This window comes from Acomys minous (assembly GCF_964271855.1).
Source record: "Acomys minous genome assembly, chromosome: 5".
Taxonomy (NCBI): Eukaryota; Metazoa; Chordata; class Mammalia; order Rodentia; family Muridae; genus Acomys; species Acomys minous.
Window position 1 is genome coordinate 7,138,491 of NC_140494.1, and position 143,364 is coordinate 7,281,854.

At 44.9% G+C, this 143,364-nt stretch overlaps 5 protein-coding genes and 1 pseudogene across 9 annotated transcripts; 4 read left to right on the forward strand and 2 right to left on the reverse strand.

Moving 5' to 3' along the window:
* The first annotated feature begins 8,570 nt into the window (after positions 1 to 8,570).
* On the forward strand, positions 8,571 to 9,387 carry LOC311597531 (large ribosomal subunit protein eL6-like; annotated as a pseudogene). The gene has a single exon. The product of its transcript is annotated as a large ribosomal subunit protein eL6-like (transcript).
* A 14,607-nt stretch (positions 9,388 to 23,994) lies between these two features.
* On the forward strand, positions 23,995 to 31,450 carry UCN3 (urocortin 3). The gene is made up of 2 exons (XM_084781895.1): positions 23,995 to 24,147; positions 30,448 to 31,450. Exon 2 carries the CDS (start codon positions 30,454 to 30,456, stop codon positions 30,955 to 30,957), a length of 504 nt encoding a protein of 167 aa, XP_084638021.1. The 5' UTR covers positions 23,995 to 24,147; positions 30,448 to 30,453; the 3' UTR covers positions 30,958 to 31,450.
* A 7,483-nt stretch (positions 31,451 to 38,933) lies between these two features.
* Positions 38,934 to 47,919, reverse strand: TUBAL3 (tubulin alpha like 3). Of its 2 annotated transcripts, XM_084781767.1 has the most exons (4): positions 47,844 to 47,919; positions 43,849 to 44,092; positions 41,528 to 41,676; positions 38,934 to 40,009 (listed from the first exon to the last, which is right to left on the reverse strand). In XM_084781767.1, the coding sequence occupies exons 1-4, from the start codon at positions 47,844 to 47,846 to the stop codon at positions 39,065 to 39,067; spliced, it is 1,341 nt and encodes a 446-aa protein (XP_084637893.1). In that variant the 5' UTR covers positions 47,847 to 47,919; the 3' UTR covers positions 38,934 to 39,064. The 2 variants fall into 2 exon arrangements, with proteins under 2 accessions (XP_084637893.1, XP_084637894.1); XM_084781768.1 differs by lacking the exons at positions 43,849 to 44,092; positions 47,844 to 47,919 and adding an exon at positions 43,488 to 43,619.
* A 3,684-nt stretch (positions 47,920 to 51,603) lies between these two features.
* On the forward strand, positions 51,604 to 85,154 carry NET1 (neuroepithelial cell transforming 1). 3 transcript variants are annotated; one of them, XM_084783508.1, is made up of 12 exons: positions 51,604 to 51,853; positions 57,698 to 57,767; positions 61,693 to 61,752; positions 78,961 to 79,068; positions 79,406 to 79,573; positions 79,913 to 79,975; positions 80,265 to 80,361; positions 80,488 to 80,564; positions 81,162 to 81,419; positions 81,740 to 81,910; positions 82,763 to 82,949; positions 83,267 to 85,154. In XM_084783508.1, the coding sequence occupies exons 1-12, from the start codon at positions 51,726 to 51,728 to the stop codon at positions 83,668 to 83,670; spliced, it is 1,791 nt and encodes a 596-aa protein (XP_084639634.1). In that variant the 5' UTR covers positions 51,604 to 51,725; the 3' UTR covers positions 83,671 to 85,154. The 3 variants fall into 3 exon arrangements, with proteins under 3 accessions (XP_084639634.1, XP_084639635.1, XP_084639636.1); XM_084783509.1 differs by having other exon boundaries at positions 57,701 to 57,767; XM_084783510.1 differs by lacking the exons at positions 51,604 to 51,853; positions 57,698 to 57,767; positions 61,693 to 61,752 and adding an exon at positions 74,242 to 74,516.
* Positions 85,155 to 108,785: 23,631 nt separating this feature from the next.
* Positions 108,786 to 109,736, reverse strand: LOC311598468 (uncharacterized protein). Its single transcript, XM_084783511.1, has one exon. It carries the CDS (start codon positions 109,564 to 109,566, stop codon positions 109,117 to 109,119), a length of 450 nt encoding a protein of 149 aa, XP_084639637.1. The 5' UTR covers positions 109,567 to 109,736; the 3' UTR covers positions 108,786 to 109,116.
* A 28,569-nt stretch (positions 109,737 to 138,305) lies between these two features.
* Positions 138,306 to 139,882, forward strand: LOC311597230 (calmodulin-like protein 3). The gene has a single exon (XM_084781439.1). The coding sequence runs from the start codon at positions 138,550 to 138,552 to the stop codon at positions 138,997 to 138,999; it is 450 nt and encodes a 149-aa protein (XP_084637565.1). The 5' UTR covers positions 138,306 to 138,549; the 3' UTR covers positions 139,000 to 139,882.
* Positions 139,883 to 143,364: the final 3,482 nt, after the last annotated feature.

A 143,364-nucleotide genomic window follows, 5' to 3' on the forward strand; every position in this document is an offset into this window, starting at 1 on the left:
AGGTCTTGTGTTGTTCCTATTTTTTGACAAGATAAAGACTTTCTAGATTTCTTTGTAGCTTGTCAGGGAGATATAATCACTCTTTATCACCAAGACAGTTCTTTGATGCATGGCGTATGGAGGGGGTTGTTTGATGTGGTATATATGTCATAATGTCTGTGTTACAGTATGTTGTATTGTGGTATATGTACTATGGTGTATTACGATGTGTAGGTAGTGTGTATATTTCTATGTCATGTTTTTTCCATAGTTATTAATTTTACTTAAATAACACATCAGTCCTGAACAAAGCTCTATACCAAAGCTTTAATACTGGACTTAGGGTGCTTAGAAGAGCTTTATAGGTGCTCTGTGACCCTTTTATGTAATCCAATGTTTGTTCATTTGTTTCAATTTTTCCCTTTTATTTATTTTTTTTTCTGACAGAACTGGTCTCAAAGAGGATTGGAGAAGGAGGAGTCACCACCAGCAGAAAGAATAGATTTGTTGCAAAGCCAAGGACTTGAAAAGGGTTCCCCAAAAGGGAGCAAATAATTACAACTTAGCTCAGTTTCCTGACATTCCTTTTCACTGCATTGCCTACCCTCACAGGAGGCCAGCAGAGCATCTCACAGAAGCATTTAGAAGTGTTAATGTCCTGAGGAATTAAAAGTTGTAGGTCAGCATTAGGGTGGGAAAATGACTCTGTCCACAGGAATCTGAGTAATCCTTGTGTGCACTTTGCGTGACTTGTCCAAATTGTCCTGGGGATTCTGCCATCCTGCAGTGATGGCAAATGACTGAAAGAACGTAATGAGGACAGGTGATGAATGTCTGAAAGTGCAGAATAGAATCTAGCCAAGAAATCAGCCCTATCTGCCAGTGCTCAACATGTCTCAAGTTCGGTCCTAGGGAAAATTAAACAAAAGGGCAATGGCTTTCCCAATGCTGTTCTTCTTCACGGCCTGATTATTGCTACCACTCTCATTCCAGAAGTTAAGTGTCTTTAAATCAAACAAACAAACAAACCTCTTATTTGTGTGTGTGTGTGTGTGTGTGTGTGTGTGTGTGTGTGTGTGTGTGTGTGTGTTTGCATGTGCAAACACATGAGGCCAGAAGAGGGCACCAGATCCCCTGGAGCCGGAGTTACAGAGACAGCCATGAGCCACCTGATGTGAGATGCTGGGATACTCCAGTCCTCTGTAAGAGCAACAGATGCTCTTAACCAGTGAGCCATCCCTCCATCCCCCACTATTTATATCTCTGGAAAGCAATCCTATAGCCAATTCAAAGGAACTAGCAGAGGTGATAAAAAAAAGAAAAGAAAGGCCCTATTTTTTACATGTCAGAAACTAGCAGAATAAGGCACATGTTTAAAAGAAAAAAACATTTGGGGTAAGAGAACCCTTCCCTTGCCCTCAAAGTGACTCTCGGCTTAGTTGACCATCATCTGCAGGTTTTACGCATTTTACAACTCGAGGAAGAAGAACTTGTAATCAAGATGTATTGTATGAGAAAAGAATCTATTTTTATGAAAGGGGGGGAGGCGACAAGAGAAACTCCCATCTATGTTCCTCTTATCAGCAAATTTCCTTTTTGAGTAGGAAAACAAGACAATTCTATTCTGAGCTGTTGTCCCTCTTCCTCTCTTATTCCTCTCTCCCTCCTTCCTTTTGAACTTTTCTTCCTTCCTTCCTTCCTCCCTTCCTTCTCTTCCTTAGCCCCTACCTCCATTATTCCTTCCCTCAAATGTATTTTGTGCCCACTTTGGGCCACACATCATCCCACCTAAATAAATATTGAATAAATAAGTATTATCAATCCCATTGATAAAAAAATAAAAGAATCCACCTATCCAAACCAGCTAGTCATTAAGGTCTTATCTTTCTGACTCCCTTTCCCCCTGTATACTGCTAGCAACTCTTCTCCCAATTTGGGTGACAGCTTGGCGCACTTGTGACTATTTTCCTCTTCCCTCTCTTCAATATTTATTTAACATAAAATTGCCTACTTAATTCCCACCCTTCCTATAAGATGCCAAAAGATCTTTGGTACCAAAAGTACTTTCCAGCATTGAGAGGAATTGGAGATATGCAGAAATATCAAATAACTCATTGGCATTATTATGTATTAACTTACCACTGTTAAGGTGATAGTTTTAGCAGCCTTCTGGCAACTGGAAGGCTGAGGCAAGTGAACTAAATTGTAAAGTGTCAGCCCGAGCTACGCAGCAAGACTCTGTGTCAGACAAGCAAGCGATAAACAAACTATGAATCAAGGAGAGACACACTATTTAATTCAGGCCTCAAAGATCTGCCCAGCTTAAAGTTCAGTTCTAATGCTCATTAAAACATCCAAGGCTGGGGAGATGGCTCAGCCACTGGGGGCTAGACTCACAAACAAAACAACACAACACAAGATCCAAGGCTGGTTAAAAATTTGGCTTAAAATTAAATAAAGTATGAATTATCTAAATATGAAAGATGACTTTAATATGGGGGTTTGTATATCTCCAGCCTTGACAGCTATAACTCTCAAGCCATGAGCCAACAGAGACTCTTCCTGCCTTAAGCTGCTTTTGCCAAAAATGTGGCCACAGCAATGAAAGCAGATGCAGCCACCATGCACAGCTGCTATGGGTTGTATTCTGAAGCAACTGGGGAGCTAGTGTTATCAGGAGGTAGGGCCCCAATTATATTTTTTCCTTAGAATGCTTTTGGCCCATTTGAAAGTTTTAATATGAACAGATATTAATACCATCCTTGGGCTTCTAGATGTGAATTCTCATACAAGACTTACACACACACACACACACACACACACACACACACACACACACAGGATCCTAAACAGAATTATATTTTTATCTCTGTGTAAAGAGAAGAGGGTTTTTTTTCTCATTTCGTTCATTCACTTAGAAAGAGAGCACTTTTCTTAATAAATACTTTCTGTATGATGGTTTTGTTTCCCTTAAGCAACTGACTCTGATGGAGAGTTTAATGTGCCCTTCCAGCATCTACTTTTGATCTACTAACGAATGAAGCTGATATCTGTAAACACCAGAGTAACAAGGCTGCCTTTAAACATGCTCTGTTGAGCCATAATGCAAATCTTAATACAATCTTGAGGTCTCTAGGACATTCAAATAGTTTGCCTCTAATTGACATGCATAGAAATAAACCCGAACAAATCATCCTGGGGGTGATGATGTAATGAAAAGACTGAGGTAAGAAAAATTGTCAAGCCTGGGATGAGCCCCTGGATGCCTCCCAGACTGCTCTAGTACATTTTATGGAAACACACACACACACACACACACACACACACACACACGTGACAAGCCCCAATGTAATATCTATTTTTTTATCCCAAAGCACTAGAATGTCTTTGTGTCCTGAAACTCATGTCTCTGATTTTCACATTCTGTTCTAAAACCTCAGAGTATTTCTCTTTAGTAAAGGCAATTTCTACCCAAGAGAAATCCCAACAGAGTCTGTTAGTGAGGATACTTTTCCATCCTGAAATCCATAGCTTGCATTTCATCACCACTGTTTTGCCCCCACAGCGAAGGTCATGGGAGGAGATTCACCCTGGAAATGGGATGCACATAGTGTGGACAGGACCATTAAAGTCTTAGTCCATCGGTCTTGACAGTGGTTTGGTTCGCAGCTGGGAATAAATGTGTAGAATCCAGGGTTTCTCCCAGTATCTGAGCAACTGAGAGAATGCTGGGCTGTTATTTAGAGTACTCAGAGCCACAGAAGAAGTTATTTATTTTACTGAGACTGTTGACTTTGTTTACAGTGAAGGTTTCCTACCATCCCACATCCCTGTAATCCAGCGTTTCACCTCATCAACTGTTATCTTGACAGGTGTGCCTCAGGAGCCGCCCTGTGATTTTGTTTAGGCTCCCTGGAAACTACTTGAAGACAGTGCCTTCAAACCCCACTAAAATAGTATATATGGTGACTGTAAAGAGAAACAAAAAGAAATGAATAGTTAGAGATGATAAGAGGCTCGGTGTTGGAAATTCTGGGCTCGTCCTGCTTCTAGAACACAGTCATATCTAGACAGCTATTAGGTGTGTAATCTGAGGCTCTTCACGTAGAAATGCCTAAGCTGAACCCTCAGAATGAGTTGTCACACAGCCACACAGAAGAGGCTAGAGCTTAGTTTTTCCCCAGAAAAATACAAATAACAAAATAAGCTGGAACGTAAGTATAAGAATTCTTTGCAAGCTGGGGAAACGGCTCCATGGTTAAAAGTGCATGCTGCTTCTGCAGGGAACCAGAGTTCAGTTTCCACAGCCTGTATCAGACAGCTCACAACTACTTGTTACTCCAGCTCCAGGGGATCTGATGCCCTCTTCTGGCCTCCATGGGCACCTGCACTCACGTGTGCATACCCTATACAAAAATACACAATTTAAAATTAAATAAGTCTTTTTTTTTTTAAGAAAAAAAGAATTCTGCGAAGCACACTGAACTCTAAGGATGCCAGAAAAGATTGAGAAGCAGCTCAGAGTAGTGCTCTGATCCAAGAGGTTATTTGAAGGATGTGAAGGAAGAATTAATAGGTGAAGAGAGATTTTTAAAAGATGTAGAAGAAGCTGTCTCTGGAATAATTTATCATCCTATATATTTAAGATGGGGTGGCTACATTCTACCTCGTATGGTTCTGGGGAGGAGTAATGAATTAATATATGGGGAATACCACCACAAGTTTGCCCAGAGTCACACAGTACAACATCCACGGCTACAGCCAAACCTTTCTGGTTCTTAGTCCAGTGATCTTCTCACTACATTCTATTTTTTCCATTCAGGTCCTTTCCCTGACAATATAACAGCTACAAAAGGCACACTTCATTCTGTACAAAATTGTGAATAAGATTGTTTAAGACCTGAAAATGGAAATAGAAGCAATAAAGAAAACTCAAACTGAGGGAATTCTGTAAATGTTAACTATTAAGCTCCTGTCATTTCTCATGCATTGATACAGAGATGAACCTCTTTCTTTGTTTTTTTTAACCCACTAATTGAATTAATATGGAATATTTGGGGTGAACATGCATGTGGAGGTCAGAGAATGAACTTAGGAGCCACTGCCCTTGCTTTGCTTGAGTCAGTCTCTCATTCACACGATGAGTTTGTAAGCTAAGCCAAGCTGCTCCAAGTGGTACCCAGGTATTCACCTATCTCTGAATCCCTGTCACTGGGAATAAAAAGCATACGCCACCACACCAGCTTTCGTATGTGTGCACGGAGAGTTGGAGTCTTCAGTTTGCACAGCAATAACTTTCTTGTTTTTTCAGAAGCCATCGATAATTTGGCATCCATCTTCTTTGACAATACACAAATTTAAACATAAAAACATATGGAAGATTTTCCTGGTGTTCATTGTGGTTTCACAAGAATTGTACATTAAAGACCCTTCAGGAAAAGGCAAAGTTTATTATACCACAGCTTGAGTCCTTGATGCAAAAACAGAATCACTAATCAAGCAGGCAAAGGTACAGGCTCTTTTGTCTTTGACCCAAAGCCTGCTGGATCCATACTCCCAAGTCTCAGATGTTAAAGTATCTCATCACCCAAAGAAGAAGATGTGTACTGGCCATGTGCCCCATCACGGTGGCGGAGTTTAAAAGAGGAGATGTGACTTTCTCACAGCTTCAGAAGTTTTAGTCCGCAATCGCTGGTCCATTGATCCTGGTCTCTAGTAAAGCAGGAGGCATCAGAGGCTGCTAGCCTCTGGAGGATGAGAAACAGGGGGAGGGGAAGGAATACAAACATCACACCCCCACTGACACACTTCCATCAGAATTAGGCCCCGTGTCCTATTTTTCACCACCTCATACTAATGTCATACCATTAATCTATGAGAGGATTAATCCTAATTAATATTACAGTAGAATCTTCATTATCTAATAACTTTCTAAACTTTAATCATATTATATGCGTGTGAAATTATAAAACAATAAATGAATTCAAAATAAAAGTAAAAGACAGTCTCAAAAATGTGTGTGGGTGTGTGTGGTGTGGATATGGGTTTGTCTGCATGTCTGTGTCTATGTGTCTTGATGAGCACTGTTTGTCAAATCTGATGAATTCCAAGTTGTCATATTTTCTATTCATCCACACTTTTCATATAATACCAAGTCTTAAAGATACCCTCCTATCTTTACTTGTAGTGTTAGGAGGTGTTCGCGAGACTGCTCAGACATGGGTTGAAGCCATTAGAAAGTATCTATTAGCTAGTTGGTCACTATAGTAGGTATTTGGGGTGACAGTGTAGCCCTGAGTCTTTCTTGGGGTGAACTTTTAAGCACAGAAACTAGGTTCTTGGTTGACATCCTTCAGTTAACAAGAGCAGCTAGCCAGAAATGGAACTACAGAAGCTAAAAAGCAAGGTTAGTACATTTTGAGAGTTTCCCAGAACTATATGAATTTTGATGGATCAAGGCTTTGTTTTATTTTGGGCAGTCATGATGTCTAGGTGCTGAATTTTACAGACTGAACGGTATTTTCCTCATGGAGTCAGTTGTGCTAAGGGCTTACACTAGAAGTTAGATAATGTTTGCTTCTATATACTAGCTCATGATCCGTCTTGAATTATTTTTCCTGTATGATATAAGGTAGAAATTGAGGTTTATTTTACCCCAAACATTTATCCCATTACCCAGGTATCATGTATTAAAGGTGTTCTCTCTTCCCATTGGATTGGCTTTATGCTTTTCAAAACAATCAACTGACAACGTACATATATTATATGTTACATATTGCACCTTTATTCTTATTTTCCCAATTTTTAAATTTATTTTAAAATGTGTACAGCAAATGATAGGATTCAGTATGGCATATGCATGCAATATGCCATCATTCTGTCTATTTCTGCCATGACATTGGCCTTAACACCTAGCGTTAGAGCTTTGTATCTAGTAAGTCTTAAGCTAAGGCACTGCAGACCCTTAAACTCCGCAAGCACTTTTCAAGATTGTTTCAGCTATGCTGGATCTTTTTACTGCTTTCAGATAAAATTTAACATCAATTTGTTAATTTCTACAAAATACTTACTGGGGTTTTGATTGGTTTTTCTTGAGCATCTCACATGAGTAGCGTAGGCGCCGTCCCCACTGTCCCCTTCTCAAACCCGTGGCCTCTTATTTATTATTTTACACACACATGATGCTTATCCTTGGTTGTCAACTTGACTCCATCTGGAATTCGCTAAAATCCAAAAACTGAAGGCACTCTGGTGAGGGATTTTGGCTTAGTTTGAAGCAGGAAAATTCACTTGTAATCTTGACCTTTGATGTAGGGAGACATACTTTTAATCCAGATCTTTTGATCTGGGAGAAGACACGCCTTTAATGGATCTTCAGACACACTTTGGCTCTGAGCCACCCCCTCTGCTGGAATCCTGTGTATAAGGACATGTAAGGAGGAAGCTAATGCCTTGACTGGCATTAGAGCCTGCTTCTCTGGGATTCTAGAGACCAGCTGAGACACTCGGCCTCATGGACTTATCAAATCCTGGATTCTTGGATATTGTTGGGTAAACTGGACCACGGATTTTTTTTCTGTAAGTTCTGCTACCTAAAGAACCCCGACTAATACAGATTTTGGTTCAGGAGCAACAGAATTATAAGCATGAAACTTTTAAGTATCTGGAATGAGCTTTCCAATTTGCCAATGCCAACAGTTGCTGAAGCCTCTCCTGGGAGCTCAGAAAGTAGTAAAAGTTCATGGTGTGAACTATTTTACAACCGAAAAATGAGAAAAAGAATGATGCTTGTTGGTCGTTTTTGGCATCTTTGGATAAGTTAACAAAGGGTAGGAATGAGCTCCATGGTTTAAAAAAAATTAAGCAATTTCTAGCACCTCAGAATACAGTGAAGGACAGCGATAAAGTCAGTGACAAAACTGACCTTCTCCAGATGTGCATAAACAGCCTAAAGTGTTCTAAGTGTGCCCTGGAAGACACTTTTCTCTCCAGCAGCCACAGAGCTCAAGTTGCAGAAAATCAAGCTAACTGAAGCCCTCATTATAAATTGGCTAAACTGCAGCAAAACTTCAAGCCCCATTTTTGAAGAGTGCCCACAGTCAGAATAAGGGCGTTGGTAGGTAAAGAATGGAGCCGTCTAATTTGGGATCGGCATATGTGGGAGAATCCAACTGAGTCTGAGAACTTTAAAGCCTCAAATTCTCAAAAGGGTTTATCTCACCTGAGGATGTGGCCTCTCCGCCATCAGCAGAAGATGCACTCACACCCCCAGCCCCTGAAATATTGCCCTTTTCATCTTTGACTGAGGAAGTTGGTCTTTCATTGTCTGCTAAACCAGAGGTGACCTTCTCTGAACAAAGTGTCAGATAAGGCAATACTGATGCCCCTTAGAACCCACTAATAGCTGTCTCCAGACCTCTAGCAAACTTAAGGCAAAGTAGGTTACCTAGAGGCGAAATAGAAAATGTAGTCCAGGAGGCAGTGCGCTATACTACTAAGGAGCTTAATGAATCTGCTAATTCATCTGAGCAGAAGTCTGGGGAACGTGTGTGGAAACGGATTTTTAAGAGCGTGGGTAATCATCTTGCAAGATGGTGGGTGAAAAAGCCAAGAAGCCTAACACAAAGGAGAAAAAATCTGCAGCCAAGAAGGCCACTGTCACCGGTACCCTGGCTGCTCGTGCACCCAAAAAGAGCGACCCTAAGGTTTAAAAGCCGAAGGAGAAGCCCCATTGCAGCCGGAACCCTGTCCTGGTTAGCGGAACTGGCAGGAACTCCCGATCTGCAATGGATCCCAGAAAGGCCTTGTACAAAAGGAAATACTGAGCCTCAGAGTCCAAGGTTGAAAAGAAGAAAAAGGAGATGGTCCTTGCTACTGTCACAAAAGTAGTCTGTGGTGACAAGAATGGTGGTACCCGGGTGGTGAAGCTTCGAAAAATGCCCAGGTATTATCCTACTGAAGAGGTGCCTCGGAAGTTGCCGAGACGTGGCAAAAAGCCCTTCAGCCAGCACGTGAGAGAGCTGCGTGCCAGGATCACTCCTGGGACCGTCCTGACCATCCTCACTGGGCGCCACAGGGGCAGGAGAGTGGTTTTCCTGAAGCAGCTGGGAAGTGGCTTGCTGCTTGTGACGGGACCCCTTGCCCTCAACAGAGTTCCTCCGCGCAGAACACACCAGAAGTTTGTCTCACCATATCTACAAAAGTTGGTATCAGCAAAGTTAAAAGTCCCCCAAACGCCTGACTGATGCTTACTTCAAGAAGAAGAAGCTGTACAAGGCAAGGCACCAGCAGGGCGAGAGCTTTGACACGGAGAAGGACAAATATGAGACTAGGGCTGATCAAAAATCTGTGGAATCGGGGATTCCGCCAAAGATCAAAGCTCAGTTCTCCCTGACAATCGGCACGTAGTTTCACAAACTGGTATTCTAAGTTGCTAACAACCTAATTAAACAGCTTCGTACCTTTAAAAAAAAAAAAAAGGATGTAGGTAATGATGTAAACAACATAAAACTGAGGCCTAGAAAGATGGCTCAGATGTTAAGAGATTAAGAAGTTAAGAGGTTAAGCGGTTAAGACCTCTTCCAGAGGTCCTGAGTTCAATTCCCAACAACAACATGGTGCCTCACAACCATCTATAATGTGATCTGATGTTCTCTTCTGGCCTGAAGATGCAGAGTACTGTATACATAATAAATAAAACAAAATAAAATAAATAAATAAATCTTTTTTTAAAAAACATAAAACTGGATCAGGCTGAGCTTGTTGTTATAGGTCCTCTGATTGGTGATCCTAGGTTTAATATGGACGCTCACACAGTTTAAAAAAAAAGTGTCAAAAGTATGGCTAAAGCATTTGTCATAAAACATCCTACTGAAAAGGAGTTGGAGATGTCTGATATTCCTTGACTTAGTGTTGATGAGGAATTTTTAAGGCAATATAACATATATACATATACATATATGTAAGTGTATATACAACATATTTAAGTGTGTGTGTGTGTGTGTGTGTGTGTGTGTGTGTGTGTGTACAACCTACTCATTCCATTTATTGCTGCTTGTAAGAGTTGTTTTTAAGGGGGAAAACCATGTCAAACACCACATAAAACACATTTGGAATTGTTAGGAGGTTTTTAAACTATAATAATAGGTTGATTTTTTTTTAAATCTGATAGCATGATGATATTCTGAAACAGATATATGAAAAGGCTGACAAGAGAAGCAGATGTTTAAGGTAGAAGATAACCTTCTCCGCAGAAGGCCAGCCAATAAACACAGGAATTGTAGGGTTAGAAAATGGCATGTGTAATTCCTACTTATCTGGTTATATATGACCTGTATTCTCCATTTCAAAAAATAATCGCACTGACAGTGGTGGCTCAGGAAAAGCACAATTCTGCTCATTTTACTCTTCTCTGTCCTATTCTAGAGATAAGAAAATTCAAAATAAAACCTTTGAGGTAAAAACAAAGTGTTCCACAGCAGAACACTGATAGATAGCTGTGTCTTCAAAATAAACTTTGGACATTTGAAAAACAAGCTTAGGAACAAAAGATGAGCAAGCCAAAAGCAAGCAATGAATAATCACTTGGGGAAATCGTATTTTCACTTCTGAGCCGCCCAGAGAGTGTAGTGGCTTTCTCATTAGCAGCTCAGTTCTGCCCAGATTGCCCTGCATCCCATACAGGTGAGACGTCAGCAGACCTCTGGCAGGCACGGCAACCGACCAGCGTGCCTCCTGCTTGCTAACGTTGCTGTTCCTTCTTTCCCAGCAAGAAACCAACTCAAAGATCCCACTGGCTGGGTGAGCTGCCCACTGGACATGCAGAGCGTGAAAGGAGCGTGGGAAGGTGATTGTTCCTTGACCCAGAGTCGAAAAATAAAATACTCAGGATAGACAAAAAGAAACTCAGGCTGTGTGTGTGTGTGAGGGAGAGAGAGAGAGAGAGAGAGAGAGAGAGAGAGAGAGAGAGAGAGAGAGAGAGAGAGAGAAACAACAATTAAAGAAAAAAGGCCATGAATTTGATAGAGAGCAAGGGGAACCTGGGAAGGGAAGAATGAAAGGGAAGGATAAAAATGATGTGATTTTAAAAAATCAAAAAATGTTTCCATTGCACATGGTACTGTGTTAAATAACCATTTGTGTTTGTGTGTGCCCACACGCTCACAGGCATGTGTTGTATACAATCCTGTATACAAGCACACATGCACACTTTTAGGTGTATGTGGGGACCAACGATTGATACCGCGTGGCTTCTTCTGTCACTCTCATCCTTGCTCTTTGAAACCGCATGTCTCGCTGAACCTGGCTCCCACTTTCTGAGCTACACTAGCTGGCCAGCAAGTGGGAGGGAGCCCACTGTTTCCATTTTCCAGTGCAGGCATGACGGGCACACTTCCAAACTCAGCATTTCACATGAGGTTCAGAGTTCAAGTCCTTGAGCTTGAACAATCTACCAACTGAGCCGTGTCCCTGGGCCCCCAAAGGAGGTATTTCATTAAAAACTATCTCTGATGCACATGTAAGCATGTATGCATGTGTGTGTGCATGTAAGCATCTAAGTATGCATTGTGTATTGTGCATGTAATCATGTATGCATGTGTATGTGTGCATGTAAGCATGTAAGTATGTATGTGTGTGTGCATGTAATAATGTATGTGTATATATGTGTGTAAGCATGTAAGTATGGATGCACGTGTATGTGTCCATGTAGGCATGTATGTTTGTGTATGCATGCATGTAAGCAGGTAAACATGTACATGTGATGGATGTATAGTGTGCTTGTTAGTGTGTCTGCTTTAATAGGCAAATGGGAGACTGCAAATTGTGACTAATTCTGAAAATTTGGACATTAAGAGTTACTGAGCATAGAAATGAAAACTACTATAATTTGGAAAAGTGGAAGTCAGATCTCTAAACAACATGAAATGGTCTTTGGCTACTGGTTTTGGGTTTTTTGTTTTTGTTTTGGTGTTTGTTTTTGTTTTTGTTTTGTCTCCAGAGAACAACGCCTGAAGGATCCTTTGCTGTTTCCTCTTCCACCTGACAGGGCTCTAGTCTTGGAACCACAACAGAGCAGTGAAACACAAAGAGAATAAAGGCAGCTGTCTTAGTAAAGCCTCTGGCTGTATCTACCATTACAGAATCCACTGCCAAATTCAAGCTTCCATTAACTCATGCTCATTAAAAAAAAAAAAAAAACAAAGGTGTGAAACACTCGTAACTAGTTCTAAGTACTTTTGATCTGGCTACTCTGGGTGGTCCAGAGACCGGCAACATTGGCATCGAGGGCATTTGTCAGACGCTTTCACCCCTAAACCCGCTGAACCAGAATCTGCATCGCATGAAGAACCCCAGAGCAGCAGTGTGGCTGTGGAGAGAGCAGCAATGTGGCTGTGGAGAGAGCAGTGTGGCTGAGGAGGGCAGCAGTGTGGCTGAGGAGGGCAGCAGTGTGGCCCCGGAGAGAGAGCAATGTGGCTGAGGAGAGCAGCAGTGTGGCCGCGGAGAGGGAGCAGCAGTGTGGCCGTGGAGAGGGAGCAGCAGCGTGGCTGTGGAGAGCAGCAGCGTGGCTGCGGAGAGCAGCAGTGTGGCTGTGGAGAACAGCAGCAGAGAAGAGTGGCTTTATTACAGGAATGCTTTTGAAGACTAATCTGAGAAATCATAGACTTGGATGGGAATCAAGCCCTGTAAAGAGATTAAATGATTTTTTTTTTAGTGAGGTCATATAATCTCAGAAAGAAACGTATATAAGAAAGAAGTTCTCCGTCAGATGCAGAATCTAGCCAATAAACAGAGACGTGAGCAAATGCACGTGTGGGTGCAACACGAAAAGAGAACAAGAAAGGCAAAACGTAAGGGAGTGAGGACAGGCTGCGTGCAGGGACCGGGCATGAGTTACAGAAGAGGATGTGAAGCTGAGTGGTTTTTATAGTCCTAATTCAGTCACAGAGTTTTATGCCGGGGTTGGTGGTGGGTAAGTGCATAAAACATAACCCATATTGAAAGTCTAAAATTTAATGTGAAATCCAACCACTTCCATTTTGAATGCTTACTCATTGAAGCTTTGGGTCTGGCTAGTTTGGGTACATAGTATTTTACTTAATTGCAAATTTTTTAGTAGTAAAGTTTATTAAAAATTTTTAAATATTAAAAAAGTCATTTTTGAAAGTGGTAAGTTCAGTGAAAAGTGATGGGACTCTCCTTTTTCCCAGAGGCATCTCTGGCCTTAGAAAAGACATCTACGGAATTGTGGTGCAGCCTGAGAGAGGAAAGATGAAAAGGACTGGTCAGTAGTTCATACTGGATAGCTAAAACAGCCTACTGGGCTCTGCAAAGGGATAATGCTGGAGATACCACACTTCTAGGGACATGAGAAATACCAGAGGGTAGTTTGTAGAAATCTGAGTTACATGTACTTACAGTTACAACACAGGTGCTGTCCTGTATTGTGCCTTTTATTTGTTTTCTCACTGAATTTTTAATACCCAAAGGGTATGCAGGGGCCAGAGGGATAGCCCAGCAGGTAAGAGCGCTGACTGCCCTTCCAGTGGTCCTAGGTTTGAACCCACAAGGCTGCTCTGACCATCTCTAACCCCAGTCCCAGGGGGTCTGGTGCCCTCTTCTGGCCTCTGTGGGCACTGCACACATATGGTACACAGCCATACATGCAAGCAAAACATGGATACACAGAAAAGGAAAATGGAAAACGAAGTATGCAGTGCTGGGGCTGGGGAGGTGGCTCAGCTGGTAAAGCATGTGCTTGAGGGGCCCATGTGCCTTAGATCAGACTCCCAAAGCCCACACAGAAATCCTGGATGCAGTGGCAGACACCTATCCCAGCCCCATGGACGCATAGACAGGGTACCTAAGACTTGGCAGCCAACCGGTCTAGCTGAATTGATGAACTCCAGGTTTGATGAAAGAAAACACTAGACACCAACATCTTCCCCCTACAGAAAACACACACGCCCATACACACATCTACACTCACAAACACACAAACTCTTCTTTGAATTGTATAGCACGAGTCCGTTTTGCATGGTTTTCCACCATCAAAAGCAAACTCTTACTGGTATTACAGCTTTCTTATGTAGTACTAGATCCTCACAAAGCCAAATACACCTCCTGCAGACTTCCTGGAATGTTAAGAGATAAAATATAATCACAATGCCATCTGACTCTCCACACTTGTCTTTCTGGATAAATATCTAATAATCTCTCATCCTTATCCTATTTCAATAATATTATCTTCAATTATAGGCTCCATGGCTAAAAAACGATCACTCACTTTCTAAGTGGGGCTCAGTTCCTCCCTCATGGTCAAGATAAGCCATGGTCAGAGTTGCTGCTGTTAGAAAAGACAAGGCCACACAGAGCATGCCTGTGTCCATAATCACCTGGCCCTGTCTAAGTGATTTAAACACACCTGTCCCTCAGTTTCCTCTTTTGAAAAAAAAAAGATTGAATTAGATTTGAGGGGCCAAATGTTCACTGATTCTGAAAAAGTTTATTCAAAGCTCAAAAATATTTTTAAAACCCTAGAGAATATCTTTTTGGGTGCATGTGATTACATTGACCTTGCCCAGCCTGTGTTTTACAGAGCAGGCTTGCTAAAACATACACCACAGACATACAATCAAATGAACAGCTCCTTTCTCATTCGGGAATGGATACCCAGTTTCAGAATCAAATAACAGACAGAGAGACAGAGAGAGTTGCATACACACATGCATACACATAACACAGGAAGAGAGAGATACACCTACTGTATAAACACATGCACTCACACACAAACGCACAGAGACATATTCCTACATGCACACACATATACACAGAAACATGCATGCACATGCACATACTGAAATACATACACAGAAATACATTTTTAAAAAGCACGTACACAACCACCCCAAACACCACATTTCCCCTACATTGATGTAATCTTCTGTCAGCCATGGTATTTTCAAAATTGTGGCTGGAAGACCTGTTTATTTGGGTTTGGCTTGGGCTTATTTCATCCAATTTAATTTAGTAATAAAAGCTGTGTTCCAAACACAATTTTGTACAGAATTCCATTATATAAAGCAGAGAAAGGCTGGACTCCTAGTGACTGCGTGGAAAGCAGCCTGAAACTCTGTCCCTTCTGTCTCCTCTTCAGCTCAAACCAAACTGCATCCCAACCCATCCTCTCCTAGAGGCACTTCCCGGAAGCCTTGGGCTTCCATCTCCCCCCGACCAGTGTTCATTTCCAGCGACAGGAAATGGGGAGGTGGTGGAGCTAATTGGTTTAAAACTAACAATTCTGAGCCAGGTCTGGTGGGGCACACCTTTAATCCCAGCGCTCAGGGAGGCAGAGGCAGGCAGATCTCTGTGACTTCAAGACCAGTATGGTCTGCCACGTGATTCCAGGGCATCTAGGACTACACAAGGAAACCCTGTCTCGAAAACAAAACAAAACAAAACAAAAACCCTAACAATTCTGTTTCTTGGTTATTCTTTTTTATTAAAACAATTTCTGTATGAAGTGGACCATAAACCCAGCTACTCAGCCTGAGGCAGGAGGATTGAAGTTCAAAGCCTGCCTGGGCTGCAGTGTGAGCTCGTGGCCAGTCTAAGTAACCTAGTGAGACTATGCCTCAAAATAGAAAAAACAATGGACTGAGACTGCAGCTCATTGACGTAGTGCTTGCTTAGCATGCTTGAGACCTAGGTTCTATGCCAGAACTTTAGAGTAGTGTGTGTGTGTGTGTGTGTGTGTGTGTGTGTGTGTGTGTGTGTGTGTGTGTTTGTATCTATGTGTGTGTCTCTGTGTGTCTGTGTGTGTGTGCATGTGTGTATGTCTGTGTGTGTATGTGTGTATGTGTCTGTGTGTGTGTATGTCTGTGTGTGTGTCTGTGCATATGTCTGTGCATGTGTATGTATGTTTGTCTGTGTGTGCGTCTCTCTGTGTGTATGTGTGTGTATGTCTCTGTGTGTATGTATGTCTGTGTGTGTATATGTCTCTGTGTGTGTATGTATGTGTTTGTGTGTGTGTATGTGTGTGTGTACCATGTCATGGCCTACATGTGGATGTTACAGAACAACATTTGTTCAAGTTGGTCCTGTCTTTCTACCATGTTGGTCTGGGGAACCAGTCTCAGTCATCAGTCTTGGCAGTGGGTACCTCTACTCACAAAACCACTTTATTACCATCAAAGATAATTTTTTAAATACTTCTATCAACTGGGATTGTGTTATTTTAAAAGTCTACTCTGTCTTCTGTATGTAACTTTTCCAATATGGCCTCACTCTTGTCTTCTGAAAGGAAAAATATTTTCTCTCTTTTATGGGAGGAGAGCTGGCCATGGCATGTTCCACCTTCCATTATCTTAGCCACACCAAGTCAAGCTCAAGTTTATTGACATCACACGACTCGCCTGCTCAGAAACACACCATATTCTGAGTACAAAGGTACCTAACTAACATTCTGAAACCAAAAGCTCTGCATTTTTCATTGTCTTATTGTCTAGAACTTCTGACTCTGAATGAAACCACTTGTAGTAGAAAAACTTAACGAAGGGAAGTACTGTGTCTGCTGAGGACACAGCTGAAAACAAATATTCAATCAGCAGTCTTGACCTTTTCAGGAGTTCCTAGTGTTCCTTCATCCACTGCAGAAGTAGTTCTGTGACCTCAGTTCAGAATTCCCACAGGTGGAAAGAATATTTTCTAAGGCTTGCTCCATTAGTACTACTCTAGAATGTATTTCTTTGGCTTTGTTTGTTTAAAGTTGTATTTGTGTGTATGAGTTGTTCCTGCTTATTGTATGTTTATGGTGTGCATGCCGTCTCCATGGTGGCCAGAAGAAGGAAGTCCCCCTTGGAGCTGGAGTCACAAGTGGTTGACAGCTGCCTGACATGGATGCTGGGAACCAAATTGGTCCCTGGGAAGAGAAGCCAATGCTCTTAACCACTGAGCAATCTCTCCAGTCATTAATTTAATTTTTTAGAGAGTAAGTTTTAGAATGTTTCAGGGGGGAAAAAGGCTGCTTTCATAATGAGACTATTTTCCATATTGTTTCCACCCCAATGATCAAATAACTGATACACTTTGTATGATTGACAGTTCATTTTATTTATCACAGTTATGAAATAAGGAAATTAATTACCCTGCTGCCATATGTTATTCCTGCCTGAGAGATGATTTACTACTGATCAAAGGTCTGCTCCTTCTCATTCTTGTGAAATGTAGAGACAATCTTTTGATATTATTAAAGTAGCTGTGGGTTTTTTTTTCTCATAGTAGCACTTACCTATTTCCTTTAGGATGAGCCAAGGATGGCCTCAAACTGGTAATCTTCCTATCTCAGCCTCCAAAGTCCTGAGATTACAAGCTCGTACCATCACACCAAGCTTTCCAGGTTTTTCGATCATCATCTCCCATCTGATGGATTATCCTGGTTTATTGTCAGTTACCCAAGAGATGGATGAGGCATTCAGATAAACCAAAGCTTTCCTGGTTTTGACTCTCCAAGCTTCAAGAATTAAAGAGAGCAAAAGGATTCAAAGGCTTGATGACGTCACATGGTCAACACAAGAGTCTTCCTTTACATAACAAACTGAAAACATCAGTTGAGTGAAAAGTGGGTAGAAAAAGAAGCTGTGTGAAGGGAGTAGGAATGAGGTGGCAGGCTTAAAAGGGGATGGTATGAACGATGTGTCCATTACAGCAGAAAGGCCCTGGTGTCCCAGCTCATGTCGCGCCTCAACACTGCTACTGTGGACCACACAACTGTCGTCAATCTCTTGTTTCCTAGATTTTAGAAATAGCATGTCTGCAGAGATGGGGATGTAGTTCAATTATAGACACTTGGCCAGCATGTATAAGGGCCTGGACTCAATTTCCCACACTCAAAGTAAATAAATAAATCAAATCTTTTAAAAAGCCACTTTAACTTTTACCAAATTGGAAGGAGGTGCACATGCGTTCACACAGATGTGGGAGGCAGGAGAAATATCGTTATCTTTTCTCAGGTGCCAGCCACACTTTTTAAATGAGATAAAAGGTGCTTGTTCATGTGGGTTCTGAAGGTTAACTGCTTGCAAGGCGAGTGTTTTAGTAGCTGGACTGTCTCCCCATGCCCTGGACTTACCAGTTTTAACCATGATCTTTAATGTGAAGATTTCTGGGCATACCCCAGATTAATTGACACTCATCTTGATTTTTTAAAATAAATTAGGAGAATATACATTACTGGAGAAAAGATTAAATGAACGTTTTCAAACTCTTGATGAAGTCGTTTCAGAAAACCTTTGCTCTGCTCTCAAGACTGTCTGGGAAATGTCCACATCATTAATTCAAAGAACTGTACATGAGAACAAAGGGAAACCATGCTCTCGCTGTTCAAAGCAAGCAAGGGTATGGAGAGCCGAGTTCTCTGCTACACTAGGGTTCTGTTTGCCTTAGTTTATGGACTTTTTTCATTTTCATTTTCATTTGCCAAAAGCAAAGGCGGAAACTGACCCCTCCCAGGTGAGATCTTGTGCTATGTAATAACACATATCACCTCATTTAGCTTTCACAAGAACAGGATGGTCTGTGTATGGTGGTTCTCACTCTCACCGATGATGAGAAATCAAGACTTAAAGAACCCAGGTAACTGGCAAAAGACCATCCACAATAAACTACCACAATAAACTGCTTGTCGAAGCAGTCTCCCTGATTTCAAAGCAGAGCCTAGATGACAATTTTACAATCATGCCAAATAGACTATCTAGAAGATCACTGTCCAAAAAAATCATAGGTGACAAAGTAATTTTAAGTAGTCAAATGTTAACAACTAAAAATGAAACCATAGATACAGATGATAGATAGATAGACAGACAGACAGACAGACAGACAGACAGACAGATGGATAGATAGACAGACACAGAGAGAGAGAGAGAAGGGGGGGGAGAAAGAGACTTCAAAATTCAAAAGGGCATGGTGGCACACGCCTTTGATCTCAGCACTTATCTCTGTGAGTTTGAGGTCAGCCTGACGTACAGGGCAAGCTCCATGACAGCCAGGGCTACACAGAGAAACCCTATCTAAAAAGCAAACAAAAAATACTCAAAATATGTTTACTGGGATGGTTTCCAGGTCATCTTGACTCCTGGCGCTTTTTGAACCACTTTCCTCCGAAGAAAGATCCTCATGTAAGCATTGCTTTCCCTCCTGTCGATTACCAGAGGAACATGAAAGAGTCTACACACAAAGCTACAGTTTGTGCACAGCTAGAGATGCGGTGACTTTACAGCATCCTGGATTCTTCAGATACATGGGGAAGGAAACTCAGCCTGGCACTACGTGCTCTTTTCTTTAGGAGACAGATGAATGAGAGACTTTGCAACAGGCATGTTCTCATGGGAAGGTAATCACCATCAGAAAATATTTCATTTTGTTTTATTTCTGGTTTTAGAGACAGAGTCTCACACTGTAGCCTGAGATGACCTGGAACACACTCTGTATCCCAACCCAGTTCAAATTCACGACATCCCTCCAGCTTCTGCCTCCCAAAATTGATGCAAGCCGCCATACCCAGCTTAACCACAACATTTTCATGTCAACATATAAGAATATCAAAAGTTATTCTGGTGGCCAAGGATGTAGCTCAGCCTGGCGCAACTTGCCTGGCATGCATGAGGTGCTGAATTTGATAACTCAGCATCCCCCCCCCAAATCAATCTAAACAAGCTTGAAGAAAAAAAAAGATTTGAGTGAGTTCTAGAGACAGTGCATGCCTGTGGTTTCAGTGCTCTGGAGATGCAGATGAGAGGACTGGGTGTTCAAGGAGAGACATCCCAAGCTGTAACATTGATATTCCACCCAAAGAGAAAGGGGTAGGTGGCTGAAAAGGGAAAAAGGAAGGAAAGTAGGGATGTTGCCAAAGATAAACAACATTTTATGATGGTAAAAATGTCAATTAGTAAGGAGAAGCTGGTCAGTAAGAGGCATGTGATCATAACGGAGCCTCAAAAACGGGTGGACAAAAAAACTAGCCACAGGCAGCCAGGCACAATGGTGCATGCCTTTAGTCGCAGCACCCAGAGAGGCAGAGGCAGATTGTTGTGAGTTGGAGGCCAACCTGGTCAATAAAGTAAGTTCAGGATAGCCAAAGCTACACAGAGAAACCCTGTCTCTGCCTGCCCCCTCAAAAATAGCCACAGGCAAATAACAGAAGAGACAAAGAGCTTTTCCTGGGCGGCTGCTTCTTCTTCTTCTCCTTCTTCTTCTCCTTCTTCTTCTTCTTCTTATTATTATTCTTATTCTTCCTCTTCCTCCTCCTCTTCTTCTTCTACTACTACTTCTTCTTCCTCTTCCTCCTTCTCCTCTTCTTCTTCTTCCTCTTCCTCTTCCTCCTCCTCCTCCTCTTCTTCTTCTTTTTCTTCTTCTTTAAAATGTATTTATTTATTTCATGTGTGAGTCCTCTATTTGCATATACACCTACAAGCCAGAAGAGGGCATCAGATCACATTACAGACGGTTGTGGACCACTATGTCATTGCCGGGAACTAAACTCAGTCCTTTGGAAGAGCAGCCTGTGCTCTTAACCACTGAGCCATCTCTCCAGCCCCATTGAGCCTCTTCTTAATTGTCTTCCATTCAACATGATTTCCATGCTAAGATACTATGTCTTGGTCTGGGAAGCAGCAGATGGAAGGTTCACTGTGCTGGCTCCAAGTTAAAATCTCTTGTCAGTGAAGCTCTCTTATAGTTCCCTGTTGGCTTGCCCCTTTTCTTCTCCTGCCAAGCTCAGATTTTAATAGTTATGTTGTTAATGTAAGTGCTTTAAGCACACTGGAAAATGAGCTTTATAAATATAAGCCATTTCTACTCTTATGTGAGGGTAGGTATCTTTTTCTTCTCACCCCAGCCCTTCACATATTCTCAATAGAGTATTTACATCCTTAAATTGCATCCTAAATGCTGTTGCTGAACTCATAAAAGATGCTAATGGCTCACAGAGGCCAGAGAGACATGCAAGCACAGCAGAAAGCCTTGCTAAGGCTTCAGCAGAGGGTGGGGAGGGGTGCCTTCCTTGCTTCTAAGTGACACCTGGGGACGTTTACCCACTAATCATCCCTGTGTTATTCAAGACTGTCCTTCAAGCTGTAAAGCAAATGATTACTTAGTGATGCTTTTATCCCTAACAGAAGTTTGTACCAAGACTACACCTGCCATGCCACCCAGGTCTATGTGCCATCAGATGGGGAACTCTGTTAGTGGTGGCTTTGAAAGGCAACCCCAATCAACCAATGGAAACTGATGTGCTTGCTCTCAATTGCAAGAGAACCCTAGGTTTTAGCGACCGCCACAGCTACGAAGATGCCTGAGTCCTCACAGAGATCCATCCTCAAGGTTGGAGGGATTCTGGGAAGTCCAGAGGCAGCAGGGCAGATTCATAAGAAGCCCCACTTCACCCCTTGCACCCAACACCTCTCCTTGTGCCTCGCCCCTTTCCTTGCAAGAGGCAGGATAGCTGGCCCAGGGTCATGAGAGCAGGTGACCTGACCTTTGGGCTACAACACTAGGAGAGCCAGCCCTGCACCTTACCTCAGAAATGCAGTAGAGCTAGCCAGAGAGCTTGCCCTGGTGATTTGGGTGCTGGAGAGCTGGTGTGCTGACCAACTCAGCTACCACTTATGCCCAGATCCAGGGATTTGAGTTGGCCCACCCCAACATCTACCCCATCTACGAACTGCTGGAGCAAGTGAAAGGGCCGGTCCGCAGATACAAAGCTGTAGCATCTTCATGACACAGAGCAACAAGGAGTCCCCATGAGAATACAGTGTCAATAGTGTAGCAGAAGCCAGAGACCTGGAAGCAGACCAATGACTCACTGCAATGAACATTTGCAAGCGTAGATGTGTGGACAAAAGAGTATACTGTGACACTGTGACACACTACAGCTTCACCGAGGAGATGGTTTGCTTGTTTGTTGTTTGCTTATTTTTATAGGGGGTAGCAAGGGCAGAGGGTAGACACGAAGGGACAGGGAGATGAGTGGGCTTGAAGTGCAGGGTGTGAAATTCACAAAGGATCAATAAAAAGTTAAAAGAGAAAAGAAAAGAAGCCAAGGTTTAGTGTCTTGCTTCCCAGGGCTGTTTTGGTTACCACAAACGGTGTGTGGAGGGGTGGTACCGTCATCACTGAGAACAGGCCAGACAGATATTGCTGAATATCCTACAGGACTCCATAAAGACTGCCACATCAAGGGACTGTGTGACTCAAATGTCAGTACAACCAAAGTTCAGAAAGCCCACTCTGCATGTGCCATGTCTGCAGTCTCCACAAGTCACCCCCACTGCCACACCAGAGCTCGGACACAATGAAAAGTGAACCAAGTTCAAGTTTTCAACCACCCACCTCCATCTACATAAGTCCCATGGCTGCCTAATGTTTCAAGTGGGGGTGGGGGGGGGGTGGAACTTCTCTTAGACTAGTCTATACTAATTAACTGATGATAGAACTGGCAGATTTGAATCAAACACAAATCTAGTTGTGTTTTGCCTCTAACCTCCTGAGAATCCAAGCTCGTACATCTCTGGGGGACGTGGGAACGATTTCATAGTCTCTGAAACTTGTGGCACTAGTGGATAGGCCCCAGCCAGGGCTTTGTGCTTTGTCACTGAGCCCTTAGTGTCATATCTCTATAAAGAGGGTTAGAGTGTTAGAAGGGACTGGCTATCTAGGAATCCTTCCCAATTTTTCCCTCAAAAGATGTGGGACCATTGAAGGGTCTTGATTGTCTAAAAAGTCCACCTAGAATAAGTTTGTGAACAGAACAGTCATTTGGGGCGGGGCCTCTTTGGCCAGAGGGACCATGGAGACCCAGCCAATCCCATGGCTCCTTTAAAAAAATCTGCTCAGCCCAAGGTGGAAGGTGGATTAGAACTGGCAGTGTGCCCAGCATGGAGCTGCTTCTCACACTGACTCTGTGACGCCGAGCCTATGTGGTACCAGCAAGCTGTTTCTCATGGCCTCAGTTTTCTCATCCATAAACTAAGGGTTGCCTGTATGAGCCCCCTTCACATCTCCTAGGGTGTATTAAGTGATGTTTACTCTCAAAACAGATCTTCAAAGCACTTCTAAGTGGGAGCCAGCTCCTAGCTTCCTCCTGCCTGGCTCCTTCCCAGCGTCCCCCTCCCTCAGCTCTGTCCATAGCAGATCACTGCCCTCCTGTGTGCACACACCTTCTGCTTCCCTCTCGCTGAGCACAGGGAACTCTAGAGTGGGTACGTCTGCTCCTTTCTAAACTATGACATTTGCCACTTGATAATTGGGCTCTTGATCTATCTATCTATCTATCTATCTATCTATCTATCTATCTATCTATGTCTTTTCTATAGCAGCCCCACCTCACTTATGACTGAATTCCCCAGAGACTAATAAATACTTGGCACAGTCCAGTAAGTATTCAATTCATAGACCGGTAAAATTCAAGTGATTTTATATTTAAAAAGCTCTGGACACAGGAGTATTTGACCAACACAAACAATGATATCGAGCCGTGTGAGTAGCCGGCTAACACTGTGCTGTCAGAATCCACAAAAGGACAAGGCAGCAGATGAACTATAAATCACCTTCTCTGCTTACATAGCACTTTCTGGCCCCAGATTTCCAATGGGAGGGTTAGCGGGAGGGAGAGGTAGGAGAGGCTGGAATTAGCTGGAATTAATGCCAGTCATCAGGTTCTATCCAAAGACGCTGCTGTTTGCCTTACCTGTGGTTTGGGTTCTGTTCTTGTTTGTTTTGTTTTGATTTTAATTAATGAAGCAAGCTGCAAGGAGAGGAGGGGAAGGAGCAGGTGACTAGAGGGGGGAGAGGCAGGAGGGGTCCCAGTCTCCTGCGTACCTGTCATCTCTGCGACGTGAGCACCGGATAGCTCGTCCTCATGTAGACACATCTGGAATTACGATCCACCCTGCAAACTGTCACTTTTATATATATATATACATATATTCACAGGGGAGTGGAGCGGTTTCCATAGAGAGGAAATATCACAGCCCACTTACAACAACACCAGAGAAGATAAAGCTGAGACCCTGAGCAGCCAGAAGTTCAGAGGACCTGCCTGGAGCAGCCCTCCTGGCCCGGGAGCTGTGCCCCTCGCCCTGCTCATTTCCACCCCAGAGCAAAGCCCACAGAAAGGTAAGGTTGTTCTTGGGGACTGACTTATGAGGCATAAATGTATTTTCTCTCAACAAGGACTGGGAGAGAGGTGCTAGCAGCCGTCGGCGGGAGCTCGTGGGATGGGAGTGCTGAGCTCCACGGCCAGGTTTGTTTAAAGTCAGCAGAAATTGGTACCAAAGGCACCAGGGAGAATTTTCTCAAGCACGAAATGATCATTTCATTCTTAGTATGCAGAGACCTGATTTGAAGAGGTGGCAGATCCAACGCAGTTTGTAAACACACACACACACACACACACACACACACACACACACACACACATACACACACACAGTATATGAACACACAAAGCAGTCCTTGGTGATAGTTTACAAATAGGTGAGGACAGCAGGGCTCAGAAACTACAGGTCCATATTCCACACTGCCTCAGAGCAGCGAGGATGCACGGATCCATGGTTACTCATGTGTGCTTGTCACCTGTGGCATCGCCTTCCCTCCCCTGGCATGGCTTGGTGGGAGGGGGTCAGGTACTACAACAACCGGAAGGACTTAAAGATAACTAACCCAGCGCAACATGAAAGTTGGAGAACTCTCCCAGCCCTGAGTCCTTTTCTTCTTGCAAATGTTGGGGATGTGGGGCTGGGGGTGCAACGGCTGTAGTGCCTGCCACCTGAGAGAGCAGAGGAGCAAGGGAGCTGATGGAGGGATTGTTTGGAGAATTCCATTTGCTGCATCCTTTCTAAACACAGCTATCTAAAAATGAATGAATTAATTAAAATTAAGTAAGTACATAAACAAACCTCTTCTAGGAATGTATTAAGCCGTGCCATGACTGGCCTAGAGCACACCCGTTGTACCCTCCACCTTCAGGGGAAGAGACTTTTTATCATGCATAAACCCTCACATTCTCTATCCAGGGGGCGTTTCTTAGGTCTAGATCCAGGTTGGGGAGTGGTCTGCACAAACTCTTCCAAAAGTAAAACATTTCAAAAGCTTCATCTATTAATATTTGAAATGCTTAGTGTTTCCATAATTTCTGCAGCATGGATTCACCAAAAAAAAGTTCTTAGCTGGCTCCTTTCTCAGCTGGGTTTATCTGTGTCTGCAGACACAGGCCACAGAGGTCCAGCTCTGTCATTACTGCTACACATGGGAAACTGTGACGTCCATGGTGTCTCGGTCCTGTGTTTTTTCCTGTGAGTCTGACCAGATCCTTCATTGCCTCATACTTTACTCTTGATCCTGATACAGTTGTCAGAAGTGATTGTATGTCTTTAAAGACACCTTAGGAAAGTACCGCTAAAATAACCCCAAAGAGTTTCAGACATCCAAAAAGAAAAATAGAGGCTTACAGATTTACCCCCAAAGTTTAAACTAACTGTGGCTTGGTGTTTCCATGAGAAGTAATATGGATGTAACTTTGGCTTGGTGTTTCCATAGGGAGTAACAGGGATTTTTTTTTAAAGTTCCTGTAGCTTCAGTTAAGGTAAATGATCCTGAAGAACTTAGCAGGAGAACGCTATTCAAGATTTATGAATTACTTAGGGAGCATAGGGCATCGTTTTTGTAGGTTTGTTTTATTTTGAATACTTATTGGTTTAGTTAAGCTTTTTGAAGAAGAGTCACACATAGTCTTTGTTTGCACTCTACTCCCTATGTAGCTAAGTATGATCTTGAACTCTGACTGCCGTATCTCTATCCCCAAGTACTGAGATTATAGGCATATGCCACTGTGCCTGACAAAGAGTATTTTCCTTTAATTCTATAAGCCTCGGGAAAATATAAATGAATCATTACAAGAAAAGCCCTGAAGACAAATATGACTCTCTCTCCCAGACCCTAATCATTAGTTTAATGTAAAAATAGCCAGAATAGTAAAGAAGCCTTGTATTTTAGATTCTACAGGGCTAGAGTCAGGATGTCACGATACAACAGGTCCAGATAATAGTCTTTTCTTTACAACTTTTCATTGGTGTCAAGGATGACATTTCTTTGTCACGCAAAACACCAACAGCCTCGTACACACACCTTAGACCCTGGGGTCTACAAACAGAGGCCCATATAAGATATTTGCTCACAGATACATATTATGCATCATTTAGACATCTTTGACCGTTTTTTCATGATAACTTTCTTCTCTGATGGCAACATGGAGTTTAAAAAGTAAGAAAATAACATATTACTCCCTCCTCACACACACAACACACACAGACACACACACACTACACACACCACACATACAAACACACACACTACACACACACATACACACAGACACACACCACACACACCATACACACACACTGCATATACACAGACACACACACCTCACACACACTATACACACACCACACATACACAGACATACACATCACACACACACACACCACACACACCACAGACACACACCACAGACACACCATGCACACCATATACACACACCTCACACACACACACACACACACACACACACACACACACACACACTTGGAGGAAAATAGATGAAAAGGGACCCCCAGCTCACAGCCTCAGTGACCTGTGTAGCAGAGATGAGCAGGACACAAGCACAGAGGTCACCCTGTATCACCCTATACAGCAGGCCTCCAGGGAGGCCAGGCCAGGCCTAGAGAGGACACTTTTAAGACTTTTCCTAGGAAAACTGTAGACAGTAATTTTGGCAGAACTGCTTTTCATGTAAACACACACATGTGATTTCAAAATGAAAATAACAGCAACAAAAATCCTGTGCCTCATAGAGCATTTTCCCCTCAATAATACACACAGTAGCACATACCTGCATGGAGAAAATACATATTTTTTAAAAAGGAGTTGAAAGCACATTGTCCCACCTTAGGGGAAATTAATTTCATTAAGTTCTTGAATGCTAATATGAATGTCAGTTTATATAACAAATATTGATTAAGGATGTGCTGTAGTAGAAAGCTCTGTTGGCTCTATCCGCTGCTGCCAGGGATTTCAAGAGCCCCAAGGAACCACAGGGAAAGAAAAAAATCTCTGCATCATAGAAGAATTGAAATGCCAAAGAAATACAGAGTTCAAAGTCACCCAGGTGTTTAAAGTGCTGGCTTGTAAGATCAGGAGTTAGTTTACACTGAAAAAGCATCCAGTAGAGGCAGAGGTAGAGTGAGCCCAAGGTGGACCTGGACACAAAACACATTGAGTTTTCAGCAATATTTATTATTCTAGTATGAAAATCTAAGCCGGGCCCTGCCGCTGAGTGGGATGAGCCTCACGGTGTAGGGAGGGTAAGGACAACGCCAAGGCTGACGTGTGTGCCTTGGTATCCACTTCAGAGCATTCTTCCTTGTAGTCTAAGCAACGCTAAGCTGATGTGTGTCATCCCATCCTCCTAGCCCTCTTTGGAGGAAAGCCTCTTGCTTCTAAGAGTAGAAGAAGAAAGAGATCAGGACAAAGACAGAGAGAGAGAGAGAGAGAGAGAGAGAGAGAGAGAGAACTCAGACTTCTTGGGCGAAAATGGGCATCTGGGGCACTTAGATAAAAACTCATTTACAGTTTCTGAAAGGAACCAGTGAACAAAACTGATGGAAGAGATGGAAGTTTCTCTAGAACTTTCCTACCAGAGTTCACAACTTTTGAACTTTTGTCTATTTTTTAAAGTTCTTTCAGGGTTAAGAAGTCACTTAAAGTTGCCCCTAAGCTTTAAAATGTCATCAGAGTGTAAGACAATAGGGAGACACTAACTCTCTGTTTATGCAGAACTTGCTGGATCCTCTGCACAGTAAAGCCAAAGGTCTGGATATTGAACACTGTGTAATGAATCAGTAACATTGATACAGCTCTGTAAAATATTCTCCAGGAACTCCAACAAGTTTCTCCTTCTTCTTCTTCTTCTTCTTCTTCTTCTTCTTCTTCTTCTTCTTCTTCTTCTTCTTCTTCTTTCTGCTGCTGTTGTTGTTGTTGTTTTGTTATTGTTATTTTGGAGCAAGCTTTTGCTAGATAGTCCAGGCTATCCTCAAACTCACAGGCTTCCTGCTTCTACCACTCGTGTACTGTACAGGTGTGTGCCCCTGCCACACCAGCTCTAGAAATTCTATCTATCACAAAGAGGAGCTGAAGTAAACAGAACAGAGACGCTCCACGCACGTTCCATGGGCATCAGCATCCCCTGTGGGTTCTCAGTCTGAGTACCAGGACCCATACTATGTGATTAAATGATCCTTTCGTGGGATTTTGAAGGACTTTAAGGTAGAGCAATGTCCTTACTACTTACTTGAACTAAATTTCTGGAAGGAAGGAAATTTAGGCAAACCAAGCCTGCATAGACTGTGGTAGAAAGAACATTATGCAGACAAAAGCTGTAAACCAGAGACGGACTGCAACAAAGATATTAATCTGGACAACCAAATTCTTGACTCAGTGTGCCTGGCAATCTTGTGTGTGTAAAATGCATGACTTTTGGGGCTGTCTGCCAACTACGACTACACCTCCACCATATAAGACATAGAGGTTACTAATTCGTGAACAGGCATAAGCCAGCCTAAGGAGTGTGTGGTTAACACATACTTTTGTACACTGGCCTTTTAACTGTAATTCATCACCTAACCTTTGTGAGATAGTTATTGTCATCCCTTTCGCCCAATGATGAAATTGAATTTCACTGAGGCTAAGGAATCGGACAGAGGCCTTCAGGCAAAGGACCAGATAGAATCTGAGCCAATTTCTGTCTAATTCCAAAGTGTGCGCTGTCACTACAGCCTGTGACACACTCATATCTGACTCACTTGTACATTCAGAATACTTAAAGCCAGGTTCATGTTTTTGTCATGGAATACTATAAATATATTCTTGGTAATAAATGCTTACGATGCTAAACAAATGAGCAAATAACTAAATTACTATGAAAGGAAAGAAAGGTGTCAGCTATGATGCATACCTAGGAAAGGAACAACTTTTACAGGAAACTGCCGTGAGCACAGGTAGGGGGTATGTATGTGAATATGTGTGTATGTGTGCATGTGTGGACATGTACATATGCATTTGGATGAGTGCATCTGTGTGTACTAGATAGATGCATATGTGTGGGTGTATGGCGTCTTCAGAGAACTGAAGGGGTTCATGCAGTCTGGGCTAGGGGGGTGGCAGCTCTTGCATATTACCCCAGTACATGGGAGTCAGAAGCAGGAGGACTTACCCAGGCTACACACTTAGTTCCGGACCAGCCTGAGCTAAAGAGTGAGATTCACTTTTCCAGCCTAAGGAAGTTGGGGGTTGCCTTGGGCCCATTCCTAGCCATCTGCTAGGAGAGGGCATGGCCAAGGTCATGTAGGCATTAAGGTGCATTTAGAACCCAGGCCTCTCTGATTGCAGGTGGCCCACCACTACCCACCACAACAGCGGATAACAAAACAACCGTCCTTGCCGTTGGGTACTCAGCAGAATCCCTGGGTTTATTTACTTAGAGAATATTTCTTGTATTTTTTTAATTGAAAATAGATTCCTTTCTCATACAATACATGCCAACCACAGTTTCCCCTTCCTCTGTTCCTCCTAGCTCCCCTCAGCCCTAAAACCCACTCCCTTCCTACTTCTGCCCACTCTCCCATTGTTCTAAAGAACAAGCACAGATGATCAAGTCTGAAGACCAGGAAGGCGGCCACATACTTACTACATTTGTTATTTGGTTTTGGGGCCAGAGACAAAGCTAAATTAGACAAGGTAAAAAACAAACAAACAAACAAACAAACACCAGACTGAAAAGCTCTCGGACTGTAGAGACCGTCAGAACTAACAGGGTGTGAGCCGCTCTGCATTGTCTGACAACGTGATGCCTCGCACGGGCAACTTATGGGAACAAACTCCAAGTCCCAGGTGTCTCAGCCCATCATGGCAGGACAGAACAGAAAAGCATCCAGTTTGATGGAGGCAGCTCAGACAGGAAACAACCAGGGATGCCATACCCTCCTAGGGACACCCCTGCCCCCCCCCCCCCAGTGACCTCCTTTCTCCACCTCCTGAGTTTCTGGAACTTAACAAAAAGTACCTCCATCCGAGGACCAGGTATTCAAATCCACAAGCTTACAGGAGGTAGCAGACACTGAGACACATCCAAAGGGCATGCTAAAACACACACTGTGAGGCTCTTTATTTTCATTCGCTGGTTCTAGGGAATTACCTGAGAATTGCTTGCAGCTGTAACCAATCTCCAGCAAATGCTGATGCTGCGGGTCTGTGGACCAACTTTGAGAACCCTGTCAGAAGAACCTTGGAAACACTCTGTTGAACCTTGCTCTATGTCCTTCTCAGGACCTATTCTCATAGCCTTCTTTTCTGCTGCAGGAAGTGATGCTGATGCCCACTTACTTCCTGCTGCTCCTGCTGATGCTCCTGGGGGGCCCAAGGACAAGCATCTCCCACAGGTTCTACAATGCTGGGCCAGTCTTCAGCTGCCTCAACACAACCCTGTCTGAGGTTAAGAAGAGCAAGCTGCAGGAAGTGCCCCTGGCCCTGCTGAGCAAGAAGACCTTCTTCGACCACCTGCCCATGCAAGACCCTTCAGGAAAAGAAGGGGATGAACAAAGACAGGGCAAGAACAAAAGAACTTTCTCAGGCCCTGGAGGTGGGAATGGGGCTGGAATCACGCGCTACAGATACCAGCCCCAAGCACAGCACAAGTGGAAGCTGTACCCAGACAAGGCCAAAAGCGACCGAGGCACCAAGTTCACGCTGTCGCTTGACGTTCCCACTAACATCATGAACATCCTCTTCAATATCGACAAGGCCAAGAATTTGCGAGCCAAGGCGGCTGCCAACGCTCAGCTCATGGCACAGATTGGGAAGAAGAAGTAAAGCCGAGGCCAGGAAGGAGGGCAGGCAAGAGCTCCGGAGTTGAGGGTGAGGGAAACTGAGGGTGTGCCCTTGAATTTCAAAGGACGGTCCATTTTCATGGGCTGCTCCATTGATGTGACCCCCTCCTTCCTCTCGCTTCCAACCCAGTTTCCCTTCTCCTCTGTACATACGCACTCAAGTGCAGTATAGCTCAACCTGTGCATGCAGTGGAGGTTAAAGTCTCTCCTCGTATCCCATGTCTGTTCTCTGGTTCCCTATGGTAACAGACAAGGCTCACCCAGTGCCCCCTATGCTCCTAGCTCCTCCCGGGTGTCCCCATGTCTGAAGAGAGAGAGAGAGAGAGAGAGAGAGAGAGAGAGAGAGAGAGAGAGAGAGAGAGCTTTCAGGCTCCCTCCCCGCGCCCCACTGACCAGGAGATGCACAGCTCACCCTCATGCTACCAAATCCCTCCCCTACTTCCTCATCTGGATTAAAGCCAGTGGCTTCTCGAACATCTGCTTGTCTCTGCTTTTCTGCTTTCAGTCTCTGAACTTGGAAAGGGTAGTGAGGGATGTGGCTGACAGGTCAAAAATCCCCATCCCAGGCAGGAGCAGCATCTGCTAAAGAGTAAAGGAAAGATCGAGAGTCTGGTCAGCTTTTGTGGTTTCATCTCACAAGCCGTCTCTGTAAGATGGTCCCACAAAAGCAGCATAATTTAGGGTTTGTTCCAGGGGAGCATCAGGATGGGCAGGAGACTGCAACATTCCAAACACCTCCATAGCGCTCTAAGGCATGGAGCCACAAATTGTTGTTGTTGTTGTTGTTTTGTGTGTACGAGTGTGGTATGCATGCATATATGCAGCATGTTAGCATTGTGGGGAACACCTTGTGTTGATGGGTGTGTATGCACAGTGAAGGTGGAGGCTGACGTAGCTGTCTTCCTGGATAGTTCCCCACCTTATATATTGAGGCAGCATCTTTTACTTGAACCCATAGCTCACTGGTTCAGCTAATGTAGTTAACTAGCTTGCTCTGAAGATCTTCTGTCTCCACCTCCCAGAATCTGGGATTAAAAGCAGGCCACGATCCCTACCTCCCCCACCCCACCCTCACCCCAGCATTTTTATATAGATGCTGGGAATCTTGAACTCAATTGTGGCTCATAACCATCTATAATGATATCTGGCGCCCTCTTCTGGTGGATAGGCACATATTCAGGCAGAACATTGTACATAATAAATAAATAAATAAATAAATAAATAAATTTTCATTAAAAAAAAAAAGACAGTGGGAATCCATATGCTTGTCCTTAAGCTTGCATAGTGTCTTAGTTTCTTCCTATTGCTGTGCTAAGACACTACAACCATGGCAACTTATAAAAGAGTTTACTTCGTGCTTACGGTTTCAGAGCATTAGAGTCTATACACATTATAGTGGGAAGCACGCCAGCAAGCAGACAGGAAACCATGGCACTGGAGCAGTAGCTGAGTGCTCCCATCTTCAGATATGGCCAGATGGCCAGGAGGCAGAGACAGAGAGAGAGAGAGAGAGAGAGAGAGAGAGAGAGAGAGAGAGAGAGAGAGAGAGAATATATGAGAGAGAATATGAGAGAGACAGAGAGAGAGACAGAGAGAGACAGAGAGAGAGAGAGAGAGAGAGAGAGAGAGAGAGAGAGAGAGAGAGAGAATGGCAACATGGCATGTTTTGAAACCTCACAGCTTGTCCCCAGTAATATACCTTTCCAATAAGCCCACACCTCCTAATCTTTCCCATACAGTTCCACTAACTGCGGATCAAGTGTTCAAACAGGTGCGCAAATGAGCCATTCTAACTCAGACCACCACACACGGCAAGTACTTTACCCACTAAGCCACACCCCTGACCCGACATCCATACCCACTACAGTACAGGGCACCCCGTGGAACACTGTGATGTCTCTGTGATGCAAGCAGAGGCTCCGCTGTCTAACAGCCAGTGGACTAAGTGAATAAATAGAAACAAATTTGGAAAGAAGCCGATGCCACCATAATACTACAAATGGTGAACTTGAGAGTGAAAGCAGCTGTGTAAAATTACCTACATATTTAGCAATGTATATGTAGAATTCAAAGATAAGAATATTTAATATAAACAAAATTCTTCTAAAACTGGACAACACTAAGACTTCCGGTGGCATCCTGGCAGTAAGACTCAATGACCAGATTCCCAAAAAAGAGACCATAGTCCTATTGATCTCCACATAGTGACAAATAATTAACAAATAAAATAAATAAATAAAACATAACAACACACACACACTGTGAGTATCAACATCACTGCCAGAGGTAAAGTCAAAATAAAGGTGAAGCTGGGAGCCCAGCCCTTGGGAGGCAGAGGCTGGTGACTCTCTGAGTTCAAGGCCATCCTGGTCTACAAAGCAAGTTCCAGGACAGCCAGGGCTGTTAAACAGAGAAACCGTGTCTTCTAAAATCATTTTTTGAAAATAAAATGAACCTGGGGGTGTTTATCCATGATAGACACTTGCCTAGTTTTGTTCAAGGCCCTTAATTAAATACCCAAGACATACAGAGAGAAAGAAAGATGGAGACAGGGAGACAGACAGACAGACAGACAGACAGACAGACAGAGTAATAAAACTCTTGGGAAATGCTTGCCACTCATGTAAATGACACACAGCTTCCTGATCCAATATATAAAGATCTACTTTAAAAATTAAACTTAATAGGAACTAATCCAAAAGGAAAACGAGCAAGGACATGACACGTCACATCAGCACACATGCATGTGCAAACATGAATGAGCTTGTAACTCTCTGAAAAGGTGTGCAACCTCACAACAGCTGCACTATTATAATTATAGCATATAGTTTCTCATCTGTCATCTTAGCAAATGTCTGTAAGACTCACAGCACACTGCACCGGTGATTTCAACAGCCAGTCCCCCCCCCCCCCATTCGACATATTTCTGCAAGTCAAAGGGAGACAATTTGGCAATAGTGAAATTATAAAGTTTAATGTTCTTTGACTTAACAATCATTCTCTTCCAAGCATTACAAGAAAAAAATTTTTTAAACCGAACACGCCTGACCTCTCTGTTGTGCCAGGTGACTTTGGAGGGCAGACATCAGTCGTTGCTCTTACATGAGGAAGCCCCCTGCTCCTCCTACTTTCTCTCCAGTCAGAGCAGAACAAGCGAGTGAGGAAAAGACTCCATGGTAAGCTGTCATGACGGTTCTTGCAGCCATGGTAATCAGTAAGTGGCACAAAGGGAGCTTTGAATGCACAAGAATTAAACACTGTTCTTGAAACTCCCATGAACTCTTGACAGACAATTTGCCATTTTCCTAAGACACAATTTTAAATCATTCTGTAACAGAAATGTGAGCGAACGGTTCAGTTATCTGGTGAGAGAGTCTCACACAATACCCAGTGCCTGAGTCCTCTCAGAAACCATGTCACTCACTAATAACGGTCATGCACCCTCTTGGGATTAATGGTTTCAAGGGGGTCACTTAGGTTTTCTCCAATCGAGCAGGACGAAATTGGTGACCAATGCAGAAAACACACAGAGGTTTCAGGCCTTCCCTCTCTGAGTAGGTTTTGGTTAGTCATGTTTTACGGGAACATTAGGGGACTCAATGTTCTGGCTCAAACTGTGACATGGACAAAGTGTTGAGAGGACCCAGTTGCATGGAACTCATTTATTATGCCATATGACACATGTCTAAGTTAGATTTTACTGATTGTGTGCATGTGCACACACAGCATAAATGTGGACGTCAGAGGACAACTTTTCTTCCACTGTGTAGTAACCATCGATCTAACGTGGGTCATCGAGGTTGGCAGTGAGCATCTTAGCCAACCGGCTGGGCCATCTCGCTGGTTTTACACTCCATGTGCTCTTTCACTGTCCACCTTCACTACAGTCTACTCTCTGTGAGAACAGCGTTATGTTGCTCAGTGTTGTGCCCCGCCCCCAGTAGCTGTGCTAAGGCTAAACATATGGTGCAACAGCGATTAACAAGTTAAATGGGAATGGCTCAGAGTTCTTGTGGTAAATAAGTTGTACACATTTGACATTAAACTACTGGGTTTACAAAATTTAAGTGTTGGGGTTCTGCCCCTGTCTGCCTGTGATGTCATTGCCTACCTGTCACTGGGCGTGCCCCTGCCCAGGAGGATTATAAAAGGACAGACTCGCTTCCCTCCTCTCTATCTCTCTGCCTCTCTTCTCTCTCTCTCTCTCTCTCTCTCTCTCTCTCTCTCTCTCTCTCTCTCTCTCTCTCCCTCTCACCTGTCTTCTCTTCCCATGCTCATTTAATAAACCTCTGCATATAATATCTGTTGTGTGGCATAAATATTTCGTATTGAAATCCCATGTTTTACTGGTATTTAAATTATGGGCATCTGTCTTAGAATAATCACATTTTAGCCTTTTAATTCCTATTTTAATTATGAACATTTCATAAATAAGTTATAGCTTATAATGTTAAGTAACGATTTTCTCTAGTTTTTCAGCCTTCTTGGGACAGTTAAGGGTACTCACTGTATTTATAGTTCAAATATTTAAATTTAAAAAGAATTACTAATGGTCTTCAGGAAAGTTTGACATACTACTACAGTCCTTAAAAGGAAATGGAATATATTAAATTCATAGTCAATCTCAAATATTTAACATCACTTATTGAAGTATAAAAATAGTACCAAAAATGTATGTGGGTCCTGTTTAAAAGCACATGTTTAAGTTTGCCTCACTTAAGTGCATCTCCTGTAATCCTAGCATTTAGAAAATAAAGGTGGGGATCGCGGAGCGCTCTGGGTACCATGCTACCACACATGGGCACATACACTTGCCCATACTCAGCTTCCCCACATATGAGCAACGCGGCGCGCGCACACACACACACACACAAGCAAAAAAAGAAAAACCTGACTTTCAGATAGTGGGATTTACAAGGCTAATTCAAAAACTTAAGAAAAAGTTTTCATTTGAATATTATTACATTGTTAATTTTTAAGACAAAATCTTCACATTTCCTGTGTCTGAGAGAGATGGAGAGAGCACTAGAGCAAATGTACTTCACCGGTGCCCTCTAGTGGCTGAATAAAAAAGCTAATAAGTACATTTTTTTAATGTAATAAATTTTAACTTTTTAAAAAAGGACTTACAACGCTGTAAAGCACTATATAAGATTCACAAAAGGAAAAATCATCAACTACTGCTTAATACCACATTTTAATATGTATAGAAATTCCATAGCACACCTCATCCATCCCTAAGTCCTGGATGGGAGTGAAAGGAGGCTCTAACTTTCTCCTGCAATTCAAAGATGACAGGGGACAGTAGAGTTCCAAGCTTTCAAGGAGCATGACCTTTGAATTGTACTCTAAAGTACGAGTGACAGCACTGGCCAAAGGACAAGTATATGCTGAAAAATGGGGAGAGACTTTCTTGGTTGGAATTTATGGTACCACTGTAACAGATAGGGGTGGACTTGTAGGGCGAAGTCTCTACCCACCTTGTGCCGAAGTGTACGCCTTATGTCCAAGAAACGGTTAATCATTAAATCCTGGGGTGAGGGGGGAAGGTCATGCCAGCTCTGCTTCAGGATGCTCAGTCATGTAGTGCTGGGAGGAAGACAGATGGAGACAGAAAAGCTGTTGGGAGGAGAGGATTTAGTGGCTCAGAAGGAAGAGATGGGCTATGTGAAATTACACCAGTAGAACATAAGAAATCAGAGGAGGTAGTTTTTAAAAAACTGTTCTTTAGACTCCGCTTCAGAGGGAAGATAGCAGCACAAGCAAAAACAGAGATCACTAAAAGGAAGAACATGTTTCAGGAAAAATAATACGTTTTTAAGACGAAATCATTTCAGTGTACCAAAAGCGCCTTTGAGAATGTATCCAGAAAGTAGGAAGTTTAGTGTAAGACTTAACAGAGAGATGAAACTTAGAGACGGGAGTGCGGACGCTCCTTCAGATCATGTGTCTGTGGGATAAATAACAGGAGAGAGCCAGAAATGTCTCCGCCGGGGACACAGTGTAGAAGAAGTGTCTATCTAACGGAACACAGAACTTGGCTCTAAGCAAGACATTTGTACTGTCCCCTGTAAGGCTCAGGGAACATCTCGGATGAGGGACCAGGAAGAAGAGAGGGAGAAAGGCTGTGGAATGCCGTCCTCCCGGAATGACACAGGCATCAGAATCAGACATTCACATGGGCTATGGCTGCCTGCTCAGAGCCTACACAAGACTGGGCCTGACATCAGTCAATCACGGAGTGAGGGAGGGACTTCTTGCTGAGCTGTCGATCCAGGGAGAGAGTCTGTGGCCCACACTTCGGACACATGATGGGCAAAATGAGCTCCCGTGAATAACTCCGGACCTATTGTCACACACGAATGAGGTCGCCAAAGAACAAATTTAATTAATAAAACATGGAGGAGGAGTTGTTTGCCAGTTGTGGTGCCAGACACTGGAAGAGCAGTAACTGGTGCCACAGGAAGCAAAGGATGCCCTACATGAAATGACACATGCTGAGGTAGAGAAATCTGAAGGCTACAAAAGCCACTGATGTTGATCAACAAGTAATGACCAGCGATGTTCAAGACAATCATTTAAGTGGAGTGATGGGTGTGGTGGTTTGAATGAGAATGGCCCTCATAGGCTCATATGTTTGAATGCTTGGTCGACAGATGGTAAACTGTAAAGTAGGCGTGGCTTCTTGAAGGAAATGTGTCACTGGGACTGGGCTTTGAGGTTTCAAAAGCCAACTCCAGGCACAGTCTTCCCCCCCCCTCTCTATCTCTCTCTCTCTCTCTCTCCCCCTCCCCCTCCCCCACCCCCAATTAAATGCTTTCTTTTTATAAGAGTTGCCTTGGTCATGGCGTCTCTTCACAGCCGTAGAACAGTAACTAAGACAGTGGGGAAATGGCTGTGGTGGTAAATGTTGTCAACTTGACAGGATTTCGGATCACCTAGGAGACAAACTTCTGAATATGTCTATGAGGGGTAATTGAGGATGGAAGACCCACCCAAAATGTGGGCAGCTCCATTCCATGGGCTGCAGCCCTGGGATGAAAAGGGAAAAGCCAGCTAAGCATCAGCGTTGAGGTCTTCCCCCTCTCCCTCGCCCTCTCCCTCGCCCTCTCCCTGTCCTCCTACCCTTCCCCTCCCTTCCCTTCTCCAAAAGTTAATTAGTGCTTTTTAAACATCCAGTGCCCCTTTACACCTCTCCCCACTCCCGAGGTTTTCTTTAGTGGCTGGCAGGTCTTCAATCCAGTTCAGAACTTACATCGTCATCAAACCTCTGAAGTGCCTAAGAACCAAGTTCTGCTGGCCACACTTTAAGAACACCTCTGTAACTAAATGTCATTGTCAACTTGACTGGGTTTTAGGACCACCTAGGAGACATACCTCAGATGTGTCTATAATGGCATTTCCAGGGGGAGTTAGCTGAGGAGCAAAAACCCATCCTAAATCTGGGCTATGTGCTAAGAAAAGGGGAGAAAAGGGGGAAAACGGGAAAACAGGAAAAGGGGGACTCCTGATAAACACGATGGCTCATGTCTCCCTGCTTGTACCCAAATCCTAAAAATGCCCAACAGTATTCTTGTTTGGTTTTGTTTTGTTTGAAAAACAAACTAAGGCCTTGAAGCTGACACTTAGAGAAAGAAAAAGAAATATCCTAAAAGCATTTATGATTTAATTGACGTATAATACCTTAGACAGTGGAGAATTCGCATTTATAAACTGTGTTTTCTACCTCAGAACAGAAATGGAAAAGCAGAACCAGTAAGGTCCCATACTCGCTCAGAGTTTTGTTGTTTAAGGTGGAGGAGGGCAAAGAATAAAGCCAAGCTTTTGGTAGAACGTAGGAACTAATACAAAATAACTCTACGTAGAAGAGACTCAGTAGTTTAAATGATTCTAATCCCCAGAAGGCTCTCAATTAGCAGAGCTGAATTCTACTGTACACAAGAAAATATCACTGAACTGTTGATATTAATATGTTTAATTAATACAGAATTTTGGATCTCGCTTATTTCCTTTTATTCATATAGGTATATAATATCTTGAAAAAAACATGCCATTTTAGCTCAGCATTCATTTGTATGGTCATCTTTACATCAGCAACTCAGACCCACTTCCTCATAATCTTTTTCCAGAGCACCCAGATCTTCTCTGGCCTCTATAAACTCTCCTATCTCCATGCCTTCTGTGATGTACCAGTGCAGAAATGCCTTCTTGGCAAACATAAGGTCAAACTTGTGGTCCAGGCGGGCCCAGGCTTCCACAATTGCTGTGGTGTTGCTCAACATACACACAGCCCGCTGAACCCTAGCTAGGTCCCCTCCTGGCATCACTGTAGGTGGCTGATAATTGATTCCCACCTTGAAACCAGTCGGACACCAGTCAACAAACTGAACAGACGTCCTTGACTTCATGGCTGCAATTGCTTCATTCACATCCTTAGGGACCACATCTCCTCTGTAGAGTAGGCAGCAAGCCATGTACTTGCCAAGCCGAGGATCACACTTGACCAACTGGTTGGAGAACTCAAAGCAAGAGGCAGTGATGTCAGGCACAGAGAGCTGCTCCTGGTAAGCTCTGTCAGCAGGGATGATGGGGGCAAGGGTTGTGATGGGGAAATGTATTCGTGGATAAGGTACTAGGTTGGTCTGGAATTCAATTAAGTCCACATTCAAGGGTCCTTCAAAACGCAGCGAAGCAGTAATGGAAGATAACACCTGGGCTATCAACCTATTGATACTAGCATAGGAAGGGCGGTCAACACCAAGTTTGTGATGGCAGATGTCATACACAGCCTCATTGTCCACCATGAAGGTACAGTCTGCGTGCTCTATGGTGGAATGAGTGGTGAGGATGGCGTTGTATGGTTCTACTACGGCGGTGGAGATTCTAGGAGATGGGTAGATAGAGAACTCCAATTTTGTCTTCTTGTAGTACTCTACCGAGAGCCGCTCCATCAAGAGAGATGTAAATCCCGACCCTGTGCCTCCTCCGAAGCTTCGGAATACCAAAAATCCCTGAAGTCCACTGCACTGCTCGGCCTGTAGACAAAACATGCAGATGATAATGGTAGATGTTAATTTCCCAAGAACAAAAGGTTTAGAAAGAAGGCTGGGGCAACAGCTCCATTAGTACCGTACTTGCCTTACAAGCATGCAGGTCGGAGACACTACGTTGTTTTAAAACAAACAAACAAACAAACAAGCTGGTTATGGTGCGCTGTATTTGTTATCCCAGCACTGGAAAGATGGAGTGAGGCAGGTGACCAGGGCTGACTGACTATCTGTCTTATCCTGGTTGGCCAGTCCTAGGTGAGTAAGAGACTCTGTCTCACACAAACAATAAAGTAGATCATAGCTGAAGGACGACAGGCAAGTTTGTCTCTGGTCCCCACATGCACCTGTGTACACAAGTACACAGAGGAATGCACATACTTTAAAATGATTCAGAATGTCTTCTTCTGCCGTGTTAGCTACATAACAAACACGGCTAATTTGTAATATACCTGAATACTACTTTTGGAGCTGGGGAAGTCTTTAGAGTTTTACTACTGCTTAAGCAGTCCCAATCCCAAACTTCACATCCTCTTCCCCTCCCCTCCCCCCGCCCATTTTTGAGTACTTACAAGATGCCACTAATGGAAATTCCGTATCTGAGCTCATCATAATGGGTGGCAGTCAACACACAGGCACACTAAAAGTACTGCATAAAATTGTCTGAAGCCTATGACCATAAGGGGTATTTGAAATTTAAATACATTCTAAATTTGACTTGGGTCCCCTAAAGTGTGTGTGTGTGTGTGTGTGTGTGTGTGTGTGTGTGTGTGTGTGCGCGCGCACGCGCGCGCACGCAAATATTCCAAAACCTGGAGAAAATACACATCCAAGTAAATCCTATGCCAATCATGCTAGTTATGGGAGGCTCTCAGTGTAGAGAAGTAAAGCCTAAATATTTGGCTACCTTTCACTGTTTGCCGTGAATTTATCTACATATGGTCTGAATGCTTTGTCAATAATAAAGAAAAGAAAATGAGCAAAATACAGAAGCAAGATGAAGTCCCCTCTGCAGTACATAAAGTACCTCTTAAGTTACACACTACACCCTGGATGCTATAAAAGGCACCATGCTACCAGTGGCTACACCAAACCACTAACCTAATGAACCATCTGCAGATTCGAATCCTTACAGAACTGTTAGAAAATACAGTATGTAACCTTCACAAAAGCTCTGCCCCTTGTCATCTTCACAAGCAGAGGTGAAAATTGGAAAATAGTACATTTTAGAAAGCTTTGAAAGTCTCTGCTAACATACACACACACACACTCCCTACAACAGTAGAAACAAAGGTGAAGGGGAGCCACCTGGCTATTGTAAAAGCTTCTCTTCTGTAACAGAGTAACCAAAGCCAACATCAGCACACCCTCCCCCTAAGCATCTGCAGGAGGCCCAGGGTGAGAGGGTTGGGGAGGGAGGATGGCAGCAAGCAAGGCTGGTGAAAGCTGCTACAAGATCACAAGTATCCAGCATGACTCATTCATAGCAGGAGAGGAGGCACTTGCCAGCTTTCGGATCCTCTCTAGAACAGGCTCGATGGCCTCTGAGCCCATGGAGTAGTGACCTCGTGCGTAGTTGTTTGCAGCATCTTCCTTCCCGTTCACAAGCTGCTCTGGATGGAAGAGTGAGCGATGTTTCCCCACACGGATCCCATCTGCAGAGAGAGAGGTGCCCTCAGGGTTTGCATTCGCTGTAACTGCTGGCCCCTTTCTAAACTGGACAGAACTCTGTACTGTGGTCCCTGCTCTGTTTCCAGGTGATGGCAAAGGAATGGAATTTATCCTGCAGAAATGGCCTTTGTTAGTCTAGGAAAACAAAGAAGTCTTCTTGTTGGTGTTGTTAGTCCAGGTATTATGTACTCCAAAAGACCTTGACCGTATCATCCTCCTGCCTCCACTTCCTGGGGGCTGGAATTATGAGTGTATGACACCATATCTGCTGTAATGTTAAGCTAAAGAGTTGATAACAAGATTCCTACATGTTAGGCAAGCTCTCTACCAACTGAGCTACAACCCCAGTAGTTTCTTAATTGCATTTGTTCATAGCACCTAGCGGAGCAATACTTAGCATGTATATAAGTATCTTTGCCATTGCCCTTTTTGACCTTATCCACTTAATAAATCTGTTAATCTTTGCATTACATTAACATTCTATGACATCAATCCATGTTTTCCCATCAATTTGTCATGCGTTCTAACTCTATTCTGACAAAGAAATCAACTGTACCTAGTATGGCCAGATTGTATTTCTCTAGGAGGGCAGATTATTTTTCCAAAGATCGCAAAAACACTTCCTATCATACATTTGCTTCTAGAAACTTGCTAGACTTACATTAAGATGTGGAATGGGGTTCATATCCCTTCCCTTGTGTCTTCTTAACTACTTTGACTATTGAGACCAGATGAATGGTACTGTGTGACTTCCAGAGTTGGGTGACAAAGTGCCATGAGCACGTATCTACCTTGTACCCATGCTCTTAAAACCTGTCTACCGCGATATGACAAGGGTCTACGCAGCTCAAAGACAGTCTGTGTACAGAGGACTCACAGCCCCACAGCACCCGTGGCTCAGGACCCAGAACCCCAACTTGACACTTAGGTGAGTACACTACTCTCCAAGAGAGTTCCGTAGCTCCCACCTGAATATCCAGATCTGTAATCGTGTGCAACAGTGGGAATTTGTGCCTTCTCAGCCCCACACAGACTACAAGTGTGTGAACAAAAAATGGTATTACTGCCTTGCAGCATTGTGTTTGAAGGGAGTTTGTTTGGTAGGAATAAATAACTAATACACAACATTAGATCCAAAACTACCGGCCTCTCTAGCTGCTCTGCTAAGACAATACCTAATTTCTATCTCCAGTATTTCTCTAGATGCATTTTGGAAGTTTTAGTACAGGAGATTACAAAGTTTGACATTGTTAATTGTAAGATAGCATTTAGTCTGTCAAGATGACAAGGTGGGAGAAAAAGAAAAAATAAAACAAAATGAAAAATAACAACAACAAAAACAGCAACAAATAAAACCTTGCTACCAAGCCTGAAAGTTTAAGCTGGATCCTTGGAATTTGCATAGTGGAAAAGAGAAATTACTCTTTTAAGTTGTCCTCTGACCTTTACATAAGCACCACCATGACCCATGTATGTTCAAATGGGTACACACATACATACATACGTACATACATACATACACACATACATACATGCACACACATACACACATACATGCATAGATACATATGCACATACATACACACATACATGCATACATCATACATACACACACAGATATACACACATACATACACACACACACTGTGGGGAGGGATGAGTAGAAGGAGATGATGAAGAAGAGGGAGAAGGAATGAGAGGGAGAGAGGTAGGAAGCAGAAGAGAAAGAATAAATAAATGTAAATTTTCTTAAACAGCATTAGCTTCCCCTATAATTTTAAGATTTATACAGTACCTTGTTTCCGTGGAATAATTTTCAAGTACTCTACTCTTTTGTAGATGATAATGACAAATTTTCAGCTTCTTTGCCAATAGCTTCTAGCTTTGGAAGGCCAGTGTAAGTCCCCCCAGGAAGGAAGGCCGGCGTGAGTCCCCCAGGAAGGAAGGCCGGCGTAAATCCCCACGGGAAGGAAGGCAAGAGGAAGGAAGGCCAGCGTAAGCCCCACACTTTGGGGTGTTTGTCATGTTCCAGACTGAGGGTTGGGGAAAGTCTACCATCCTGTTCATATAGATTAGCACAATCTCACAATCTCACCCACTTGGTTTGTTTGCCTTGGGACTTGGTTAAAAGCACTAGTAAGTCAAGTTTAGATTACCTATAACAGTTGGTTCTAGGTCCATGAACAGTGCTCTGGGCACATGCTTTCCAGCTCTTGTCTCGTGAAAGAAGGTGTCTGAAGATGTGTTCCCATGTTCCGTTTTAGCATTTTCCAAATGATCATGTTGACAATCCAGAATGAGGCCATCTGGCCGGATTCCATGTTCCAGGCAGTATAGTTCCCAGCAGGCATCCCCAATCTGGACACCTGCTTGGCCAATGTGAATGGAGAGACATTCCCTCTGGAATAAACCACAGTGGGTTAGAACAGCCTGGGAACATACATAGCATAAGCACTACTGCTTAGAAATGTCAGAGACTAAACCAGCTTAGAAATCACAGAGACGGTCACTATAATCTAAAGCAGTGGTTCTCAACCTTCCTAGCACTGTGGCTCTTTGGCTCTTTAATACAGCTGTTTGTGCTGTGGTGACCCACAGCCACAACATTATTTTTGTTGTTATTCTGTAACTGTAATTTCCTACTGCTATGAATCGTAATGTAACTAATTGCATTATGTGATGGTCTTAGGTGACCCCTGTGAAAGGGTCATTTGATCCCCCAGGTTGAGATACACTACTCTAAAATGTTTTACAAAAGAACTAAAAACAACTGCCAACCACATAGGCTGACACTCTGAATTTGATACCTGGAAAACACACACACACACACACACACAAGGAGATAACCATCTCCACGCACAAAAGTGTTCCATCAAATATAAATTTCAAGGAACAGCCAAGTTCCATGGAAAACTGAATCAAGGACTAAAATGGTGCTTAAATTTGAGTCAGCTCAGGGAGTAAAATCATTTGCCTTGAAAGTCAGATGCCCTGGGTTGGCTCCCTGGAACCTAGGTAAAGACAGAAAAGAGACCAGACTTCATGCATGGGTGGTGACACGCTATTCGCACCATACAAACACATGCATACATACACACAACCTAATAAACAAGGTAAAATGTTTTAAAATATCTTTCCACCATACAAATAAAGCACCTACTAATGTGCACTGAGTGAGGAATTGATTAAAGATTCTATATCTTATATAGTCTAGTTTTATATAGCCTATGCATAACTATAATTAAGGGTAAACTGTGGTTGTGGTAAATGGGTGTTTACATGCAGCTATCTAACCCAGAAAAAAAAGTTATTAGAAAGGAATAAATTTTAAATCAACCAGCTTTGTCAAGTAGTAGAATTCAGTATAGACAAATGAAAGATGTTATATTCTCATGCCTTGAAATTTTGTTATTCATATCTGTTCTCCACAAGGAGAAACATTCTAAGGTTAAACCTATTAGACATTTTCACTTATTTTCCAAAACAAGCAGGTCATTGTGCATAAAAACTGGAGGCCAGAGAGGTGGCTGCCTGGATAAAGGTGCTTGCCACCAAGCCTAAAGAGCCGCGTTTGATCTGTGCATCTGCACAGTGGAAGGAGAAAACCAGAAGCAAGTCCTTCACATTGCCCTCTGACCCCTCTGCACACAATAAATAAAATAAATGTAATAATCTAAAGAAAACCTATCACATGTGTAGTTATGTGAAGAGTGTTTTCAAATGTTTTTTAAATATTTATCTTTTATTATTTTGTGTGTCTGTGTCTGTACCTCACCAGAACCCACACTAATGCTGTTGCATAGGTAAGACAACTTGCCTGTCGTTCTAGCCTGGGAAGACAGAGATAGAAAAATCCATAAAGTAAGCCATCTAGCAAAAGCAGCAGTATCTGAGAACTCTGGGTTTGATTGAGAGACCCTGACTCGGTGAGTAAGATGGAAGGACAATTAGGATGTTCCTAGCATCAACCTTGGGCCTCCATATGCGTGCACTCTTACATACACATGCTGCCACACATTCAAAACCACACCACAGGGTGGGGGAAGAGGGAGTGAGAGGGAGGAGAGAGAGAGAGAGAAATTGAGGGAGGGAGGGAGAGAGAGGGAGAGGGAGGAAGGAGAGAGGGAAAGAGAGGAAGAGAGAGAGGAAGGGAGAGAGAGGGACAGAGGGAAAATAAATTCACAATTACACTAACTCTAGTTATTTCTTATTTTTTCTTATGTAGAGGTTACTGGGGGTTTTTGTTTCTTTGTTTTAGCCTGCCCTCATCAGCATTAATTATTTTTCTTAAAGGAAAGCAACTTTGTAAGTCATTGAGACAGACTGTGTTAACCACTTTTTAAGAGAGAGAAAGAAGAAGTTAAGTCCTAGGTCTCTACAGAGATAGCTGATGTTAAACAGCTGCAGTTTGATTTCCAGTTGTCCTGAACGAGTCAGGGTTAGGGCACTGGGCCGTCACTGTCTGGTCCTTCAAGCTGCTTGGCCTTGTAAGCAAGGGGCAGTGCCAAATGCAGTGTCTCAAACTCAGTTACAGACCTCAGATTTCCCACCAACCACACCAGTCTGTGTGAGCCAGAAAGGACAGAGAGAGAGAGAGGGAGGGAGGGAGGGAGGGAGGGAGAAAGTCAGGAGCTCTGACCTGCCACACCCCAGCAATCTGAGCTGGACTCTGTCATGCACAGCAGCAGCAGCAAAACCTTGCCCTTTGCTTCCACTGACCTGGCATATACCAGACTTCTTCTCTTCATGAGAATTTCAGGTTCAATACTTAGAACTTCACCTCATTTCTTCCTTGTTCAACTCTCAGTTTTTTTTGGTGACAACAGCCATGGACTTAATGTCAACATCACTTTACTTACAACGAGCTAAGAGCCTTACAAACATTGGCATGGGGAAACCAAAGCAGCACATGCTACGATGAACAAGCTTCATAAATCCTTATCTGCAAAGAACAGTTTCAGTCCTCTCCCGTCCTCTTGGACTTTAAAAGCCGCAAACACATTAAGGAAACTAGACCTTTGTCCTCTAAGTGGAAGGTCCAGTTCAGAAGGAGGGCTGCTCATTGCATCTGCACCTCAAAGAAACCTCTTAATCTACAAAGTTCACATGCAGACAGCTCCAGTAACTCCCTTCCCCAGCTGTCAGTTGCAACATCAGGAACTCTGTGGAGAGGCATATTTACTGACAGTAAAAACAATCACTGACAGAAATAAATAGCCCTTCGTGTGCTCAGATAACACAGTAAGTAATACTGTTCTTTCCCAACACAGCAGGAATAACTTGGCTTAACAAGCCCTGCTTTTGGCTTTAGAAGCATCTGATGTTACAAAATAGCTGCATCCTAGGGTAGAGAGGAATACTATTCTTCTCTTCGCCTCTGCCACCTTTCTAAGCTCTCTCTTAGAACATTAGTCATACCATTAAAGAGTCTAAGATTGTACAAGAACCCATTGAATGTCAGCATCAATAAGTCCCCGCACACTAATAAATGCCAGTCCAAAACTGATTTGAGTTACTGAGAAAGTATAATTTTCAATTAAACTTTTAATATTAAGATAGCTGTAGATTCAAATGCAATTTTAAGAAATAAGACAGAAGGCCTCTAGTACCCTTTACGCGTTTGCTTTCAGGGGAAATATCTTGCTAGACAACCTCACAGCCACAATGCTGACAATTCTACCGTAAGCATCTTTCAGGTTGTAAGTCATGACTCTTAAGGTAAAAACAGCTTTTACATGCTGGAGAGAAAAATCCATTGGAGCAAGACGAAGAAGAAGAAGAAGAGGAGGAGGAGGAGAAGGAGGAAGAAGAGGAGGAGGAGGAGGAGGAGAAGAAGAAGAAGTTTGAAAGGTTGTTTCCAATGAAAATTTCAAAATTCTAAGATACTAATAACTACTGTCATTTCCACATGGAGAAAACACTTGGAGGGAAGTGGCTATCCAGAGGTTGTCCCAAAACGGAACTGCTAGAGGCAACCATATTCATTCTCACAGAGAACTAAAGAGAGAGTAAAGAAAAGGCTGGGTCCTTTATCCTGCCGCACATTGTGGTCTGTTAAGGATACAGGGTGGAGGAAAGTGCCTTAATACAATCCATACAACCTGCCACCATCCCAAATCAACATCATTAACAGTGCCCTGTGCCCACTTACCATGCCGATCTGAAGGTGCCCCTGCAGCCCTGGGTAATGATTGAAGGGCAGTCATTTCTAGTTCAGCCTTATCACGGGGCCCGGAAATGACTCCACCTGAGGGCTGAAGACATTCTTCACTTAAAGCAACACACACAATTTTTGATTTTTCAGTTCTCTGATGACCATGTAGCCCTATTGGGCCTAAAGAAGCTGTCATGAAGCTTGCGCCAATGACAGTTTGTCTACTAAGTTAGTGACAGTTTACCTACAGTGCCTTCCAAACTATATGTATGTTGACTATAACACATTACTTTTGCTTGTGTGGGTGTGGGTGCACATTCATGTCTACGTGCATGCGTGTGGAGGCCAGAGGACAACCTCAGGTGTTGGTCCTCAGGAGCCATTCACCTAGGTTTTTGTTACAGCATCTCTCACTGTGCTGATACTTGCTGATGAAGCTAGGTTGACTAGCTAATGAGGACCAGGGATCCTCCTGCCTCCACCTCTACATCACTGGTTGTCTTAGTCACTGTTCTATTGGGATGAAGAGACACCATGACCACGGCAGCTCTTAGAAAGCATTTAACTGGGGCTTGCTTATGGTTTCAGAGGTTCAGTCCATTGTTGTGGTGGGAAGAACGGTGGCATGAAGGCAGCTGAAGAGAGAGACTCTGCACTTGGAATGAGCTCTTTGAAACCTCAAAGCCCACGCTCAGCAACATACTTCCTCCAGCAAGGCCAACCTCCTAATCCTTTCAAACAGTGCCCTTCAAATCTGTGAACCTCTGGGGGCCAGTCTCATTCAAACCACCACGCTGGTATAACAAGTTTTGAGGCCACAGCTAGGGCTCACGTGCTTGTGCAGCAAGCTCTTTCCTGACTATTCTCCCAGCCCTCACAAACATCTTCTAAATTTTTCCTCTGATATTAAGAATTGCGTCAACGTCGATGGGGGAAATGAAAGCATATGAACATGATTTGCTGTAATAGTGAATCTACCTAAAAGGCGCCAGGAACCCAACGCTGGTCTTCTCAAGAGCAACAAGAGCTCTTAACCACTGTGCGGTCTCTCTGGCTCCCAATCAGCCCTTTCTGTTTCATACGTATTTCACGAGTTATCTTCTCCTTGAATAAGGTTCAAACCACTTTAAATATAGCCAAGATCCGGCACAATCAATGTGGTATGGATGAAGATCAGTCCTAAATAGTAGGGAAAACAAAGAAAGTATCAGCGTGTCTGTATTTGGAGTGTATTTAGAGTCAGGGTGTCTATTGCTGCAATGAAACACAATGATGAAAAAGCAACTTGGTGGAGGGGGGGCGAGTTTATTTTATGCTTCCACATCACAGGTTATCATCAAAGGAAGTCAGGACAGGAACTCCAGCAGGGGAGGAGCCTGGAGCCAGGGACGGATGCAGAGGCCATAGACGAATGCTGCCTACAGGTTGCTCCCCATAGCTTGCTCAGCATTCTTTCTTATAGAACCCAGGAACACCAGCCCAGGGGCGGCATCACCCATGATAGGCTTGACCCTTCCACATTAATCATTAACTGAGAAAATGCTCTACAGATCTGGATACAGCTCAGTCTTATGGAGGCATTTTCTTAACTGAGGTTCCCCCCTCAAAGGACTCTTTAGTTTGTGTCAAGTTGATATAAAACTAGCCAGCTCACAAGGGCTGGAGAGATGACTTGGGTTAGGGCTTAAGAGTACTTGCTGTCAAAAAAACCGGGGGTGGTGGCGGCGCACACCTTTAATCCCAGCACTCGGGAGGCAGAGGCAGGCGGATCGCTATGAGTTCAAGGCCAGCCTGATCTACAAAGCAAATCTAAGACAGCCAAGGTTAACACAGAGAGAACCTGTCTTGAAAAAACAAAAAACAAAATGAAAAACAAACAAACAACAAGTACTTTCTGGCTTCCAAAGATACAGGTTTGGCTCTGAGCATCCAATTTGATAGTTCACAACCACCTGTAACTCCAGTTCTAGGGGATCTAATGCCCTCTTCTGGCCTCTTTACACACCACACACACGCACACACACACACACACACACACACACACACACACACACACACACCTCACACACACATCTCAAAAATATTATACTTTCAATTTATTGTCCTTTCTCATCCCACACATTTTTCTTCTCAGCTATTACAGCAATTGATGTCAGTGCATATGACTGAAGACTTTTAGGGGGAAAATCAATCTACACTTGAATAAATGTAGGTAACACTTAGCTTCAATCAAATTAGTGAGATTCTCCACTCAGGAAGAGAACTAGCATCCAGTTTTACATAAACAAATAAAAAGTTTATCAACCCTGACCTAAAATATGTTAAAGGCAGGGACAATTTGCAGAGTTGAAGACACAAGGATTCATAGGTCATGTATTTAGTACTGAAAGACACTGGATTGGGGGTTCAGCGAGGGGTGGGCAGGAGATTTAGTCAACAGAAGGGCAATCTATTGTACATTTGTAAGATTTTGCCAACTTTTTCCTGGGTTTATATGACCGACTCTCAGTATGTAGTCATGATGGTTTGAATGAGAAATGTCTCTCCTAGGCTCAACTCTTCAAACATCTGGTCCCTAGTCGCTGGTGCAGCTCAGGATGTTTGTGTGGTAGAGCCTTAGGTAGAGGAATTACGGTCCTGGGGACTGGCTTTTGGGGTTCACAGCCTCACTCTGCTTCCAGTTCACTTTCTCTGCCTCATATTTGCTGTCAAAGATGTGATCTCTCAACCATCTGCTCCCGACACCATTCCTGCAGCTTGCTGCCATGACAGCCATGATGACCGCTCTTCCCTCTGGAACCATAAGCCCAAATAAACTCTTCGTCCTGTAAGTTGCTGTGGTCGTGGCGTTTTATCACAACAGAATACCAACAAATACAACAGTCCCGTTTCCTTCCACTTGCTTCAATATATACCATGGCAGTTCTCTCACTCAAATGTGCCTTTAATTCCATTTCTTGTGCTAAAACCTGGCTGAAGGCCTTGAAGATATTCAATACCTATGTGTGAGTAGTTACATAAAATAATTCCAAAGCAAATAAACATTGAAAGAGTTTTTCTTCACAACTCCCACACAGTCTCCACATCAGCATCTTGGGAGTATCTATTGTCCTTGGCTGGTGCCTTAGTTTGAGCGGGACCCCTGGGCCCAAATCTGCCTATCATAATGTTCTCCTTGTAGGTTTCTAGGACCCTCTGGATCCTTCTACTTTGCTTCTCTCCCATGCTTCTCTCATCTCGAGTCCCAATAGAATGTCCTCCCCTCTGTCCCAGTTTCCTGGTAAGTGAAGACTTTCATGGCACATGCCCCTTGGGCTAGTATGCAGCTATAAGTGAGTAGATACTGTTTGAGTCTTTCTGCTTCTGGGTTATCTAGAGACATCCCTGAGAACACAGTTATTGTCTTTGGCCACTGAGCATATATCCCACACGAATAATTCAGTGTTTATATGTCCAACTGCACTTTGCTTTGGGGTCGTTACTTTCAACCTAATGCTAAACAACATCAAATGGTCAACAGCTTCCAATCCTTTTTTCCTGGCCTGCAGCGAAAGTTCCAGTGAATAGAGACTGCCTTTGGGAGATTCAGCGATGGAGTTAGAATAAACCCCACACATCACACTTTAAGTCCACCAATCTCCCAGGAGTGTGCAGAGAGGGCTTCAGGACTAGGGCGGGACTCCACGTATCCTAGCAACCGCTTCTCGCTCTCTGATTGGCTGATAGCTGAGCAGCCGCCATTTTCAAATCCCCGGATGATGGCGGTAGTGGTTCTCTGCTAGAAGGCAACCTTCTGTCTCGTAGAAGCTGGCGGGCACTGTGCCCGCCACGATCGGGACCCCGGGCACTGGGCCACTGCCCCACCCCCTATCCCCGGACATGGAGCCAGAGCCGGCGGCTCAGAAGCAGCCCCGGCCGCGGAGGAGAAGCCGCAGGGCCTCAGTGCTCTGCGAGGACGGAGCCGCGGGGCTTCCGGCCGACACACCCGGGCCGTCGGCGGACGGGAGGTGGGTAGGGAGAGTCGGGGATGGATCCAGGACACCCGAGTAGGTGGATGTGGGGAGCCAGGGATGGAGATTAGGGAGGAGGGGATAGACGGGAGAGCCGGGAGGTGACCCGGGACTGGGAATGCAGCAGAGAGTTGGGGAAGACCGGGCAGAAATGCGGGAACCTGCGGAAGGACAGGACGCTGGCCAGGCTAGCCTTGAGCTGAGGCCCCAAACAGCAGGTGCTCGGCCCTGCTTAGAGGGGGCCGACTTGTTAACAGTCTCCGTTAACTCCTTACTGGGGAACCATACTAATGCACCAGAACTGCTTTCTACGAGAAACTAGTTGTGGACGCAGGTGCCCAGACCAAAACTGTCATGGAACCTGTGGTGAGGGATGAAGTGTCACCCAAGCAGACACCAGCCTTTTAAGCTTAAAAGCTACTGTTCCAATCAAATTGTGGTTTTGGTTTTTGTTTTGTTTGTTTGTCTGCTTGTTTTTGTTTTTGTTTTTCCAGACCAGAATTGGCCAGGCTCCCAGAATGAAGAGATCAAAGAAAGATGCTGTCTGGCTTTTTAGTTATTAGCACATTTTCACGTTCTCTGTTGTGTCTTCATTTCTTTGTGTCTGGAAAAGATGAGCACTAGCTTGACTTTAGAAATCTGTGTCTGGAAGAGAGACCATGGAAATCACAATAATTTTTCAAATAGGAAATTGGAATGACAGTTGCCTGGACTGCTCTGTAACTCTTTTGACTCTCGAAATGTGAACATTTTGTCTTAAAGTACTGAATGTAGTGGCTCACCATTATAATGCTGTACTCTGTTGAAGTTACAAGGGACGTAACTTTGTTTGAGTTCTGTGTCTTTGAATTCTGTGCAGTGACTTCACAGTAGTGTCTTCTTCATAAAAGGCATAGTGAACTTAGGTGCTTCAGTGTGGGCCTGTGCAGAGAACTCACATAAATCTTGTCTGTCAGTTTTATCTGTAAAAGTAGCAGTCCTGTTTCTGCTCCATCTTTTCAGGTGTCCCCATGGTCCACTTGACATGATTTCAGGGTTGTTTTGTTCTGTTCTGTTCTGTTGGTTTTGTTTCTGAGACAGGTTCCCACTATGTAACTTGGTCGCCCCAGAACTCACAAACTCACACTGTACTTCTGAACCAGAGCAGGCTGCATGCAGGTGCACAGACCAAAACTCACTGAACCGGTGGTAAGGACAGGAATTGTCACCTGAGTGGGCACCAAAGCTTTCTGCCTAAAAACTGGTCTGTCTTCCCTGGCCTCCCCAGTTCTAGGATTACAGTGTGTGCCACCACGCCCAGATCATTTGACATGATTTGAAACTAATTTTCTTATATGTAATTTGTAGTCCCGTGGCACCAAATGGTTTTGAGGAATATGCAGACAGCTTACTTTCACTAACAAGGCTAAGTGGCTCCGTAAAGAGCTAGATCCGTTCACTTGGTGCTGATATTTTTTAGTTTGAAGTCTAAGGTAATTTTGATGTCAGTTCTTGCCTTCTGAAACTTCCTCTCCTCCAGTTAGAGCCTGTGTTTAAGAAGTCAAAGTGCAGAGAGAAGTCATCTTTGAGCCTGAGGATTAGGAGAATCAGGAAAGACTAGTGACAGGAACAGAAAAGGAGGACTTGGAAAAGATGGGTAGAAGCAGTGCCACATTCTACTCAGTCAGTGATACTGTGCACCTGCCCTAACTAATGTCAGACCCTGTTGTAGATAGTGGGGATTCTAGTGAACAAAGGTCGGCGGAGCTCCTGCTCTTAGGAAGCTGAAGTTCTCTTAGGAGGGTTGGTCACCATGAAGTCAACTGAAGCCTCATGAGGGTTAGGGGTTTTTTTGTTGTTGTTTTTAGCAACAAGTGCTCTTTTTTATATTAGTAATTTATTTATTTTTATTTCATATGTGTTGGTGTTTTGCCTGCATATATGATTGTGTGATTTGTCAGGAGTTACAGGCAGTTAAGAGCTGCCGTGTGGGTACTGGGAATTGAGGCCAGGCCCTCTGGAAGCGATGCTCCTTATCGCTAACCATCTCTCTAGCCCTGATAGTCATTTTAAGAGATCACAGGGGAAGTTTCTTGATAATAATGCAGTTGGAAAGAAGGCAGGGATGGAGACATGATAATTTGGGAGATGCTCTCCTCAGCATAGAGGAGCAGCAAGCACAGTGTTTGAAGAAGAATCCTATTGGGTTTGTCCAGGGAATTTCAAGCCAGGTGACTGAGGTGACATGAAGCCAGTGGGGAAGGGGAGGAAACGGAGAGACTGAGAGGATCCTATAGTAGTCAGTGCCTGGTGGACCTTCACTGTAAGAGCGTCAAATGCAGGCCGGTGAGATGGCTCGGTAGGTCAAGGCAGGTGCTGCCAAGCCTGGCCTGAGTTTGATCTTCAGGACCCACATACCGGAAGGAGAGAGCCCACCTCCAAGTTATTATCTGACCTACACACACCATACACACATATACACATACATAAATGTAAATGTATTTTTTAAAGAATTTCAAATATGATTTAGTGAGTTAGGAAGTTAGAGGAAATGGTATAGACACAGATGATCATGGCTTTGGATACAGATATTTAGTAACTTATATGAGTACTGAAAACTGTGTTAGAAAATTTTGGTTAAGTATATTAAATTCGTTTACACTGTTTTCAGCCTTTTGGGTTTGGTTGGTTGTTCATTCATTTTGAGGCCATGTCTCACCAGACTTGCCTGGAACTTTGAGTGTAGCCAAGGATAGCCTCAAACTCCTGATCCTCCTGCCTCTACCTCAGATGTACACCACGACAATTAGTTGTTTTCACTCCTTTCAAATAAGAGTTTATCGTCTTACATTGAGTTATTAAATGAGAATAATTTGCAGTGGGTTGAAAAAAAGTGTGATTTATACAGAAAATAAATGAATGCCAGATACAAAGACTAGGGAGATGGAAAGCCATACAGTAGGAACAAATAAACAAGGTAAGTAGTGTTTGCTACACACGACTAGTGATGGAGTCATATAGATGCAAGCCAACGGAATACTTCATGCTGGCTTGAGAAGACAGGAAATAACTCACTGGTGTAATCCCTGAGTCTGGGAGGATCATTGGTTTAGGGTATATAATGAGTGGATAGCTATAGGGCTGGAGATGTACCCCAAAAGGTAGACTGCTTGTCTAGCATGTATGAGGCCCTGGGTTTCATCCCTAGCTCCTCATAGTATTGGGCATGTTGCTATATACCTGTAATCCTAGGACCCTGAAGTACAGGGAGGGGGACCAGAGGTGCGGGCCATCTTAGAGGAAACCCTGCCTCACTAAATAGATTAGATTTCCCACAAGAATTTAACATGGTGATTACATTTTGAGTCAAACTATTTTTAAAAAATGAAAAAACAAAAGAGTATGCCTTTCCAAAAATGTTGGAAGTTGGCCCTGTCACACATGTTTTCTGGGCACAGTTTACTTTTTCCATGATGTTCAAAATAAATAGAAACTTGTTATTGAAAGAGGGAAAGTATCACTACTGTAAACTGGTTGTTGATAGTGTTTGAAAGAATCATATCATCAGATTGGGTGTGGTTTCCAGTTAGCTTTTTTTTCCCCCTCAAAAGCTAATTTTTGTTTCCAGCTGTCACACATCAAATTCTTAGGTCAGTATAATCATTATGAAATTATGGCAGTGATAGGCAACAGGGCCAAAAAAGGAACGGGGAAGAAGGGATTTTGTTTTTTTGGTTTCTTGTTTTGTTCTGTTTTGTTTCATCTTATAGCTTATGGTCCATCACCCAGAGCTGTCAGGACAGGAATTCAGGGCAGGGACCTGAAGGCAAGAACTGATGCCGAGACCATGGAGAACATGGTTTATGGCTTCTTCTCCAGCCTCGTGTTCAGCTACCATTCTTATACCACCCGGGCCACCTGCCAGGTGTAAAAGTAAGGGCTTTTCTGTGCCCACCTGTGCCCGCCTGTGTCTGAATAACACAGACATCTACTATATTTATTATAAAGCTTCAAGCACTATAGCTAGGCAGATACTGAGCTATTCTAACCCAACAATTCTGGTCAGGCCTACTTCCCAGCCACATGGCCCATTACCTGCCATATTAGTCTTTCCCCAGCATCCTTCTTTATCTGGGTCCCACTGGTAACTCCCTCATGGTGACTTTCCTCTCTGGTTCCCACCTGGGATTCCCTCACTGGGATGGGAAGTTCCACCTTAACTCTTCTGCCTAGCTCATTATTAACCAATCAGAACTGATGGAGAACAATTTTTACACAACATTAAGACAGGAGATGCTTCATAATAATGACAATGCCAACATCTGGACCATAACCAGATCTCTGGGTACAGATAGCAACATTTGAATGCACAGTGCACAAAAACATTCTCCAACACCCAGAGGTGTCACCACCCTCAGAACTGGGTCCTTACACATCAATTATTAATCAAGAAAATGCCCCCACAGATTTGCTACAGGCCAGTCTGATTGAGGCATTTTCTCACTTGAGGTTCCCTTTTTCCAGATGACCAGTTGTGTCACGTTGACAATGTACAGAGAGTAAGACACTTTAGAGCATTCAGCCTTAAATGAAATGTCCTTATCAACTTCCTCCCTTTTGTGGCTCCATGCAGAAGTGGCAGAAAGATTCTAAGATCCAGAGTTGGTAGATGACTTCAAGGAAACAGTATCTTCCAGACATAACAGGACTGATACACTTCTACATTCACAGAGGCTGAAGCATGCACAAAACTTGCAGCAGGTTCAAACTAGACAAAATCCCAGCCTTGAGAATGGGAAATGAATGCAAAGTCCCACCCAGAACCAAGAAGCTATGTGCAGTTGATACCAGCTAGGGAAGGGAAATTTTCTCCCCAATGGAATGTCACTGGTACATCAGCCACACTCCAGGACAAGTCCATGCCCAGGTGTCTTATTCAGTGTTCTGTTGCTGTGAAGAGACACCATGATCAAGGCCAGTCACAATGGGCTACCACTCCACGTCCTCTTCTGGTTACCCTGCGACAGCTCCAACCAGGTTACACTTGAGCTCCTGCCCCGTTTTGCCCCATTATAAAGCTCACACTGATGATGAAGCAGCTGATGAGACCCCACCCCCACCCCTAGGCTTCAGCAAGCTCGGGGGGGGGGGGGGGGGGGTTCTGCCTTCCTCGTTTGCCTGCCGTTTTCCATATGAGAAAAAAGTCCTTGTTCCACATTCTATGCTTCTTAAGTGATTAACAGTATAGCTGATGGGTATGCCGGTGCTGGGTTTTGTGGTTAATTTTTCTTTACATAGTTTGTAAATGTAGACATTTATATTTTGTGTAAACACAGGCCTGTATTGTAGAAAGATAAAGCCAGGTTCTGTAGCAGGATTCTTGCTTTACCTTTAACTTTTAAAACTCAGAAGATATTACATTAATGTAAATAACAGGATTTTAGTTTTATTGTATTAATTTTTTTACTTGTTTTAAAATATTGGGCATAAGTTTTGAATTGTACCAAGTATAGATTCATATTCCTTTAGTTTTATTATTAATAAAATAATTATTAAAGCTGTTATTGTATATTAATAGATTTTATATTTTTTAGCTGTGTATATACTCCTAAGCTGAGCTCTGGTTGGTTTGGTAAATTGTTTTTTAATAGTAATCTCTCCACTAGTTTTAGATAGTGTCTTCTCAGTGTAAGGACTCTGGGGATGAAATATGTCCTGTTATGTTTTGGGTTGCTCTCTCTGACTGCTGACCTTGCATCACTATTCTAGCTAGTTTTTAAACTAAAAATGATGGCTTTTCATCTGTCAAGTACCTTACTGTACTGAAATTGCTCTGCCCTGTTCATCTCGCTCTTCTGTCAGTAGGTGCTCGCTTCGGAGAGGCAGCTCCTTCACATTTCTAACCCCTGGCCCGCACTGGGACTTCACTTTGGTGAGTAGATACCTGGACTTTCATTTGAAAACGTTAGGGTCCATTGCTGGGGTGTCTTTCATTCTGCCATGCAGCTCCGGTGTACTTGTGACTGTCTCATGAGGCAGAGCCTGTAGAGCTATACGTGCCAGCCTGATGCAATCCTTTATTGCCAGCCAGCTGAAGGAAAGTTTTATTTCGAGTAAATAAAACATTTTTCAAAGCACTTACAGAAATTCACCTTTAACACTAAACCTTTCTGTTCCTTTGAATGTTATAAAGTAAGCATTATTTTAGGTAATTGCCTGACATTTTATACTATGCTAAAAGTAAATTTATGCTTGGTTATAGGTGTCATATATTTATATATGCATATATGTAATGAGTGAGTGGTTATCTGCTGTTGCTTACTTTGAGACCATTTTCAGGGAGAGGAATTTTTTTTTTTAGATTTACTTTTCTCTTGTGTGCACGGCTGTTGTGTACACGGCTATTATGTGTACAGCTGTTGTGTGCTCATGGCTGTTTTGCCTGCATGCATGTGTGTCTGTGTACCACGTGCATGCGTGGAAACAGAATCCCCTGGAACTGCAGTTACATGTGGGTGTTAGCTGCCATGTGGATGCTGGGAATTGAACTTGTGTCCTGAAAGAGGAGCCAGTGCTCTTAACCACTGAGCCATCTCTCCAAACCTAGGACAAGATTTTACAAAGGCATTTCATTTTTTGTGATATTATGAAGAAAATTGATTCTTTTTGTATTTAAAACTAAGTACATTGTAATGTACTCATTATTTTTATACTTTTCTTATTTAAGGAAAATAACCAAAAAAAAAAGATTCATTTTCTGTTTTGCCAAGTGTTACTTGTATGTCTGGATGTTGAGATGGATTCAACAAGACATGGTTAATCTGTATCCTGTGCTTCTGTGTTTTATACATATTTCCTGTTGGGTACTCCTGTACATTTTCACTCACCACATTTATCATTGGTCCAATGGTCATAGAAAGTGTCATGATTTTAACTTCACCTGTACACATATTTGAAATATTTTCATTGTGGAAATAGGATCAAATTTAATTGAAATAAGTCCATGAAAAGATACGTGCAACATTTGTGGGGAAACGAGGAGAGCATTGGAGAGCGTGGAAGAAGAGCACTCCTGCCTGGGTGGAGAGATGCTCTCTTCAAGCGGGAGAAGACTGCCATAAAAAAGAGTCAGTTTTCTTCAGATAACTCCACATTTTGTGTGGCTTTATAAGAGAGCTGATTAGAGTTCACTATCCCCCCTTCTACAATTCCCATGCAAGGAGACCCAGACCCAAGGCGAGGAAGCATGCTGATGCTGTTAGTTACTAAGGCGCAGTGTGCTATGGCACACATGGTACGTAGACCACAAGATAAGGAGGTTTGTTCCTCCAGGCCTTTCTGCTCAGTGCAGTCCAGACGATGGAGCTGCCAACCACTGGCTGAAACCTTGGAAACTCTCAAATTTCAGGTATTTATTACAGTGAAGAAAAGTGATAACATACAGGATCATTTTCTGGATTCCCTGTTAGTCACTTTTTTTCACTGTAATAAATATCTCATCTTGTGGTGGGCAGGAAACAAAGGACAGACAGGAAGGGGCCGACATGGCCTGCGGTTCCAGGGCATAACCCCAGAGACCCACCTTCTCCACTAGGCTCCTCCTTCCTACGTTCTGTGCTCCCAGTGGTCTTTAAGGTTTTGTATCTATCAGTTTTAATCATTGATGAAGGTAGAGCCTCATGATGCAGTCATTTTCCCAGAAGAAGGCTTGCATCAGGACCAAGCCCTCAATTCATGAGCAGTTTGCAGAGAACAGTTCATGTCCAAACCACAGCAGCCACACGTGTTTGAGGATTTACTCTGTCCACTGGTATAATAGTTGAACAGAGCTCTTGGCAAATAGGGCGGGAGGAGGCAGCTGATTGCGTGACTGCATGCTGCATACTAACAAAAGTAACTTCCGCTAATCCAAGTGAAGCCTGAAAGTATTTGAAAGAAGCAAGAGCCACTGTCTCAGATACCGTCAGCTTTCTCTGTTCGTGTGGCCACAACTACGCATGGCCATGTGTGTGCTCTTTGCCTCACACTCTTCCCTTGCTCCCTATTTCCCTCCTCTCTCCTTCCTGTGCAGGTCTGTCCATCTGCAGCCTCTCCCAACCTTGTCAGCAACTCCATATGTATTGTTCTAGATTTTGTGCATAGGGTTTGCTAGTTAATATGCAGGTTCCCCGGGACATGTAGAAATATCTAGGACTTGAGGATAGCAGGCTTTGTAAAGTCACGATCATGTTGTTCATAGTTTTCTGTATCATTTTTAATGCGGTGACTTTTTCTTTTCAAGGCAGGGTTTCTCTGTAACGCTGGCTGTCCTGGAACTTGTTCTGTAGAGGCCAGGCTGGCCTCAGACTCACAAAGATCTGCTGTCTCTGCCTTCTAAGGCCTGAAATTAAAGGCATGTGCTGCTGCTGCTGCTGCCACCGCCACCTGGCTTAATGTGACCTTCTAATCAATAAGATTTCTTAAAATCTGTCACTTTGGTTTTGACGTTTTCTCCCAATCATGATTTATAGTGTTTCTTCATTTCTTATATCATTTCTCAGTGCCTTTCCAGTTCAGCTGGGAGGGGTGCGGTGCAGTGTTACCTGCCTTACCATTTCTTTCTGCCATGCCTTCCTTGTTCCCCAGTAAGGTGGTGTCTGCCCCGCCCACCTACCCCGAGTGATTTTGGATTTGGGGGGTTGTTTTTTAATTAGGTTTATTCGTTTTGTTTTATGTGAGTTTTGCTTGCATGTATGTATATGCACCACATTCCTGCTTGGGCCCCATGGAGGGCAGAAGAGGGTACTGGATGCACTGGAAGTGGATTTTTTTTTTCCACTTAAATTGAATTTTGTTTCAACCTTTTGCAAGGGGGTTTAAATAGCTCTTCTAACTTGACAGAGTTCCTCTCCTTTTCATATGTCTGGCTTTCTCTGCTCCCTGGCTCCATCATCCCCCGTCGTCTATCGAGATGTCTTCTCTCTCTTAACCGCTCTGCTCAGTTGTAACTGGGCTGCAAGCCCGTTCTCACTGTGGGGCTGAGAACCAGAAGCGCCTCCGTGGTTGGTGCTGGGCATTCGCAGGAGGTAGTCCGGCCTCCTGGGGTGTTATTTTCACACATGGAATGAGGAAATCCTACAGAAGGGTGATTATTCAGTATTGATTAGGAACTATAAATGATGGACATGTACACAATTATGCTACGACTGGAACCAAGCAGAGCTGACTGATTACTAAGATCGTTCCAGGACATGGTGGCTCCTCTCCCATTTGACAAATCTTGCACCAGGCAGTAATGAGAAAAGGATTTTACCCATAAAAAAGACTTCTCTCATTCCTTGATAAACAGTAAGTTCTGTTAAAAGCCTGCTGCATTTCTGTATAAAATATTTTCTTTTTCCTAGACCAATTCAGATAGTTTACAGCTTATGTAAGAGCGCTGGTCTGAAAAGGTAACATGAGGAAGGGTTTTAGTCAAGTGAAGTGGCAGTCACTTCAGGAAAAGAGGGAGCACTTAGTCAGAGGGCTCTGTCCAGGCAGTGCGTATTCCAGGGGCACTCTGGGCATCTCCCTAATCAACATGATTGTTTTCTTTTGAAGTGACTTTTTAAATATTTCCTTTATTTGTGTGTGCCTACATGTATACAGATGCCCACAGAGTTCAAAAGAGGGCATTGGATCCCCTGGAGCTGGAGTTACAGGAGATTGTAAGATGCTGGCATAGGTGCTGGGACTAAAACTCCTGTCCAGCGGAAGAGCAGCCTGCTTTCTTAACTGCTCCAGCTCCTTGGACTGGGGTTTCTAGTTGAGTGGAATCTTTGTTTACTGCAGTAACAGATAGTTCTATATGTAAGTCAGGTCTTTCTTTTTCCTTATAGAAAAGAAAACGAAGAGAGAAAGATGATGATGTTGTAAGCCTTAGCAGCCTTGATCTGAAGGTAAGCCTTGCTGCCCCCTCTCCCCCTCTCTCCCTCGCCGGCTGCTGTCCATCAGGATGAAAAACCCTGGGCACCATCCCTGCCTGCAGGACACTACACTGTCAGCCATCGTGGTCGTGCTAACACTCTGCAGCTGTGGGCAGCCCCTACTTAAGAGCTGCCTTGGTCATGGTGTCTCTTCTCTTCACAGCAATAGAACCCTAAGACGCTCTCTTTTTTTGGTTTTACTTCCTGTTGAGAATGAGAGAAAAGCCATTCTCAAAACACTGGTAAGCTGTGACTGGTAAAGACCCAGGCCATGATCTATGCAAAGACAGGAGGTAGCAGCAGGCCAGTCACAGAAACACTGTGCCCTTTCCAGAAGAACGAGCAAGCTCGCTCAACTTGGCCCCAGCCCCGAGGTGCATGCAAGACGCATCGGAGTTGAAGCTTCTGTGTGAAATCTCCCAAATGTCCTAAGTACTAGGACAGGTTTGTTATTGTTGTTTTCTTTTAAAACAAAAACTAAGCAGGCCTACAAGTCAGAGGTGGCCCATTGGCTTCAAATATGTGGGCTATGGCAAGCTGAAACTTGGCACTCACAATTATATAAAATACTTAAGTATCCTTTTATGTAAAAACTGTTCTTGAGTCTAAAGTCTAATGACCTTGGAATAAACCAGTTTTTGTCAATTGGTAAATGCTAGGGCATGGGGTATAAACAGTGTGGATGAGTGTCAACTGACCTACAAGCACCCATTTTGTGGAGTGGGTTTTTCTTTTTGTCTGTACAGATTACGTTTTTTGTTTTGTTTTGTTTGTTTTTTTTTAAGTAAGCAGAATAGAAAAACACGAGTTAGAATATGGCATTCTCTAAATCATCTCTCTGGAAAAACACTAAAAATGGCATTCTGCCAGCAGCTCCCCACTTTTTGATATGTATTATTTGATGCCTGTCCTATTGCTGGAATATGTTTTACTTTATTTACCTTCGTGTTCAGTAACCTAGCCACATAGCCTGATGTATGTAGTAAGTGACCAGAAAACACTCAATAGATGAATGTACGAAGTAATAAAGGTCAGGTGAATGAAGTAAGACTAAGGTTTTAAGTAGATAGTGTGATCATTGAGTTATGAGTTTTGATTTTTGATATCTTATTTTAGAATTTCATACTGTTAGTGGTTGAATTTTCATGTTAGAAATCGCCTGTGTTGTCCTATAACTGTGATTGTTCATTATATGTTTCTTAGGTAAAATTATGCCATTTTCTGTGGTGTGTGTGTATTACTAAAGAGCTGTACAATTCTGTATTATATGTAAAATAATTAGTATAAGGGGTATATGGGTTTTTGGGTTTTTTGGTTTGGTTTGGTTGGCTGGTTGTGGTTTTGGTTTTTTGTTGTTGTTGTTTTTGGTTGTTGGGTTTGTTTGTTTGTTTGTTTTTTGGTTTTTTGGTTTTTGTTTGTTTTTTTCAAGACAGAGTTTCTCTGTGTAGCATTAGCTGTTCTAGAACTCTCCTTGTAGACTAGACTGACCTCTCACTCACAGTGATCCACCTGGCTCTGCCTCCTGAGTACTGGAATTAAAGGTGTGTGCCACCATGCCATCTCTCCAGCCCCACCCCCATCCCCTGTTGTTTTTTAAAAGGCATTTCTCACCCATATATTACTACCAGCTATAAAATTACCTTTTTCTTTTGATGTGAAGTTAAAAGTGGCCATTGATTTTGTTATTTAAAAGGGCTCTAGGGTGAGCAATACTGAGCTGTATTTTTATGGAAGGGTCCTTTTTTTAATGTATTTATTTATCCACTTTATATTCCTGGTCATAGCCCCATCCCTCTTCAACTCGTAGCCCCACCCTCCCTCCCTTTCCACATCCCCCCCCCCATTCCTCAGAAGAGGGAGCCCCCCTTTCTATACCCCTAGCTCATCAAGTCATATCAGGACTGAGTGTGTCCTATTCCCTTGTGGCCTGGCAAGGCAGTCCTGCCAGGGGGTAGTGATTGCAAAGCCAGCAAGAGAGACCATGTCAGAGATAGCCCCTGCTCCCCTTACTAGGGGACCAACATGAATCCTGAGGTAGCCCTCAGCTACATATTTGTAGGGGCCTTAGGTCCAGTCGATGCAAGGCCCGTGGTTTGTGCTTCAGTCCTGGCAAGCCTCTCTGCTCCCTGGTTAGTTGACTCTGTGGTCTTCTTGTGAGGCTTCTGTCACCTCCAGGTCCTTATCTCCCCACTTTCCCACAAGGTTCGCTATGCATCGCCCAATGTTTGGCTGTGAGTCACAGCATCTGTTTTGAGGCTCTGCTAGGTGGAGCCTCTCAGACGACAACTCTGCTAGGCTCCTATCTGCAGCATAGCAGCGTGTCATTAGTAAAGTCAGGGCTTGTTTCTCTCCCGTGGGGTGGGTCTTGGTTTGGGCTGGGCACGGGTTGGACCTTCCCTCATTCCCAGCTATATCTGCTCTGTATTTACCGCTGCACATCTTGTAGATGAGGTGATTTTGGGGATGACGTTTTTGAGGGTGAGTTGGTGTACCCTTCCCTCTACTAGGAGACTTGTCTAGTTAGAGGGTGTCCTCTTCAGTCTCTGTGGCCCCTGCTGCTAGGAGTCTCTGCTAGAGTCCCCCTTACATCCTCCTGGGAGCCTACCATGACTTTGATCGCCAGCTTGTCACAGAGATGATGCCCCTGCCACTACCTCTGTCTGTTCTGTTTCCCCCATGGAAGGGATTTTTACGTAGAAGAGGTAATTAAAACCAGAGAGGACTTCAAAACTTATTTTTACCTATATGACTGTTCTTTTTGTGATGTCCATGTGCAGAGAGCTCAGCTCTTTTAAAGTTTAAAGGTATATCAGGGATTACATCCTGAGTGTTGGTGTACTCTGCCATTTGGGGATTAAGCAGACTCCCAAATATAATATACAAATGAGAAATTATTTTTAAGATATCAGAATTATTTTGAATGAAAATAATGATTTGGCAGCTTTTGACTTAACATTCCAAACACCTCTTTTGATAAATGACCTCTTAGAACTATGTTAAGTAATTTGGCACTATTCCTAGGCACACTTATGAATAGTCTAAAGGAAGCTGCCATGCAAAAGCTAGTGATTTAACCAATCTCAGTTGGAAAAAGGCTTATGCCATCTGCCTCTTAGTATAGCTGATCTGTCTCCACCTACTGTCTTGTAAAGTATAGAATATTATTTCCAATATTATTTCACCACTGGTGCCAATTGCTGGTGCCAGTGATGAAAGTAAAGAAAATCTGGAGATAGAGACAGAAAACAATGGTTCTTAGTCAAAAATAAAAGACTGATAATATTCTGAGAAACCGTTGCTATCCCAGTGGGTAAGCATAGATTATCTTAGACTGTATATATGTATTTATACCATTTTAATTTTTATTGTGCCTTTTAATACATAGATAACATTTTTTCTTACCACAAAAAACTTAAAGCTGGTAACCACAAAGTAACCAGCTATTTAGTGTGTCACCAAGGCCTTTTCTGTTCATATATACACTGGAAAATATATGAATCCTTTTGTACAATAGGATTACATATGCAGTCATAATCCATTAACTAATCCCTTCAGAGTAACCATTGTTTGTTTGTATGTATGTATGTATGTATGTATGTATGTATGTATGTGCGTATGTACTAAAGGTTCTGCCTCAGTTGACTCCTCTGTGTCAGGAAGACCTGTGTTTAGACTGGAGTGTGCATATGTGGAGCTATAATTACTAAGTTGGAAATTTCAGTTGGCTAATTCCATGAATTTACTTTCCAAAAACATTTTAGCTTCATAGTTTCACCGCCAGCTCATAATAACAAGCACACACCTGCATGCTTATTTACCATATATTTATGATTTGTTAGATTTTTTTCCTAATGTTGGGATAGGTACCCAAAGAAAATCAATAAAGATAAAGTACCCAAACATAATCAATAAAGAAATCAAAGACTTAAACCAACTGGATCTGATCCAACAATAGCAGGAGCCACATTTTTCTCAATTGCACAAAAAGCATTTTTCAGGTAGCCAGTGTTGGACTAGAAAACAAGCCTGAGTACGTTTTAAAAGACTGGAATCACACAAACTGTTTTTTCTTGTATTAGTAAAAGAAAACAACAAGGGAAAATAGAAAATTTCTAAGTATATGAAAGTAGTACACTGTTTTTAAACAAAAATGCGTTGAAGAACGGGCACTAGGGACATGTGAAATGCTTGGAAACCAATGAGAAGGACAGCACGGCTGGCGTGGTGGCGCAGCCTCACATCCCAGCACTCAGACAGACAGAGGCAGGAGAATCTCAAGGTTAAGACCACCACCTAACTTTTCAATCTTAAGAGGCTAGCTAAAGAAAAGCAGCCTAATTCTGAAGCTAACAAAAAGGACGGCACAGTAAATGTTGGCATAGGAATAAAGCTTGCAATTGAAAAGCAATAGGGAAATCGGTGAGACCAAAATATATTTCATGGAAAAGTTTATTGAAATTGACAAGCCTTTGTATAGCTTGACTAAGGAAAAAGGAAGGCTCAAATGACTAAAATGATAAATATAATAAAAGAATAGTACTACCAATAATATAAAAATAAAGGCATTGTTAAGGTAGCACTATGGCAAACTACACAAACTGCTTAGGTGGACGCGTAGAGGCATACCAACCCAGCAGCTGTGAGAAACTACACAAACTGCTTAGGTGGATGCTTAGAGGCATACCAACCCAGCAGCTGTGAGAAAAGCTGAAGGTGCCCGTGACCAGTAAAAAGACGGAGCCCAAAGCCCTGAACTGTTTCAAGAACCATCCCAACTCTCTCTCAAAAGGAGCAGGTGGACTGAAAGGAAGGGACTACTCCCCATTTCATTCTGAAGCCAGAATCACCCAAATACCAAAGCTGAAGATGGTACAACAAAAACGATAAACCAGTATCTTATAAATATGATCTCTAGCAATTCAGCAGCAAGATACTAACAAAGTAGATTCAGTAGCATACATCCTACAGCTTAATGAGGAATAGAAAGGGTAGGTAAGTGATATATACACACAGAACATTAGTCAGACTTAAAAATGAAGGCATGTATGACATGCTACAGCACAGGCAAACCTGAAGACATTACCCTAAGGGAATAAACTAACGCTTGGAATGGTGCTGGGTGTCCAGGCTTTAGCATCCTGAGCCATTGCATCAGGCCTAGGATCCATAAGCTAAGTTATGTTGTTACAGGGTCCTCCTGTTTGCTAGTCTGGATTAACATGAAGCACAGGCCTCTTGTTTTGTGACCATTCCCCGAGTGTATCCATGTCTGTCTCACAGTTCCCTATTTCTAGCTTTTCTTTATGGCTTCTCAAGCCCCTGAGCAATTAGCTAAACTGTTTTTCTACTGCTCCGGAGCCTGTAAAAATCTGCCCTGTGCCTCCACCCCCGCCACCTAGCCCATGGGCTGAACTGCTGAGTGTGCACCTTATCACTCTGACTCCTGAAAGTGCATTCTTTGACTCAGCTCCTTAGGACTTAGTGCAGAAGTGCCCATTGTCTCTCACAGCAGCAGGTGAAACTAATCCATTAAACTGATGCCAAGTTTTTTTTTATCTTCTGTCAGTTGGTGGTAGAGATGGTAGAGACCCATCACAGTTAAATTATCAGTATACCAGGTACCACGGTCTGGATCACGAAGTAATATAATTTCCCAGTGGCTGTGCTCTTGCTCAGGCATGAGTCCAAATGGACCATTTCTGTCGTATTAATAGACTGCTGCGACACTTGCCCAATCTCTCATTTCACTCTGCCTGAACCTGTTTGGGGGGGGGGGGCAGCTCTGATGTCATCACCTGCTATTTGGAAGAGGGTATTGAGTCCTTATTTGGTCTGCCAGCACACCAGGAGCTGCTTTGAGCAGCCGTTTTCTGTCACAGGAGGCATTAACCTCGCTCTAACATCCTGGAACTGTCCCTGACACTGCCAGAGGCATCACACAGCAGTCTTGTCTTCCATTGACACATCAGACTGGATAGTTGTGCCTGAGCAACCTCGGCCTGCCACAGAGATTTCCCTTGCTCAACGTCCCACTCAAACCCCAGGACTCTGAAAAGACCTTGATACCCAGCCTTTCAGCCTGTCTCATTCTTGGATGAGAAAATTCCCAGATGCAGCAGATGCTCCCTCCAAAAAATGTTGGGTCCTGCCTGCTGCTGTGTTCTGGTACTAGTGGGTGCCACGTACTCTGCCTGTCCTTCAGGGGAGAGAGTCCAGGAAGCCTCGGGCCACTGGCTCTATTCAAACTTACCCAGTATGGCAGCCTCTGAATTTTCATGGAATGTGTTTGATTTCCTAGGGTATCTGGAACACTTCCTGTTCACTAAGTCTCTCTAATGCCAATGACGTATTAGACTAACATAATGTTTTGTGGACTATTATGGTCACTGGAAAGTCTGTGGCAAGCAACAAAACAGTTAACATGAAGGAAAATGTGGACTGCTGTCCTTCCTTCATAAAAACTGCTTGTGTTCCAAGAACACAGGCCAGATTAACAGTCATAGACCAAATGCCAAGGGAGCTGCTCCAGGAAGACTGAGCATCTTGCACATGGATGGATGAAGAAGTGCCACATAAGTTTACCATGATCTGCTGTCATTCACCACAGTCCCACAAGAAGTTGAGTGTGTATGGAGGAGGCACCAAACCCACTGCATGTCCCTTGGCTGATGGCTGTTCCTGTTGCACCTGTCCGGGCCTGCAGGACTGCTTCAGCTCCAAGCATAAGTGTAGGGAATTGAGATGACAAGTTGGCTATTGCTGCGGTGATTCTGAAACATTAGGAAGCATCTGCCAATTTTTCCTCAGGGCTTTTGAAAATTAGTAATAAAAATTAATTTTGTTAATAAAAAAATAATTTAAAAATTAAAAACTGTAGTTCTTAGAAACTACAGTTGCCCCTCTGTTATTCACTTGTCATCACCTTTCACGAAGCCCTGGTCTCACCCCTCCATCAGTGCTCCCTCATCTCACCTGAGCCCTGTGATCCTAACCACCACCACCAAGTGGTCCAGTTGCAGAAAGCCTGTGTGCCCTGTCTCTAAAGCCATTCTTAGTGTAGGTGGCCTGGCCTGGGATCCCCCCATGGAATGAGCACTCACTGACAGATGGTCTATCTTGAGATGTGTTTGCAGGTAATAGGATGGGAACAGTGAACCAGGAGACTGCGCATGCAGTGTGTGTAATTAAGCTAATTACCACCTTACACAGAATTGTTCTTGCCGGGACGCACTGAAGAGCCATCTAAAATGCACCACAGAGTTGTTTTCTCAAAACACTAAAGAGGGGAGCTTATTATCCACCAGCTCCTGTGTGCTATTACTCAGTGATGCCCTGTGCGTCATCAGCTCCTCAGAGCCCATGCACAGATTGCCACAGCAGCATTTAATAAGCACCGTGGAGGGCAAGCAGCATACCCTGCAAATGAGGCGTGGTGCTGTGGGGAGCGGGGGCTAAAGTCGGATCAGGAGCATGAAGAGTCTGGTCTGAAGACACAGCAGCCTGGGCCAGTTTAGGGCACTAGAGCTGGGCTCAGGAAAGATGGGAGGAATCCCTGGGCATAAGAGGAGATCAAAGGTGACTGGCAAAGATGACTCAGAAGTAAAGGCATTGCCACAGAAGCCAGACACCCAGAAGGCACAGTGGAAGGAGGGAACTGAGGCCTGAAGGTGGCCTGACTTGTGCCTGCACCCATAAATATCTCACACATACAACAATAATAAAAGATTTCAAGACAGGGAATGGTACATTTGACTGGAAAATGTTGTGGCCGTCTGTGTTTGAGACAGTCACCACTACAACATAGGTACCCGTTTTATTTGCTATTTGTGTTGTCGTTCCAAGGAACAAGATACAAACCTCATCATCTTTAGGACTGTTGTTTAATAACACTTACTTGATCTCAACTGAACTTTTACCTAAACCTAAGTTATTACTAAGGCTTGAATACACACAATTTTTAATCCAGTTTTTTTTTTAAACAAATCCACAAATAACTTCATTACTTATTTCTTTCCTAGTGAATCTGCCCGCTTTTGTTTGTAGCTTATTCATACTTTGGAACGCTGGTTCCTCAAAAGTTCCAATTTTTTGATTGCTGCTTCCTTTTTTAGTAACATTTTAAATGTTATTTTTAATTTATCTGTTTTAGTTAGATAAATAATAGATGTTTGTAATTTTAACTCTAGAGTTTTAAAAATAGAACAGTTCCTTACAACTAGAAAAGGGTCCAAAAGTATTTCTTGTGACCTGTGGACTGTTTCATACACTACACAATATTTAAATATATGTTTAGTTCATAATATAAACACACAAGCCACATGAGGGCCAAATGTATAAATTTAACTGGTATCCAGGTTTTTCTCAAATGAAAAACTTGTTTATGTTATCACCTATATAGTAACCTATACAAACATGATTACCAAGTTGAGAAAAGTAGGTTGCCTCTGCATTTCACACTGTTCCCTGTAGAGGGCAGCAGAGAACTTAGTTGGTCTTCCGCCGTCCTGAGTGCTCACCAAATTACCCATTGCTTGCTACAGATAAAAGAAAATGGAAGCAGTACCCACATCAAAAAGTAGTGGGTTACTTTCAAGGCTGAGTTTACTTCTTGACACTGTTTTTTACATTAAATGTAGGAGGGGCCTACCAGTCCCTTTTTATAGAGGACACAGTGTGACCTTTCTCCTCACCCTCTCCATCCAGTCGGAACAAAGACTATATAACGAAACCTGGGTCTTGAAAACCAGTACTTTTATCAGAAACTTGATCCTGTTCACCAGACTACATTGTTATTTTTAGATAAGTCAATGTTAAGTTTAAAGGCTTCAAATCTTATTTCCCACACAATGAAAATTCAACTAGCTAATATCTCCATGATGCCATCAGCCCAAAGCTAAAATACTTGCTAGTGATAGCCTCACAAGGCACGAGCACTGCGTGCAATAAGACCTCTCCTAAAGTTAAACCTCCATCCCGTTACTGTAAGTCACCTAATGTGCCAGCCTTTGCTTGGGTCTCCTTCCCTAGGAGATATTGGCATCAGCACAGGGCTCAGGACGGTTAGGTTAGTTCCACTGAGCTGCAGCTGCTGCCTTCTGTGCCCTCCGTAGGCCAGGACATAAGTTATAAGGGGTTTGTGTGTTCTCTTAGCTGAAAAGAAGACCACAACAAAGTTGAACCGCGTCCAATTCTCTCCAGGTACGGAGAGTTTCTTAAACTTTGAATTCCCATCTTAGCGGTCTTTAAGATGCTGGAAGTAGTGTTTTGTAGCATTGTTAAATGAAGTCACATGCGTGGAGCTGTACACAGACTAGGACTGTAAACTGCCCTCCAGTTCTTCGCCACTGCCTTTCAGCGTCCCCTGAGGAGGGTGGGTCAGGAGTCTGTGCCGCCTGAGCGTGTGCGTGTCCACACTGCGCCTTTGGGGTGTTAACAAGTTGTCTTGATGGTGGTTAGACCACAAACCTTCACATTTAAAGGGAAACTAAGAGTTTAGTGATGATGAGCCAGGGTTTGGATTTTTGTTTCGTTGGTTGGGTTTTTTGTTTTGTTTTGTTTTGTTCTTGCTGTTGTTTTTGTTTTTTTGTTTTTGGTTTTTGGTTGTTTTTTTTTTTTTTAAACTGGCCTATGACTGCTAGGTTCTCTTTGCTTCACATAGACTTTCTGCATGAAACTCTGCCTTTCCCTCTTGGGTCCCCAGCTGGAAGAGGAAATGAAAGCTCTCCTTTTCCCTCCTTATCTTGGCCATACCTCAAACAGAACGAAAGGGAAAAACAGTTTCGAGAAGACATTGGGTAAGAGACTCATGAGAACTCCCTGGCAGCCTCTTTCTAACTCTCACTGCACCTCACGCTCTACTTCCTTGTGAGACTGTGGCCGTGGTGTTGGCCTCACAGTGTGTTTAACTGAGGGAGCTGACAGGACCCGGCTACTCAGCGCTTCCTGGCTACACTGTTTGTGTCAGCTCAAGGAACTTAGGCAGACCTTTGATCGTACCTGAACGTCCACAACCTCCAGGTGCCTCTGAGTACTGTTGTGCAGAAACTTTTTCCACAAAGAATTTAAGGCCGAGCACATCGCACATCACCCAGGTTTAACCAAGTAACAGAGTGGATGACAAAATACAATGCTCTCCACCACTCAGAAGTTGAAAAGTTCAAAACAGCGAGATGCATCCTCATGTGAGAAACTCATGGTTCCCTCTGTGGTCCAGCCTCAGGAGACAAGCAGGGCCTGATGTACACAGTGTGTGCAGGCCAGCCATGACTGCATAGTGAGACCGTGCCTCAGGAAAGCCATGCTGGTAGCCACAGGCATAGCACTGGCCCTTGCTGCACCAGCTGGCACTAGGCTGTATGTCGTACTTCAGAAGCTGCTGCTAGCTGCCTGGTGCTCACAGTTTTCCACCCATTCTTCTTCTTTCCGGCTTTCCCGTCCCTGTTGACAGATGACTTGAGATTCTCGTTAAAGATCTATGGATCTTTATTCTTGTTCAGCCGCTTTGTTAATGATTAACATTGTTTATTCCCCTGGTTTCTTGCTTTCTCTGTCTTTGGTTTGCAGAATTCTCTTTTTAGTGTTCATTCCTCCAGGGTTAAACCCCTTGGACTGTGCTTTCATTCAGTCTTTCCAAGGTAAATCTGTGGGAACCCCTTTTCTAAGTCCCTCCCATTCCAATGCTGGCTGAATAGTTGTGTGGCTTCTGTTGCTTCAGGTGCAGTGTATCAAAATGAAATTTAGTGTTTTCTTACACAATCATTGTTTTACTTGTGAAACAGTTACTCATGTGTTTAAAATCTTTGTCATTTGCATGTGTCCTTCTTTTTCCCACTGTCCCAACCTTAGGCAGAGTTCTTGGTACTGCCCTGTGAGTTTTGCCTTATATTCCCAGTCAGCTTTTTTTTTTTTTTAAAGATTTATTTATTTATTATTATACAGTTTTCTACCTGCATGTACACCTGCAGGCCAGAAGAGGGCACCAGATCTCATCATATATGGTTGTGATCCACCATGTGGTTGCTGGGAGTTGAACTCAGGACCTCTTGAAGAGCAGCCAGTGCTCTTAACCTCTGAGCCTCTCTCCAGCCCTCCCAGTCAGCTTTTAACTGCCTTTAGCACTAGCCCCACAGACGTTACTAGCCTGGCTCTCAGCAAAGGCATCTGCACTGCTGCCAGCCCATGGCCTCATAGGAGTCTGCCCCTTCCTTTTATTCTGAGTAAAACATGTGTAAAGCAGCATGGCGTTCAAGGACCCACAGAAACACCACTTTAACCTTTTCCCTGGGAGCTTTCCCACCCGCGTGTCAGGTTGCCAGGAGCAGCACTAGCTGGCTGTACAACTTACCTGCAGAAGCCCCCTTTATCCATGCTTTCCCATGCGGCCTGCCTTCACACAGGAAGATCTCAACTGCAAAGCCAACGTGTTATCACCCTGCTATCTAGAATAGTGCCCTTTTTCATACGAGGCTTATTTTATGCTTGTAAATACTAAGAAAAATAGCTTTGCAAATCACTGCATAGCATATTAGCACACTGTTAAGATAAGCCTCCTATGCAAAACACATACAGAAGCATCAGCCACTTCATCTCAGCCTGGAGAAATAGCCCTTCCATAAGGGAAAGCTTTGCCTGTCCTGTGTGACTTCACCTAGCGGGGAGCAGGAGGCAGCATGTCTTCCCTTATAAAATGCAAGGCTTTGTAAGCAGGTCTTGTGGCCCAAGTAGAGCCACATCAGGACAAGTTTAAGGAAGGATCTTGCTGTGTGGGATTTGTTGTTGTTGTTGCTGTTGTTGTTGTTTTGCATAAAATATCTCACTCCGAGTTGTGAGTTGTTAAATTTTTAAAACAGAAATGTCTGGTGAGATAGTGAGCCTGACAATCTGAGCTAGCTCAGTCCTGCTTTACTCAGGACCAGGGCTTCCAACAGGAATAGTATGAACTCAACGTGCCCACTGTAGTCCCCTGTCAGTCAGTCCTGCGGGGACGGGGTGGCAAGAACTGCTTTAGTTTTTCAGTAGATTTTCATTAGCGCATCTTCAGTACAGAGTTAACAGATTTACTGTGACATTTTCATACATGCCTCTCCCGTCACTCTTTTATCTCCCATGCTGGCGCCCTCCTACCCCACCCCCTCCCCCGGTAGGAACCTTGTTCTCAGAGGCGGGTTATTTTAAGTTGTGCATAAGCCTGCAGTGCTGGGTAACTAGTCTTTAGAGAAAAGAGTCCCTGTCTGTAACTAAGTGCTAGAGGAGTAACTGAGGCACGTTTGTCTGGTGTTCACTCGGCTTCCTGTGGGCCTCTGCTCTTCCTGTACTAGTTCCAGTGCCTTTTTGATGCAGGATGACCCGCACAGTTGAGGCAGAGCCAGCGAGGCAGCTCGCCAGCAGCCTAGGTGCGCCCCTCCGCGGTTATCTGGAGTCACGTGGAGCGGAGCCTGGCCCCGCCCCGGAGCCCTGAGCTCTGCGTGCGCGCTCGCCGCCGTAGCACAAGCGAGGAGCTCGGCGGCGGATCGGAGGCATGGGCGCATGGCTGCCCGGCCAGGCTGAGCGCTCGCTAGAAAAGCCCGGGCGCCTTGGCGGTGCTGCCCCGCGGGGCTGACTCGCGTGTGGACTAACCCGAAGGATTTGAAGGGACACTTAGAAGCATGGTGGCGCATGATGAGATCGGCGGTCTCCTGCCCATTAAAAGGACTATCCGAGTCCTAGATGTTAATAACCAGCCCTTCAGGGAGCAGGAGGTAAGAGCAGACCAAAGGAAATGTTTTCCGACTCCGCAGAACTTCTCAGACTTTAACTTTTCACTTTTAAACTTTTAATCGTATTACATACTAAAATGTGTAGCTATTATGATCAGGCCGAAATGTGTTTAGGAACTGTGGTCTAAGTTTAAGCAGTTTTATGTGTATAACATAGCTAAATTGTGGTAGATACGAAGAAGATTTTAAATATATGCGTCTCTGGGTAAATACATTTCCCATGTTTGGTATGGTTGTGCTTTTTTTTTTCTTTCTTTCTTTTTTTTTTTTTTTCTTTTATTTTTCCCCTAACTTAAATTACTAAGTCTGGGGGACTGCTTTTAAGGGAGAAGGGAAAATACGAGTATTTTCCTTTCAATACCAGTGAACCAGTGAGTGGAGTCTGACTAGGTGTTCTTTCTTCTTTTCACATGTAGTTAACTTTGCCGTGTTCCCTTTTTTATTCTGAAAGGGATTTGAGCCAGTGCAACACTGCTGCTCTGCCTGCCTTGCTTTGTGTGAATTCACCTTGGCTTCCTAAAGCCTTTCTGAACGTTTGTGAAAAACAATTTTTTTGTGCTGTGTTTATATAATCTTGGCAGTTGATTGGTGCCTCAGTCTTGTAGTGGCCTGCTGCCTGATCGCTTTCGTGGTAGAAATAGTTATGGGTTCAGCTATCGAAATCTCTCAATGATAGTGAAGTTTTTGCCAAAATATATGTAATTGTCCGTTTTAAACATGAACAGTTTGTTGTATGCCTCAGAGAAGCTGTTTGTTACACAAACATCTGAGGTGTTAAACTGCCATCTTCAGGAAGGGAGGTTGACATTGAGTTTTGTTATTTGTTTGGTTTCAGTTTTTCTTATGTTTTGTAAAATCAATAATCATTTTCTTAGAAGAGAATTCTTCACACAATGCCGAGTTAAAATTCTCAAAGTAGCTACCTTTGGGGCCATCAAGGAGGAGCCTTGTTTATTGGTATGAGACTTGAGCTATGTTCTTGGCCCCTTCACTTGGATTAAAATCACCAGACTTGACGTCCAGGCTTTAGAGCTCTCAACACAGCCTTAATGACCTGAGTGTAAAAGAGAGAATAATGTTTGATCAAAACTTGTCATTATCTTTCTCAAAAACAAACAAACAGCTTTCTTTATTCGTGTTTTTATAGTTCTTGCCAAATGAGAATTTTTATGTATGAGCAAACCAAAAGAAATAAACTGAGACACATAAAGACTTTTTAAAATATCATGATTTGGTTGACTCTAAAATATGCCCTGTAATGACATCATTAGGGGAGAAAAACTAGCTAAAGCTAAATTTACCAAAGAGATTGATCCAGACTTCTGTGTTTATAAATAAGATACATCCCAGTAAAGCCTTAAAGTAGATTTAATTTTCTGTATATAGATATTCTGAAGTATTTTAGGACATAAAGTTGGTGGAGGTGACTTGTGAAAATTTAGTAACTAAAAGGCTGGGCTAAGGCAGATTTCCTAAGGCGATGGATGCCAGCTGTCTAAACTAGATAGTCTGATTAACGATTAACCTAAGTCAACATCATAGACTTCTGGGAGTGAGCGGTTTCCCCCTCCAAGTGAACCTTAGCCCCCATAAAAGGCTGCCCGCAGCCGAAGTCCCCTGTTGTCTCTCCTGCATTCTCCCAGATCTGCTGCTAGTCTTTTGGGGAGAGGGAACGGGGTCACTGTCTATGGGTGTTGTTTTTAAGCTGTGTATGTTTACTGTAACAGCCTTCTGGCACTCTAAGCCACCGCCACCATTGTATAATTAAGCCTTACCTTTGGAGGCAGGCGGGGGAGGCTGAGGCTGAGGCTGTGGGCCTGGCTGTGGGTGTGTGCTTTCATCACCTCTAGATATCACTGCTCAGTCTTGTCTGGGGAGAGGTGAATGTGTGTGTAACAACTTTTATGATACAGATGCTCATGTTCCTAATAAATCTAGATAACTAAAGTGGTTCACTTGGACCTGGAGAAGAAAACCTACTTTTGCTTGTAATTTACACAGCTCAAGTCATAACCTATATTCACAAAGATACAGATTTTTGCCCCTACCTTTTTGCTGACTCTTGAGTACCTAATCCATTTCAGCTCTCCACAAAATAAATAAATAAATAAATATGCTCTTTTCAAATAGTGTCTATATCTTAAAATTGACAGTAGGCCATTTCCAGTGTTACATTTTTAACCTTTCCTTAAAATCTTTCATTATTTAAAAAGGAGTTCCCGGCATGATTGCCATCTTTGTAGGTTTAGTTGGTTTTTTCTCAGGTCAGGCTGGGTAGCCCAGGCTTGGGCCAGGCTGAGCTGGAGCTCTTGCCAGTCCTCTGTTCAGACCCGCCAAGTGTGCACACTACACTTTCTTACAAAGCATTTCAGACTTGACAAACTCAATAGTGACATCCTCTGTAAAGAAGTGATATTATATGTGTTTTAAAGAATTCTGAATATGTTTAGCCACCAAGTTTATCCTAAAGAAGTGCAAAAGTAAAATCCATCTTAGCGCCATAAAAGTGCTTTTAGATAGACACCGAGTCACCTGGGTCTCACTGCTCGGGTTCCCCACTGAGGGAGGGAGGGCCTGCCTGACCTTCACAGGGCCCTGCCTCAGTCCTTAGCACAGTAATGATCATAGGCTTCGTCATCTCTTCATTTGAAACATGACAGTTTTTAATTACCAGGAAATTAGTAGTTTCACATTAACTAATCTTATAAAGATAAGAATTTATCAAGTTTTATTTAATACAGTAATATCAAATTTCGTTTCTTCTTAGCTAAGCTGACTTTTACTTTCTAACTCACGGGGAGGTGCACCTTTCTAAAGACCTTCAAATGAAAATTAAGTATTTGGTGCTTTACTAGGAAGTGAGATGTGTGTGCTTTGAACAGGGAAGAGGCGCTGCCTTTTGCTCCCAGACGCACAAGAGAGCCAGGCAGCTGCTCTGTGTCCAGTTAATGTTGGCGTATCTTGCTTTGTGAGGTAATTCTATCTCCATTCACACAGGAGACTCTTTGTGCTGTCTTTACTAAATGGAAAGGAATGCCTCGAGCTGCCCCTGCACACGCGTGTGTCACTCAGTCTGCACAGATGTGTGCTGAAGGCATTCACACATGTCCTTCGTCAGGCGGCGTGTGCCATTTTACTACACGTCTCAAAGGCTTGTTTTTCAGCTCATTGTGGTTTTATAGTTTTAGGTTTTTCTTTGCAGTTAGTTATTTGGAGGAGGAAGGGAGTGTTTACAGCCCTGTCACTTAAAGCCTCCAAACCTTAGAATTCTCTTTGAAGTCTCTTCAGTCACTGACGTTCCTTCTTCTTCTTGTTGTTGTTGTTGTTTTGGTGTGGGTGTGTGGGTGTATGCGCGCGCCCTCAGAAGCATAGAAGCCCAGCTGCTTCTTGGGCTGTTTGACTCATTTAAGTTTCTACCTAATTTTGTCCTTTTTTCCCATTTAGTTCTTAAAGTACATGAGGGTTATTTCCTTGCCCTTCATTTTACCTAATTTTGGTCTTGTCAGAAGTTTTAGGGGGAAAGTTCTTCTGTTAGTTTTGAGTTTAATGAGGACCTTGTTCTGAGACAGGCCTCTCTGTGTAGCCCTGCCTGACTGGGACTCTCTTTGTTGATCATGTTTGCCTTGAATTAAATGAGACCTGCCTGATTCTGCCTCCCAAGCTCTGCAATTAAAGTGGTACACCATCACTCCTGGCTTTGATGATCTTACTATAAATTAAGATTAATTATATTAAATTAGTCTTATAAATGTAAATTAAAGTTAATATAAGTCTTTACATGTCCTTCTGGATTCTCATCATTTAGCTCACATTTTCTAACACATGACTTGTCAAAGGCACGAGATGCAGACAGTTTGTGCTCCCCGTGTAGATCCACTTGATCTGGAGTTCTTTATCTCAGGGACTGTGTATCTAACGTCTGATGATGTGGCCTGTGTTGCTCATATGAACCTTGTGAACCTTTGAAACCAAAAGATGCTAGGTGCGTGTTTACTGTGCTACTGCTATTTTAGAAGCTCTACTAGTTCTTAACCCTAACAAGTGAGGCCCTGGCTGCACCCTACAAAACGTGTGGCCAGGAGTCTAGGCCTGTCAGAGCCTAGGAGACCTTTGAACCTCCTCTCTGCCTTGGCGTGAGCATTTTTTGACCTATTTTAGGATCAGACATGCTGAAAGGTTCTTCTCAACTGAAGGAGCTAAGAGTGCAGTTACACAGCACTGGAACGGCGCTGAAGCACTGCTTCCCTTAAGCTGCTGTTAGCTGGATTGTTCTAGTCTAGCATGCTGGCCAGCAGCCCTGTGTGTAGTTCCCTGCCTCCTTGTCTTATACCAACACTGTTTTGTAAAGGGTTTAACTTTGCCTGGACTTGTATGAAGTAATTACGCCTCAACACATGTTTATTACAATCTGGTTTTGTTTTCCCAGGAGCCAAGCAATAAAAGAGTTCGACCTCTAGCTCGGGTCACATCCTTGGCCAACTTAATCTCTCCCGTAAGAAATGGAGCAGTCAGGCGCTTTGGTCAAACCATACAGGTAAAAGGGGAAGGAAGGTGGATTAGGGCACGGTTTATAGACGCCTAGGCTTTGTTCTCCGCTGAACTGTTTTGCAGTGTGTGGCTTTGGAATCTGCTGGTGGGGAATATTTCACTAGAGCAGTGTTTGCTTAAGCCTTGTTCATTTGCATCCTTCGGCAAAGGCTCCTTCTAGACTGTTCTCATTCCCCACAACTAACCAGAGTTGCTAAGTCTTTTTAGCTCTTAGATTGAAACATAAATGATTGCTTTACTTACTGAGAAATTCTCAGAAATATGTCGTAATGCGTAATTGTTGAGGCTTGCAAATGTCACCTTCTCCTTTGTTTGTCCTTTAGTCGTTTACCCTTCGTGGTGAGCACAGGTCCCCAGCCTCTGCCCAGAAGCCGTTCAGTAGGAGCACAGTCCCAACCCCCACCAAGAGAAGAAGCAGTGCACTATGGTCAGAGATGCTAGACATCAGTACGAAGGAGTCCTTGACCGCTCGAGAGATCAAACGGCAGGAGGTATGTGGCAGGCACTCGGTCCGCACACCATAGTTACTGAGTTATTCCGGGAGAGAAAAAAGCTTTTTAAATGCATGTCTTGCCAGAAGAATGGGAAAGTATGCCTAATTTTTTATTTGAGTAACTATTTATAGCCACCCAGTCTATAACAGTGTATAATGAGTCATGGTCATCAGATTCAACAACTCTAGTGGGTACAAATGATAGAAAATAGTTGCAAGTTTATTCGAGATTCCATCCTGAAGTAGGATGTCAGGCCAAGTCTCTTTAAAAAGAGCTGTTGAAACACCAAGCACTGTAAATACCATTTACGTGATTTTCATTTCTGGATGTTTGTAGGCGATATATGAATTGTCCCGAGGAGAACAGGACCTAATCGAGGATCTCAAGCTCGCTAGAAAGGTCAGTTGTCGCTTTCCCACGTGCCAGGCCTTGAAAAGGACACTTCCCGGCTTCTGGAGGGCAGTGCTTAACTTTGAAGTGCAAAGGAAAATGATGAGGAATACGTCTTTGACTCGAGATTGAAACACGGCTTTTTGAATTTGAGCTCTAGTAACCTGAACATAAGCTGCAATGTCGCTCCAACATCTATGCCTTGACCTATCGTTAGCAGGACGCACTCGGTCAAGGGCAGGTTGCTGGAGTGTTGTCCGCTCTTCCTTTGTGTGATGAACTTCTTCCCCTCTCTCAGGCCTACCATGACCCCATGCTGAAGTTGTCCATCATGTCTGAAGAGGAGCTCACACATATCTTTGGAGATTTGGACGCTTACATACCTCTGCATGAAGGTCAGCTTTGTTCTTATTTCCCCTTGTCTCTGAACAGCATTGACACGAGTCGTTTTTAATGAATTGTACTCACCGGGCCCTCTTCAGCCAGTGTGTCATTGCCCTTTCTACTCTCATACACTTCAGATTTGTTGGCAAGAATAGGAGAAGCAACTAAGCCTGATGGGACAGTGGAGCAGATTGGTCACGTTCTCATGAACTGGGTACGTATAAGCAAGTCATCATGTGTATGTACCAGGCGGGGCTGCAGCCTGCAGTGTCACTTACAGCCGTGTGGCCATGCCTGTAGATTCTAAAAGCAGTGAGACATTAAAATCCACCAAGGTTATTATGATGAGCACTTAGAACATTTTTAAAAATACAGAACTTCATTCTGGGACAGATCTGCTTGCAAATACCGTTCCCTGCTTGAGCAGAATTTCCATAATGCTGTGCTGCTTATCTTCTGTTGCAGTCGCTCATGTAAATAAATGCCCGAGTACCTGCTATATGCCAGCCCTGTTCAGAGAGGATTCCTAAGGACTCGGTAATGAAGGTCATTTCCACATTCATGAGCTCACAGACAGTGACCAGGCCCATAGTGCCAGGGTTGTGAGGAGTGTGAGAGAAGCAACTCAGTACCCTGAGAACACAGATAACTCAAAGCTTAGTGAGGCTTGGAAAAAGAAGTCATGAGTCTTCAGCTGAGCCAGCAAAGTGTCCACAGCCTGTTGAACACACGTGTAGCTCTGCTGTCTGCTATGGTTACTGACGCACCCAGTCCTCACAGAGCCATGTCATACTTTGTCTTCCCTCTACAGCTGCCAGGCCTGAATGCCTACAAAGGCTACTGTAGCAACCAGCTGGCGGCCAAGGCTCTTCTGGACCAGAAGAAACAAGACCCGAGAGTCCAAGACTTCCTCCAGCGCTGTCTGGAGTCTCCCTTCAGTCGAAAACTAGATCTTTGGAGTTTCCTAGATATCCCTCGAAGCCGCCTTGTCAAGTACCCTTTACTGTTAAAAGAAATCCTTAGACACACCCCACAAGACCACCTTGATGTTCAGCTTCTGGAGGAAGCAGTAAGTTATCCCATAATGGAGGTTTTCAAGTTTATCATCGATAATTATAAAATAAACATACAGTGGTACTCTGAAATTTCATGTCATCAGGGGACTGGGCTTTAATCTAGTCCCGTCCACTGGCTGGTGGCCTGGAGCTAGTCACGAAGTATGGCTGTTAATGATTTCACACACATATGCTGAGGAGCCTGGCTGGGTTGATTTCTGGAGTCCCTTCACGCTTCGGGTCCTGTCCTTTATGTGAATGTTGCTCAGAGGGAGGGGAAGAGTTGGTGCACAGCAGCTGCTGCATCTGGTTTCCTGTGTCTTCGTGTTTCTAGATACTGATAATACAAGGAGTTCTCGCTGACATCAACTTGAAGAAAGGTGAGTCCGAGTGTCAGTACTACATCGACAAGCTGGAGTACCTGGACGAGAAGCAGAGGGACCCCAGGATCGAAGCAAGCAAGGTGCTGCTGTGCCACGGCGAGCTGAGGAATAAAAGCGGCCATGTGAGTGTGTTTGAGTACCAACAGAAAGGAAGCCATTGCTTTCCCACCCTGCGTAATTTTATGCACATAAATTATGAGGCCGGTTTGTGAAAATAAACCTGCAGCTGGCAACAAGAAGGTTAATGCTTGTTTATGTGACCAGTGTTGATAAAGCAAGTAAGGCATAAACACCTCAGCCGTAGTCAGTCCTTCCCACTAGCGAGCTGTCAGCCCAGGGGTGCCTGGGGTCTCCTGTCCCTGCTCCAGTGTCTCATGAGCACACGCCTCTGGAAATGATGCTTTATAGCGGTGCCAGAGGTTTTAACACTTCTTGAATTGTGCAGCAGATCAAATAAGCAACTTGTTTTTTAAAGAACCTTCTGAAATTAAGGAATCAGGAATGCTATTTTTGTTTTATGTGCTTTCCAAAAGCCCCACTTAAAAGTTGGGGTTGCTTAAGAAAAGGTTGAACTCTAGCCTGTCTGATTTCTAGCCCAGGATCTAATCGTTCTGTAAGGCTCAGGCCTGTGTGGACAGAGTGCACCCGTGAACAGGGGGGCCGTGTCCACTGGGATCCTGCGTCCAGGAAACTGCAGTGCACAGTGCTGGGGTTTAAGCCTGTTTCTGCTGATGTCAGCACTTTGAGATACATTGTGTTTACTCAGCTGTTGCCTCACCTGTGAGTGCAGCCTGATGGACGATGAGGAAAAGAGCTTTAGGTAGCGTGAGCTTGGCTGCTCCAAGTAAAGCCTGCACAGCCTTGAGATCACTTGAGGAGAAATTAGAAAAATCTAAATATTAAGTCCAGTTCTTTAACAATTAATCAATTTCCATATTTAGGAAGTTTTGGGGTTTTTTTTCTTCTTTCTGCAGAAACTGTACATTTTCTTATTTCAAGACATCTTGGTTTTGACTCGGCCTGTCACACGAAATGAGCGTCATTCCTACCAGGTTTACCGGCAGCCGATCCCAGTTCAGGAGCTGGTGTTGGAGGACCTGCAGGACGGGGACGTGCGCATGGGCGGCTCCTTCCGAGGGGCTTTTGGCAACTCAGACAAAGGTAAGACACACGGCCCAGACTAGGGAACCAGGCGCGATGGGGAGAAAAGCGCTGAAACCGAGTGGCCACGTGTTTGAAACCAACCTGGGCTAGAGTGGGACCCCCCATCTTGAAAACAGTAAAGAGAAGAAACAAATGCACAAAAATGAAACTAGACTTAAGCGTGAAGAATTCTACTGATGAAACCCTTCCCCAGCCGTACACGGCACAGCACTGAGTCAGTTGGTCCCCTCGGCTGGCTGGACATATCGTATGCACGGGAAGGCGTAGACTGTAGGACCACTTTCTTACTCTTCGTTGCTTTTTTTCTCTTTCAGCTAAAAATATCTTTAGAGTCCGCTTTCAGGACCCGTCTCCGGGCCAGTCCCACACACTGCAGGCCAATGACGTGTTCCACAAGCAGCAGTGGTTCAACTGTATCCGCTCCGCCATCGCCCCTTTCCAGAGGGCCAGCAGCCCCCTGGAGCTTCAGGGCTTGCCAGAGCTCCACGAAGAGTGTGAAGAAAACAACCCCTCTGCTGGGAACCTCAGAGCCCAGCGAAGGTCCTCCCTGGTTCCCGGGGTCACCCAGGAGGGTGATGACAGCGCCCTGGAATGTGGCTCCAGCGCGCAGATGGCAGAAGACACCAGGAACAGGAAGGCACAGCGACCACAGCCTGGCTTGCGAAGAGCAAGGGACAAAGCCCAGGCAGGTGGCAGAAGGAAAGAGACTCTGGTATAAATATGTGTATCCTCTCGTGGGGAGACTGTTTATTTATAAATTTGTACAGTTGTTTCTTGTAATGGGGCACCCTGGGGTTACTCTGTACCAGATGTAATATGCTCGTGGTTTGGGTTTCTCTCTTTCCTGTTCTCTCTCCCTCCTTCCCTTCCCCCCTCATTGTTGTGTTGTTGTTGTTGTTGTTGTTGTTGTTGTTGTTGTTGTTGTTAATGGCAGCTAAAGATATACAGATTACTGTTAAATTGCAGACTTTAAAAAGGTATTTTCATAGATTATTTGGAACATACCACGCTGGTATTTTTTATCAGAAGTACTGTGAGGCCAGTGCTGCCCTCACCATGACTTCCAGGACTGACCAAGTGTGGCATGCACAGTCTGTGCCAACCTAAAGTTTTGCAGATGCTGAAATTCTATCAGTGTTTTTTGTTAAACCTCAAATGATGCATAAAATTTTAATAATGACAATCTATATGAAAGATTTTTTGAGTTTGAAATAGTTCAATATTTACAGTGAAGCACCGCTTCCTTGGAAAACGACCATAGAACTTGATGTGTTTTCCGTTTTTATCAACTGGAATGCCTTATATCAGTTTTTCACTGCACATTCCTTGTTTTTCATTTATTCTGCCAAGTATTTAATTTTTTTATTGTAAAGTAGTTTTTAGTATTTGCTTTTATTTTTTTACGTCCATTTTTTAAATTGGCATGTCCTTAAAGTTTTTCCTCCTGATTAAAGTGTGTGTGTGTGTGTATGTGTGTGTGTGCACGTGCACACATGTGAATCCTGTTAATTTTACCAAGTGAAACCAAGCCATCCTGTTTGAGCCAATTAAGAGAAGTTGAGTTTGTCAGTGTATCATGTCAAAGCGGTAAAGACCCATGAAGTGGCTGAGTATGTTCTAGACTACTGACAGAGACCACGAGAGGGACTTTGAGGGACGTTTCTGTGTCGTGGGAAAGTAAGAGAGGGCAGGAGACTGGGGTAGTGAAGAGGAGGAGAGGGAAGAGCAGCTTGTCTAAAGTAAAAATGTCTGGCTGAACCAGAGGAGCGGAGCTAGGGAAAGCCTGACCTGAGGGTGTGTAGGAAGTTGTAGAAGGCCAGAGGGGGTGTGAACTGTATTTGCTTTGGTTTCTCATGCCTGCAAATACTAATTTGAAAAGAAGCTGTAAAATGTGTTGAAAATTGGACTATATTAGGTTAATTCTGGCTTGTTTTCTTCATTTAAAAAAGATGGTGATTCTTCACTGCAAAGTGTTTGCATTAGAAATGGCGTCATGCTGTCTTTAAAGGGGGGAGGAGGACAGAGGCCCCATGTAGCCCAGGGTTATACTGGCAATCAGTTCAAATCATTGTTAACCATTATGTGAAATATCTCTCCAGTGGAAATGAAAATTGGAAAAGGCTGTAAATAAATTGATCAAATGATTTCTTTGTATAAATGAATTATACAATTAAAAAAAAGCACACACATAATAACCCAAAACATTTCTTGCCTGGTGGTTCTTTGGGGAGCCATGCACTGGAACGTGAGGGTCTGGCGAAGGTGGTAGATTGTGCAAACCTTACAGTGGTTAAGGGAATTCCCAATAATTTACCCTTTGAAATCTGATGATGAGTAAGAAAGGTCAGTAGTTTAAATCTTGTGAGTCATGTGATCTTTGAAGGACACGGTGTAATCAGAAGTCCCCATTGTGTTGCAGAGAGCTGGCCGTGTGGCCTTCTTCTAGTGCAGTAGCAAAGCAAATTGCACACATCTTCATTAATTCAGTTAATCCCAGCTTCTGAGGTAGATATCTCAACCTCCTTGGTTTGGAAACTCAAATTCAGAAGTGTCCCTTAAAGCTGTGGTGTGAGCTGCAACATGCAAGTGCATACACTGATCCCATCTGAGGGTATTGCATGGAGGTTAGTTCCTGTCAGAGTGGCCCTGTTCAGCTTCCAGAGTTATACAAGCAAGTGGTTCCGATGTTGTAAATGGGATGATGTTTTATCTAAAAGTGTCTTGCTTTGGTTCCCTCAGGGGAGAAAACAGACAGTAAGAACAACGTGAGATGAGTGCCTTCAGGAGGGGACTTCTGTTAGACAGCGTTCTGTGACATAGTGTCAGATCTCAGGCATGTTTGGGCATCACCATCAATCAGGAATGCCTTAAAAAAATCAACAACAGAAGTGCCTGGGCCTCACTCACACAGTTTCACTATTTCTAGATGCTGGAAAGAAACAGAGGGCTGACTGTGAATTTTTATGCTTGCATAAGGCCATTTCATCCCAGTGTATCTAATGGTTTTCTGAGACAGTCTTTCTTTCAAGTGTCCCTGGCTGGCTAAGAACTCACTCTGTAGCCCTTGCTGCTTTCAAGTTTGTGGTTGGTCCTCTTGCCTCTGCCTCGCAAATGCTGGGGCTACAGTGCATGCACCATTCCCAGCCCTGATCGTGTGTGTTTTCAAATGTCCCCTCCTGGTAATGCTGATACTGTGGTGATCTAGCCAATCCCTGTACATGAATGATAAGTAGTATCTTAGTCCATATCCATCCTGCATATTGCCTGGGGGTCTGATTCCTTAGCTACTTCCAGTGACTTCCAGTAGCTGTAAGCATAAACTCTTCCAGGGGCTCAGTGCTCTGCCAGGGCGTGTGCACACAGTGAGGTAAGGGAAAAAACTTGTCAATGCAGAGCCTTAACTTCCACACATCTAAGCAATCAACCACACAGCACAGACCTCGTGTGCGCATGGCGTTCTAGCTTGTTTCTCTGCCTCTATGATCAGCACCATCATCAAAAGCAGCGTGGGGCTACTTCCATCACAGGAAACCAGGAGCCCGGAGGCAGGAACTGAAGCCAGCCATGGAGGGATGCTGCTTAGGCTGGCTTGTTCACCCTGCGTTCTTATACAACCGAGGGTCACCTGCTCAGGTGGCATCACCAGCCGTGGCCTGGGCTCTCCTACATCAATCATTAATCAGAAGATGCCCTCACAGGCTCACCTGATGGAGGCAGTTCTCCAAATGAGGTTCCCTCTTCCCAGGTGACTAGTTTGTGTCCAGGAGCTAGCCAGCACCTAAGGCTACTTACTCACGCGGGGATACTTAAAATCACTCATGGGCCCTTCCCCCAGGAAGAAGAGGAGCACAAGGACACAACCACACATCTTAATAGCTGAGGACATCCCCCACATCCCTCCAAACTCAAGTTCCAAAATGCCCGTGTCTGTCCTGATAGAACTGGCAACCTACAGAGTAAGGATTTGCTTTTCCTGTGGGCTCTCAAAGCATTGCCCTACCCTCACTTTACAAAGAATTGTTTGAAATCTTGTCAACTTACACAGTCAAACCTGGCTGTCTAAGTCATTTATTTGACTATCCTGGGTGTAATTTTCTCTAAGATAACATAAATATGAAAATATATTTTTCTTAGTTTGTAAAACTGAACTTGAAACCACAGGCCTAGCTTCAGAAAGCTTGGCTGAGGATTGTCAAAATGTCCTCGCTCTGCTTTTGCTGAGGGGCTGTGCAGCCAGTGGCAGATGTGGATCTGAAGAAAGCCTGCTTTTCTCCCCGAGTCCAGTAACAAGAGCAGGAACTGTCACGGAGAGCAGGAACTGACTTAAAAGACCCTAAAACAACTGAGTATTAGGATAAAATTACTACAATGAATTATAACATGTCAAAGTCTATAGCTTCATGATTTTTTTTTTTAATGAATTCTAGGGGCTGGAGAGATGGTTCAGTGGTTAAGAGCACTGTCTGCTCTTCCAAAGGACCTGGGTTCAATTCCCAGTGCCCACATGGCAGCTCACAACTGTGTAACTCCAGATCGAAGGGATCTGACACCTTCACAATAATGCACATAAACCAAAGTAAATATTTTTTAAATGAATTCTGGGCCATAGAAATGGCTCAGTGGGTAGAGAAGGACCTGCCTCCAAGCACAGCAACCTGAGATTTAATCTCTTAACCCCACATGGTGCAAGGAGAGAACTGAATCCCACAAGCTGTCATCCGACCTCCTCTACATATGCACCATGTCACGTGTGTTCAACACGCACACGTACACACACATGCGCTCAGACACACACAAATAAATGTAACTTTCAATTAGACATTTTATTCCCTATTGAATATTTCGATGGAGCAATGTATTGGTTTCAGAACTGTTTAGTAAAAAATAAAGAATGGGGCTTCTCTCTCCTGCCTTTTCCTATACAAACTGACCACTCAGGGTAACCAGTGGGTAAAGACAGGAAGACTTTGCAGAGCGGAGCCTATTGTTATGTGAAGAAGGAATACCTCATGTCATCCATCATCCGGTAACCTTCATGAATAAGGACCTCAATGTCGCACCTACCTAAAGGATGTGGCACAGGCAAACAGCGCTGCTGCATCTAAACAGTCCTGCTCAGGCTGAGCCAGAGTTGAGTCCCCAGAAAGCTAAAACAGAGTTCAACAGAATAGAGATGGAGCAGGTAGGTAAGAGGGGGAAATAATAGACAGGAAATCGGAGACTTAAGAAACATCAACCAGTTACAGTGCACTAACCTTATTTGTAGGTAAACATTGAGGATTTCAGTAAGACACTGCCCTCTCCCACTTGACTGGTACCGAGGATCTTTCCCTGTCAGTCAACAAGCCTGCTAAGGTAAGGTTTCCTGGTCCCATTACACACTGGCCATGGGTAGAAACCAAACTGTCTAGAGATCAGGCCACAAAGTTATGCTGCCTGGTCTGGTCTCCCCTCCAGACCCTGCGCTCTCCCGAGCCTGTCCTGCTGGGCAGAGTCTTTACCACGCTCCCCTTTCGTTCTGGGCTCTCCTCTGTACCAAGCAAATGTCCCAAGTCTCCAGTCTCCCAGCAACATAGACCTTGCTCCCTCGTGAAAAACTTTCTTTTTGTCCTTTGTTCCTGAGTATTCTCTTGAGTTTGCCTTCCTCCTCAGTGCCTTTTCTTGGCCCCTTTTGTGAACTTATCTCCTGGTGTTCATATGCTGAAACTTAATGGCAAATTTGATAGCATTTTTAAAAAGGCCTTTGGGGTTGGGAATTTAGCTCAGTGGTAGAGTGCTTGCCTAGCAAGTGCAAGGCCCTGGGTTCGGTCCTCAGCTCTGGAAAAAAAAAAGAAAAAAGAAAAAAGAAAAAGAAAAAGGCCTTCACAAGGTGAGTCAGGTCATTACTTAAAAGCCTGTGGGCCAGTGAGCTGGCTCAGTGGGCAAAGCTGCTGCCAAGCTCAATGACCTGAATTTCATCCCTGAGATGGACAGGGGGGAAGGAGAGAGCCCACTCACCCAAGGGCTACATACACGGAGTTTTTAAATTAAAAAAAAGAAAAGGAAAGAAAGAAAAGAAAAGGAAAGGAAAAAGCTTATACTATGAGTTTGAGAGGATAGCTCAGATAAAAAAAGGTGCCTGTCATGTGAGTGTAAGCACCTGAGTTCCTGTCTCCAGTGCCCAGGTGTGGGGGTGTGCACTGGTTCATCACCGGGGAGGAGGAGACAGGAGGATCCGTGATGCTTGCTGGCCAGCCTAGCCTAACTGCTGACCTGGTGAAAAAAGTGAACTGTTCCTGCAAGACAACACTCAACGAATTTGACTTGTGGCCTATACACACACACACACACACACACACACACACACACAGAGAGAGAGAGAGAGAGAGAGAGAGAGGGAGAGAGAGAGAGAGAGAGAGAGACCTGCCCACATGTGCACAGCCTCCTTGGCACCATGGAGGGGTGTTTGCTTTCACACTTTACTCCAATTTATCTTATTTCATCATTACCTAGAGTCTTGGCTTACAGGAGAGTAATTCATCGAAGAGCATTCCATGCGCTTTGACAAATTCGAGATGTTCGACCACCGAGTCATGGAAACCAAAGGAATTCTGTTGAACACTGTCACTGTCCCACAGCCCACTCTCGGCTTAGTACCCCACCCCACCCCCTTTTCCCCACAAGCAACCGCTCTATTGTCTCCACAGTCTCAGAGCCTCTTCTGAGTGTCATGACTAAAATTAATCAGCGACCTTTCCCAGTTGGCTTTGGTCTCCTGTTATCATACAATGCCTGTTTCTACCTGTGCTTTCTTATCTTGCTAACCTTTTCTTTTCTTTTCTTTTCTTTTTTTTAAAGTGCTGATCTAGATGCCTTATGGCTTTTATCTTTACTTAACTCATTTGCACTGTACAAATTTCTGTTCAAAATTCCAGAGTCTGGATAATTTAGAAAGAACACAAATTTGCTTTAGTATTCTGGAGGCTGCTCACAAGGTGCAAGCACATCTGCTGCTTGGGAGGGATGCTATTTGCCTTCGTGATGCCTCCACGTGGGAATATGAATGGGTACCTCGCGTGGCAGGAGTGAAAAAAGTGAACACACTAACACTTTCAAAGTGTGTGTGTGTGTGTGTGTGTGTGTGTGTGTGTGTGTGTGTGTGTGTGTGCGCGCCCAGAGATCAGTGCTGACTGTCTTCCCTCTATTCTTCCACCTTATTTTCTAAGAAATGGTCTTTCATTGACCCCGAGGCTCACTGACTTGCTGGTCTGGCTGGCTAGCAAGGCCCGTGTATCACCTGTCCCTGCCCCCAGCTCAGGGATTACAGACATGCACCACCACTGCCTTTACTTGAGTGATGGGGGCTCGAACTCATGTCTTCATACTTGTACAATGAACATTTTATCCACTGAGCCACCTCCTCTGCCCCCAAAAGATAGTCTGCCTAGTACAAAATAAATGACCCAGACTCAAAAACCATGTCTGTATTTTTCTACAACTATTATCCGCATGCTGTAACAACACTATACAAGCTCTGTAGAAACTGAATGGCAGTGCCCAGCAAGGTGATCTGAGCTTGTCCTTCTGCATGTCCAGTCACAGCCTTCACTGTCCCGTGGCTCCTGAGAGAATCTGAGGGTCAGGAGTCCTGGGCCTAACCCAGGCAAAGCACAGCATTCGGAAGAACTGCCAGGCAGCAGGTACTGGATTCCTTCCGTGTAAAGATGTGTAACTGGACTTGTTCTTCAAGGCAGAAGGCAGAACAGCCAGGGTCCAGGGGAGACGGGTTTCCTGAGTCTTGGAACAGCTCCCCATTTGGGGCAAGGACACCCCTTTCAGCCTCCAGCGCAAGTGCAATCTCAAGGGAGTAGGGCTGTTGGTGGCTCACTTGCTCTGTCAGTTTTTATGTCTTGTTTTTGCCCTTCTCTGCCTGGGAGGGGAGAGGGAGGCAGCCATCTCACTGAGGTCACCAGGCACCCTCTGGGATGGGACTAGATCAGCAGCCCAGCCCTCTCCCACCATAGGGGGCCCTGCCTGGTGAGGTCATGAGCGATTGGCAGGCTTGTCTGTGGTTGAAAGCATATCTCTCTCTCTCTCTCTCTCTCTCTCTCTCTCTCTCTCTCTCTCTCTCTCTCTCTCTCTCTCTGCACCTCAAACCTCATCTGTCAGTTGAACGTGACTTGGGAGGTTGGCATCCAGATCAGGCCTCTCAGCACACCTGGAAAGTGCTTTGGGGCTGGAAAAAAAAAATGTTGTTATCTAACGTTGTTTACCTCTGCCAGGCATGGAGTCTAGGCCTGCTGGTCCCCGCATCTTCCCACCCAAGGCGCAGGCCTGGCCAAGTCTATCCTGGGGAGCTGCCAGGTATGAGCTCAGCCCTCAGCTCCTCAGCTCTCCGCCCTGGGGCCAAGGATACTCCGTGAAGAGTAAAGGATTGGAGAGCAATGTGAGCGAAGCAAAGGGGAGGCAGGTGAAGCTAGGCTGACTCAAGGCAACAGGGAAGCAGGCGTGGGGCAGAGCCTGGCCTGCCTTTGTTTCCCCTGTTCTCTCATCTCAAGTGTGTGTTAAGTGCCCTCAGTACACAGGACAGGAGGAAGAGGTTTTAGTGGAGTCACTGCCCTAAAGGAAGCTAAGGCCACACAGAGCAGAATATTAAAAGGAGAATGCAGAATGATATGTTTTCCATCCAGTCAAAAGCATGTAGAATTGCATTTCTGTGGTAGCTGAAACCCAAAAACATCTTTTAAACTTTCTGGTCCCAGCAGGCACGTGAGTTCCACATGTTCATTTTAGACCTCCACTGAGCCCAGCAGGTAGAGGCCTCTTCCAAAACAAAGGAAAAATAATACCTATAAATACACATATATGCACTCCCTCCCTGAGAGTGAGTGGGGATGTTGCCTCTAGCCAAGGAGCATGAGACAGTCATTTCCACAGTGGAAACTGTTTCTGTCATTCTCTTTTGTTCTAACATGACAGGCAGATCCAGCACAGTGGAATCGCTCTGGAACTCGTCGATGAATCTCTTGTTTGCCATAACAGACAAGAGCAGCTGCCGGCTCCACAGGATGAGAAATGTATAGTTTGAGATGGTTCCAGAGTCAGAGACTGGGAACTCCGGCAAGGCTCAGGGTGGTAACAGGCCTATAGTTTTTCCTCATTCTGTTGCTCCAGCCTGGAAAGCCATCCATGCTGCTTCTCCCCTTCCCACTGTCCTCTGATCTCCTGCCCATCCCTCAGCACACAGCTTGGATCTTGCTCTTTTGAAGCAGCCATCCCTGAGTGCTCGGCAGAGCTGGGCACTGCCTATGCTGGCTGGTCTCTTCTCCACCCGCCAGGGTCTCCACTGTTACTCCTGTGGTCTTACTTTTCAGGTTAGGCATTGCTTCTACTAGTCTACAAGTTTACAGGTCTTTCTGAATCTCTCGATTAATATTCTTCCCGGCATAGAGAATACTTTCAGAGTCGTTGTTAGCATGTAGGTAGCTCCACTAGCCTGCCTCTAGGTTGCTTAGCAACCTATGATATCATCACTAATGGCTGCCAGGTGTGTGCCAGACTATAAAAGGGCCAACCTGCCACCATGTCCCCCTCTTTCTCTCTCCCCACCCCCCCACCCCAAGCACTCTCTCTAAGAGGTGCTCTCTCTCTCTCTCTCTCTCTCTCTCTCTCTCTCTCTCTCTCTCTCTCTTCCCCACCCCCCACCCCCCACCCCCTGTCTCTTTGTCTAACTCCTCTTCCTAAATAAATCTCTCCATATCATATCTGGTGTGTGGCATCTTATTTGTAATTATAACTAGTTGTTCCCTGAACAAACCACGAAGGCTGCTGCATGGCTTAAGCTGTGCTTAACAGGCGTTTATATCATAAAGACCAAGCTTATCAGAGACTTTCCCTTTGATACGTGAGATGAGCCTATGTAGCCAAGCTTCATAATGGCCCCCAAGAATCCCATCTCCAGAGACTTACACATCCCCACAATGCATTGCAGCTAATGCATTGGAATAAGACCAGCAGCATGTAGTGAAGTAACAGTGTGATTCCTGAGATCAGGTCATTAAAAAAAAAAAATGTTGCCACTTCTTGCTTTAATTCTCTACTTTGAAGGAAATCAAGTCATGAAGACATTCAAGCTGCTCTATGGAAGGGTCTATGCCAAGAGAAACCAAGACCAACAGCAGATAGCCAGTGAGGAGGCCCAGTCAAGCCTTCAGACGATATCGCCCCACCCACTGCTGCCTCAGCTGCCACTCATGGAAGCTGTTAAAGTGGAACCATTCTAAGTTCCTTTAGAGAAGCAGATAGCGTGTGTTTATTATTGCTTTAAGCCATGAAGCTTTCATGATGTTGGTTAATGTGTGTGTGTGTGTGTGTGTGTGTGTGTGTGTGTGTGTGTGTGTGTACTAACAATCCATATCCTAAAGACCACCCCAGACTGTACATGGTGGTAGCAGAAATGTAGAAAGCCAGACCATCAGTCCCCTAATATCCAGGCTAAACCAGAGGAAACAAACAAAAAACAAAATAAAATTAAGGACAAGACACAGAGGCCTAGTCTCCTGAGGTCCAAAAAAAGAGGAACAGACCACATACATATTCACTAGGTGTTGTTGGTGGCCTAAGCCTGAGGCCCAAATCCACTGTAGCCAAATCTTATGTCTCAGGGGACACAGGCAATTAACCTGATCTAAAATTTCCCAATCATTCTCTGTCTATCTTCACGTTATAATGGGAGCAGATGCTGTAGGGAGTCAGTTTGTCCTTGTACATAGGGCTCCTGAGGGGAAGTGGTTCCACCTTCAGTTACTGCTGAGCAGATGTCCCTGGTCTGTTTTCTGTTGCTGTGTTAGATGCCATGACCAAGGCAACCTGTAGAGCAAAGGGTCTAGTTCAGCATACAGTCTATAGTCCATCCTGAAAGGAAGTCAGGGCAGGAACTCAAGCCAGGAGCTGAAGTGGAGGATACGGAGGATGTTGCTTACTGACTTGCTCTGTCTGTCTACCTTATACACTCCCAAGCCCACCTGCCCAGGCATGGCATGACCCATAGAGTGCTGGGTCCTCCCACATCAATTAGCAACTGAGAAAATGCCCTGCAGACATAGTACAGGCCAATCTGATGGAGGCAGTTCCTTAACTGTGTGTCAAGGTGATGACCGAAGCTACCTATTCCAGCAACCTTTTCCTTCCACCTTCTTTCTCCCTGGCCTCTGCCTTCTCTCGGTCTCCCTCTCTGCTTCTTTGCTGCTGCCTCTCTCCAAACACAGCACTCTGGTCCTCCTAACCCTCAATGCACAGCAACAATATAAAGCTTTTTTTTTTCAGCCAGGCAAGTGACAGCCACATGGCCATGTGGGAAAACTGGAGGGGATCTTCTCTCTAGGGCCCCTTTGACATTCATCCTCAGGTCCTAAAGTCCCCAGTCATCAGCCTCTACTCCCTCCAGACTAAGCCATGCATCCCAGTTTCATTTCTGCGCCTGTGATAACATAACCTGACAAAAAGCAGCACTCCTCTGTAATTGTGGGGAACTCAAGGAATATTGTCACATCACATCCAAAATGCAGAGATTAAATAAATGAACGCATCCTTAGTACTCAACTGGCTTTCTCAACTCTTATAAAGTCCAAGTCCCAAAAGTGGAACTGGTACCTTCTGGTTGCAGGGGGTAGTTTTCCCATATCAATTAAACTAATCAAGACAGCTGGCTGGGTAAGGGCTCAAGCCTTTAACCCTAATATGAAGAATACAGAGGCAGGCAGATGTATGTGAGTTCAAGGCCAGCCTGATCTACAGAGAGAGTTCTAGGGCATCCATGGTTCAAAAAACCAAAATTATTGTTGTTGTCATTGTCGTCATCATCATCATCATCATGACAATCTACCACAGACACTTCCACAGACCAACCTGGTCTGGAATTTATCTCTGGAGACTCTGTTCCCAGGTTATTCTAGGCTGTATCAAGTTGTCAGTTAAAACTAAGCGCCCCACTAAGTGTTTACTCTAGAAGGTAGAAACAAATTTCCCTGGGCATGACCCAACAGTATCATGTCAGTCTTTTCAAGGCCCTACTTGGTGCTCGTCTTGGCATGAGGTGGTCAGTGGCTACTGTTGCAAAACCCCAACAATTTACATAACTAGCCCATAACTAGCCTCCAACTCTTCACATGGGGGGGGAGGGAGGGAGAGAGAGAGAGAGAGAGAGAGAGAGAGAGAGAGAGAGAGAGAGAGAGAGAGAGAGAGACTCTGTGTGTGTGTGTGTAACCAATAACCAACCATAGGCATTTTTCCTCAGTAGCTCCCTACCTTGTTTTTTGACACAGGGTCTCTCCCTGGGATCTGGTGCCCCAGGCAGCCACTGGTCTACATTTCCAGGATGGGTGACATGTGCACATTGTCACACCTAGCCTTTTACCTGCATAGTTGCTAGGAATTGTACTTGGGTCCTCCTACTTACATGGCCAGCATTTTACTGAGTGAGACGAACCCCAGCCCCAGTCACCTCCATCAGAAATGTCCATCTTGAGTGACTTCTAAGGCATAATAAGACTTCTAGCACACATTTAGTCCTGTCACCTGGCTGCAGAACTGACACATATGACCTGATGACTCAGTTGCTGTTGAGATGTGTTGGACATCTACTTTAGCTTCTTCTTCTTGTTAAATTGTTCTTCCAAGTCAAATTTCCCTGGACCTCAAGGCCAAAAAGCCCTTCTCCCCTTTTATTCAGGCCAAACTGTGTCAAGCCCCCAAAGTTTTCCCTTTGTCCCTGCTTCCCCTTGGGTCTGATGAGAAACTGTAGGTAGCAGATTAAAAAGTGGCCTCCTACACTTTTCTTGAGGAGCAAAGAAAGCAATTTGGAGGCCTCAAGGAGTTCTGGGAAAGCGTTGGTGAAATGAAGCTTCAGGCAAGTCCCTTCTGTGACTGGGGCCAGAATTGCACCTGGGATGCAGATCGTGACTTCTTGCCTGGATTTGAGCAATGAGTGTGAAGCAAGCGGTGCTGGGCCCCCATTCAAGGGACCACCTCCCTGGGGATGTGAGGGAAGCTAAGCTGGGGTACAATGTGCAGGGCCAAGATCAGAAGGGGGGGCTCATGGCCTTAGCTACTCTACTTCACTCACATCCTGTCTCTCCTATGATCTCTCCAGGCCAGGCATGACCAGCCCTTGTTCTGTGACCATGGCCTTGACCTTTCTCGGTAGCATGAGAGATTAGGGTTATTTTCAAAAGCTCATTTATTGGACCAGCACAACCACGCTTACACATTTAAAATACATTATCTCCTTGACATTTTTAAATCTACACTTCCCGTTTTTAAGAAGTGTATTTCAAATAAGCACTTTATGTCATTGTTGTAGGTGAAAAGCCAGCTTCCTTTGCTAAGAGTAAAAGGAAAGAGCAACAATAGGCCACAGGGAGCAGCATCAGCCTAATGAGCTCTGGCCATGTTTGCTGGTCCGAGCTCCTCTTTTCTGTTTGCCCACGTGAGGTGAGCTCTCATATCATCCTAGGGGCCACCAGGGAAACACGGCCCCGGTTTTGGAGAACACTGGATTCAAACAACCCCGCACACAGTCCTTTGCAGGGCTGCCATCTTGATTGTGCACGGCACATCTCCTTCCCGGCTGCTCTTGGCACTTCTCTGCAATAATTGTAACTCACGCAAAACCACAGTTCCCCACTCTACAAGTGCGTGTTTTAAATGACCTTTATTTTTTTTTCCACAGCCAGCCCATAGAACAAGAAACCAGCATTGTGTTTTGAGAGAGATAAAAGACCCTGTTTTCAAAATCCCCTCCTGCTGGCTGAGACAGATACCATGGTGGTTCCTGATAGGAAATCCCCTTCTGCCTCATGGAAAACCCAGAGAAAGAAGCAAAGCAGCCCCAATGGAGGTGACCAGCTCCACCCAGCCTCCCATAAGTGAAAAGTTTCCATCAGCTCAGGTTAGGATTCTATTTGGATGCAGAAAGTTGCTGCCCTACTTTCCTTTGTGTGTGTGTGTGTGTGTGTGTGTGTGTGTGTGTGTGTGTGTGTGTGTGTGTACTGGTGTTTCTCCAGGTCCCCTGGAACTGGAGAGTGAGCTGCTATATGAGTGCTGGGAATTGAACCCAAGTCCCCTAGAAGAGCATCCAGTGCTCTTATCCACTAGACCATATCTCCAGCCCTGCTGCTCTACTTTCTACTGTGGTTTGGATATAGTTTATGCCCCAAAGGACCTGTACAAGAAGCATGGCCCCAATATGGGCGTGCAATGGGCCCTTTAAAAGGCAAGGATAGCTAGTGAATCAGTAAGTAGAGTTATTGCAGTGCACGTGTGAGGACTGGAACGAAAAGAAAAAAGAAGAAGAGGAAGAGGAGGAGGAAGAGGAAGAGGAGGAGGAGGAGGAAGAGGAGAAAAAGAAGGAATTTGGATTTCCAGAATATGCATGAAAACACATGAGGACAGCCTAGCCTACATGATGGGGTAGAAGAGAAAAGTGCTTTGGAAATAAGCCCCAAGCTTTATTTCCCTGCTCCAGGGAATAAATGACTCTCTACCTTTCTTGACTGGGCATACCTTTGACTTTGAATTCCTTAAGAGGGGAACCCATCACATTCAGTTACAAAATTCCCACTCTAGCATCTGTCAGTCACGAAGAGGAGCATGCCTGCGCACTACGATGGCTACAAATACCCAGCTGCCCAGTGTTGAGAACTAGAGCAAACTCATTATTTCTCACAAAACAAGGCTTTTGAAAATAATGCATGAACCTTGGAAGAAGGAAGAAGGTTTGAGTTCCCCCACAGCATGGCTTGAATCTCCTCTGCATGTTCCCTCCTACCTGTCCTGCTCCTAAGAGGACCACAATGCCCTGTCCTTCAGCTGACCTAGAATACAGCACCCAGAAGGTTCCACAAATGTCCCTAGTTTTAGCCTGCAGACTCCTGGGAGCAGCAGGTCGGAATTGCATCCAAAGGCAGCGCTTCAGTCAGGCCCACTGCTGTGGTGCAGGTCTTCTCCATGCGGGGCTGACTACCTTCTCAGTATCTCCACTGCTGCGCGCACAGTAGGTCTGCTTGTCGTTCTTCTCTGGACAGACTGAGAAGAATCACTTGTGCCAGAGAGAAAAGGGGATTTCCAAGTTGTTTGTCATACAGCGCAGACTCTGGTGCTGGGATAAGCTGAGTGAGCAAGACCATCTGTCATTGCTTACCTGTTAGTGGGCGTGATAGTCAGTGAGAAACAAGAAAACAACAACAACAACAAAGGCAGAGTGAGAAAGATGCCCTGGCAGAGTCAAGTAAGGACTTGTGATAAAAGATGACACCTCTTATTAGAAAGTCTGTTTGGCCTCTCTGAGGGGCTGGCAATTATGCTGAACTCTGTAAGATAAGAAGGAGCTTGGAGATGAGGCTAGTTAAAACAGAGAAGCTGAGGCAGTGGGGAACGCCCCACCTCTCTTCCTGATGATTTAGCTCACAGTGCTCTGAACCAGCCTGGCTGAGAGTCCTCAGAGTGTCAGAACGGCTGGCCTCTCCCCAACAGGACCAACCCAGAAGGGTGTGGCTGAGCTGCTAGGTACAAACCCGCCCTGATAATCACACTGGACAGGAGGCACATCTTTTACAAGCCCTCCAGATACCATTAATGATCGTAATTTCAGACTTGAATTTCAAGGAGCTTGAAGAAAGGATTAGGCAGCTTAAAGGCAGCGGAACCCGGTCCCAACTACACACAACCAGAGGCTCTTCTCAAAGTCACCACTATTCTGCCTGGTCTACTTCCCCAAGAGAGACTGGATAGAAATCAAGTACAATGTAGCCCCAAATCTCCAAGAAATGCCAGACTCCCCTAAGTCCACCATGCCCAATTGTCTCTAAAGTTACTGGATGCTTTAAGAGCCAGCCAAGGTGGTAGGGTATATAGTTCAGTTGCTAGAGTGCTTGCCTAGTATGCATGAGGTCCTGGGTTCAATCCTCAGTACTGCGTAAACTAGGCATATTGGTACATTAATCCCGGCACTTACGAGGCAGAGGTGGGGCGCTCAGAGTCATCCTTGGCTATATAACAAGTTTGAGATTCCAGCCTGGAACCACCTAGTCTCCAACAGCCGGGCAGCAGTGCCAGTTTGAAACTTTTATCTTCATAGCTTTCCCTCGCTCCAGTCATTTGAACTGTGTCCAGCTCCTCCGTGGACAGCTTTTCCTGCATCCCTAGCACTTTCCTTGGCAGACCAGGGTGGCCATCTTTAAATGGTAGTGGTGAGCCTTTGATGAGGAAAGAAAAGAAGTAGAGGAGGTGAGGGGAAAGCTCACCGCCTTGCCCACCCAGGACTCGCCTCTCTGGGCTGGCCATACCTTTCAGTCCCCATGTTTAGGAAAGCTCCATCATTTTAGCTGTCCTCGGCCAGCCTGCCACAGGACAACTACTAGTAGTATCTTAGAAAATCCCCCCTTTTTTTTTCTCTAAGGATGTTAGCTTAGGGAAGTGAGAACGTGTGGATTTCAGAACTTGTCTTGGGTAGGATGCAACGGGGAGGTGGAAAGCCCTGGCTTTGCAGGGAGAGATGAGGCAGGCTGGTCCTGACAGCCAGATGCCCTGTGCTGAGTACAAGGAGCATGTACCTCCCACACTCCGAGCTTCAGGCCAACACTGTCCCGGCACCAGGGAAATCCTGGTCTTGACTCAAAGAGTTAGAAACAGCACATTCTGGCCTGTTCGCATCAAAAAGCTGAGCAAGAGACTCGTTGGCTTCTCCTCCGTAGCTACAGGGTTCTAAGAACCCTAATGAGGTTTCACCATCGGATGAGGCAAGAGACCAGATGGCCTCATGTTAGCCACCAGGCCAGCAAACAGCAGTGGGAACATCTGGCCTGGCCTGGGGAGGGTGTAGGGGTGAGGTTCCACCTAGTCCCCCGCAGTGCCTAGTTCACACTCCCCTCCTCCCAAACTCCAGAGGCTCCTGTTGAGAGGATTACTGATCCAGCCCATTCCTAGAAGCCTTTTCCTCTGACTCAGTTCTCAGCTGGCACAGCCGCAGATTACTAAGGCAGGCCCTCCTGGGCTAGCTCCGCCCTCCTGGGCTAGCTCCGCCCTCCTGGGCTAGCTCCGTGCTCAGGTTCACTTCCTCTAGCCTCCAGGGGGTGTGCATCTGCTCAGACTCAAGTGATCTCATTCACGCCACTCACTACTGACTCATTTTGCACCCTTTCCCTAAAGCGCACACGTGACCACACACCTCTGATTAAAAACCTTATTGGAGGGCCAGAAACACTGCTCCGTGGATAAGGATGCTTACTTGTCAACCCTAACTACCCGCCTTAGATGCCCAGGGCCCACACAGAAAGCGAAAACTACTGACACCTCCAAGTTGTTCTCAGACCTTCACACGAGCACTGTGGCACACATGTTCACACACACACACACACACACACACACACACGAAATAAATAAATATTGTACCAAAAATTTAAGGCTTCATCTGAGGCTGATGTAGCTCAATGACAGAACATTTACCCAGCACACAGGAGCTTCCGGGTTTTATGCAATGGCTTGAATCGAGGCTTTCCACCAAAGCCACTGCTCTGAACCCCAGTCTTCTGCTTCTAGAGTTATTTTGAAAGTTGTGGAGCCTTGAGGAGGGAAGACTTTAGGGACAGTCCTTTGAAGGTTTACACAGCCATGTTTCCCCGCTGCACTCTCTGCTGTCTGATGCTGCTTTCGGCTCCTGTCACTTGACACAGTCTTCCCCTCCATAATAAAGTCCTGCCCTCTAAAGCCCTGAGCCCAAAGCCATCTTTGGTCACTTACACTGTTTCTGTTGTGTATTTTGTCAGAAAGAGGAGAAATGTAGATTTGCTATTGATATGCTTCTTGCTTAATCGGCTTACACATCATTACATTTTTGTTTATTTATTTTGGGTCCACCGTATGTGTGTGCGTACATGTGCGTGCCCTATATTGCAGGAGTCGAGCTCACAGGAACACCTGCAGGAGCCAGCTCTCTCCTCCTGTCATATGAGTCCTAAGGACTGAACTCAGGTCTTGCAGTGGGCAGCTCATCTCAGAGTTCCGAAAGCATGCAGTGCGCGCTGCTGGCCACACCCTGCCCCAGCTCGTCTCTTTGCTCATATTCTCTTCACAAAGTCAAGGCAGCAATGATTCCCATCCCTTAGTTTAGATTTGAGTAAAGTGAGGCACACGGGTATCACCGGCCTGCACAAGGTTATAGAGCCAGGGAAGGGCTTTGTCAAGATTTAAGAATTCCAAATTCCTTTGTCACCCCACAGTATATTTCACCCTGGGCCTCACTGATCCCATCCTGCAAAGCCCCCTCCCCTAAGGTGTTTCCTTTTACTCACACCGAACCCTGCCGAGAATGCCCTGTGCCTGCTAAAAGCTGTCCCACCTCTAGTGCCCCTTCCCCAAGTCTCCACTGCTGCTGTGCAGTCTCCTAGCCCTGGACACCATAAGCAGATGCTTGGCCTCCTCTGTATATGCTTGCTCATAGCTACATCTCACCTCACCTCCCTTAAAAGGCCCAGGCCTGTGTAGTATGTTCCTCCAAGTCCCACAAGAATGTGGAGCACCCAAGAACTCACTTGTGGGGTGACTGAATGGGCGAATTAAAATCACCAGCACTTCTGCCAGACTGTCATGATACAAGGCTCCAACAATGCAGCTAAATATGGCTCCTTCGGGGCACCTACAGTCAATGCCTGCTTGACTGGAACGTCAGCCTGGATGTGAAGACAGAGCTCTGGGAATAGTTAAAAAAACAAAACAAAACCACCAGACACAAACCTGTCTCCAAGTGGGCCTGGGCTATAGGGCACCAAACCAACACCCCCCCCCCCGCCCCCACCCCCCATTCCCAAAGTGATTCAAACTTTTATTTGGCCCACCTAGAGGCCTCCCTCTAGTGGAGAGCCCTGCAGCCGAATGCTCACCCCTAGTTTCTTACCGCCCTTTTGCAGGCAACCTGCCCAGGGGACCAAAAGAGGAGCTGGGTGTGGGGAGTGCCAGGTATACTCATAGTTTCCAGAGGCAAGTTAGAGCAGAGGTTCTTCATCTTGGCTTCTCAATCTTGGCTGAGCAAGCACCTGGGGAGGTTAAAAAAAAAAAAAAAGACAACCACACCCAGGCTCCTCGCTATACCCACTGTTGGGTTGGGTCAGCATAGGGGTGGGCACACGGGTGGCATCTTTTAAAAGCGTCTAAGTGTTCCCATGTACTCAATTAAGGACAGGTCTTAAAACCTCCCTGCTGTCCTCACAACATTAAAGGCCAATGGTGACCTTTATCCGTTTTTTACAGTTGAGAAAACTGAGGCCCGTGAGTCTCACAGATGTACTCAAAGTTGCCAGCTAGAGAATAGTTTCACCAAGATTTGAGAATTTCAGGTTTATTCCGTTGACCACCAAGGCTCTTAAGGCAATGTAGCACAATGGTGGCGTCCCTGGGAAACGCAGAGCTGAGATGGGAAACAGGTACCAACCTGCAGCGTGGAGATGGGAGCACCTGGGGTGAGGGAGCAGCTGTGCGTCCCTGGAGATAGTAAACACCTGTAGATAAGCAAGCGCTTGCTTGCAGAAGTGGCCCTTGGATCCTTTCCTAGATCATTGTCAAGCTAGAGAGAAGCCCAGGGAGGGGCAAGGTGAGGTCATCTGTGGGCTGAACAGGGTGGAGACACACACACACACACACACACACACACACACACACACACACAAAAAGCGGGACTCCATCTTCGCCTCCTACAGGACAATTGATCATGCGCTTAGTGAATTGAGGGTGTGACAACTGCCTTTAAAAGACCTTCCAGTTTCAGAGGAAATAGAATCAAATATTCTATTTAGATTGCTCCTGAGACTCTGGAACAACTACTGGGGGTGAGGGGCCCAGTGGGTAGACAGCTTGCTACTGTTCCAGAAGAGCACAGTGCAACTGAATTCCCAGCATCCACCACGGGTGGCTCACAGTGGACTATATAACTCCGGCTTCAAGGGGCCCATCATCCTCTTCTGGCCCCCACAGGCACTTGTGCACATGTAGTACACCACACAGCACACACACACACACACACACACACACACACACACACACACAGCACACACACACACAGCACACAAACACACAAGATATTTTAAAATAACAATTTGGAGGTGAAGAGATGTCTTTAACAGTTAACAGTGTTTGCTGCCCAAGAATAAAGGCCAGATATCAGATTCCAACATCAACACAAAATCTGAATATTATCCCTCTCATGCCTCTAACCCTACACAAGATCACTGGAGCCTGCTGGATGCCAGCTTAGTAAAAGAAAAAAGAGCTCCACACTCGTGAGGGGCTGCTCCTCAGAGGGACAGGATGGAAAGTGATAGAGGAAGGTCCTTAACAGCCTCCTCTCGCCTCTCCACACGGATGCTCATGCGCATTCACACACATACACAGACATCACGCGCGCGCGCGCACACACACACACGTGTGTGTATATATGTGTGTGTGTGATGTATGAATATGTATGTATGTATATATCATACACACAAAGAATTTCAGGGCTGGGGAGCAAAAACGACAGTCTGAAATTCTATAAATAAGTCCAAAGAGTCCAATCTGTATGAGTTAATTATGTGTGTATTTGAACTTCACACATGGCTATTTAGAGAGCGTCCTCACGTCACAGCACGTACATGGAGGACAGCGGACAACTTACAGGAGCCTGTTCCCCCCTGCAAATCTCAGCTCTGCATAAACTAGGTGTGATGGAGTACACCTATTATAATCCTGTAAAGAGGATTAAATAATCTTGGGCAATCCAATGGAAACAGTATATTAACTAGTACATAGGACTCAAACCATGCAGAATAATCCATCTCAAATCAGGTTACTGGAAGGTTTGGGGAAGTTTTGTTTCAGCTTAATAAGTTTCATTTTCAACACAGCTGTTTCACCAGAGACAGTTCCAGTAGCTTGCTCAGGTCGGTTCTGATCGGCTAAATGTCAGTGGTGCGTGTGTGTGTGTGTGTGTGTGTGTGTGTGTGTGTGTGTGTGTGTGTGTGTGATTCACAGCTTAGACACTGAGAACCTACACAATAATGATCAAGCGGATTTTTTAAAAATCTGCAAATTACGAGAGGCACTAGGAGCTGAGTAGGCTGGTACACCCCTGCAATTACAGCGTTCAGCAGTTGAAGGCAGGAAGATTACAAGTCAATTGAAATGAGCTGGCAGCTCTCCTTTCCCCAAATCATAGATCAAAAGTACAAAAACAAACAAAAATCCAGAGAACTTTAATCTGTCAGGTCTTGCTACAATGGTTAGGTGAGTGGACTGTAGTTCAAATAATTCACTAAACTAGAACCAAAAATCTAAGCGGGATAAATGAAACTTCAAAAAAATTTACAAATACTGTCAAAACTAACTCCTCTGGGATACATTTTATCACTCCTCTGAGTCTTATACTTTATAGCCCAGGATAGCCCTGAAGTCACTGTGTAGCCAAGGATGACCTCAAGCCTATGAGTCTCCTTCCTGTACCTCCTGAGTGTTGGCAGGTGTGAACAGAGCTTGTGTCCTTCCATTGCTCCCGATGCAAGGCACAGCTTTTGATGTGGCCACTGGGTCTCTAGTACCAGGTAGGTTACAGGGCCTGAGGAGGCTGGGGTTCTGGGGATTCAAATTAACTCCCAAGAAATGATCCATGTTCTGATAGGGCCAGAGAGACCCTGAACTCACGACGGGGATTTATGCACACCGCACTTCCACTCTTTTATTGTTTAGATCTTAAATGTTTTCCCCCAAACATCCAGGCACTAAAGGCACGGGGGGGGGGGGGGGGGGCGTTGGCTCTTTAAGAAGTGGGGCTAAGTGAAAGGAAGTTAGATCATTGGGAATGTGCCCCTGGAGGGACATCCAAACCCTCACCTCTTCCTCTAGTTTGCTGTTTGCTCCCAGGCTGTAGGAAGGTAAATATCTTTGCCATGACACATTGTACAACCCCGGGCCCACAGACATGTGGCCCAGAGAGCACGGACTGAAAGCTCTGAAGCTATAACCCAAAATAAACCGTTCCTCTTCTAACTTGATTGACTCTATGAAGTTGACTGTCACAGGACTTTTGTTACAGTCATGAAAAGCTGACTAACACTTTCACGCCCAAGGTAATATTGTGCAATTGAGGGGCTTGTCATAAACACCTGCAAGTACTTAGCACCTACTTACAAAAGGCAGGGATGGTGCCAGGCCACTTGAGTGTCACTCTGGGCATGAGCGGGAACACTCACTGTTGCTCATCTGAAGATCCAGGCTAATCCAGCTCCATGGTCAGGCTGCCTAAGAGTCAGCCGTGAACAGAACAGCATACCTCAATAAGTGATTCTCCCATATACACACCTTCCCACGCGGGTGCCCTAACTTTGTTTCCTTTGCCTTATTGTTTTTGCCACAACATGCGTCCTTTTTTTGTTAACATGGTATGCAAGGCCCCAAACCTAAACATTTCTTTGGGTTTTTACTTCTTTTATGTGACTCTTTTTGCGTAGATGCAAAGTAAACTGCCTTTCCAGTTAATCTGTCTCCTGGCAGTTTAATTTGCAAATGCCAGTCACTGAAGCTGAGAAGGGGAAGGCTTCCTCCTACACGACACAGATTGAGTGATAGGAAAACTGGGAGCGTAGCTCCGTCGGCAGAGCCTTGAGCTAGTTTGCACAGAGCTCACGGTTTGATCCCCCAACATTGTACAAATGGTGTGTGGCAGTGCGCATGTTCAGTTCCAGCAAGGGGAAGGTGGTGGGACAAGGACATTTCCTTGCGGGACCCAAGAATTTCCGTTCCAATGTGTTTCCGTGTTAAAAATGTTTGGGGCCTCGGGTCACTATTGTAAAGAAATGCAAGATTTATCCTGGGCAAGCACAGGCGAGCACCTGCTGTTGGCAAGGAGCTGTAGAAAATGTCTTGACTTTCTATAAAGTTTGCATTCACTGGATGCATACTTAGTTAAATCCAAGCTCGATCCTCAGTCATCCAACAGGCTGTGGATTAAGAGTTGGGAAACTAATGTAGCTTTCCCACTGTGAGGGGCAGGGAGAGCATGGACAGTTAGCAAAATATGCCACCTAATTCTCTCTAGGTGTAGCTTAGGCTGCAGTGTGGTTGTCTTCTCGGTGCCCCTCTGTAGCCTACACCCAGACCAGGAAACAAAACATTGAGGAAAATCTTGCGGAGTCTCTCGCAGCTTCTCTGAGATTCTCCCTCACATAGAGGAAGCAGAGCGCTGCAGTCTGTCCTCTTGTCCCCATATACTAGACAAAAATATTCACACTTGAGAGATAAAGCAGATTTTTTTTTCAAGAAAGTCAACTTTTGTTCTCCTTGGATTCACACAGCAGTTAGCAGATGTTTACTAGGCTGCGTGGATCAGTAATGTTTCAAGATAGTTTTGGAGACACAACATACACAACCCAAGCCTCAAAGACCCTCTACTTTCGTGATAGGGTCCTGACAGAAAAGCCATTCAATTCTGAAAACACAGGAACAGCAGATTCCCAGAGCTTTAAACAAAAACTGCAAGTCTTTTCTCTAGCTTCTCTTTTGTTTTTATTTAATTTGAAACAGTCCCATATAGCCCAAGCCCGCCTGAAACTCACTCTGGAGCCAGGGGTGACTCTGAATCCCTAATCCTCCGGCATCTGCCTCCCAAGTGTTGCACCACCTGCAACCTGCACCATCACACAGGATTTTACACACTGCTGGGAATCAGTACCAGGGGAGCCTACATACTACACAGTGCTTTCCTGACAAGTACATATGTAGCCCATTTTGTCTATTTATATTTAATTTTATTTTGCCACAGTAACCTTGCAATATTTCCACTTTGACCAGAGAGTGATCCCTACTTGAGATAATCAGCCTGTGGCTGTCTCTGACCCATTTCTCTTCCTCATCACCACACCTTTCCACCAGAGCCTCTGCCTGCCGCTCTGCCCATGGTGTGTGTGTGTGTGTGTGTGTGTGTGTGTGTGTGTGTGTGTGTGTGTGTGTGTCTGCGTCTGTATGTCTGTGTGTGTGTCTGCGTCTGTATGTCTATGTGTGTGTCTGTCTGTGCGTCTGTATGTGTGTGTATGTGTGTGTGTGTGTGTGTGTGTGTGTGTCTGTCTGTCTGTCTGTCTGTGCATCTGTGTGTGTGTGTGTGTGTGTGTGTGTGTATGTGTGTCTTGGAGTCTGCTTCCAACCCACTCCACCCACTAAGCACCACCTTGTTCCAGGCCCAAACCTTCCCTCCCCTGCAAACCAGGCCTCCACCCAGCAGTCTAGAAGATATCCAAAGGGGCCAAGTGTCTGATAACAGAGTGCAGAGAGACTTGAGAAACCCCAGAGCAATCTCACCAGGGAGAAATGAGAGAAACCTCGTAGATATGGCACACTTCTCTTAGTGAACTTGGCCAGTCCTTCACTCCGCTAACTCTGTGCTCAAGCTGGGATAAAACAGACAGGCTCGGCTACTCACCGCAGGTGTGTGCACCCAGCACAGGTGTGCCAGCGTGAGGGTGTGGCGGGACTGGCTGGACTGAAGCACTTTGCAATAGCAGTTCAGAGAAGCTGGCTCTGTCTCTCCCCACCCTGGATGAGAGCGGCTGACTTGGCATAGCAGAGACAAGATAAGAACAATATCACAGATGATTGGAACTTAAGTTCCACTTGGAAAGAAAGAAAGAAAGAAAGAAAGAAAGAAAGAAAGAAAGAAAGAAAGAAAGAAGAAGAAAGATCCGTTTTGTTGAGGAAAAAGCAGGAACCTGGGCTTACTAAACAGTAAGCAAGACTCTTTCTGTAGTTTTCAAAACCAGGCAACAGTATCCCCACCCGAGTTCAAGTAGTGACCTTGCGTGTCTCAGACACAGGTGGGGGAGCCCTTGCAGGCCTTACTCCTTCTCCTCCATCTTCTGTCTGGAATGCACCCCTGAAGCTGAATCTTTGAAAGGAACATCAGAGCTTCACAAGGCCAAGAGGGAGGGAGCCACAGTCAGACCTGAGCCAGTAGAATTCTATCCTGCAGGGACATGAAGGCCCTGCTATCAGCTCTGGAAACACACACACACACACACCCTTTTTTTTTTTTTTTTTATTTCTGCCTTCAGCCTATAACTGCCATCGCCTCCTCTTCCAGTACCACTTCCTACTCTTTGTCCCTTATATATACATGTGCCCTGATCCCGTCTCACCTGGCTGCATAGCTGTGGTTTTTATAAAGTGAATCCCATTACTGCAGCCTCATCTTTTACAAATATCTATAGTGTGGTATATTTCAGATACAGAATACATGCATACACAGAAACAAATACATATATTCAGATGCACTCAGGGACACAAGCACTAAGCTACCCTTATACATACATATAGTACACACCTATAAACCCATGTGGACGTATATGGCGAATATAGACAAACATATACATACACAACACACATAGGCAGGCTCATGCAGACGGACATAGGCATGCACAGCGGCACAAATATAGAGACAATTCTCACCCCTTTTTTGAGGTTAATGCATATCAGGCTGTGTGAGAAAGAGGATGCCTTTCCTTGGTGGGAGTGCAGTGAGTTCTGTCCACCACCCAGGCCAGGCACTGGTACCCACTGACTCAGCAGACCTTAACGCTGCCTCCTCCGTCTGCCCTCCCCACCCCCCAGCCACATATCACTACCCACCTTTCCTCCTCCTTGGGAGCTAGGAAAGGCAAGAGATAGACCAAAGGGGCTCTCAAACCCGCTCTCTCACCAGCTCTGTGAGAGGGGTTGCAGCTCCAAGGAAATGTATTTTTTGGAAGCCCTTGGGACTTCCCTCTTTAATTAAACACCAAGCACACGGAACTTGCATTCCTTTTATTTAAACCATTACAAGAGCCCAGGGAGGTAGAGGCACCCATTCCTCAGCAAGAGGGAGAGGAGAGACCAAGCCAAGGAAAGCATCCTTTGCCCAGACTCTCAGCAGGCAGAGTGGACTAGTGAGCCGCTCCAGGTGGCACAGCATCCAGAAGCAGGAAAACCTTCCTCGTTCCTGAGGTAGGTTTCCCAACACCAACACAGACTTCTCCTTTACAGCCGCACCGCAAAAGCAGAACCCCACCAGAAGGCACAAGGGCTTGTCGGGCCAGAGGCGAGCGAATAGAGGCGGGGCGGAGCTTGCACCCTGGCAGTCTCACTTCTCCTGGAGGATGCGCGCAAACTCCTCATAGTTCACCTTCCCGTCCTGGTTCACATCCGCCTCACGGAGCATGCCATCCAGCTCCTCCTGCGAAACCGAATCTCCCAGCTGGATCATGGCCTGCTTGAGCTCATCCAAAGTGATGTAACCGTCCCCGTTCTGGTCAAAGACGCTGAACACGGCCCGCAGCTCCTGCTCGGTGCCCCTGTGCTTAAACTTCGCCAGGGCTTCCACGAATTCTTCAAAGCTCATGGTGCCATCACCATCCGAATCCACCTTGGAAATCATGCTCTTCAGTTGTTCTTCTGAGGGGTTCTTGCCCAGCTGCTTCAAGGCTTCACGCAGCTCCTGGACGGTGATTTTGCCATCCTTGTTCTTGTCAACACTATCGAAGGCTGCATGTAACTCAGCAATCTGCTCCTTAGAAAACCCGTGCTCAGACATGGCTGTGCTCTCTTGTACCCTACAGAGCCTCTGCACTTGCTGTCTGTCAACCAGATGTCAATCTACTGCTCCTGGGGTTTCTGGTCCAGTGCTCAAGGCTGCTGCTGGAATCTGAGATCCTGTCTGTTGGAGGACTGAGCTATAGGTGGCCTTGCCCTGCCATGGGAACCCCCCTCCTTTTCTGCAATTGGAGCAATGGGAGGAGGCTCCCCCACCCTCCCACCTGCCCTCAGGCAAGATGCTCCTCCCAGGGCGGCTGCAGACAAGAAATGACATAAGGTGAACGGGTGAGAAGACTCATGGGTAAATTAATTGATAGGAATTAGCATGGAGGGCATGGGACAAAGCGTACCAGCCTTGCCCGGCCCTGATGGCAGACCACCCCACTGCATGGACACTGCTGGGACACCTTTCCCCTGTGGCTGGTTTTCAGAGTGGCTTTGACCAAGCTGGTGTTTTCAGGGGTGCTTCCCCAACTCCACAGAGACTCCCCAGGGAGAGGCACAGGCAGCGGCTGCAAAGAAGCTGCCTTGACCGCGCGGGGGTGGGGGGTGGGGTGGCAGGGGGGTTCAGCAGTCCTTAGGGGGATTCAGATTAGGACTTCTCTCAGGTTTTGCCCCGAGAGTGAGGTTGATGAAAAGACGGGAGCAGAAGCACCAAGTGTTCCCGGACTTTAGCCGTAGCCTTCACTCCACTTGCAGCCCAGGGCACGGAGAGTGGATGGATGGTCTGTCTTTAGCATCCAGAGAGTCAGAGTCTGTGCATCATTCTGCTACTGGGGCATGGTTTAGAAAAGCAAACACATGAAGTGTGATTTTTTAGAGGTGAGAGGAAAGGGTTTTTATCTCCCCATGGCGAGCCCTACAGTTCCACAGCTAACTCCACCGTTCTCCAGGCAGTCTCCCCTGGAGATGTAAGGCATCCATCCCAGGCACAGGGCTGGAGATAACTGAGATGGCTGAGCCTTGCCTAGGGGTGCTGCTTCGGCACTGGAAGGCAGTGTGTGGCCAGCAAAGTTCAAGGACAGGACAGCTGTGATAGGAACTTGACCTCTTTGGGATGTCCCGTATCAGCCCTAAGCATATAATCCACCCACGACCCCCCACAGCCGTGGCTTTCTGTGTGTGGCCTCCCTCCTTGGAAGGAAACACATTCCCACACAACCTGAAGCAGGAGGATTTGGACCAAGGCCTCAACCCTATGGGGCAGCCTTTACAGCTCGCCAGTGGTGGGAACAATGCTTGTGAGTGGACGTTTGCCATGGGATGCCCAAGACGAATCTCAAATCAGCCCTTTTCCGTCTCTAAAGATCCCCCTCCCCTCCCCCATTCTTACTGAACCTTAGGAACAAGCGCCTTTATTCTCTTCCTGAGAGACTTAACGAATTCCACCTGTCTCTGACTCAACCAGTTAAGTGCATCTCTGAAGTGCAGCCGGACAAACACCCAGACCCGTTGACACTCCATCCGGACTCCCACCCTGTGTGGATGTGATACGAAGGGAGGCATGAAGAGATGAAAAGGTTGCAGTCAGGTAACCTTCCTAAAAACCTCTTGAGGAAGGATTGCTGTCTCTCATCTTTGCGCTGGAAAAATACAGAGTGCTCAGTGAATCCTAAGCAATAGTTTCTCAATGAAGATGACACTCAGCTCTGGGTGGAGAATACCGCCGCTGCCCAGACAGCAGAGTGAGCAAGTATCCTGCTTGGTGAGAGACACAGGAAAGGCGGGGCTTTTAATAACAGGCTTCAGTCCACCTCCTTTGTTTTGTTTTGTTTCTTAGAGGAAATTTGAAGATATCCATCTATATTTGAAATTTCCTTTTCTTCTCATCTTATTAGCAGAGCCTGTGATTAAAACCGAAATACTTAATAATCACTGCGTTATGATGTTCCTCTGGTTAAGTAAGTGCTTTGCCTTCAGTGTTAGGAGATTTGCTGTTCCTGGTTCTGGATTCATTGCTGATCTGGCCAAATATGCCCCAATGTTTTCATTTTTAAGCGAAGACGATGCATCTATTGTATCTAAGGAGATTAATTATGACCAAAAGATGTTTCTATTCTATGATAAACCTCATGTTCAAGAACAAGCTATCTTACCTTTGGTGACAGCCTCAAAGGGCAACCATTTGAATGTGGAGCTCACTCTGTTTCATTATCATGCATTTTTTTATTGAACAACATAAAAACCAAAAATTACATCTACTGTGAGGCTGTAGATAAATCAAATAGGCCAAGGCTGTGAATGTTAGGAGATTTTGAATGTCTAACCAATGCCATTTCTCTTGGGTTTTGGGGGGTTTTTTTTTTTTGTTTGTTTGTTTGGTTGGTTGGTTGGTTTGGTTTGGTTTTTGTTTTGTTTTGTTTTGTTTTGTTTTTTGAGGCAGAGTTTCTGTGTAGCCCTGGCTGTCCTGGAACTCAATTTATAGAACTAGGCTGGCCTTAAACTCAAAGATCCACCTGCCTCTGCCTCTCAAGTGCTGGGATTAAATGCATGCACCACCACAACTTGACTAACCAGTCCTGTTTTATGTAAAAATGGGGGCTTTTTTAAAGAAAGGAATCTATGGAGCTGGAAAGATGGCTCTATTGTCAAAGTGCTTGCAGTTCAAGCACAGGGCCCTTGTCAACAGGCAGGTACCTGTATTCCCACCACTGGAGAGGGAGAGACAAGCGGAGCACCAGAGCTTTCTGGAGAGATCGTCTAGCCAAACCCATCAGCACCAGGTGCATCAAGAGACCCTGCCTCCAACAGTAAGACAACAGAGGAAGACACCTGACCTCAGCCTCTGAACGTCGCATGAAGAAGGCACACACACACACACACACACACACACACACACACACACACACACACTCACACACCATACACAGAAAGAACAGTTGAAGGGGCTATGAAGGAAGGAATCTGGCTGGGCCACAGATAAAGCACAGCAGTAGAGTGTCTGCCTAGCATGCATAAAGCCCCAACTACCACCCCTGGTACCACTAAACAAAACAAAACCTAGTTGAGTGATGCCACAGCAAAGAAAGGTTGCTCCATATTCCCGATGAAGAAATGGGATTTTAGAAGGAAAGACCTGTGATTCCTGAGGAGTCATGGGAGAAGCTTCTTCCTCCTCCTCTTCCTCCTCCTCTTCCTCTTCTTCCTCCTCCTCCTCCTGTCATGTGGGCTCTGCTTCTTCTCATAGGCCAAGATGCTTGACCACACATAAACACCGAAATGGTTTTTTAACTCCTTCCTCCCGAGCCTTCTGCCTCAGTAAGTGAGCTGTCAACGGCATGGCTTAACTTCCAAGGGTGGAAGTCATCAGTGACAGCCATGCCACAGGAATCTCACAGAGGCGAACTAGAGGTTGAGAAAGGGAACAATGTGTCCTGCGCCGCCCAAACCCACCTCAGCCAAGGCCCTTCTTTATTAGCTGGTTTAATAGACCCGCCTGGCCTTGTGGTGCGATTCCTTTATGGGAAGGAGCAGTGGAGACCGAGAAATGCCGTGGTTTCATGACGGCCTGTAGCCAAGACACCTGCACCTCGCACGAGGCTCCTGGTTAATGGAAATTGTTCCTGGAGGGAGCACGGCTAAGGGACACATGAGACAGCAGTTCAGGCAGACCAGCAAAAGAAGGGAAGATAGCACCAGATCTGTCCCAGGCCTGGTGGCTGGCCCTGGAGCTGGAGAGGGACAAAGGGCAGGTGTTAAGGGGTCAAGAGAACTGAAGCTGAGCCAATGAGATTTGCTGATAAGGAGCATCTGGAACCAAGTGGGGACAGAGAGGGGCTGTGGTTAGCAGAGGGCGAGCCTGGGGCAGGTGTGCAGGCAGGCTTGTGCCGTTGGGCTGGGTGTTGGAGGTGGGCTCTGACACAGGGTGTGTCGTCGCTCATGCCCCCACAGTCCATCTGCTCAAGAAGATTTGAACTCTTCCCAGTGAGAAAGCCCTGAATAAGAAGTGAGCCCTTCATTAAAGTGAACTAAAGACCTCTGCAGGGAACAAAGGAGAGAAAACTTCCCTAAAGCGGCTGGACCAGTCCCCGAGGGCTCAGAGAGAGCAAATGGCCACGGGACAATCTTGTGCAAAGACTCTGTGCTCATGTAAGTGTACCTGGGCACAGGCAAGTGTTTCTGTCTGCACATATATAGACACACATGTGTGTATGTGCACGGACTGCCAGTATGCGCGTGTCTGCAGGTGGGCAAGAGCATCTGTATGTGCATATGTGTACTTAGTTTGGGAATTTTGTTTTGTTTTGTTGTGAACTTGACACTAGCTAGAATTATCTGGGAAGAGGACCCCCAATTGAGAAGATACCTTCATCAAATTGACCTGCCCACAAATCTGTAGGGGTCATTTTCTCGGTTAATGATTGATGTTGGAGGGCCCAGCACACTGGGGACAGTGCTACCCCTAGGCAGGTGGCCTTGGGAGGTATAAGAGAGCAAACCTTGCAAGCCAGTATGCAGCTTTCCTTCATGCTCTCGGCTTTGATTCCTGCCTTGAATTCTGCCTCAATTTCCCTCCAAAATGGACTATAAAATATAAGCTGAAATAAATATTTTCCTCCCCAAGCAGTTTTCTGTCACAGTCTTTATCATAGCAGAGGAGGTGTGTGAATACTCCTGCTCAGGTGTTCAGGCCAAATCGTTAAAGCTGCCTCCCCCATTTACAGGCCTCTATCTTAGGAGTGGAATCAGAGAACTCGCAGCACTTCCACGATTGTGCGGCTTCTGTGTGTGAAACACTCCAAAGAAACCAGTCTAACAGGTTGGGAACCACAGGCCATGGCAGGGACTCCTGTGTGTCCTGTGACTTGCTCACACCCGCGCCTCCATGGTACTGGGCACAACAGGCTCTTCCCCAGGGAACCAAGGAGTCTGGGTGGAGTCACTTTATCTCTCTGGTACGTGATCAATGGGAGAGAACTGGGCACAGCTTCCACAGTTCAATCACAGGCTTCTTAAGCACCGATTTCATGGATCTGAAGGGCGGCGGCGTTTCCAGCCTCACCCGAGATGTCTGCCGCTGCCCTGCTGTGCCTGTGTTGAATGAGTCGGACAGGTGGCAGGAAATGCTCCCGAGGGGAAGACTCCGAAGCTGGAATCCCTGCTACACTGTCAGTCACTCTCCAACCAACAGTGGAACTTCGGAGCTACCACAGCATGTCACCCTAGCGTCCCCTGGGAAGAGGGCTGAGGTGCTGTTCTCACAGAGCTTAGACCCACGGTTCTGAGGTGAAGAGAAGCCTTGGGCTGGAAAGGGCTGCTATTTACCCAGTGCCTGAGGTTTGCCTGGGCTTGTTGGGTTAGTTGGCAAGAGCAGTGCTTCCTGCTCTTACCAGTCACTGACATACTTGGGAGCTTGACAGGACGCACACTGCTTTGTGTCCCAAACTCAGGGCCCACGTATCAGTTCCCCCTCCACAAACACAGCCCTTAGTCCTCCAGGACTTCCTGTGAGACGTTTTTTGGAGAGATTTTTAAAATACATATTTATTTGAAAATACAACTACATAACTTTGCTTATTTATCTTGACACAGGATGCTATGTCCTCAGGCTGGCTTCGAACGCACTAGAGTGACACTGAACTCTCCTTCCCCCAGCTCTGCTTTCTGAATGCTAGATGTAGGTGTGCACCGCCACATGTCCCTCGTTCAGTGCTGCAGACTGAACTGCTAGGCATTCTCTGTCAACTGAGCCATACCCCAGTCCCTGAGTGAAAGGCTTTTCCAAGTAACTGAAGGATTTTCTCTAATCATCTAGATCAGTGTTTCTCAACCTGTGGCTTATGACATCTTTAGGGGCCATGTATCAGATGTTTACACTGTAATTCAGAAAAGTGGCAGAATTAGCTATACAGTAGCAACCGAAATAATTTTTTTTGCATTATAATTTTTTATTAATTGATTCATATTACATCTCAATTGTTATCCCATCCCGTGTATCCTCCCATTCCTCTCTCCCTCCCACTTTCCCCCTATTCCCTTTCCCTATGTCTGTGCCTGAGGGGGACCTCCTCCCCCTGAATATGATCCTAGGGTATCAAGTCTCTTCTTGGTAGCTTGCTATCTTCCTCTATCTTCCTCTGAGTGCCACCGAGCCTCCCCATCCAGGGGACATAGCAACCGAAATAATTTTACAGTTGTGGGGATCACCATAACATGAGGAACCGTATCAAAGGGCTGCAGCACCAGGAAGGCTGGGAGCCTCTGCTCTAAGGTTAACCCTTTCTGCGGTGGATCATGTACTTCATTTCTTGTCATTTAAACTGCGTCAGGTGGAGCAGCACCCAGCAGGTAAAGCTCAGGCCTGCCATGCCGCAGCCCTGGATACAGACTTCCTTGGGGTCAGTCGGCCACACCTGGGGCAGCCCTGGTTGGCTATCAGCTTTTCCAGGTGATTGTTGCCACCTGCTGCCATGAGGGTAGCTAGCTGTCCCTCTTCCACAGTCTTCTCTGGGTGAGCCTGGTGCTCTTGTTGGTTCATAGCTCTTAGCAGTAGAACTGAAAGCATGACCCAAAGTTCCAGGGGGAAAAAAATGAGTCTGCCAATTGGACACTTTCATCTAGAAACAGACTATTCTGTTCAGACATATGGCGATTGCAACGAACCGGTACACTGGATAAAGATGGGGATGGCCACAGCGCACTGGCTGCTGTAACACAGATACAAAAGTCCTTTGGGGGAGTTTGAATCTACATAACTAAGTGCAAGTAGGTAGACATCGAAAGTCAAGTGTAGGGGTTTGAGGTTTACCGTCTGTATTGTCCTTGGCTGGTGCCTTAGTTTGAGCGGGATGCCTGAGCCCAAATCTGCCTATCATAATGTTCTACTTGTAGGCTTCTAGGACCCTCTGGGTCCTTCTACTTTGCCATTCTCCCATGCTTCTCTCATCTAGAGTCCCACTAGAATGTCCTCTCCTCTGTCCCTGTTTCCTGGTAAGTGAAGGCTTTCGTGGGACATGCCCGTTGGGCTAATATGCAGATATAAGTGAGTATATACCATTTGAGTCTTTCTGCTTCTGAGTTAACTCACTCATTATGATCATTTCTAGCTCAATCCACTTATCCACAAATTTCGGGAATTCTTGTTTTTAATAGCTGAATAGTATTCCATAGTGTATATGTACCACAGTTTCTTTATCCATTCTTCTATTGAGGGACACTTAGGCTGTTTCCATGTTCTGGCTATTATGAATAAGGCTGCTATGAACATGGTTGAGCAAATTTTCTTGTTGTGTGCTGGAGCATCTTCTGGGTATATTCCAAGGAGTGGAATAGCTGGGTCTTGAGGAAGCCCTATTCCCATTTTTCTGAGATAGCACCAGATAGATTTCCAAAGTGGTTGTACTAGTTTGCATTCCCACCAGCAATGAAGGAGTGTTCCTCTCTCCCCACATCCTCGCCAGCATGTGGTGTCGCTTGAATTTTTGATCTTAGCCATTCTGATGGGTGTAAGATGGAATCTCAGAGTTGTTTTGATTTGCATTTCCCTGATGATTAAGGAGGTTGAGCATTTCTTTAAGTGTTTCTCAGCCATTTGATATTCCTCTGTTGAGAATTCTCTGTTTAGTTCCATGAAAATGGGAGGGAAGGAAGAATGGGAGGATACAAGGGATGGGATAACCATTGAGATGTAACAAGAATAAATTAATAAAGAAGAAAAAAATGAAAAAAAAAAAAAGAAAGAAAGTCAAGTGTAAGCAGAGAACCCAGAAATCATAGGGAAAAGGCTAACACTTCTGAACCTACATAATGACTCATCTCATCTGAAGTTTTTCTACGATCAAGAATTCAACCAACTGAAGAGAGAAAATATTTTGTAATTATAACTTTTCTTTATTCTTGAGAATTTCATATAAATATAAATATATGTATATGCATATATATGTATATATATAAATATTCACAATGAAATAGGACCATGTCCACCACCCCCATTTTCTTCCTCCCAGTTCCCAGATATCCTCCCCAACAGGTTTTCTTCCTAAATTCATGTGTGTGTGTGTGTGTATGTATGTTTCTGAAAAAATAAAAACCTACTAAGTCTAGATAGTGCTGTCTGGGAATGCATGGGTGTGGGGCCATCCACTGAAGCACAGGACCTGCCAGTGGGACCATGTTGAAAAAAGAATGATTTTCTCCTCCCTAGTACCATTAAATGCCACTACTTCCTTGTAAAAAGCTGTGGCCAGTACTCAGTGCAGGCAAAGTGCTAAGATACTGAGTGCTCAGCCATGAAGGAAGAAGCATCCTTTATCACCCACCTCCTCCCCTGGCCAAGAAAGAGTTCTTTAATCATTGCATCTGTACTGAACACTTACAGATTTTTCCCTTTCCCCAAACAACGTGGCATGACAGCTATTAACACATTTGATCAATAACAGCTGGCTCCCATAGTGCACTTTACATTGTACTTTGTAATATAAGAAAATATGAAATGATTTAAAGTATATAGGAGTGTCACATCAGGTGTCATATACACACTTTGACGGCAGAGACAGGAGGACCTACAAGTTTGAAGGCAGCTTAGCCTACAAAGTGAGTTTCAGGCCAGCCATAGTCACATGCTAATTCCCCTGTTTTCAAAAACTTAAAAATAAACAAAAATACAGGAGACACACTTAAATTATATACACATCCAACAGTATTTTATGTCAAGCACATGCTCATCATTGTATTTTGATATCTTTGGGGTAGAGCGCCCCAGAACCAATCCTCTATGGATACTAAGGCAATTTTAACAAGTCTTATTACATATTAAAAAACACACACACAAAGCATGTCATGGGAGCTCCACGAGTTAAGTCAGCCAGTATACTTACTTTGGGGTGACTCTTTAAAAGGACGAAGTGTAAACTATATAGACAGGTATGTGGGAAGTTGTCTGGCTTTCCAGTCTGGTAATAACAGGGTGGCCCCACAATCTTATCACATTCCCACAGACTCCAAATTAAATGAACCCAGCTTAGAAAAAGACACAGATTTCCATGACATGGCAGAGGAGACGCCTTTCCATGGCCTTCCCGTCTGCTACTCCTAAACCAACCCAGTCAGAGACTCTGCTGAACCTTAACTTGTTCAAACATGAAAAAAGGGAAGCAGGCCCTTCCCTACCCATCCCCTAGAAAAGAGGACAGAACAATTTGTGTCCTGGCATCATCTCCGTGGCTGTGACAAATTCCCTGACGAAAGGCGGACTGAAGGGAGGACAGGGTTTATTGATCGTACAGCTCCCAGCCACAGTCCACCACTGCAGGACTTCCAGGCAGGAACCTGAAGGCAGGTCTGCGTGCTATCCCATACACCTCTGACCAAGGATCTCATTCACAGCCAAAGACATACAGCAGGAGCCATGAAGGGGGGTGCCTGCTGGCTCTCCCCAAAGGGAATCAAGGTTGGGAACGGCAGGTAGGAGGTGAGCAGGAAGCTAAACTGCCCAAACTTCTATAGCACTGGGTCCCAGACAAAGAGATTTATTGTTTGTTAGTTGGTATATGTTTACATGTGTATGTGAATATACACACGTGTGTGTGTTTGGGAGTGCATGTGCACATATGTGTGCATGCAGAGGCCAGAGAAAAGCCTTATGTGTCATTCCTCAGGAGCCATCACACCTTGTTGCTGGAGATAGGGCTGCTCATTAGCCTGGGGTAGCCTAGGTGCAAATTCAGCTAAGCTGGCTAGCGCCTGCCCAAGGATCAGTCTGTCTCCATTCTCCCTCGTGCTGAGGTGACAAGTATGTGCCACCAGATCTGGGTTTTGTTTTTTAAAACGCAGGTTCTCATGCTTGTTTAGCAAGCAGTTTGCCAATGGAGCCATTTCCCCCACCTTCTAGAAGACCCCCTGACTAGGTGTCAGAGTAATTTGATTATGATTTAGGCCTTTGGAGAAATGACAGTTCTTGGAGCCTTCATTATGGTAGCTGAAAAAGAGGCCAATAATCTCCAGCCTTTATAAATTATGGGGTCATTGTGGAAAAAAAAATGAACTGCAAAAAAAATGACCATGGTATCCCTATGTAGTTGTAATTAATTTGTGATACAAAGGTGAAAATGGCGATTTACCACCTTCACCTTTAGACCAAACCTCTTCAGCCCCCTCTCCCTCCCATCAGTTGCTAAGTAGTGCCAGGAGCGGAGGATGGGATGAATGGGTGGTGCTTCATCGATCACTGCCTAGCCCTTGCTTCTATCGTGGGCAGTGCAAAGACAGAATGATCCTAAGGTTTGGTACTGGCTCAAGAAAATGAGAAAGAGCATGGTCGTGTGGTCAGAGGAGGAAGGGGATGGGGCTGGGGGGCAGGGCAGGGTTAGGGTGGGAGGGGTGGGGCAGGGCTGGGGGGGGCAGGGAGGGAGGGGGAGCATGCATAGTTATAACCAAGGGACCCACAGTGGAGGAAGGGGCCGGCATAGATAATGCTCCTATGCAAATCTTCTCAGCCCAGCCAGCCAGAACCACATGCTCCTAACTTGGGTGGGTGGGTACTCAGAGCGAAGAGAGTAGGTCTTGGGACTGCTGGCTGGTATTATCTTCCCTAAGTAAGGGAAAGGGACTAAGGAGGGGGAAGATCAAGGGATGTTCTTTGGCTTTAAAAGTTCCTCTGAGATCAGCCTAGAACCAAGAAATAGAGATAGCTAAGTGGTCTAGCCACAAGTTTACAGGTTCATAAAGTAGGCACAAGATGTGTCCCCAACAAGAGACCAACTAGCTCAGGCTGAGCCTGTGGTGTCATCCTGTGAGGATGCAAAGACTAACCCCATCCTAAAGAAAGAAACCTTGCCACCTCTGAAGGCAAGTTCTGTGTCACCTTCCCTCCCTCCCCCCTCCCCCTCCACCCCCCACCATGCTTCTGTGCCCTCTCCTCCCAGTGTACCCTCCCTCCCCCTCCCCCCTCTACCCCCCACCATGCTTCTGTGCCCTCTCCTCCAAGTACACCCTCCCTACCCCTGGATCTGAAACCCTACTTCCACCTCCAAGCCTTTGCCAGGCCACTTTCTGCCTCGTTTCCTGCGTAAACATCCATATGCAGGGCAGGTTTGAGGTTAGCCATGATACTCATCTCACGGTAGGAAGCCGGTTTACGTGTGAGGAACACAGGAAGGCATCCGTGACAGATGGGCATCACCCTTCCAATCCTTGCTAATGGATTTAGGATTGGCCTTGTCATGGATGATGCTCCAGAGGATCAAGTCAATCGACCAAGTAGCCTAACCAGATTGAAAGCAGAGCCATCCTTTTGCCGAATGAACACCATCCCTAAGGCCCCGCGGGGGCTGGGTGGGTGCGCCTGAACTTGGTGGAACTGAGCCGGCAGTTCTAGGGATAGCCGCAAGAAAGCCACATGCTTGAGACCGGGTATGGAGATTCCTCCAGAGGATATTTTATTGCACAAGATTGTTTTAGCTATTCTGGGTTTTTTGTTTTTCCCAGGGATCCTGCTCATACTATGGCATCAGCCAAAGACAATACGTGCAGTAAACTTCAAAGCCCTACTCAGATTTGGCCAATGGACAGGACAATCTCCACAGTTCAGTGGAGAGTGGGGATTGACTTTCACATGAACTCTGGTACCCCATATTTGATCCCCTGAATAGGGAGGCCTGGTGGCACTCAGAGGAAGGATAGCAGGTTACCAAGAAGAGACTTGATACCCTATGAGCATATACAGGGGGAGGAGGTCCCCCTCAGGAACAGTCATAGGGGAGGGGAGTAGGGGGAAAGTGGAAGGAGGGAGGAATGGGAGGATACAAGGGATGGGATAACAATTGAGATGTAATATGAATAAATCAATAAAACATATTTAAAAAAAAAAAAGAGTTGCCATGGTTATGGTGTCTCTTCATAGCAATAAAACCCTAAGACAGTGGTTTTGGTCAGTGTTTTATCACCGCAACAGAAACCAAACTAGAACGCTCATAAACAATATGCCACATGTTTGCCAATTTTTACCACAACTACAATTTTCCAAAGGGCTCTGTATCGCTTTCTTATAGATCCCAGGGTCAGCTGTTGGAAAGATGGCGTCTGCAGTTAGAAGCTGCTCATCAGAACATTCCAGCTCACATCTCAGCGCCATGTGAGGCCACTCACAGTCCCCTGTGGCTCCAACTCCAGGGGCTCCAGTACCTTCTTCTGGGCTCTGTGGGCCTCTACACACGTGTGCGCACACACACACACACACACACACACATATGGGCACGCACACACACACATGGGCACGCACACACACACACACAGGGGCACACACATATACACACACACATGGGCACACACATACACACACACATGGGCACACACATACACACACACATGGGCACTCACACACACACACACATATGGACACACACACACGTGGGCACACACACACACGAACACACACACACAAATAATAAAAAGAAATCTTTTTTTTAAAAAGTCTAAATGTCCTCTGTCACCATCTCATCTGTTTTGTCCTTTCTCTTCCTTCCCCACCCTTCTACTCTGCCTTCTCCTCCTATTAACTAGTTCACACTTTCAAGGTTGTTCTTATTTCTGCTGCCCAGAGGATCTGAACTTCACTGGCAAGATTGGTCAGGGCACCTTTTCCTTTTCCCCACAGGATAAAACTTCCAGAACTCTTGCTGTGAGTCCTCGGCTGGCCTCTACTGGTTTTGCCCGCAGTTCTGCCCAGCCAGCTGCAATCACCAGAGCTATCTCTCCTTCCTGCTTCCTTCTTTGGAGAAACGACTCTTGCTTCAGGTCAGCTTTAACTAGCTTGTGATAAATAAGTGACAGTGACATTTTCGTGCCAGCTGCAGAACAGCTCTGTACCCTGTGTAGGAATGGTCCCTCGTAGTCATTGGCACCTTCGTAGGGAGCATGTCTGGAAATCTTCTGGGTCTGTGTCCCAGAGTCTGAGCTGCCACCAGCTTTGTCCTTTTCCTAAATATCTATCCTGGCAACACCTCATTGGCTGAACTGAGCCAGCCACATTAATGGCACAGCTGCCCCAGTTACCTGGAAAAGAGAGGACACGAAGAACTCTCTCTGTGTGTGCCCGCTGCCCTGCCAAGCACTTTATGTATGACCACATTGTGTCCTCCTTATTTATTCCTGTTTGACACGGGAAGCCATTGAGGCTTACTGATGTCACAAAACAAATTTGTGGTAACCTGGGGAATTGAATCCAGGCTTGGGCCTGGCTGTAATGCCTATTCGTCTTATAACTTCAACCCCCTTTCTAACCCACTAAAGACAGACAAGAACATCCCCGCCCGCCCCCCCAGAGATGTGATAAGATTTGGCAGCAAAGTTTCCTTTTCCTGAGACAAGTGGACACTGCCTCTTAGTCACATGCACCTCCATAGCTCTAATTAGGACCCTGGCCCTGGTCAGAAACTTGTAGGATGTGGCTTCACATCCTACACCACAAGGGTGGTAAAATGCTAGGATGTGGAGATGGCCGTGTGGTCTCAGCTTTGTCTCCCAATCATTACATACATGGCTTTGCCAATGCACTAAATGTTTTTTAGAGCCAGTTTCAAAGTTTAAGTTCAATGAACCAGTAAATATAGTTAGTAGGTAGAAAGTTCTCAAAATAGCTCTATGTGGTCTTTAGAGGTGTTATCATCAAGAACTTTATCATTGGCTGGATGCCACTGGGCATACTTTCATCCCAGCATTGGGAGGCAGAGGTAGCCTTGTATCTGTGAGTCTGAGGCCAGCCAAGTCTATATAGTAAGTTCCAGACCAGTCAGTATTACATAGTGAAAGCCTGTCTTTTAAAAAAAATTTTTTGAGAAATAAAGAAGAACTTTACCATCTGTAATATCACTTCAGCATCAACTGTCATCATTCTGAATGTATGCAATCTAGAACATTCTGTGAGAAGCCACCATGGATTCTTGGGTCTTCTCTTCTTGACAACTGAGCCCATCTTGGCTACGAATCTCTTTGTGATTTAGTTTTCACTTTGATTTTATTCCATATTCTTCACTTTTGATTTTCACCATCTGTGCTGTGAAGCACGTGAAAACAATAATTGGTTTCTGAAGAACTTCTGAACTTCTTTTTTCTTGTTTTGGTTGAAAATTTTTTAGGTTTGTTTATTTTGTTTTATGTGTGTGAATATTTTGCCTGCATTTGCATATGTATGCCGCTCACCTGCCTGGTGCCTTGGGGGTTCAGAAGAGGGCATCGGATTCCCTGGAACTATAGTGAGGAATGGTCGTGAGCTACCATCTGAGTGCCCGAAACCAAACCTGGGTCCTCTGCAGGAGCATCACGTGCTCTTAACCTCTCCAGCCCAGGAATTATTTTTTAAGACATATTTTTATTTATCTTGAAAGACAGCAGCTTTCCTTTCTGACCCCCCACTCTTCTTGAGACAAAGGATTAACCTGGGGTTACCTTGCATTTATGATGTGGCTTTAGAGGCCCTTGATCCTCCTGCCTCTGCTCCCCAAGTGTTGGCCTCACAGGTGTATACCACCTCCCCCATGCCCAGCTCTCCCTCAAGAGGAACTGGTGCTCTGTTTTAATAACTTTCTAATTGATGGGGACTTCCCCATCCTTCTCAACCCTATCCCACCCCCACCACACCCTCAACCCTACCCTAAACATCAGCCGCATTCTATGTCTGTCCCATGATCGGAAAAGACAGATGTCGTGCTTTTATCCATGACATGATCTTTCTTTCTTTTTTTTTTTCTTCCCAGCAAACCCCACAATTTATTTCAGTTTGAGTCTCTTTTGCCAGTACATTCCAGCCTGCTGTCATTTATAAGGACATAAGCCTTTACAACTTGAGTCATCCAGATGAACTTAAAATATGTGGACTCATGGCCGCAGTGGTTCCCTCAGACAGTAGTATTTTCCCTAAGAAGCATGTGAGGTTCCTTTCTCAGAGTGTGCTTTACAGAGATGGGATCCAAGGGTTTGCAGGTCCCTACTTGCTTAATGAAGGTCGTTGGAAGGGAAGGGCAATGTAATGATCGCGAACCCAGCTTTGACCTGTCCTACATTCTCCATGGCCATCTCATGTGACAACCATATCAGGGTCTTCTCGGAGTCCTTCCTCTGGTAGAGACAGTCCTCCCGTCTGACATAGAAGTCGGGAGCTGCTCAAAGGCCAGCTTCATAGGGAGCACCAGCTCTGGCTGCTCTGCCAAGCTCGTTGAAGAGACACACGCCAGCTTCCGGGGCACTCCAAAGCATTCCTCTCGTTACTCGAGACCTCGTGAGTGAAGATCTGTTAGTATTTTCACAGACCTCAAATATGAGCTCCCTTTCTGGACTCCTCCATAGTGCCAGCCGCCCCCACCCTGTGAACCCACAGTTTTTGTGGGCACTGCATATGGCTAGATAGAACATAAGGCCCTTGATAGTGAGAACTTTGTTGACACAACCTAGATATCCTGAAAGCATGAATGAAGATGGCTAAGGCCTCACAGTATAAAGTAACTTAATGAACGGCCATGAATATGCGGATAAACAGGTGAATGAACTGATACATTCATACAGAGTTCTGAGGCATTGAGTTCTTCCCCCCCCCCAACCTTGTGCACAGGGAATTCTCTTTCTTTGTTGATTGCTATACACATAGATCTCCTTTCCAAAGACGTGATTTGAACCCAGGTCTGGACCCATCTCAGTGAGATTCATGGCGGCATCTCCGTGGACACATCACCAGTTCCTTGTTCTCAGAAAAGCGGTGTGTGGTTTCTCTTCGTTCGTCAGCTGAGGCAGACATCGCAGGAAACTGTTTTGGCCCCTTCCTCCTTTTCTCTTTCCTCCCGTCCTTCTCCAGCCTCTCCTGCTGCTGACAACACCACGGCATATTCTTGACTAATCTAAGGATAGATTTCAAATGTCTGCATTCCCAGATACCCTCACTTCCCCCCCAAATTCTATCACCCTGTGGTCCCTCACTGTGTTCCCTTGACCACCAGGAAGGGAGACTGAACCCTGACCTTCTTCCCTTCCTCCTTACCCTCTCCCTCCCATGGTCCACTCCCTACTCCTGCCTCCAAGCCTTTCTCATGCCATTGGGTTTTTTTTTTCTCCATCCTGTCTCTGCCCTTTCCACCACTTGTGTAACTGCCTCCCCTCCTAGGCTCACCCCTTCTCTGAATCACCACGTTTGACCTGGCTGTCAGCATATAATGTTCAGTCTTGGGCAGGGCCCTTTCCGATCAACTCCTTATTGCTTCAGAGATGAAGTCAGAACCCTCGTGCTTTCTTTGCTTTAAAAATGTAAAAAAAAAAAAAAGGCACACAAAAAGCTGAGGAATTTTCTATGGATGCTAGGGTTAGATTGTACCTGCCCTGAAATCATACAGTGAAACCCTACTCCTTAAGGTAAGAGCACTCAGAAGCGAGTCCTTTGAGAAGATATGTTAGGATGAGGTCACAGAATTGCTGCTCCACAAAGATACCTTCACATGAAAGTGAATCACTAGTATTCAAAAACAATAAGTTATTCTCTGAGCCCTTGCAATGCTGGTGGCTCAGCTGCTCTTCTGAGCTCCCATGTCTCAGCACACTACCCTTGTGACTGTTTTACTCAGGTGAGCATTCTAAGCCAGAGAGGAAGAATTGGAACTTCACTGGGATGGTTATGAGGAGAGGAAAGAAACAGAGTGGATGTTTGCCTGATGAAAGGATCTCTACTGAGTTCTGTGGTCTCAAAGAACATGATTGAAACTGCTGGGGAAATGGCTACAGTGGGTGCTGGTAAAGTGGGCACTTTATTGAATCACTTCGCCTCCATCTTTCCCTCACCCAGGTATGTTCCTGTTTCTTGCCCACATTAACACCTTTACTTCAAGGAAACACATTCTCACATGGATAGTTGAGCCACACAGGATTATATACACATGCATCATGTATGCATGCATATGCACATGCACAGATACATATGGTCATATATACACAAACACATACTGGAACTAAATGCTGAAGTATTTATCACAACCATAAACTTCAAAGGCTTGGAGTCCAGACAAGAGCTCTTAGTGAGCCATCTGCCTCAGGGAAGAGCAACTGGTTTTCTTGGTTGCAATTATCTTTGCTTGTAGAGGCTTATATCAATGGGCAGTCCTACCCATCTCAATTACCCAGTGCATCAGGGGCTGGGCGTGTAGTTCTGTTGGTAGAGTGCTTGCCTAGCATGCAGAAAGTCCTGCGTTAATCCCTAACACCTGGATGTGGTATTACCTATAATCTTAGAAATCAGGAGAAAAGAAGGAGGATTAGGAGTTCCAGAACATCTTCAGCTATGTTGAGAGTTCAAAGCTAGTCTGGGCTACATGAGACCCTGTATCAAAAGAAAACACTACACTTTGGGGGAAAAAAAGTTGTAGTAGCTCCAAGGCCCAATAATATCATTCTACTTAATAGATTCTATTTCTTACTTTTCTTTTCTTTTCTTCCAAATATCAAATATCAGTTTTGAAAGTCTAGTAGTTCATACACGTGAGCCACTGACAAGGCCTGCCATTTCTCCCCTCCCCTCACTCCACCGCCTCTCTGCCCACACTTCTTCCGTCAGCTTTTGCTCATCACGCAGCACAGAAGGAGCTAGAACGTGATCTTATGTCAACTTACCTACAAAAGTTCCAGCCCTGACAAATATCACAAAACAAACAGCTTTTTCTGTGGACAGGAAGACGGCTAAGATCATATTCTTGCTTATTTGGCATATTTTACATGAGGCCTACTACTAATTTGCTTGTGTTCGGGGTGATCATTTCCAATTTATTCAAACCTATTCTTGGAAATTAGCCACAGGTCCCTTTGCGTCCCTTATGATTCCCTATAACACACTGCCCGGGGTGCTCTGAGAGATGTCCTCAGCAATCCAGTAGTAAACTTGGTTGTGTTGAGAAGGTCGCCTTAGCAGGAGGCCTAGCCCCCTGGTGCTGCCATAGACCAGCCTCCTGGAGAAAACAGTAGGACTTGCCATGCGGGCCTCAGCCTAAGATCTGGATTCTCTTAATCCAGCCCAGCAGTCATCTCTTCAGCACTTAGTGAGCCTCACCTTATGACCAGGCAGAAGCCTTCAAGCTGAGGGGAAGCCATTCTCCTTTGAATCTTAAGCGATGCTCTCCCTAGCTACAGACCCGATTTGGGTTACAACAATTACAGCTGATTCCATGCAGTGATCTCACTGGCTCTCCATCCGAGCTCATCACGAAGCCCTGTAGGAGTACTGATAATTCACACAAGACACCCAACGATATGGGTCATGCAAGAAATCTGAAGTAAGTTTTTATGAGATGATGAACAAGTAAGGTCCAGGACCACTGATTCTCAGAGAACTCTCACCTATGGAGAAGACCATATTAGCAGCAAGGATGGCTGGAAAATGTTGGTTTGCTCCATGTCAGTGTTAGTTAGAATATAGAGCAAGGCCCATTTGTTATCGGATCAACCTTGGCCTCACAAAGCAATAGAAGTAGTTGGTTATTAGTAGGGACACAGCATGACACCTGTTATCCCTGTACAAGTTTGATCTACACCTTTAAAATCTCATATTCATATCCCCCATGTATTTGTCCATAACATTGTTCTTCCATATTTGAGCATGAAATTCAAAGGTCCCAGATCAACAGCATCTTCTATGAACTCAACCTTTCCTGATCACTTAAGGGATACTTATAGAAGGGTTCTGACGGATACTCACTGGTAAAAATTTGGCAACTGAAGCCAAAAGACTTCAAACTCAGGTAAGAAGGCAATCCCATGCGAGCAGTAACCAAAGAACTTACTCTATGATCCATGGCTGAGAATCAAAAGGGCTCAGAATAGTCCTTTTCTTTTTGAAAGGTCCTTTCTTAATTCTACTTGCATCTTTGCCCATCGTCATTCACAGAGTGTCCAACTCACTGTAGGTAAAGTTTGGAGTCCACCGCCCTGTAGACCTCCCATGGTCTTGTCCTCACTCAATTCTTTTGATGTTTTGTTTTGTTTTTTGTTTTGTTTTGTTTGAGGCAGGGTTTCATGTATCCCAGGTTGGCTTTGAGTTCACAGTGTTGCTGAGGACAATCTCGAGATTTTAATCCTCCTGCCTCCACCTTCCAAATGCTAATATTGCCGGCATACACTACCATGCCCAGTTTTATTGTCCAGGAATTAAACCCAGGATTCAGGCATGGTAGGAAAGCACTCTACCAACACACACTAGGCTATATCCTCAGTTCTGTTGACTTCAATTCTGAATTCCCCACACCATCTCCCCACCTAAGCATTCCATGTCGACTCTGCTTGGCCCATCAGCCTAACTTTCAAATTCTTCTCTGCCTGGTGCCTCTTTCCTATCATCTCTACGGGCTTCTTTATTGAGGAGGAAACTCACACTTCGAGCATCAGTCTGTCAGTGCTTATCCCTTCAATTGCCCCTGATCTGTCCTGGGTAGGAACCAGAATAAAAAGCTAGGTCAATAAAAGTCCAACATGACTGAAGTGCTTACAGGAAGCAGGGGAAATAAACTCAAGTCTTGAGCTTAGGCTGCAGATACGATGTGTGCAATGGAGGAATGATTTCATTTTATCATTGCAGAAGTCTGCAACAGGAAAAGCCTTGGGGCAGATGTGTACAGGTGTGGGGCATCAGAAGCTGCTCCCAAGGACTGACACAGAGGCCACGCGTTACCATGGAGCCACAAACAAACTTACAAACAAAGGAGGACAAACTATCAGACTTTGTAAAATGAGTACATTTGACATTTTGGAAAGACAATGTGTGTGAGGTACACCGCGGCTTTTGAACCATAAAGTAGATGGAAGATAAGGCTGGAGCAATCCTCCCTGTGTAGCTGAAAGCAAAGTTGCTATTCATGATGTAGCCTTCCTGCGTCAGTCAGCAAATACCAGCTGACTCGTTGCTAGGCAGAGGGCCTGCCCTACCTCACAGAGCAACATGATAAAAGATATCAAGAAAACAAATGACCAATCTAAAGTAAGAAGTAAAAAGAAGAAGAAAACAAAAGAGGAGGGGGAAGTGGTGAGTAAAGGAGAGGATCACTTTAAACTAGGTCATGAGGAGCCCTCACCTGGAAGTGGCGTCAGATTTCTTACTGAGAGGAAGAGGAGGAGCCAGCTGCCTGAGGCTTAGTGACAGATGGAGCAGATTGTGCAGAGATGCTGAAGTAGGAAGCAAGAGAGAAGTGTTAAAGAGACAGAAAGTGGGCCTGCGTATGGAGCATAGTGAAGGAGGTCAGTGATGCGGAGATAACCAAAAAGGCAGGAAATGGTCATGGAAGACAAAGGTAGCCACCCACTGCCCGAGGTTTGCATTTTCCTAGAAAACAAAAGCTATGTCCTTATAAGGGTAGGTAAAAGACATAATAGGTGCTGAACCGTCAAACAGAAGGGCGATCTGCTTTAAGAGTATTGACTGTCTTGCCTCAAGATGATGAGAGGTAGGTGCGTTGGGACACATCTTAGAGGTAGAGCTGAAAGCCTGGAGATGGTATAAAGGGGAGAGTTGACTATGGCTCTTGGGCTTGGCTCTGAATAGTTGAGTGAACTGTTTTCAGGACAGAAGGGGAGATTGGAGAAGAAGCAGGTTTGCTGGGGAATGAGGACCAACTCCTTCTTTGGACATGTTAACTTTCTGGTGCTAATCAAACACAGTAAGGGATGTGTAAAGTTGGTGATTGCAGCTTGGTGCATAAGAAGGCTAAAGACGGGCCGGGCATGGTGGTGCACGCCTTTAATCCTAGCACTCGGGAGGCAGAGGCTGGTGGATCGCTGTGAGTTTGAGGCCAGCCTGGACTACAAATTGAGTCCAGGACAGCCAAGGCTACACAGAGAGACCTTGCCTCAAAAAACCAAAAAAAAAAAAAAAAAAAAAAAAAAAAAAAGGCTAAAGACATACTGAACTAACAAAAATGATTTGTCACTTCCCTGAGCCTAAGACAACTAAGCGTATCAGTGTCTATTATAGCCCCTTCCTCCCCAAGGCAAAATGATTGCATCCAGAAGTTGGTGATGACTACAAAGAAAATGGGATAAGATGCTGACTAAGAGGGTAGGGATGAGAGGGTCTCCTTCAGCGGGCTGGTGGTCCAACTCTAATTTGCAATCTCACTTGCTTATTGAGACATAGCAATATGCAGATACAAGTAATTGCTCAACGTATAATAAATGAATCCATAAGTATTTCAGGTTAAAGGTGTTTATGTTTATTTTGCAGGGAAAGGATGACCATGAGCAAATGTTAGGTAGGTGGGTAGTTTTATCAAGGAAAAAGAGAGGGAGAGTCCCATGGCCACTCAAACACCACCTTTCTTGCGCCATCTCAGGAATGGAATGCTGAGGTGGGAATTCTTGATCCAAATCTCTTTTCTGTAGCTCGCTGGGAGAGAGCCACACTGGGGAAGGTATCCAACACAATCTTTTTTTTTTTTTTTAACAAAAGTCACTTCTAATTCAGGCTGCAAAGGCCAGAATGTCTCTAGCCTCTTAGCTTTCAAATTCCTACTCTTCAAAAGAAGTGATTACAGCAGGTGAGTCCCTTTGGTAGCGTATCCATGGAGTCTTCATCAGCGCCATACTCTACAAGACAACATTATCCCATCGTGACTGCAGAATCCTCAGCATCTAGCTGACAGTGCAGCCCAGAGGACTTGACACCCAGCCCACCTGCTGCTCCTCAGCATTTCACTCGGTGCCGCTTCATGTTTGTTCCATGCATGTCTACAAGGAAGTGGGATGACGTCAAAGCCCTTTGAGAGGGTGTGTGTGTGTGTGAGAGAGAGAGAGAGAGGGGAGGGGAGAGAGAGAGAGAGAGAGAGAGAGAGAGAGAGAGAGAGAGAGAGAGAGAGAGAGATTCTTCTTCTAACAATTCTAGTGTCTGTTTACAATGTTTTGACATTTACACTGAGGTCAAAAGCAACCATGAAGAAAATGCTAGTCTCTTTGAATGAAATGGCTACATTTTGGACTGCTAAATGTCTCATTCAAGACAGGCCAGTTTCAGTTGAAGATGAAAACTATACATTTGTATTATTGCATACACTTTTTTGTTTTGTTCTATTTTGTTTTGTTTGAGATAGTGTCTCTCTTTGTAGCCCTGGCTGTCCTAGAAGACACAGAAATCCTCCTGCCCCTGTCTTTGGAGTGCCAGGATTAGAGGCATGGGCCACCAAGCCCAGCTTTGTGTATATACATTTATAGTGTCTGCTGAACATGTATGTGTGACAGCTGCCATGAGAAAAACATTTGTGTGGTTGACTGCAATATACCAAGTTGATGTTTCTTTCCTCATAGAATCATTTTTATCAGAAAAGCAGCTGGCAAGCCACAGTTATCATATGCAATGTTTGTCAGACATTAGGTGGGACTTGTTGACAATATAATTTGAGCTTTCAAATGAAAATTGAAAATTTGGATAGTTGATATTTGCCATTGTGAACTTGAGATTCCTCAGTGCTTTAAAATGTTTTCCATTTGGATTGGTGGTAATATTTATTATTCTCAGGATTTTTTAATAGTATATATGAAAGGCGTTTTGCAGTGAAAGTTATCTTGGCAGTTATGGGCCAAGGAATATTACAAAATCACATGACACAACAGACCTCATGCAAGAGACATATGGGGGACTGGCCCAAAATGTCTGCCTCTTGAGGCAGGTGGATCACTGTGAGTTCGAGGCCAGTCTGGTCCCACAAAGTGAGTCTAGGACAGCCAAGGCAACACAGAGAAACCCTGTCTTGAAAAAATAAAAACAAAAACCCAAAATAAGACCATCTCCCTCGATGGACAACTTCTTTATAACTACAGAGTGATAATCTCCAAACCTGGCATTGCCAGCTCAGTGCCCCAAAACTTGAACCTATGCTACATTTTTGAAGATTTATAAAATAACCATTGTTGAAAAAAACAAAAAAAGCCAAGTATTTTTTATCTAAATATAGCCTCTGCATGTCTATTAGGTTTTACAAATTACCAGTGTTTGTTGCCTTTTTTGTCTAGGAAGAAAACATAAGACTTCAAATAAAATTTTGAACCAAAAACATTTATAATGCAGTTGTGGTTTTTCTATTGCTTTTTATACTGTATCTTAACAGACATCAGGCTGAAAGAATTTCTTTTGGTGTCAAAAAGTATCCTCCCACTCATGTAACTATTTTAAATGCTAAGAAACAAAATAACGAAAGACATTAATCACTTTATTCGGTAAACAGTTTTTTAGATAATGTTTATCTCAGCCAGGAGGCAGATATTTGGTGTTCAATAAATAGGTCTTTTGCCATTGTAAATCTTTAGATAGTAAAGATATTCTTGTAAATGTTTTTCTGATTGTAATTTTTGCCAGTGTAGAAAGCGCATTGTTTCTTGTAATTCTTTAAGATGCCTGCTTTTTTATGAAGTTGTGGAAAGAATGTAAACTTTTAATATATTCTTTGTTAACATGAAAAAAAATGTCTGCCTCTTTGTGGGAATGGAGACGGTGACAGGCCAGGCATGATGGCTGGATTTACAGGGGGTTTGGAGCATATACAAAGGGAGAATATGGCAACAGGCGATGGTGGGCCATTGGCTCTAAGTCATTGAAGGTGGGGTGGGGGTGGGGAATAGGAGAGCATCTGGTCCCAGAATGTGGTCAAGGGACTTTTGAGAGTTCTCAGTATGCCTGACAATATACTTAATGGTTTCATATTTAAAAGTCCCACATAACTAATGAACCAGAATTTTCCAAGCAACCAATACATGGTACTATAAAATCGCATGTGGGTACCATTCAGAGAGCAAGCAAGAACAACAGATTTACATGTGAGACTAGGAACATCTCACTGATGTGTTCTCAGACTCCACACAGCAAATGATGTTTAATAAACAGCCAGTTGTCAGATTTTGATGTTGCATCAAAGAAGAATAACCCAACTTTCTGAAAAGAAAACCAAAAGACTTTGAAATGCCCCGCCCCTTCCCTCTGCCCGTCTCTGTGAAACTGGGTGATCACTGGCTTCAAAATAACATTTGCCACACACGGAGCCAGATGTGCAGATGCTGTGGGAAACCAGACACTGAAGAGACCCGAGCTGCTCTTCAAAACGCAACTCCTTCCCCTGCCTTGTTTTGTTTTTGAGAAAGAAATTATTTTTCCAAATAAAAATATGTTACTTATGTGAATGAGTAATGGCATTTTAAAGTATATTTTAAGGTTCTATGGTATATATTTATATATTTGAACATTTCACAGTTTTACCTTTAAGTACAGTACATATTCCCACACATATCTCTCATAGACACAGCTCTTTGGTGTCCTTCATGATTTTTAAATACACTTTATAAAAAAAAACTCATTGTTGGACATAGATAGATGTCTCAAAAGTACTGGCTGTTCTTCCCAAGGACAGGTGTGCAATTCCCAGTACCCACATGGTGGCTCACAACCATACGTAACTCCAGCTCCAGCAGACTTGACGATTTCCTCTGACTCCTGTGGGCACTGCACAAATATAATACATAGACAGATAGACATGCAGGCAAAACACACACATCAACAAATTTTTAAGTGTGTGTGAGTGTGTTGTTGTTGTTCTTGTTGTTGTTGTTTTGAGTGCAGACACAGGTGTGCCACATCATACATGAGGAAGTCAGAGCAAAACATCAGATGTTAGTCCACCTTGTTTGAGACAGGGTCTTCCTGGCTGGTTGTGGCTGGCCCTTGAGCTTTTGGGGGGTCTCCTGTCTCCGCCTCCCATTTTGCCATAGGAGTGCAGGGATTATAGACTTGCCTTGCTGCATCTAGCTTTACATGGGTCATAGAGATCCACTTGCGCCCTCACACTTGAATGTCAAGTTCCTAACCTACTCAATGGTTCCTCCCAAACTCCCTTTTTAATATCTTATTTACACATATTAATTATATACAACAGTGGGTTTCAGGATAACATCTTTATCTATGTATATAATGCATTTCTCAGTAACGTTTAAATGTGTAGAGCAGTGGTTCTAACCTGTGAGTCACGACCCTCTTTGGAAAATCACACGACCCTTTCACAGGGGTCATCTTAGATCATTGGAAAACATAGATCTTTATATCACAGTTTCTAACAGTAGCAAAACCACAGTATGAAGTAGCAACAAAAATAACCTTATGGTTGGTGGGGGTCACCACAACATGAAGGACCATGTTAAAGGGTCACAGCACTAGGAAGGGTGAGAGCATCTACAAAGTCACACAACTTTTTTTTTCTTTTCTGGAGAGAAAGAAGCCAGTGTTGGGGGTGAGAGGCTGTGAGGAAAGAATTAAGCCATGAAACGAAAAACGTTCCTTCTGCCATAGTTTCCCAATTTTTGAGTTGCAGCAATGTAGCCATCACAAGGCAGTCCTTTGTGAGTCATGGTACTAAGTAATTCTGTTTAATGTCTTTCCTGGGCTTTCCTTCAATGTGCCTTTTTTCAGTTAAAAAAAAAAACAATTGGGCAAAGACTGGATGTTTGACCCACAAAAACATGCCCCAGAAACCAGAAGCCCAAAGCCACCTGTGTCCTCTTGAAGGAGCAGGGTTGTCCCACCCAGCCATGACTCCTCCTCTTCCATGGGACTGTCTGCCAGCGGCTAATTGTTTTCCAGTGAAGCAAGGCCTGGTTCTGCAGGAGGCCGCTGGCCACATGTCCAGGTACAGTCTGTCCCCTCTGCAGCAGCCAGGTAGAGATGGGGGAGGAGAAATGCTTAGCCACTCTCTTCTAGCAGACTGTTGCTCTGGCGGCCAGCTGAGAGCATGAGGCTGTGGTTAATCACGATTTCTGTTTTTCTCACTGTGTAGCAGCTGCTCTCCATGTTCTCACATCCTCCAAGATGGGAAGTTGCTCAAATTACCCAGTTCCCCAAATCTTAATCAACCTCAGAGAAAGAAGAGAATATTCAGAATTCAGCAAAGTGTAGGTAGGGCTGGTGAGATGACTCAGGGGATACAGCGCAAGCCAGGTGACAACCTGGATTTAATCCCTGGCGCCCATATAAAGGTGAAAGGACAGGACAAACGCTGTAAAAATTGTCCTCTGGTCTCTGCGTGTGCTAGGGCACGTGCACCCACACAGAGACACTGAAAACACACACACACACACACAAACACACGCACACACAAAATAAATAAATAAATAAATAGGGCTGGAGTGAAATGGTGTCTTAGCAGTTAAGGACACTGGAGTTCAGCTCTCAGCATCCGCATGATGGCTCCATCCGTGACTCCAGATGCCAAGGTCTTCTTCTGACTTTTTTGGGCACACAGACAGCACATATACAAACCCACAAGGCATAAATTCATATAGATAGAATAAAATAAACTCAAAAAGTTAAAAATAAAATATACACTTTTATCAGCAGGAGCTTTTAAATATTTATTCATTTATATCCTTGATAATAGAAACACTTGCTTTAATGAAAAAAATTTTGATGCGCAAATACATATATACTAATTTTATTACATTGGGTGTGTGTGTACGCGCACACACACGTGTGCGTGCGCCACAGTACATACGTAGAGACCAGAGAACATCTGGGGACCGTTTTCTCTTTCCACCATGTATGTCCTGGGGATCTGAACTCAGGCCAGTAGACTGGCCAGGAATGTGCCTTTAACCACTGATCCATCTACTCCAAATTACCTCTCAACTATTTTTGTTACAGCAACAAGATGAGCAATTTATACAAAAAATCACTATCAATAAGCAGTGGGTAGGGGGGGTGAGAAAAGAATTTGAATCTCAGCCTAGTATCTCTCCATCATCTCTAAACCAACTAATTTTATTTTATTCTGTTTCATGTTCAGCCCTTCTCTGTCAATACAGAAGGAGCAAAATGTACCCTAGTGGTTCCTAGCTGGAACCTCCTATGACACCATTGCCTAAGACTGTGGAGGATTGGAGAGTGGGTCATGGCCCCTCCTGGTGTGGTTGTCCATACACCGGCTTCTGAGATATCCATCATCTTATTTCTTCCGTTCCACCCCTAGGTCCCTATAACCACCCATGTCCAGGCCCTGGTCCCCGGTGTTCATGTTATGATGAGTGGAAGAAGTAAGTCACCTCCTGGCCTCTCCCACTGTGAACACTTTCTTTCTTCCTTCTTCCCACACACTCAAGGCCTGGGCTTTGTGGGACTCTGTGAGCAGGAAGTAAATCGTCTGACAGATAGCAACTCCTCTTCTCTCCTGAGCACAAACTCCCACAAGACAACAAAGGCAAACTCTCATCTGCTTGAGTGAAGAAAGCATTTGTATTGGCATCATCAATATTAGCATGAAGGAAGGAGAGAAATTCTGAGAGGCAACAATTAGCCTCCAAGTGATGGTCCGGCAAAGCCTCTCCTCAACAACTATAGGTGCCTGTAAGTGTAATATGTTTTCTATGCCCAGTCCTGGCCCCATCCCTGCCTATCCAGTAATAGAATAAAGTTGCAACTCTGTATTTTTCTCCCAAGTGGAATTTTCTTGGAGCCCTCTTTCTGAGATCACTTCCCTAGCCTCCACCCCGACCCCAGAAGGCAAAGAGCTGGGGTCCCCTTGACTGTGCTGCCTCCTGGAGCTTCTTCCACCTTCTGCCCTGGCTCCAGTCCATCCAGGGCTCAGGCGAACGCTTGCTCAAGGCTTGCAGCAGTGCTGCAAAAAGGAGAGTGGGGGATCTCCTTGCTGAGTCCTGCAAGGTCTCTCCTGTCTGTTCTTCCTGCCTGCCTTCCCTTCCTTCGCTACACAGCAGTGGTACTGACCGCCCTTCCTCCTCCCAGCCCCACCATGCCCTCCCGTTCTTCACTCACTTCCAAGAGTCTCTCTGAAGAACGGTTGTCCTTGGCCAGGAGCCACCGCTCTCACCCATCCTCCCCATCACTGCCTTTCATTTCCTTTGTGGCGTGCATCAGAAACACGCAGTGGCCTTGTTTGGGCTTCTTGATAACTCAGGCATGATTTGAATATGAACTTGATGGACACCGGGACTCCATGCTGTGCCTGCTCTGTGTTCTCAGCCGCCAACAGCATCTGCACACATTAGGCACTCCGTAAGTGGCTGTGAGTGATGAGTGAGTGACAAGTGCAGGGGGGAAATTCTCCATTTGTGTCATTCATTTCCAGTGACAAGACAATCCTGCTTTTACCTGAAGAAAACCCATCATTCCTGTCTGAAAACTCGGGCATATCACCATGCTTAGAAATCAAGCACGAGGAATGTACAGGTAACTTTCTACTTTTCATCTACAGAAAACCCTAGCTCCATGAAAAGAAGAAGAATGGCGGGCTGCAGAGATGGCTCAGAGGTTAAGAGCACTGGCTGCTCTTCCAAAGGTCCTGAGTTCAATCCCTAGCAACCACATGGTGGCTCACAACCATCTGTAATGAGATCTGGTGCCCTCTATACATGCAGACAGAACACTGTATACATAATAAATAAATAAATCTTTAAAAAAAAAAAACAAGAAAGAAAGTAGAACGGTTGTTTTATTGAGCATAGAATAGGTTGGTTTATGGTTAGGCACAAAATTGAGAAAACGAAAGGCAAAATGAAAACTCAAGGCCAGAGACCAGGTCAGGTTTTTTTGTTTGTTTGCTTTTTGTTTTATCATTATCATTAAAAGGTTTTCTCTACACCTGGATGAAAGGTGTTGCCATGGCCACTGCCGGCCCTGCTGGTATTTGGAGAGGAAAGTTGCCTTTCACACACAAGGGCTGGCATCCGCTCAATTAGGAGGCCAGTCTGGTTGCTGCTCTTGGACACTTGTCTAAACAGGACCTGGCCTTCAGGCAACCACAGGGGCGGGGGCATCTGTGGATGGCAGCCCAATCCTACCAGACCAACGATGGGGGGAGGACCCTGCTCTCTCTTTTAAGCTCCAGCCAGTCAAGCCAAGGCTAGAAAGCCAGCCGGAGCCAGACAGCCGCCCCTTGCAGTCTCTACCTGTCTTTACAGAGCTGGGGAGAGAAGAGCCCAGCCCACAGTGAGCGTTTGGAAGCATAGACCAGCCTGGCCACTTCTGCCACCTCACCCACGACCTGCCAGCATGGCCAACCAGCTGACCGAGGAGCAAATCGCTGAGTTCAAGGAGGCCTTCTCTCTGTTTGACAAGGACGGGGATGGCTGCATCACCAGCCAGGAACTGGGCACCGTCATGCGGTCCCTGGGTCGGAACCCCACAGAGGCTGAGCTCCAGGGCATGGTGAATGAAATCGACACGGATGGAAATGGTACTGTGGACTTCCCCGAGTTCCTGGCCATCATGTCCAGGAAGACGAGAGAGAATGACAGCGAGGAAGAGATACGGGAGGCCTTCCGAGCGTTCGACAAGGATGGCAACGGCTATGTCAGCGCAGCCGAGCTGAGGCACGTGATGACCAGGATAGGGGAGAAGCTGAGCAATGAGGAAGTGGAGGAAATGATACGGGTAGCAGACACGGACGGTGATGGGCAAGTGAACTACGAAGAGTTTGTCCACATCCTAGTGTCCAAGTGAGGCTGCCCCAGAGACTCGTAGCTGGGTGCCCATGAGGCTCCTGGGCTGCAGGTTTGGCTGGACAGTGGCTACCCACACTGTGGTGAGACTCTTCCCCAGACCTTATATGTCCTTCTGTTTCCCAGCTTCCCCTGGGTTCTGTGGGTTGCACCCACCAGTCTGCACTTCACTTTCTGCGTCTCTTTTCCTGCCAACTTCCCACCTGCTCGTTTCCCTTGATGGAGAAAGCCTCAATCTGAGACTGATATCAGTTCCTCCCAGCCCCCAAGAGCTGAAGCAGAGTGTCCTATCCCTGCATGGACAATGACCCAAAGGACCTATGCTCCTGTTTTGTTTCTTTTTTCTTCCTTCCTTTTCTTTCTGTTTTCAAGAGAAATGATCATTAACTCCAGGGCATGCTTCTGACAGGAAACTCTGGGGTGGGGACCTTGTATGGGGTAAAGCAAAAACAAAGAGATCTGCCTAGCCTGGTAGCATCTCAGAAACTTATGGGTAGAGTCTCTAAGTGGCACCTTATGCTTGGCATCAAGATGGCCTATAGCAGTCAATACACATCATAGTTCCTGGGGCATCTTAGACGGCATCTTCATCTGCTGTTGGGTTTGGAAAGCATCTGGGCACTGCAGTGAAAGGCAGTGGCGGAGATTTTGATGACTGAGGCCAGGTCCCTGGAAAACATCACTTCCCTTCCATGCAGCACTTGCCTGTTACCTTCTGTCTCACCAAAAGTTCTGTGGTTCTTTTTTTTCTTTTCTTTCATTTTAATTTGTTTAAACTTGGAGTAAAGTTGTGTGTCATTGTAAAATGTTTGTATTCATCTAGAAGGAGAGAAATTTGAATGAGAGAGGGGGAAGCTGCCGAGGAATAAATAAGATACCTGTGCTATTTTGTTTCTTTTTCTGCTTCTAACTAAAACACTATTTTCTAAGCCTAGGAGATAAATGAGTTAGCAACCTGGTTTATCTCCTAGATAGCAACCAGGATGTTCCTGTGTGTGCTTTTTGTAAATGCAAAAAAAAAAAAAATTCATGTATTGGTGTGTGTAAAAAAAAAAAGTATGGATACAATAAATCTTTCAGTGTAATGACTAAGTTGGTAGCAAAGGGCAGGACATAGAAAGCTCGCTGACAGAACGCTTGCCTCGCAAGCAGGACGCTCTGAGTTCTCGATGCACATGCTCAACCCCACACAAAGTAGTCTTGGGGGGGGGTCATACCTGTGACACCAGCACTCAGCAAGTTGAGGCAGTGGGATCAGAAGCCCAAGGTTGTCCTTAAGAGTTAGAGGCCAAGACGTGCTGAAAACCCCAGCTTGTGAAAAAGGAGTCAGTTGCAGTAGAGAAAGGTCTCTGGTTATTTACTCTACTTTCCTACAGTCGCTCTTTATGCTGTCAAGTATCTAGTTGATACTTGACAAGTATCAAGTATCCAGCATTAGAAGGTTCTGAAGGGTGAGAGATTCTAAGATGGCTCCAGCACAAGGTGCAACAGCAATTCAGAGACCATTTAGCCCTGTTCATAGCAGCCACACCCAGAGGCTGACAGGCCTCCTCTGTCATCCCTTGAATGCCAAGAGGGGTGGAGGTGCAACGTTCAGTGACATGGACACTAAACTGGAACTCATTTTTTAAAATGTTGATTTTCCTCTCCCTACTCCCCAGTGTTTCCTGGCTTGTAAAATGGTGAGCGTGGGCTCTGCAGAGAGTGGGGCAGCCTGGGGCTGCAGCTCTGCCCTTCTGCTGTCTCCATGGCTGCGTCCCTTTGTGACGTCAGGACCCACACGCTGTCCTCACTAAGTGAGAGGTACTTAGTCTGCATAGGAACTCCCTGCCATCTGACAGGGCAGCCACTATGCTCTGCCTTCTCTTCCTACAACCGAGGAGCCTGAGTACATGTCCTAGGCTTGATCTCCCTCTTGGCTGAGCACACCCCCTTTGCCTTCACTGTGATGGCGGCCTTTCTCCACGTTGGCAAGGATTATAAGAACGGTCTTTTTTCTTTTCTTTTTCAGTGCTGGTGATTGAACCCAGGGCCTTATACATGCTAATCAGGCACTCTACCACCGAGCTATAGTCTCAGCCAACAAATAATATTTTTAAATTTATATTTATTATCATCCTGTGTGCACAGTGTGTACAGAGAGTACATGGGTCGCAGTGCACATGTGGAGATCAGAGGGCAACTTCGTGGAGTCAGTTCCCTCATTCCCCCTATGTGGGCTCCTGGGATGGATCGCAGGTTGTCAGAGCTACACAGCAAGCACTTTACAAGCTGAGTCGTGTCATCGGCCCAAGAATAATAGTCTCAATACAGCCATCATGGAGTAGGTCCCTTAAGTGAGCATGGAGAGCCCTTGATAAATGATCCCTCTAACTATCACACTTACGGGTCCCTCCTAGCACTGACAGTCAGCAAGGCTTGTCACTCCCAAAAGAGCCCAAGGGCCAAAGGTAGGGAGGAGACAGTAAAAGGCTTTCAGTGACATCTTGCAGAATCCCAGGTACAAGGTCACTGTGAGTCCTCCCATCAGGAGAGCAGGAGGAAGTTTCCAACTGGGCGAACTAACCTCTGGCTCTGCTAAGAGTCAGGCTTGGCTGGACATTTCCATGTAGGGATTTGGGGACAACTCTCAGAAGCACTAAGGACACAGCATGCACAGGTGACTGGGTAGCAGCTCCCTGGAGTCCTTGGAGCAGAAGAGCTCAGACTGGGGTGTAGCTGTGTCTCACAGAGCCCTCTGCCAGAAGAAAACAACATCCCCTGCGTGGGCAAACATAACTCAGATCTCCTAAACTCTGCAGGCGAGTGAGAAGCAGAGGCCCCTGTGGTCTTTCTGGTCCCTGTAGACAACCCGGCTGGAACGCTGATATTGAATCCTAACATCCTGAGCCATAAGCTACATGAAGTACTTACACTAAGACCTACACACGCTGCTAAGAGTTTAGCCAAGAGGGGCTCCTTTTTTTATTTCTCTGCCAGGTCTTGGCAATGCAGCTAAGCAAGCCTCCTCTTTGTGATCCACACACCACCCTGAAATTGCTCTTACTTACGTTTTTCAATCCTCAGAGCCTTTCATGTAGAACTGCCAGGGCAGGGACTGGCAGGTAAGGTGGAAAGGCCCCTGCTTGCTTTCAGCCAAGAACTGACAGGCCCTGAGCATCCCAGCGGGCAGATCCCTCAGAAGGGTGGTAATTAAAACGTGTGTGTGTGTATGTGTGTGTGTGTGTGTGTGTGTGTGTGTGTGTGTGTGTGTGTGTGTGTTCTTCCTCCCGTCCTGAAAGCTCTAAGGCATCAAGGTCAGAGCCACTAGCCCTATGTCCAGCAGACTGTGCCTGGTCCTGCCCATTGGTATTCCCTTCTCTGAACACTATTTGCTAAAACTGTTTCCGCAGCCTCCTGTCCTGCAGACTTGGGCCTGTCTAGCAGGAAGCGCCTGCTGCTTGAGTGCATGGCTGACCCCTCTCTCTAGCCTGTTGAGTTTAGAGTGAAGAATACTGTTGTGTCTATGAGACAGAATAACCAGTTCTAGTCTTGAGGCTTCTTGCAGGCAGCAACAGTGCCTATGATCAAGACAGCGATGGCTCTAATGCTCAGAGGCCAGAATTCCACAACATCTATGAGGCCCACGGCGCTGCTCAGATCTGCCCCTCACTGAGGGAGCCTTAACACCACCTGCCTCCCATGAACTGCCTGGAGGGTCCCAAGCTTCTCACCAAGTCTGGCAACACCAATTTCTACAGCCAGGCATCAGATGCTCTGGCTCAGTTTACCCAGAAAAATGTACCCCATCACACAGGAGCCTTAGCCCCTGGGGTACTCAAGCTGTATCAGCATCCTTCTCCCCACTTGCATGACGTTATTTTCCTTCCCTTCTCTTCTTCCCCATCGCGGCTAGGACCTCCAAGGAATCAGTCCTGTCCAACCACATATAGGAATGGGGGGAACTGCTGTTTATTTAAGAAAAAAAAAAGACAACGCAGTTATTTTTACTTAATTTAATAAAATTTGATCACCATGAGTGAGAGTGGGATTTCACCTATTGAGAAAAGGCAAAGAGAGGGCTGTGTGCGGGTCCCAGGAAGGAGCCACAAAATACCAGCGTGTGGGGAGCAAGAGAGGACTCTGTCCTGTTTTCTCCTTTGACAGAGTCTGAAGCAGGCGCCTTGCCTCTAACACACCCCTTTCCACATGTGAAATACACACACCAGGACCTATTCACGCTGAGTTATCAACTAGGACTTATTCACACTGAATAACCAGATTTAAACAACCTCCCCTCACTCCCCAAAAAAGGTGCTATCGGACTCCAGCTCAGCAGAACATTCCATCTATCTTTGGAGGAAAGAATTTATAAATATTACCTCGA

What these genes read in the sequence shown, in the direction of transcription:
- UCN3 (XM_084781895.1), top strand. Translation starts at nt 30,454, where the DNA reads ATGCTGATGCCCACTTACTTCCTGCTGCTCCTGCTGATGCTCCTGGGG.
- TUBAL3 (XM_084781767.1), bottom strand. An exon ending in CCTAGAACCAACTGTTATAG is followed by an intron (nt 41,677 to 43,848) that starts GTAATCTAAACT and finishes CTCTCTCTGCAG; the next exon opens with ATGGGATCCGTGTGGGGAAA. An exon ending in TAGAGAGGATCCGAAAGCTG is followed by an intron (nt 40,010 to 41,527) that starts GCAAGTGCCTCC and finishes TTTTGTCTACAG; the next exon opens with GCCGAGCAGTGCAGTGGACT.
- NET1 (XM_084783508.1), top strand. Translation starts at nt 51,726, where the DNA reads ATGGAGCCAGAGCCGGCGGCTCAGAAGCAGCCCCGGCCGCGGAGGAGA. An exon ending in TTAGCAGCCTTGATCTGAAG is followed by an intron (nt 61,753 to 78,960) that starts GTAAGCCTTGCT and finishes TTGTTTTCCCAG; the next exon opens with GAGCCAAGCAATAAAAGAGT. An exon ending in ATCTCAAGCTCGCTAGAAAG is followed by an intron (nt 79,976 to 80,264) that starts GTCAGTTGTCGC and finishes CCCCTCTCTCAG; the next exon opens with GCCTACCATGACCCCATGCT.
- LOC311598468 (XM_084783511.1), bottom strand. Translation starts at nt 109,566, where the DNA reads ATGTCTGAGCACGGGTTTTCTAAGGAGCAGATTGCTGAGTTACATGCA.
- LOC311597230 (XM_084781439.1), top strand. Translation starts at nt 138,550, where the DNA reads ATGGCCAACCAGCTGACCGAGGAGCAAATCGCTGAGTTCAAGGAGGCC.